Below are 144,179 nucleotides of genomic sequence, written 5' to 3' on the forward strand. Positions count from 1 at the left end.
TTACTACTGTGATGAAAAATATTCCCCAGGTCATAAATGCAAAGAGCACAAGTTTTTTCAAATAGATGCCACTGACTACAGCTCCACCGAGGAAGATCCACCACTTGAGGAACCGGAGGCGATCGAAGAAGATAACCAACAGGAGATTGTATCTGATGAACCAATTATTTTGCTAAATGCATTGGCAGGAATTTCTTCCCCTCAAACTCTCAAAATCAGGGGTTTTCTTAAACATCGCCCAGTAGTAGTCTTGATTGATAGTGGAAGTACCCATAATTTCATCCACCAAAAGATCGCTGAAGCAGCACATTGTTTCGTCCGAGCAGTTTCTAACTTCCAAGTCCAGATTGCAGATGGGGGCACAATGAAATGTGAAGGTCGCTGTGAAAATGTCAAAATTCAAATGGGGGATTATCAATTGAAAACCCACATGTTTGCAATACACATGGGGGGTTGCGACATTGTCCTCGGCGCGGAATGGCTCCGCACTCTTGGGCCAATCACAATGGATTTCCAGGAGTTATATATGAGTTTTAAGCATAACAACTCCACACATACCCTCCGTGGACTACAGGCGGGAGCCCCCTCTATCATCAGCTCGCATAGGATGGAAAAATTGTTAAAAAAGGGCCATCATGGAGTGGTAGCTCAATTTAATGCCATCCAGGTAGTAGACACCATGTCTCAGCCAATTCATCCTGAGATGCAACAGATTTTAAATAAACATCGGACGGTCTTTGACAAGCCTCATGAGCTTCCACCCTCGCGAGGGGAACATGATCATTGCATCACATTGGTTCCAGGGGCCCAACCCCCAAATGTGCGGCATACAGATATCCGTTCACCCAAAAGAATGACATAGAAAAAATCATCAAGGAATTGTGGGAAGCATGTGTCATTCGTCCCAACATTATTCCTTATTCATCTCCAGTGGTCATGGTCCTCAAGAAAGATGGGGAGTGGCGGATGTGTCCAGACTTCAGGGCCCTCAATAAGTTAACGGTCAAAGATAAATTTCCCATCCCAGTGGTTGACGATTTGCTGGACGAACTCAATGGGGCTCAATTCTTCACTAAGTTGGATCTTCGCTCAGGCTACCACCAAATTCGCATGAAGGAAGTCGACATTCCCAAGACAGCTTTCAGAACTCATGAAGGCCATTATGAGTTCCTGGTCATGCCATTTGGTCTCTGTAATGCCCCCTCTACTTTTCAGAGCCTTATGAATCACCTCCTCAAACCATATCTCAGAAAATTTGTCCTTGTCTTCTTCGATGACATCCTCATCTATAGTGGCACTTGGGCGGCACATCTTCAGCATGTAGATCTACTCTTGCAACTGCTCCGCACGCATAAATTATTTGTCAAGATGTCTAAGTGTTCGTTTGGCATGGAAGAAGTTGAGTATTTGGGCCACGTTGTGGGGCGTGAAGGTGTCAAGGTGGACCCAAAAAAGATCCAGGCAATGCAAGAATGGCCTCAACCTAAGACCTTGAAAAGCTTGAGAGGATTTTTGGGTCTCACAGGCTATTATTGTAAATTTGTCCGCAACTATGGCCGCATAGCGAAGCCCCTAACGCAACTCCTAAATAAAAATTCCTTCTTCTGGAACGAAGAAGCACAACAGGCATTTACAGCTCTCAAAACCGCCATGTGTTCCACTCCTGTCTTAGCACTACCGGATTTCACCAAATCATTTGTCATTGAATCTGATGCTTCGGGAACAGGTATTGGAGCGGTCTTAATGCAGGAAGGGCGACCATTGGCCTTCACCAGCCAACAACTAAGTGGGAGGAATCTGGGCCAATCTACCTACGAGAAGGAAATGATGGCCATCTTACATGCAGTCGAGACCTGGCGACCTTACTTGTTGGGGCGACATTTCCAAATCCGCACAGATCATCACAGTCTTAAATATTTTTTGGAGCAACGCCTATCTTCCCCACAACAAAATAAATGGTTAGCCAAAATGCGGGGATATGATTATGAGATCATTTACAAGAAAGGGAAAGACAACAGGGTAGCAGATGCATTGTCGTGCCAATTTGAGGAGGAAAGTACTCTGCTCGCAATTTCCCTCCCCATTCCAGACTGGATTGAAGAGGCTCGCAGGGAATGGTTTTCACATCCCGGGCTCTCCCAACTCATTTCTCAATTGCAGGTAGATCCTAATTCCAGCAAGGGCTACTCGTGGCAGAATGATATTCTTCGCTACAAGGACAGAGTCGTAATATCACCAACATCCACCCTCAAAAGTCGCATTTTGGCAGAATTGCACTCATCTCCCATTGCAGGACATTCGGGCTTTCAGAAGACATATGCTCGCACCAGAAGATCATTTTTTTGGGCCGGCATAAAACAGGACATCCTTACTTTCGTAGCAGAATGTGACATCTGTCAACGCCACAAAGGGGAAACCGTCAACACACCAGGCACATTACAACCATTGCCCATTCCGGCGTCAATTTGGACGGAGGTCTCCATGGATGTCTTCCAAAGTCTGGGAACAAGTCAGTCATCATGGTGGTTGTGGACCGACTGTCGAAGTATGCTCATTTCTGCGCCCTACCCCAACCATTCACACCCACTTTGGTTGCTCAAACTTTCATGGATCAGATCTTCAAATTGCATGGCATGCCCACTTCTATTGTGTCCGACCGCGACCCAATCTTCACCAGTAATTTTTGGCAGGAGCTCTTCAGAATACAAGGCACTCAACTCAAAATCAGTACTTCATATCATCCGCAAACAGATGGTCAAACCGAAGCCGTCAACAAATGTCTAGAAACCTACCTTAGGTGTTTCACTTTAGAAAAACAACACCTTTGGGTACAGTGGTTACCTCTAGCGGAATGGTGGTATAACACCAACTATCATGCCACCACCAAAATGAATCCCTATGAAGCAGTCTATGGACAACTTCCGCCTTCCCCTACTTCTTATCTCACGGGGTGCTCCAAAGTACAAGCCGTGGATCAACTCCTACAACACCGCGCAACCATGCTTGCCCATCTGCGCGAGAATCTTCATCAAGCTCAGAACCGTATGAAGCAACAGGCTGACCAATATCGCTTAGAGCGCCAATTTCAAGAAGGGGATCAGGTCTTTTTGAGGCTGCAACGATATAAGCAAACATCACTCAAAGACAAGGGTTGTCAAAAGCTCTCTCCAAAATTCTATGGACCATACCAAGTACTTCAGCGCATTGGAGAAGTGGCTTACAAGTTGGCTTTGCCACCTACAGCAAAAATCCACCCAGTTTTCCATGTATCGTGCCTCAAGAAAGTGATTGGGAACAATTGCTGAGTTCAAACCAGTCTACCTGAATTGGACGAAGAAGGGTCAATCTGGCTTCAACCTGAACAGGTTCTAGACACATGAGACAAGCACCTGCGCGGCTGCATGCTTAAGGAGGTCCTCTTCAAATGGAAAGACACCTCTCCGGAAGATGCAACTTGGGAACCAACCACTATTCTTCAGCAGTTTCCGCAGCTTCAGCCTTGAGGACAAGGCTAGTCTTAAGGGGGAGGGCATGTTAGGGTCCCACCCTAACCCCCTTATTTATGTCATGGGATCACGTCATAGTCAAGAGTCAATAAAGCCCATATTAATATTTGTAAGTGGTTAACTCGCAATTAATGACGGGACCACAGTTAGTTGCAAATGGGCGGTAGTATTAGATAGATGGTAAATGGGCGGTAGTATTAGATAGATGGTATTAATAAAACCCACGATATTGGCCCGTGGTATTGCATGTATGAGTCATATATAAAGGATAGAGACTCCCTGCGAGGAGCATCGTGTCTTGTTTTGTAATCGAGCTCTGCTCTATTGGAGGTTGCCCCCTCGAAGAGGCCTGTGAACATTTCTCTCTGAATAATAAAATCATTGCTATTCTGTGTTCTGGGTATATTTTCTTCGCATATTCTGTGTTCTCGGTATCTTTTCTTCGCTTGGGTATTGCTTTGTAGGTTAAGAGCATAACAATTGTGCTACCCTTAGGAAACTCCTAACCTCTGTAGCAGATTTGGGTTTAGGCCAGTTCACAATGACTTCAACCTTAGAGGGATCTATCTTCAATTCACCACCCCCTACAATATAACCCAAATAATTTAAAGATGTTCTGCCAAATTCACATTTTGACAGTTTTACATAGAGATTTTTCTCTTTTTAAAACATCTAAAGTCTGCTTTACATGCTTCACATGTTCTTCCCATGTCTTACTAAAAACAAGAATGTCATCTAAATAAACAATTACAAAATCATCAATAAATGGTTTGAGTACATCATTCATGACTCTCATAAATGTAGCAGGAACATTAATTAAGCCAAAAGGCACAACCAACCATTCATACAGTCCTTGCTTTGTCTTGAAAGCAGTCTTCCATGCATCCTGTTCTACAATTCTGACCTGATGATAACCACTTCGCAAGTCTAACTTAGCAAAGTACACTGCTTCTTTCAATTGATCTAATAAATCATCAATACGAGGAAGAGGATAACGATTCTTGATCGTTATTTTATTTAGTGCTCTATAATCAATGCACATTCTCCACGAACCATCTTTCTTTCTCACCAACACGATTGGAGATCCACATGGTGATGTGCTTGGTCGTATAAACCCTTTATCGAGCAACTCCTATACCTGCGTCTTTATCTCTGCATTCTCTAAAGCTGGCAACCTGTACATTCCAATGTTAGGTAATGGAGCATCTCGCTGCAAACAAATATCATGTACTATTTCTTGCTTGGGTGGCAAACCTTTTGGTTCTTGAAATAGAACATCATACTTTGAAACAAATTTAACTAAATCAGCTTTTTGTTTAGAATCACAGCCTTCAAATGCATTGGATTTTTCAGGATCCTTTTCCTTTACAACCATTAGTAAAAATTGCTTATTTGAATTCACAATTCTTTTCATCTGTCCTGAGTTTATGAGAGAATAGTTACCCTTGAGTTTATGAGCTCTTACAATATATTCCATCCCATCTTTAGTGAGTTGATACTTATTTTCAACTCTATAGAAAATAACTTTCCTATCATACAAGTATGGACTTCCCAAAACAATACCACATATATCCAATGGAACTATATCTAACTCAACCTCATCTACAAATGTTGACCCAATAGCAAACCTAAGTTTACATTGTCTTGTCACTTGTAGCTTTGTGTTGGGTCCCTATAATACTAGTGATTACCCCATTACTATTGTAGTTATACCCCTTATTAATATTGTTGTGCCCCTATTGCCCCCATATTGTTATTACTGTGCCCCATAGAATCCCTCTAATGTTATTTTTGTGGCTTTATATTATTATTGTTAGGTCGGCTGGATTATATTGTGACTCCTTAAACTCCTATATATAGAAAGGAGGTTTTGTCATTTGAATCATCGAAGAATTGTTCATTTATGTAATGTAAAGGAGGTTGCCCCCTCGAAGAGGCTGAATTCTAAGGCGTTGATATATATTTTCTATATTTTCTTGAGTTGGTTTCATAACATTTGGTATCAGAGCTTTTGATTCTAGGGTTTTGCTGCTCCAAACAGGTCATCGTGGCATTTTCGCTATAACTTTTTTTTACTCTTTCTTTTTTTTCTTTTTTCTTTGTTTTGACGTTTCAGAAGTCGCAAAAAAAACCCATTTTTGAAGAAATCACGCTGAACCTTGGGTATGCTTTTCAGAGCTTTTCACGCGATATTTGCGGAGATATGATCTGAGGAAGTTGGTCTTTTTGCAAACTCCTGAATTACATTCAAAACAGGTGACCTGGGGAAAATCTGCATAACTTTCTCTCTGGGGATTAGATTGAAATTTCATAAGAAGGGACAGAAAGAGGATGAAATGTAGTTTCTTGTATGCATGTTTCAGATCCAAAGGTCAAAATAGTGACTCGTGGCACGTCGTACAAGTTCGCTCTACTGAACTAGTCTATAAGCAAGTCACTGTGGGAGATTTCACATAACTCTTCCTTGGAGAATCCAATTTGGGTCAGACTTGTGGCATTGGAAAGAAGACATAGAGGGCTAATACAACTCACAAATTCAGAACTAGATGATTGGAAAGTACAGAGATACATTTGAGGCAATATCGAGCTCCTTCAAAGTGAAAAAAGGTCTGTAGATTTTCTTAAATTTTTTGCTTAAGCTTGGTTTGAAAATTTATTTTGAAGGAATTTAAAGGGCATAGTAGAGCATTATTATCGGTAACTGATGCCCCGAGGAAAGAAAATGCAAACACCTAGTAAGGAACCTGAAATCTCGAGCATGACTCATGAAGAAGAGGAAGAAATTGAAGATAAATATGAATAAGTTGCTACAAGAAATGGTCCCTAAGGGTGAAAGGGTACTAAAGGAAACTCATGATGAGAATAAAAGAAATGTTAATCATGATTCCATAGACGCTAATGTTGGATCGAAGACTCACCATATTCCAAAAATCGATATGAGGAAGTTTGATGGCAAGGATCCTGCCACATGGATATTACAGATGGAGCAATTCTTCGATCTCAATAATGTGCAAAACACACAAAAGGTACGTATGACAACTTTATATTTGGAACCAAATCAGTTTGTATGGTATCAATGGCTTTTCTCTTGTAAACCATTTATCACTTGGGCAATTTTTACAGAAGAATTGATAGCACATTATGAGGATACAAAAAGCAACACTTTTTTTAGCCAATTGATAAGTCTCAAACAAAAGGGTTCAATAATGGAGCACATTGAGGAGTTCCAAAAATTGAACATAAGGGTAAAAGATATTCCAGAGGAGCATAGGATTGATGTGTTCATAGGGTCTTTAAAGGATAATATCCAACATGATGTTCGCCTTTGGGAACCTGATTCATTAGAGAAGGCATTCAGGTTAGCAAGAAAAATGGAAAGCAAAATTATGGCAACCAGGAAGCATACCACTCACAACTATAAAGACGGAAGTGTTGTTGCCCCTAGTCTTCCACAACCTATAAGGTTGACACCACAACAATTGGAAGAAAAAAGAGCAAAAGGGCTTTGTTACAGTTGTGATAGCAAATACACTAAAGGTCATAAGTGTGCTGAGAAGAAATTATTCTACATAGATTGTGAAGAGGAAGAATAAAAGGAGCAAGAAAGGTCAAAAGAAGAGGATATACTCCAGGAACAAAGCCTAGATGAAGAACAAATAAATCCGACCATATTTTGTAATGCATTGGCGGGAATTACCACTCCTCAAACCATCAAGATAGAAGGACAAATCAAGAAGAAAAAGGTAATAGTGTTGATTGATTCAGGAAGCACCCACAATTTTATTAATTGTAAGGTAGCAAAAGAATTGAATTGCTTCCTATATCCAGCACCAGAGTTTCAAGTGATGATTGCAAATGGAGGAACAATAAATTGCTCTGGAAAGTGCCATAATATCAAGCTATCCATGGGAGAATATGTATTGACTAGCCCAATGCTTTCCATTCCAATGGGAGGTGCTGATGTTGTACTCGAAGTCCAATGGCTACAATCCCTGGGTACAATAGCTTTTAATTTTCAAGAACTTTTCATCAAATTTTCTACGGAAGGAAAGGAAGTTGAATTAAGGGGTATTGCAGGGAAACCAGGAAAGATAATCAGCTCTAATAGTATGACAAAGCTTCTAAAAAAGGAGCAAAAAGGTGTAATTGCACAATTATGCTTGCTAGATGTTTCCACATAGGAATCATCTATTTCTCCAGATCTCCAAAAAGTCGTGGACAATCATTCCAAGGTATTTGAGACTCCCAAAGGTCTCCCACCTATGCGTGATCATGATCATGCTATTCATCTGATTCCAGGAAGTGTTCCTCCAAACATCAGACCGTACAGATATCCCTATGTCCAAAATAGTGAAATTGAATGTGTGGTTGCAGAAATGCTAGAGGATGGTATAATTCAACCGAGTCAAAGTTCTTTCTCTGCTCCAGTAGTATTGGTGCACAAGAAGGATGGATCATGGCGCATGTGTCCGGATTATAGGGAGCTCAACAAGCTCACTATTAAAGATAAGTTCCCCATTCCTGTCATTGATGAATTACTGGATGAATTGCATGGATCAATTTACTTCACCAAGTTGGATCTTTGTTCAGGATATCATCAAATCAGAATGAAGACTGAAGACATTTCGAAAACAACATTTAGAACTCATGAGGGTCATTATGAATTTTTGGTCATGCCTTTTGGCCTTACCAATGCACCTTCAACATTTCAAGGTTTGATGAATTCAATTTTCAAACCATTCCTTAGAAAATTTGTGTTAGTATTTTTTGATGATATACTAATCTACAGCAAGTCTTGGAAGGATCATGTTGAACATGTTGACAAGGTGCTACAACTATTGAAGGAGAAACAATTATATGCAAAAAGATCCAAATGTTTCTTTGGAGTCCAGGAGGTGGAATATTTGGGTCATATTGTATCTCATGAAGGAGTTAAGGTAGACCCTAGCAAAATTAAAGCCATTAAGGAATGGAAAATCCCCACATCCATAAAGCATCTGCGAGGATTTCTCGGGTTGACAGGGTATTATCGCAAGTTTGTTAAGAATTATGGGAGAATAGCAGCACCTCTAACAACATTATTGAAGAAAGATGCATTTTCATGGACTCCGGAAGCAACAAAGGCCTTTGAACATCTTAAAGAGGCAATGTGCCAAGCACCGGTCTTAGCTACACCGGACTTCACAAAAACCTTTATTGTGGAATGTGATGCTTCAGGAAATGGAATTGGTGCTATTCTAATGCAAGATGAAAGACCCATTGCTTTTGAAAGTCGTCCAATCAAGGGAAAGTTTTTAAGCAAAGCTATTTATGAGAAGGAAATGTTGGCAATACTCCATGCACTTAAGAAATGGCGACCCTACCTAATGGGTAGACACTTCAAGGTAAAAACGGATCATGATAGCCTTAAATACTTTTTACAACAAAGATTATCCTCTGAAGAGCAACAAAAGTGGGTCACAAAGATGTTGGGTTATGACTTTGAAATCATCTACAAAAAAGGGAAGCAAAATGTGGTGGTAGATGCACTCTCAAGAAAGGATGAGGATGTGGAAGCATTGTTGTGCGCCATTTCTATTATCCAACCAGATTGGATAAACGAAGCAAGGAAGGAATGGAAGAATGACGAAGAAGTGTGGGCACTTATTCGAAAGTTACAACAAGATTCCAGTACGTCTGGTACATTTAGCTGGAAAAATGATTCGTTATGGTACAAAGATCGCTTATACCTCTGTAAGAATTCCCAGCTAAAACAAAAGATTCTTATGGAATTGCACACTTCTCCCTTAGGAGGGCACTCAGGATTTTTAAAAACTTACCACAGGGTTAAGAAGGAATTTTTTTGGGATGGCCTTAAATCAGATATTCAAAAGTTTGTGGTTGAATGTTTGGTTTGCCAACAAAATAAAGTTGAAACAATTAAGACACCGGGTCTATTACAACCTTTATCCATTCCAAGCCAACGTTGGGAGGAGGTTTCAATGGATTTTATCACAGGTTTACCCAAGTCTGAGGGAAAGAGTGTCATCATGGTGGTAGTTGACAGACTTACCAAGTATGCACACTTTTGTGCATTATCACATCCATTTAAAGGCAGTACAGTTTCTACTGCATTTATGGAAACAATTCAAAAGCTACATGGAAACCCAAAGATTATTGTAAGTGACAGAGATCCCATTTTCACTGGAAATTTTTGGACATAATTATTTTCTTGTCTTGGTACTCAGTTAGATCATAGCTCATATTATCATCCTCAATCTGATGGGCAAACTGATATAATAAACAAATGTTTAGAAGGATATCTTCGTTGCTTTGTATCTGATAAACATACACAATGGTTCAAATGGTTGCCTCTGGCTGAATGGTGGTATAACACTTCCTTCCATACAACAACAAAAATGACCCCATTTATGGCACTTTATGGGTATCAACCACCATCCATCACATCATATTTAAGAGAAAATTCTAAGGTTCTGGCAGTGGAACATCACATCGAACATCAACAACAAGTCCTCCAACTCTTAAAGGATAACTTCGTGTTGGCACAGAATAGAATGAAACAACAGGCATATCAACATCGCAGTGAAAGAAGTTTTGATGTAGGTGATTGGGTATTTCGACGGCTACAACCATATAAGCAAATGTCCCTCAAGAAAGCTAAGAAGGATAATAAATTATCACCAAAGTATTATGGTCCATACAAGGTGTTGCAAAAGATTGGTACTATGGCATACAAATTGGAGCTTCCTGCAACTTCTCGATTGCACCCAGTTTTCCATGTTTCATGTTTAAAGAAGGTTATAGGCGACAAGCTCCCAGTTCAAACAATATTGCCAAAACTTGACGAGGAAGGAAAAATTATATTGGAACCGGAAGCAGTCACAGAAACAAGAACTCGATAGCTACGAAATCGTTCAATTTCAGAGTATCTTATCAAGTGGAAGAACTTATTTGTTGAAGATTCCACATGGGAGGATGAAAATTTTATGCAGAAGTATCCAAAACTACTCAAGCATTGAGGACAACACTTTTTTGAAGGAGAGGGGCATGTTGGGTCCCTATAATACTAGTGATTACCCCATTACTATTGTAGTTATACCCCTTATTAATATTGTTGTGCCCCTATTGCCCCCATATTGTTATTACTGTGCCCCATAGAATCCCTCTATTGTTATTTTTGTGGCTTTATATTATTATTGTTAGGTTGGCTGGATTATATTGTGACTCCTTAGACTCCTATATATAGAAAGGAGGTTTTGTCATTTGAATCATCCAAGAATTGTTCATTTATGTAATGTAAAGGAGGTTGCCCCCTCGAAGAGGCTGAATTCTAAGGCGTTGATCTATCTTTTCTATCTTTTCTTGAGTTGGTTTTATAACACTTTGTTTTAACACACACCCAACCCAATGGATATGGCTTCTCATGAGGTCCCAACTTCTTTACAATTGTTTCAGAAATCAAATTTACTTGTGATCCACTGTCAAATAAAGTGTCAATCTTATTATGTGTGGAAATTACTCTAATACGAAAAAGCTCATTTATTTCCTTCTCATTATTTTCATTATCAACATATTGTGCAAAATTACTTGTGGATGCTTCAGAATCTTTACCTTTAATACCTATGGTTGTGACTGTTGTTTCATAACCCGAGTCTGACCCCAAGTCCTTCTGAATAGCAACAACATTCTTTTTCTTCTTTCCACTGAACTTCTTAGGTTTCAGTTCTGGATGCAAAATCCAACAGTATGCCTCATCGTGTCCTTCTTTCTTACAACGAGTGCATGAAGGTTTATCCTTATTTACAGTGTTTTCTTTCCTCTCCTTCAATTTCAGTTTCTTCTTTTCCTTGCTCTGCTTACAGAATATTTAGATGATCCCCTAACCTCTGGGTTTACATTCTTACCTCTAGCTTCTAGATGTGTGGCTTGAATTGATACATCATCTAAGCTAGTGGGATTAAACATGAGAATAGTATGCTTTAAATAGCTATGAAGACCACCTATATACTTCAATAAAGTCTCAAGTGAGTCTAATGATATACCTAGAGTTAAAGCTCTCTTTCTGAATTCCTGAGTATAACTCTGTACACTTTGACCCTTCAACTGACGAAGAGTTTTCCAACTCATCATTGCCTGCTGCATGTAAGCTAAAGGATAGAATTGCTTTTTGATAGCAGAAACAAATTCATTCTGGGTAGAAATGATTTTACCATGTTTTTGCAGATCAGCTTGTGTCTTGCCTTCCCACCATACTAGTGCAGTTCCTCCAAGTCGAAGGCTAGCCAACTGAATCTTCTTCCTTTCTGAATCAACATTCTGTACCCTGCAATATACATCAATTTGTATTATCCAATTATCTAGCTTTTCTGCATTGAGTTCTCCATCATAAATTGGCAAATCAAACTTCACATCTAGTTTGATTAAGGAAGTTTTCTTCTTCTTCTTATCAGGGCTAGTTTTATGCGAAGAAGATGGTGAGGATGACGAAGGTGGTGATGGAGGAGATGGTAGAGGAGGCATTTCTCCTTTTCCCTTGCCTTCTGGAGGGGCAACTAGAAAAGTTTCCTTTGCTCCTTTGTCTGGTTTGGGTGTTACAGTGCTTTCACCTCGACCCTTCTTAAACTCCAGATCCATCTCTTCTACCATGGCTTGCATTGTCATAAACCTTACTATAAATTGAGATTCTGATCCCAATGGAGTTTCTTCTTCCATTCTCCTCTGAGAATAGACTCTTCCAATCTTTGGATTAGACTCAACAAGTTCTCCTTCTCCTAGTCTGAGCTTTAATCTAGTTAGCATTCAAAGTCTAGCACAAGCTTGTCTAACCTTAAGAAAACCAAAACCAAATGCAAAACCAAAAGCTTTGATACCGCTTGATCTGAAAATGGGTTCTTAAGTCTATATTAAGGTATGGAAGACTTATGTGCGAGAGGATGCCTATATTATTTAGTGCAACGGATTGAAAAGATTGCGAATAATATAGAGAATGAGGAATTAGTAAACATAACAGTCACATATCAACACAAACAAAATAATAAAGGAGTTCACCAGACTTCCTAGCTACATCTCCTGGTCTAGTTATCGGTGTCGACCTCTATATTAAGTCTTCAAGAACAGATCATTACAAGAGTGAGCTCAAAAGAGAGTTTCAACCAACAGTGACATTACACGGGGATTTCACTCGAAACGCTCAAGTCTAAAGAGTGCACAAACTCTCCTATGTCCTGTTTCTCTATGCAATCTGCCTCAACTTAACTATCTGACTGTCTTTCTCTAGCTATCACCTCTCTGTCCTCTGTGCTGCCATTGAATGGATTTTTAAGCCTATCGGTGTTGTCCATTCATTTCCCTTTCTCAGGCTTTCTGGCTCCCGACGCTGTCCCTTCATCTCCTTTTCGAGCGTTTAAACACTCATTGCAAAACGCTTAAGGCACATATGCAGTCGTTTTCAAACAGAAGGACCACTGGCGCAGGTGAAATCCTCGGGAATGCATTTCTCTATTTACACAGAGAAATACATAGAAAACACATTAAAACAGAGGGAAATTCGACCAAGCTGGACTTCAAAAGATATAAAGTCTGCTCTATAATCCTTTTAGGTCCGCGCTTTATCGCTATCGCAAGTCGCAGCGCTACAGGTCATAATTCCTTTGTATTTGGTCCATAGCAAAAATATATAGAAATACATAGGAAAAACGCTTATTATCGGACTTCAAATTTTATACATCCGCATCTATAATTCCTTTCAGGTCTGCCCTAATCGCAATCGCATATCGCATGGCGCATAGGCCTCGCTCTCTTGTATTGCTGTGATGCGATATTGCAATCGATGATCGCATATCACAAGTCGCATTGGACATTTGTATTTGGTTCCAATCCCATTCCTCCGCCGATCGCCGATCGTCGATATCAGCGTATCGCATATCGCGGGGTCGCGGGTCCATTGGTATCACCCCTTGTATGTTCCGATGTGATATTGCGATGCAATAAGTCGCAATCGCATATAGATGAGTCTCTGGGCTTGCGGTAAGTCTTCCCCTTGGAAATCTGCGATGTGATATTATAATCTCGGTCGTTGATCTGCGCACTCGATCAACGGTCCACGTTGTGTCGTTGGATCGCGATCGCAATTCCCTTAAGGCTGCCTCCGATATACTCCGCTGGCCTCTCCCGATTGCGATATCCCGATCTAATATGGGCTGTTGATCTGTCTGATCCAACGTCTCTGGTGTAACGAGACTGCATTCTCCGCTGAACTTGGTTTTTCCGCAATTCCTTAGTGTTTTCGCTGCGATAATGTTTTCCGATAATTTTAAAGACTTAGACTTAGAGGTTTTAGGATCCATTTTGGATCATGCCATGTAGTCTACAAGTCAATTAAGTAATTGTTATCTATTTAAGGCCCATTTGGGCATGCTACATATTGTAAAGAAAATTTATTTGAGTCAAAGTTGAAAGACCCTCCAAGACCTTGTCATGATGCAAAAGATCAAGTCGATCTTCACAAGTGGACAAGTCAGCCTAAAAGAAGTAATTCGACCTAGTAGGATACCTATATATAAGGGATACTTTAACCTCACTTGGAGCATTCACTCGTCTCACATAAGTTTGATAAAGAAAGAGAAAAAGGTGCAAAGAAAAGGATGAGAAGGAGAAAATAAGAGCTAGATTTATGGAATGTTTTTGGGATACTACTCTTCACACGTGCGAAGGAACTAGGTCAACTATTGCAGCAATAAAAGACTGAGTCGTAGAATTCAACTTAGGGAATCAAGAAGTACACCTTGTAAGTCGAGTTCTCTAGGAGAGATAATAAACTCAAGTGAAGAGGAAAGGAATAATGATCTCACGTGAAAAATTTAGGGTTTCTGCAGAAGAAACTATTGGAGGTCGAAATTGAAGAAGAATTTGTTGGGAGGTCGAAATTACAAAAGAATCTGCTGGGAGGACGAATTTGTAGAATATTCTATTGGGAGGTTGAAATGGTAGAAGAATTTGCTGGAGGTCGAAATTGCAGAAGTTGTTGAGGAATTGCTGGAAGGAAAGCTCGTCAAGAAGGAGATATTTGACTTGGTATTGGAGGGTCTTGGTCAAGGGTCATAGGTCTTGGAATTCATTAATTGAAGCTCTATAAGAAGAGAAGAATTCTGGTAGGTTTTCATCTCAATTGGAGAGGTTTTGGCCTTGGTTGATCGCTTATATCTTGTGTCTTCTTGTCTCATTGTTATTTATGGTTTGGTAGTTGTTTGATGATAAGAACAAAATAATAATCAAATTGAAGAATAATATAATCAAGATAAGTAAAAATATATAACAAGCAATTATCAAGAAAGAGAAATCACCGAACTTGTTGCCCTATAGATTTCTCAACACATATTTCCCTTGTCTTCTTTGGATAAATAACCATAAGGCTAATCCATTTAGATTCCTTTACTATTAAAAAATTGCTTAAACCCCAAGATTTGATCCAATGGTTCCTTCACCTTTTATAATTTGGATTCAATTGATATGGTCTCTTTTCAATAGGCTTAACATTCAGTTTAAGTTGTGTTTTTATTCCTGCTATTCCCTTCATTTCTAAAAAGTTATTTGGGAATAAATCCTAATACCCTTGTATTAGATCAACAACCTAGGTAATAATATCTTAATCCTAGTAGTCTCCAACAATAACCATTTTCAAGGTTTTTTATTATAAAAAAATCAATTTCTTTATCCTAAAAGGTTCTTTATAATAAGGTCTACTATTTGTATAATCCTTTCCTTTAACAACTCTTTCTATCATAGTTTCATTAATATTCATATTATTTAATTTCTCTTCCTAAGTTGGATCTTCTCCATCTAATTTTCCAACAATGTAGTGTTTCTTGAAACTTTTCTCGTTGCTTGTGCTATGTGCACACCAACTTATATACTACACCTCATTTGTTGTGGAATGTAAAGTGCCTAATTTCTTTCTAACCTCTTGACAATGCAAGATATTCCATTGAAAACTTAAATGTCACGTAAAATTGCTTGCTTACCAAGTCTTGGTCTCTAATTTGCCTCTGTATCTCATCCTATGTATACAAGCTTCTAAGCACATCATTAAATGTGTAAAGGAAATGGTGGACCAATCTTCCTTCGGAAATTTTTTCTTAGACCATCTCTTTGTATGGCGCCAAATGCACTCTTCAGGATCTTATGTGCCTTTATATCTATTTGTCAACTCCAACTGCTAAGATGGCTAAAATCTTGACAACAATATGTTCTTTATCTGCACCTAACATCCCTAGTCTTCCCTATGCGTAGAACACGGGTGTGTATGGGTTCCCTTCACTAAAACATTCATCATCTAGACCCTTTGTTGCTCTAGCATACACTACTCGATCCAGTCAAGAAATATAGCTACTAACCCAATTCCATAAAACTAAGGAGGATCATGTAGCATTGTTCCAATCTAGTGCACTACTTTCTCAACATAAGCACACTTCATGCTAGACATGTCATAACCACATCTTTGTAACCTACCCAACACATCTTTGAAATTTGCATCGAAAGAGAAAATGACTCTCCAAGTTAACTCATCGTTAGTACTTGAATTAATGTAGCAATCCTTGTGAATAATTACACTATATATATTATCCAAAATTGAGATTTGGGCTACTCAACAAATCTCTCTCCTTAATTGGGGTTCAAAGGAACAACCACCCTTTAATCATATGTCATTAACGACATCTTCTTGTGTTTCAAATTCACAATTGTAATGTTGTCAAATACCCAATTTATTTCTAACAATTATAAGTAAGGGTCATTTTTGTCCATTATATTGATTATTTCAAAATTAACTAAAATCATCATCCCATCAATGTCCACTTTTACTTTTAATCTTTTGATAAGATAAATTATATATTAATTGTCCAATCTCAATTGAATATAAGATGAAACTAGCTTTCATCTATTCATAATTTTGGAAAGCTTTTAAAAAAAATATTTACATCAAATTTTAAATCCAACATGTCATCTTTGATTTTATTAGCTTGAAGTCCTTTTTCATTAACCTTATTAAAATGTAATGCTGTGAAATCAAAAATATATTTGAAATAAAATTATTGTAACTTTAGCGAAGTGCAATATATATTTTTTTGGACAGAAACGAGTAGGTTGTTGTATTAAATCTTGGCTGGAAAGCCGTAATTCGGTTTACATAGAGATGCACAATGATCAGGTTTCTCTTCTATCCGAATCCATTTGATTTCCCCTCCACTGAGCTTGCATTTTTTACTAGCTGCAGTTCTTACAACTTTGTCTATCTTTCCTAGACTGCTAATACAGACAAACTGCTTCATTAAAAGACAATAAAACATTTTAAACAAACTGATTTAAGGTATGAGGTCCCAGCTTTCCTCTCCATCTCTTAGGAGCGTTCCAGGAGGGAGAAACACCGCTTTGTTGGCTTCTGCATCGGCTTCTTTATTGTTTTCTCTCTTAACATGCAAGAACTCCAGATTCTGGAAAGTGTTAATCAGAACTCTAATTCTGCTGAGGAGTCTTGCTAGTCTTACATCTGATGGAGTGGTTTTATCCACCATGAGCTTAATTATGGACTGAGAATCTCCAAAGATGATTGCATCTTTGATGCCCAGATAGGTGAGCATCTTGAGTCCCTGAAGGAGAGCCAAGGCTTCAGCTTGAATGCTGGAGTTGAAGCCCACTCCCCAGGCATATCTAGATTCGATTCTGCCATCTGTATTTTTGATGACCCCACCAGCTCCAGAATTGCCGGGATTTCCCTTTGCGGCTCCGTCAAAGAACAAAGTTTTTCTTGCCTTTATTTTGCATAATTCATCTAGATCTTCAGTATTGAGGCGGATTTGCCATTGCTTTAGGGGAGAGGGGGGCCTGATTTTGTCAATGAATTGAAGGCCCAACGAATTTCCCCAGGCTGCGTCTTGATCACTGAGGCCTTCTCTGTCCAACTGATCTCCCATACAGTCCTTCAGATGACTTTTGATTTTGATCCAGATCATTGCAGGATCACTCTTTTTGTCATTAAATATCCTGCTGTTTCGTTCCAACCAAATGTGCCAACAGATGATTTTTGGCAGAGCGATCCAGGCTTTTTTAATCTGCTGGTTTTGAGTGCCACCAGGATACCTGTATAACCAGTTAGCAAACAGATCTGAGCAGTGGTTGGGCGTGATGACTTCAGCGTTCAGTGGACTTAGCGCCTCTTTCCAGAGAACAAATGCGAAATTGCATGACAGCATCAGATGGGCGGCTGATTCCTCAGCGTTTCCACATAGAGAGCAGCGCGAGGGGCCATTGAATCCTCTTTTGCGCAATCTGTCTTCCGTCAGGATCCGATGGTGACCAAGAAGCCAACAGAAAACATCAATCTTGGGGATCGTAGGATGAGACCAAATCCCCTGCCAGGGTCTCGGGTCAGGCGGCGCGTATGGTTTCTGAATGAGCTGCTTATATCCCTGTGAGACAGTATACTTGCCTGGGATCGATCCCCAACCTCGTGTATCTGCCTTGCTGATATTTAGAGGAGCTTTGCCATTAAGATGATTTAGGAGATTTGAGTAGTCTTTAGTCAGGTGCGGAGGCACCTCAATGTTTCTCCAGCGCTGCCAATTATTATTTTCCCACTGTGATAAATCCCACAGTGTTTTGACTCCAGCGCTGTCCATCCAGTCTTTTAGCAGGGACAGAGAGCAGTCATCCACAATGGGGTCGCTGCCCATAATGCGGTCTTCCCATATTTTGATACGTTTCCCATTCCCCGGGATCCAATGCAAGTGTTGTTTGATTAAAGCAGAGGCTCTGTCACACAGTTTATGGATCATAGTTCCAGAGGTGGTTGTAGGATTGTCAAGACAGCGGGTTCTCTGCCCACGGAAGTACTTTTTCCACAACACTAGTTGAGCCCAGCCCGGCTTTGACGCGATTATCCTCCATAGCAGCTTTGCACCCAAGGCAATATTTTGATTGTTAATGTTCTTGAACTGCAGACCCCCTTCCATTCTGGGCAGGGAGATTGTATCCCAGTTTATTAAGGGTATTCTCTTCTCATTGGCTTTCCCTCCTTTCCAGAAAAAATTCCTGATATACTCCTCAATTTTCCTTGTGATGCCAAGAGGAGCCATCATCACTGCAGCCTGATAGATAGGAAGACTATTTAGTACAGCTTTTATTAGCACTGTTTTACCTGCTAGGTTGAGCCAGTTGTATCCCCAGGAACAGATTTTTGACTTGATTTTATCCAGCAAAGGCAACCAGTCTTTACTGAGGGCTCTTTTTTGGAAGATAGGGAGCCCCAGGTACTTGAAGGATGACCAGGCAGAGGAGGCTGCAAAACCAAAACAGTTAGAAATAGCTTGAATCGTTCTGGCCTTTATATTCCAGCAGTAGATGTGGCATTTGCCTTTGTTGAGATTACTTCCTGAGTCCTCACAAAAGTCATCCAACACTTCCTTGAAATTTTTTGCTGAGGGAAGGGAGGCAGCGCCCAGGAGAAGAGTATCATCTGCGAACAGGGCATGATTTATACTTTTGACGCCTCTTGCAATGTTTATTCCCATTATTTCTTGATCATCCTGCTTTTTGTTCAAGAGGAAACTAAGGACGGAGGCTTGGATCACGAAGAGCAAGGGTGATAAAGGGCACCCTTGCCTCAGCCCTCTGGAGGCCTTGAAAAAGTCTGTGGCCCTTCCATTCACCAAAGGGGCGATCCAAGGTTCACTGATACAAGCCTTGATCCAATTGATGAACCTGGGACTAAACCCAAATTTGTGCATGACATCCAACAGAAACCTGTGCCTTACTCTATCAAACACACTTTCAAGGTCTAATTTGACCACCATGCCTTTCTCTTTTCGGGTCAAGCTTGAGTGTATCGCCTCCTGGACCAGGATAAAGTTGTCCACAATCTGTCTTCCCTGGATGAAGCCTCCCTGGTTCTCTGGAATGATGGACGGGAAGATAGCTTTCAACCTATTGGTGATCACTTTTGTTATCAGCTTGTAACCTATGTTACAAAGGGAGATAGGGCGAAATATGTTGGCTCCTTTTTCTTTAGGGATAAGGGCTAAGAAAGCCGAGTTGGTACCTCCTCCTATTTTCTGGCAAGCTTGAGATTTTCGAACCATTCTGCCTAAATCTTTTTCCACTATCTGCCAGCAAGTTTGCAAGAATCTGGCGGTGAAACCATCTGGGCCCGGAGCCTTGTCGGGCTCCATGGCGAAGAGGGCGGCTTTAATTTCCTCATTAGTGACATCTGCTTCCAATAATTGATTTTTTCTGGCCGAAATCAGATCTGGAACCTCATCCATTAAGGATGACATCTGTCCCTGGTCCTCTTTTTCACTATACAGGCTTTTGAAATGACAGAAGGCGGCATTTTTTATGCTTTGGATATCTCTATGGGTGTTATCCCCTTCCTTAATTTCAGAGATGGAGTTAAAGTTTTTCCGAGCCTGGGATTGCTTGTGAAAGAAAGCAGAATTCCTATCTCCTGCCTTGAGCCAGAGTCTACGAGATTTGACCCTCCAATACTCTTCCTCGGCCAAGCTTGCTTTTAGAAGCTTTTGCTGAAGCTCAGCTTCCTTATCCAAGACTTCCTTTGTGATCACTTCATTTTCCGCCTTCAACTGATGGATCTCTAGGCATTTTTGGATCTTTTTCCTTTCCATTGCTGGATTGGGTAGGAGTTTAGCCCATGTTTTCAGAGCAGCCTTCACTCTCCTGAGCTTTTCTTCCCAAACGTAGAAGGCTGAGCCGTTGACAGGCTGCTTCCATGTATTTTTTACTAACTGCATGAAGGTCTGCTCCTTGACCCACAGGGGGCTGAATTTAAAAGGAATGGGGCCTTGGTCCATATGGGCCACGAGATCTAGCTTGATGGGTCTGTGATCAGACACACTGCATGGAAGAATGTGCATTCTAGATTCTAAACCAAGAAGAAGAAAAGAACTTTGAACAAAAAATCTGTCTAACCTTGCAGCAATGTGACCCGGGCCGAGTCTTCTGTTGGACCAGGTATATTTGCCTGATGAGGGTTTGATGTCGATCATGTCCCAATCCTGAAGCAAGTCCTCCACCCATTCGCGCGCCGGATCCCTTACTATGCTTCCTCCGCGTTTTTCGGCCAGGGATAAGGTAAGGTTTAGATCTCCGGCAATGATGATGTTTTCCAGAGTTTCAGAATCTGCCAATCCTCTAATGGATTCCCAGCAGACCTTTTTCTCTCCAGCGTTGACTGGAGCATACACGTTAATAAGGCAAAGGGTCTCATCTGAGCCCACATGCTTCAGCTTTGTGAACAACCAGTGAGAGGTGGTGATTTCATGTACCTTCATGAATTTGTTTGTGTTCCATAGAGTTCCCAGGCCTCCTGAGGCACCCCGGGCTGAGACTGCCTGCCCTTCATTTCTTTTCCATAGATTTTTGCCTATGTGGAGGAAGGCCTTATCCTCCATTTTAGTCTCCTGGATGAGGAGTATGGCAGGAGAATCAGATCTTATCAGACTTTTAATGGCTTCTTCTTTTATTTTGCTCCCCATACCCCTGCAGTTCCAGGAGACGATCTTCATTATTTGCTTTTGGAATGGGGAGCTCCTTTGGAGCTCTGGATCTGGTTTCTAGTCATCTTCAGAGTCTTAGCCAGGAGTTTCTCAAGGGTGGGCTGACTTCCTTGCACTTTGTCTTTGTATGTCTCCTGCTCTCTCTTTTCTCGGGCGGATTTTCGGCCTCTCATTGACCGTCTGGGCGAAGCCTGTAGCGAAGTGCAATATTGTGAATTCTAAAATATTAAAAAAAAATGTGCAATATTGTGAATTCTAAAATATTAAAAAAAAAATGCTACTTTTAAGGATTTTTGAAACTCTATTTCTTCATTTCGCTCGGATAATAAGGTTTTATTCCTTTCTAAATTAGCCATAAACATATTAACTAGCTACTTACAAAGGGTATAAGTGTAAAAATGATAATAAATTCAACATATATAATTGAGATTGACTTAAGTTACACATGATAAATGACTTAATTTATATTTCATTATTATTATAATAATAAAACTATAAATATAAAACTAATCGTAAGTTCATAAAATTAACTTGAATTAAATAAAAATAACTGTAAATTTATAAAATTAATTTGAATTAAATATCATAAATATTAAATTTTAAAATTATTATTACAATAAATAATTTTTTTGCCTAACATTTAATTTTTTTATTACTTTTTATATTATATATATTTAAAAAAAATTAAGATGGTTATATTTACTTGAATTCATTTATAAAGGTGAAACCATCCCTGCTTCATATCTAATGAAACAATTAATCTCAACTCGGGCATAAAACTTCACGTAAACCTATATGAGTGTTGTTCCATTTCCCGTATATATTTTTTGCTAGTTGAATCACGTGCAATGCATATGCCCTCCCACGTTTGCAGTGGCCCTCTCAACTCTCCCGGATCTTTTTCCATCAACATACTATTTCCGTGAATGTAGGATGTTATATGCTCTTGTATTTAATATTTAGTTTGCTTTAATTTCTTTATGTTATCAAATTTATTGTAAGGTATATGTCTTGAATGGTTAAAATAGGTTTTTTATAAAATATAGTTAAAGATAGAACATTTTAATTTTTTTAATTTATATTTAAGTATTTTATAAGTTTGGAATATATTCTAAAATTGTTTTTGTTGGGTTAAGAGTTAGGTTTTTTTGTTCGGCTAAGAGTTAGTTTTTTGGGATTTAAGGAAAGAGTCTAACAGATCAAGACTGAAAAGTATCTGACAGGAGTGAAAGCTTACCCCCAATAATTATAGATGGCAAAATTTTCCTTGTGATCAGCTCATGTTACATTCGTAAATACCAGCCATTGATAATTGTCCTCAATACTAATTTGACAACTAAATTATAATTAATTTTTAAACTATATCAAAAAAATATATTCAAAATATTTCAACAAATTTCTACAATATTAAATCTATTTTTATATATTTAAAAAACAATTTAAAAATAAAACATTATAATCTAACAATTTTTTTTTTCCAAAAATCATATCCCAGGAAAAATGCCCCCAAAAGTAACCTCGTTAAACAAAGCCATTCAAATAATCTCCAATTCTCTTTTTGTTTTTAATCCAAAATGGCCACAATTGAAACGCAAATCTGATCCCCATCATAGAGAGATTTAAAGTCATTCAAGTGATTAAAGTTAAATCCTCTCGTTCCCACAAATGCGGCGCATGCCATCTCTGTAAGGAAAGTTGCTCAAAGATTGTATGCTTTTAATTAAAAAATTCATTAAGTCTCGACCCAACTCAAATCAAATCGAGTTCAACATTAAATGTATTGATGGTTAAAGATCATAACCAATAGAATGAAAGAAAAACAAAACAAAGTATTTTAAAAAATTAAATATTTTTAATTTTATAATGTGAACTTTAGAGGATCTGTTTTAAGTTTTGGTTAGTAAAAAGAATTTAGCAATCAAGGATCGATCACGTTATCCCAGCTGTAGATAATAAAGTGATACTTTAAATTGGAACATATATTTATTTTATAACAAGGGTTATATAGTAGCTAATTTTTGGGGATTAGCTTAAATATATTATAATTAAACAAAAAAATAACAAAGAGAAATATTTCATCACAAAAAATAAAAAAAAACTAATAAAATATTATATTGTTAAATGTCATCACCAAAAATTAAGAAATATGATTAACTAATATTATTTATATTAACATACATATATCTATATGTTATATATATATATATATATATATATATAGATGATGATGATGAGGATGGTTAACGTCCACTGAGACCAAACTTTGGTCTGTCAGACCTAAAGAAACGAATTATTTAGTTTGATTTAAGATTTTATTCCTATGCTCAAAAAGCTTGGAGAGAAGCCTCCCGAGCTCACTGTAATTTTGACATCGTAAAAGGCTAGGAAGGTCAGTATTGCAACAAAGATTTTGAAACTGAGATCTAATGTGGTTGTACACAGGGCACTTTAAGAGGAAGTGATTTTCATCCTCGATGTACGTATTCTCACAAAGATGCAGAACCTTTCCATCCATGGTGTTTTAGGAACTGCCCAACAACCTGTTTCACTATGGAGCTCATGGGAGTTCGTTCTAATCGTGGCTATATTACTTTTCTTCTTTGAGCTAGTTAAAACAGAGAGACACTTTTGATCTTCTAGGGTGGGGTTGATGACCTCCTTATAATATCTTAATTTTCTTTTAGTTGTTAAATCTTTCTCACACCACATTTTTTCTTTGAACTTAGAAGTAACAATATTTTTAATGTTATTAATATTTTGCAATGCAACATTCTCGTCGATCTCCCAATGGTTTAACTAGGCCCGGGTGTCTTTATACCAACCTCGTTTGAGCCTTAGGTGGTTTTGGCTGGAATTTAAAGCTAGCTTAGGAAGTCTATGGTCTCCTATGTTATTGAGTTTGTGCTTGTACAACAAAAGGCTAGTCATAACTAGGTTCTTGATAGGGGAAAGACCCACTTCTATAAGGAGAATATGATAGGGTATGTTGCTTTTAATTTTGAGCTTATACGTTATAAAACGCTTCTGGATTTGCTCAATCTTTCTCCAAGATTCTCTAGAGATGCTACAACCCCAGACCTCACATCCATATAAGATAACCAGAGTGACTAAAGTTTCAAAGAGGAACTTCTTTCTATTCCACATTACGAGGTCTGCCGTTTTACAATTATTTTCAAGACCAAAATAAGCTTTCCATCCCCCATTAATCCTTTTCTCAATGCTATAGTTCCAGTTGAGCTTGTGATGAATATCAATTCCTAAGTACTTGTAGGAAGACACTTCCTCCAAGTTACTATTGTCATACATAAAATTAGCGTAAGTGTCCTTCTTGGATTTGATAATCATAACTTTTGTTTTGCCAGTGTTAACAATCATACCCATGGTAGAGCAGAAATCCTTAAGAAGTCTAAGTTGCGAGAAGAACAATATCGTCAGCATAGAGAAGAAGGATGATGACTATCCCAGCTAAGATCGTGCCAGCACATCCTACTTCCTCTAAACAACCTTCTAGCTTGTCGATGTAAATGCAAAATAGGGTAGGGGAGAGGGGGCAACCTTGTTTAACTCTGATATTACACTTAATATCTTTCGACCACCCCTGATTGCTCTTTAACTTGGCAATTACATTCTCGTATAATCTTATAGCGACAGCTCTCAACTCAAAAGGAACCTTTAGCTCTTCTAATCTGTTCCAAAGGTTGTTTCTAAGAACCGTATTGAAAGCCTTTCTAAAGTCCACAAAGCAACAAAAGAGTTTGGATTTATCATTGCGGCATTCCTCCACAATGATCCTAAGCGTAATGAGGTGGTCTGTTGTTGAGTGCTGCTTTCTAAAACCCGCTTGGCCTTTAGCCCGCTTACCTTCACTTGGCAAAATAATACCATATAACTTGGTTAGGAGAGGGCTAATCATAATTGTCCAATAACTAGAGGGGTTATTTGTATCCCCACTTTTAAAAATAGGGATAATGAGGCTTTGAGTCCATGGTTTAGGGAACCCTTGCTTGACCGCTTGATTGAAAAGCTTGTGAATGTGGGGGATGAGGACATGACCTCCAATTTTTAAGATTTCTGCCTAGTAACCTTCAATGTCCTTAGCTTTCCCATTAGCCAAGCGATTAACCCCAAAATCAATGTCTTCTAATGAGAAAACTTCTTTCGTTGTGAGCAGGGTTTCAAAGTTATCCATGACATTTGGAGATTCATAAAGCTTTTTAAGATAGGAATTCTAGTCGTGTAAAGCAATTTTATTATTATCTTTAGTTTTCCTAGTTAGAATCTGCCTCCAGAATTTCTTAGGAGCTACCTTAGAGAGGTGTAAGAGATTCTCTTGTCTTTACGAATATACTGCCTTTTTTTCCTTTTAGTTAGGACTTTGTATATTTTTATCTTGCCAATTTTAAGAGAGTCATCAACAACTTCCTTAATTGCTCTCCTCGCACCTTTACAATCTTTGTCATACCATGGGCTGGTTTTGCTATTTCTTTTATTACTTGAAACTTTAATTGAGAACTTGTTAACAAAATATAGAGGGTTGTAGTAAAATTATGATAGAGATATTCTATGTTGTCTATACCAGATAAAGGAAGCAAATTAGTTTTTAAATCATCATCATCATCATCATCTTCTTCTTCTTTTTTTTCTTTTTTTTTTAATCAAATATTAACTTCTTTTTGCTATAAGGATTATCTTCTATGGGATCTCTATGCATGACAAAATTGAGAGTTACAAGTAAAGGTCTATGATCAGAGTCAAGCTTGTGGTCGTTTAAGATGTCAAAATTTGTTATTCATTGTACATAGGGAGATTGGTGATAACATAGTCTACCATGTTGCTACCAAGCCCATGGATGCAAGTCATCTGGCTAGAATTGGGCCACTTCTTTAGACCGTTGCAAATTATGAGATCCTGAGCACTACAGAGCTTGACTAGCTCCGACCCAAACAATTATATATATATATATATAGCTTGACTAGCTCCGACCCAAACAATGATATACATACATACACACACACACACACACATATATATATATATATATATAATTGTTTATAATTAAAATTTATTAAAACATGTTTTCAATATAATAATAATAAGTCACCTTAAATAAAAAAATTATAATTCATGAAAATAAAAAGAATAGAAAAAATAAAAATAAAAAATAAAAAGTTAAATAAAAAGGAAATAAAATTAAAAATATAAAGTTAGTAATTAACAGAAATAGAAGTTATTAAACAACCGATGATAAAAATTCAACCAATCACTTTACACATATATATAAATCACATACACATAAATAAATTTAAATAATAATAAAAAATAACAAAAATTAAATTTTTAATGTTAAACCATAAATACATGGTATAAATTTTAGTAAAAAAAACCTAATAAAAAAGAAAATAAATGTAAATAAATATAAATATTTGTTTTTTTTTAATATTTAGATTTTAACCCTTATAATATTAATGGATGGATTATATAAATGTGAAGATTTCTTTGGGTTAAGGGAATTTGTGTTTTTGAATTTTACGAAGCAAGGGATCCTCGAGAAGTTTCCTTGATCATATCGAGGGCCTTATAAGAAGTTTTTAATAAACGTCCGTTAAATAAATTGTGTTTTTCAACATAAATATTAAAATTTTGTATTAGTTTTCAATTGGTAAAAAATGATATAGTTTAATTAATATATATATATATAATTTATTTAATTTGGTTTAAAATTTGGTATAGATTTTTTAAATTTGTAAGTTTGATTGTTACTATTTTATCACAAATAATTATGGAGTCAACTTCACATAACAGGTTAAGGTTAATAAAGATGTTGAAGTAAGAATAATATATTTATGAAATTTTAATATTCTACAAGTTTTTAGAGTGCTAATTTTATTTATGTATTAAAAACTGATAAAAAAAACATTTTTTTCCTCAAAATTTCATTACCACTTTTAACCAAAAAACAAAATATCTATTAATTAAAAAAATGGTTACCTAAAATAACAATATTAATTAAAAAAATGGTTACCTAAAATAACAAAATTGAATTATTACTTAGACTCCTTAAAAAATAATATATATATGAGAATCAATAAACAATATAAAAATATATAATTAGAAAGAGTATTTCCTTTTATACATATACTGAGGTTGGTCTCTAATTGGCTAGGAATAAATAATGTATATATATAATTATCATATATAGGAATAAATAATGTATATGTATAATTATCATATATAGGAATAAATAATGTATATGTATAATTATCATATATAGGATAATGTCGGGGTAATATTTATAAAGCTTTTTTGTTTTACAATTTATTATGCGTATGAGAGTTCGCTTACAACACACCTAATATATATACATATAAGTATAAAGGAATTATTGTTTTAAGAGATAAATTCTATAATTTAATATGGGTAGATGTAGATGTTTAATAGAGATACTATTAAATTATATTTATATATATATATAATTATAAAATGTGTTTTTGAAACATACATATATTTTTCTAAAACATATTTTATAATTTATGGTTGAAAAATGTATAATATAAATAATATTGATGTTAAAATATGTTAATTTAAAATAATGTGTTATTCATACATAAACATAAATTTAAAACAATTCTTTGTTTTTAACGCACACATATCTTGATTATCATCTATTAAAAATAATTTTAGATTATAAAATATGTAAATTTAAATTAATTAATGATAATAATAATGATGTATTCACATCTAGTGAGACCAACATTAATCTATGAGACTTTACCCTGAGGATTTTCTTTTTCCTTAGTGTATTACTTTTACCAAAATAAAATAAGTCATTAATGCCAAGTTTGTTCTCAAATTCTAGTGTAATATGTTCTCAAGTGGGAACATTTTCTTGAAGTTAAAATTTTTGTTAGATGGCTTTATGTATATATAATTAAATTTAGCAATGACAGTAGTGTTAACTTTTAAGATAACTTAGTATCATGTTTAGTGTTGTATATAGTGTCAAAATTGGAATTACTATTAGTTTTAGCATTTATTGTTTATAAATTTAAATTGTAGAGATAAACGTAGAAAATTATTTAAAATTGTAAATGATGGTAAGGGATTGTTGGAAGATGTGACTTATTACTAGATCAGTTGTTGGGGTTTTTGCTGCATTCGAACTGTTAGCAGTAGGGTATTGCATGTAAATCTACATAAAATAAAATTCAAAGCACTCCTTCCATATGTTCCCATAAGAATGATACTGGTACCTATGTCTCCCACCTTCAAGTCTAGTCGGTTTTTTACATTTGCAGCAATACAAGAAGCCACTAACAACTTTGATGAAGATTGGATACTTGTTGTGGGACGTTTTGGTAAGGTTTAAAAAGGAAAACTAGAAGATTGAACCCAAGTTGCAATTAAACGAGGTAATCTTAGATCAAAGCAAGGTCTTGTAGGATTGGAAACAAAAAAATTGAAATGTTGTCTAAACTTCGACACTGCCATCTTGTTTCTCTGATTGGATACTACGAGGAACAATCGGGAGACCAAACATTGCTCCTAGTACAAGAGTTCCTTTTTTGAGTCATGTAGCAAAAAGTGATACAAAACACCTTTAAGTTGTGTGATATGGTGCATCAAATAATCAAATGTGCAAATAGTGTCTAACAGAGACAGTAAAAGGGACATTTGGAGATCATTGAAACGTCTCCTCTATGATGAGAGAGTGCAAAGAAACCACTCGCCTACAATTTTTTTTGGAATGGAGCCATGTTCCAAGGCTTCAAATGCTTATACACATGAATTAGAATGCCTTGAACTACATGGTGTGAAGCGACTAGTCTCCCTACATGTATCACTGTTCATGTGGAGAATCGCAGCTACAAGCTCCATAAGGTGTATAAATTAATATTGATCATTGAATCTGATGATAATCTATGTATCCTCTGGTGTCAAAAAGTGGTTACCTGAAACGGAGCTTATCCGATACATCGGAGATCACTTTGACATTAGAAAGTGAAAATATTTGAGCTTGTGGCAAACTTTTGTTATGGGTCAGAATCTATATGGATCCCTTCAATGTTACAGCCTTGAGATGTGCAGCAGAGTTTTTAGAAATGACTGAAGAGTATGGTATGTTAGACAACAAAATTGGAAACCAAACTCGACTGTATATTAATAATTGATCTCAAAGAATTATGTACATAGTGTAGATATAAATACATAAATAAAACGTTGATTAAGTTTTCGGGTTTTCTTGGACTTCGACAACTAGTTACCATAACACACGCTAACCCAAATCATAACCTGAATATCAGGTGCCTAACATTCCCCTTAATCCAAAAGGATGTATCAAAGTCCAAGAATGAGAGCTAAAAATACAAAAATGCATCTTAGCCAAGAGATGAATGTGTCTCAGAAATGGTTTTCAAGGATGACCACAAACCAAGGATGGTGGTTTTTAAGAGAAAACCACAAATGATACCAAAAATGTGGGAGAACTCAAGGTCTCAACCAAGATAAAATCTAGAACCTTCATAGCAATTCTTAGAACAACAAAAAATGTGGTTTTAAGGTGACCACTAACTTTAGAACTATCAGTGTAGTTCCTCGAACAATTCTGAATCTAGAAGTGCTCGTTCACAAAGAACTCATTTATAAAAAACTGAAGTCTATATGGCTACAACTATGGCTCTAACTGGTACATGTTGTGGCTTAGGCTCACTTGTGGATCTTTGACTCAGGCTCGCGTGGAAAATCTTCAAACCTGTAGGAGACCGTCAATTCCACCAATCCCACCCTTGTCAGATACAAGGTGTGAAGATGAAGTATTATTTATCATTGCAAGGTCGGTCAATACTCTAGAACATATCCTATGGTATAACCTGTAAAACTTCTTGGCTATTTTAGACCAATCCCAAGAAGAAATCCATTCAAAATTTTGTTTCTCTCTTCCAATAATCTTCTTTCTAGAACATCAGTTTGGCTGGTGATTGTGCTTTCCACAATGCTCACATGGGTGAAGATAAAAACATTGATATTTCACATGTCCAACTATGTCACAATATTGGCATCAATTAATTTGTTTTGGAACATCACCATCCAGAAATCCAACACTATGAAATTGTATAAGTTTAGAAAAATTAGGTGATCCAGGTGGATCTCCAGACACCAGTGGCATGGAAAAGGATCAAAACTCAAAGTAGTAGAAAGTCGATTAACTTTACATTAGATCAAGGTGCTCGTCACCCTGATTCCAACGGTGCGAACGACACTCCAATCTGAGTCCGTATGAAGAAGATAGAAGCAATCAAACTTGTGGGTTGACTTACCCATGTTGCAGGCTTAAGGAGGGTGCAATTTGGCAAGAATCCAACACCGGAATCCGGCCAGTTTTCTGGGTGAAATTGTGGGTCCGTTAATTTGTCTTCTATCACCTAAGGTTTTGAAAAATTCCAAAAGGGGCAGTGGTTATTTATTTAAACTATATATATATATATATATATATATATATATATATATATATATATATATATATATATATATATATATATATATATATATAATACAGGGCAAGCGGTCATGACTCTGCCGCCCCCGAACCACTATAACCAAACACCATATTGAATTGGAGTGGGCGGCCATGACCCCGCCACCCAAGAATCCACCCAACCAACATGTTATACATATGGTGGGGCATGGGCTGTCAACCCCGCCGCCCCTCCAACTCACCATTGTAACGAAAACGACGGTGGAAATGGGCGCGAGCCACCAAAACAGTGAACTCGCCGCCCAACGGTCAAACCAAAAAAACATATGCATGTTAATTTGGGAGGGGCGGGATTTGATCCCCCAACCCCTCCTCAACCAAATTCCATGTTTGCCATTGTGCCCAACTGTCCTTCTTGGTTTATCCCCCGGCCAATTTACATTTAAACTCTTATGGACAGTGCACCGAGGAGGAGGAGCGCGCACGCATTTCGAGATAGATGACTTGAAGATGGTGGAACCTTGGCTGAGCACATTTTCCAGGGGGTCAGTTTTGGTCCAGTGTCAGAATTGGGCAAGTTTTATATCGATTTTTCACCTTTCGGTGACAGGAACTCAATGGTGATGCTAGTTTCTGCAACAGAGTTCTCCATTTTCGGCCATTTTCCAGATTGGAGGTATAAGACTCCTTTTTGTAAATTTTGATTGTACTCTTCTTTCTCACGCCACTTAATGAATGAAGGCCTTCCCATTGATTGAGCAGGGCCTGGAGACATAGTCCAAATTAGATGAACCCGTTATCAATTCTCTTGTCTTCTTTCATGATTTTATGTGTTTCTCCTCTTCTCTCATGTGCACATTAAATTTCTATGGTTAAGCTGCAATTTATCCATGTAATTCTTTAATACATTTATAAGCAAAAAGATATTGGATCAAGTGGTATCAGAGCAGGTCTTTGTAGATGTGAATTGCATGTTTGTATGCTAACAAGAAACAGGCTCCAAAGAGGCGAAGGGAAACTAAAGTCTTTCGATCCTGAAGTGGGGCATGCACATCAAATGAGAAACATGGCAGATGAAGAGGCTCGTTATGAAGAGGAGCGTAATTTCCACAAAACCTTCTATACAATGGAAGAAAATGTCAGTTAGTTGCTTTCAAGGCTGGAGAAAGCAGACGAGAGAAAGCCAGAAGAACAAGGTTCAGTGCATGGAAATGGTGGAGAAGAACCCCCTCCTTCTCCTTCCCCTAGTGAAGTTCTTCTTCCTCTCATCACCATCATCATAGAAATTCAAGGGATGCATCTAAGAAACCTTTCTTTAAATTAGATGTCAAATTTGATCTTCCCATGTATAACGGTGAAAGTAATGCATAAAAGTTGAATAACTGGATTAGGCAGATTTAAATCTACTACAAGATTCAACAGATCAAAGAGGACGAGGCAAAGATTCAATTGGCCTCTCTTCGGCTGAGTGGCACCACTCTCATCTAGTGGGAGAGCAAATTCCGAAGCAATAAGAGTGTGGGTAATCTTCTCTCCTCATGGCCTAGTTTCATTTCCGCATTAAAGGAAAAATTTTATCCCTTGGGTTATAAGAAAAAAGCCTTAATGGATTGGCAATACTTAAGGTAAGGCAGAGGTCAGAATGTTCAAAGCTTTACCGAGGAGCTTAGAAAACAAGCACTTAATTTGGGCATTGCACTTGACTCACCTGAAGTAGTAACTAAGTATATTGGATCATTACATAGTTACATTAGACATTCATTATTTTTGTTTGAACCAACTACTATTTTCTTGGCCTGTGTAAAGGCCATCCATCTTGAGAACAGGGGCAAAAATGAAAGAGTTGATCATTTCGAGAAACCATCTTTTAAACCTCCAAGTGGCAAACCCAAAATGAAAGGAAAGGGAAAGGAGAAAAGGACGACATCAACCAAGAAAGTTGAAGGAGAAAGGGCTTATTGCACTCATTGCAAAAAGTAAGGTCATGATGACAATCATTGTTGGAAATTGTACCCAGAAAAGAGACTAAAGAAGTATGGAGGAAAAGGAAGCAGAAGACAGTGGCAACTGTGCAGCAAGACCTTGGATCCGATTCTGGAGATGAGGCATTGATCACAATAGCAGGAAAAAAAGGTACTCTTACACCTCATGTAAATTCTGAATCACATGAAGGCACTAGTTCAATAGATGAGTCTCTTCCTAATGAACGAAAGGGAATTGAGTTATTTCATATTAGAGTTGTCATAAATCATACAAAAGTGGAAACTCTATTTGATACCAGATCCCAAGCAAATTTAATTTCAGAGTCCTTGGTAAAGAAGCTAGGCTTAGAAACCAAACCACATCCAAAACCTTACCCGCTTGGATGGATACATGATAAAGCAAAATTGAATGTAACTAAGCAGTGCAAGGTTAAATTTGTGGTCGCTTCTAAGTTAGTGGGAGAGGTAGAACTTGATGTGATACCATTGGATATCTGTGGCATGGTGTTAGGGAGTCCATATCTATATGATAGAAAAGCAATCTTCTTCCGTCATGAAAACAAATACCAAATCACAAAAGATGGGGTAGAATATATTGTAAGGGCTCATTAAACTAAAATCAATTCCAGCCTTGTAAGTGGAGGACAAATGAAGAGGTTGGTGAATTCCAGTAAGGGTTGCATGCTTATGGTTGTAAGGGGGAAAGATGCAGAATTATCTGATGCTTTCCATGGCTGTGATCATGTGCATAAAAAGAAATTATGTGAATAACTAACTATGATGAGATGTTTCAGGAACCAAGGGGATTACCTCCGAAGAGGGAAATCCAACATGAGATCCATTTGCAGCATGATTCTCCTTTACCAAATATTGGCATGTATATGATGCCAACTATTGAGATGGAGGAGATAAAAAAGCAGGTGCATGAATTATTGAACCAAGGGGTCATCAGACCGAGCACTTATCCATGCAGCTCACCGATTGTCTTAGTGCCGAAGAAAGATGGCACATGGAGGATGTGCATGGATTACCGAGAACTAAACAAAATCACGATGAACAATCGTTACCCTCTAGCGCACATTGATGATTTACTATAACATTTAAAGAAAGCGATCTATTTCACCAAATTAGATTTGCGTAGTGGTTATCACCAGGTCCGAATTACAAAGTAGGATGTGCGGAAAACCGCCTTCAAGACCAAAGATGGGTTGTTCGAATGGATGGTGATGCCATTCGGACTTTGCAACGCTCCAGCCACTTTCATGAGGGTCATGAATGATCTCTTTAGACCTTTCATTGATGAATTTGTTCTTGTATATCTAGATGATATTCTTGTCTTTAGTAAAAATTGGAATGAACATGTATTCCATGTAAAAAAAGTGCTTGATGTATTGACAAAAGAAAAACTCTACGTAAAATTGTCAAAGTGTGAGTTTGGGAAAACCTCTTTGGTTTACCTAGGTCATATTGTTGGTCATGGTCAGTTAAAAATTGATCCTTCTAAAGTTGAAGCAATTGTAAATTGGCCTAAGCCTACTAGTGTAACCGAGGTTCATAGCTTTTTGGGTGCAGTACAGTATTGGAGGAGATTTATTAACAATTTCTCTATTATTGCAGCACCTCTACACACACTGAGAAGTGTAAAGCAAGTCTTTCAATGAGGAGGAAAGCAACAAAAGTCCTTCGAAGCATTGAAAGAAAATATCAGCACTGCACCGGTCTTGGCCTTACCAGATCTCCAGCAGCCATTCGAGATTGAGACAAACGCCATCAAATATGCCATGGGAGATGTATTGATGCAACAAAAGAAGCCGATATGTTACCATTCAGAGAATTTCTTTCTGGCTGTGATAAACTATCCCACTTATGACAAGGAGTTATATGCCTTAGTCTAGAGTGTGAAAAAGTGGAAACACTACCTGATTGGCAAGGAGACCATCATCCATATGGATCATCAGCCCTTGTAGTATCTTCAGTCACAAACCAAGTTGCAACAGGCTCGTCATTTCAGGTGGATGGGTTTTCTTCGGCAGTTTCATCTGGTAATAAAGTATAAGAAGGGCACTAGCAATAAAGTGGCTGGTATGCTACCTCTCCCTCCTATTTCTGCTTATGTTATTTTGCATAATGCTTCGTTATCTTTTGAAAGTTATGCTGAACAATATGCTAATGATGATGACTTTAAGGAGATTTATGCAAAAATAACCCATGGTTCACAGGTGGACAACTATCACTTGCAGGGGAAACTGTTGTATCACCTGGGAAAATTGTGCATACCCACAGGGGAAAGGGTACATGTAATCTGGGAGGCCCTCACCTCCCTTGTGTCTGGTCATTTTGGTGTTGAAAAAACTTTGTGTCATGTACAAAGATTTTGTTTTTGGATTCATATGATGAACATTGTGACTCGCTATGTAAAGGGATGTGTGATGTGTTTTGTTTCAAAGCCCTCTAATAGAAAATTCAGGCTCTACACACCACTCCCTATTCTGAGTCGTCCATGGGAAAGTGTGTCGATGGATTTTGTAGGAGGTTTGCCTTTGTCTAGAAAAAGTCACGACTATTTGTATGTTGTCGTTGACCGTTTTAGTAAGATGTGTATTTTAATGCCTTGTAAAAAGCAGATCACTGCAGAGTAGACTGCTTATCTTTTCTTTCAGCATGTTTGGGTCCATTTTGGGTTGCCCACATCGATTGTGTCAGATCAGGACTCTCGCTTTCTTGGATAATTTTGGACCAGCTTGTGGAAGATGATGGACACCAAGTTGAAAAGAAGCATGACATTTCATCCACAGACTGATGGACAGACAGAGGTTGTCAACCGCACCGTGGTACACTTGTTGCGAGGCTATTGTGGAAAACATCCTAAGTTGTGGGATGAGCATCTTCCATATGTGCAACATTCCTACAATTGAGCAACAAAGTGGCCGATATGCTATCTCGCCCTCCTATTTTTGCTTCTATTATTTTGCATAATGCTTCATTATCTTTTGAAAGTTATGTTGAACAATATGCTAACGATGATGACTTTAAGGAGATTTATGCAAAAATAACCCATGGTTCACAGGTGGACAACTATCACTTTAGGGGAAACTGTTGTATCACCTGGGAAAATTGTGCATACCCACAGGGGAAAGGGTACATGTAATCCGAGAGTCCCACACCTCCCTTGTGTCTGGTCATTTTGGTGTTGAAAAAACTTTGTGTCATGTACAAAGATTTTGTTTTTGGCTTCATATGAAGAAAATTGTGACTCACTATGTAAAGGGATGTGTGATGTGTTATGTTTCAAAGCCCTCTAATAGAAAATTCAGGCTCTACACAACACTCCCTATTCCGAGTAGTCCATGGGAAAGTGTGTCGATGGATTTTGTAGGAGGTTTTCCTTTGTCTAGAAAAAGTCACGACTATTTGTATGTCGTCGTTCATTGTTTTAGTAAGAAGTGTATTTTAATGCCTTGTAAAAATAAGATCACTGTAGAGAAGACTGCTTATCTTTTCTTTCAGCATGTTTGGGTCCATTTTGGGTTGCCCACATCAATTGTGTCAGATCGGGACTCTCGCTTTCTCGGAGAATTTTGGACCAGCTTGTGGAAGATGATGGACACCAAGTTGAAAAGAAGCATGAAATTTCATCCACAGATTGACGAACAGACACATGTTATCAGCCGCACCGTGGTACACTTGTTGCAAGGCTATTGTGGAAAACATCATAAGTTGTGGGATGAGCATCTTCCATATTTGCAACATTCCTACAATCAAGCAGTGCACTCATCTACGCATCGTTCACCATTTGAGACAAGTTTTGGCTACCTGCCCAAAGATCCTTTTGATATGGTCTTTGGAAGGCAAGATGACTCCAGTGGACGTGATGATAGGGACAAAGCGCAACGTTTCATTCAATGGATCCAGTTGATTTACCAAGTAGTATAGGAGTAGTTGGAGAAAAGTCAAGCCCGGTACAAGGCTCGACATGACAAACATCGAGTTGACCATCAATTTCAAGTGGGAGACAAAGTGTGGTTCCATATCAGCAAGGAAAGGATGAAGGGAGAAGGGAAGAAGTTGTGAGTAATCTGGTATGGTCCATTCACCATCTTGGAAAAGATTGGAAACAATGCCTTTCGTCTCGATTTTCCAACATATATGCAAATGTACTCCATAGTGAATGTGGAAAACTTAAAGCTGTATGAGCCACCATTGATTATGGACACCGAAGAGGTGGGCACAGTTCCTACAGTTGATGACTTTGCACCAGAGTATCTCAATGAGTTCCTTGAAGACATCATCCTTGATAGAAGAACCAAGACTTCATGACGTGGAGATGTGGAATACCTTCGAGTTGGTTTCAAGGGGATTCACCCTAGCAAGGCAAAATGGTTGGAAAAAGAAAGAGTGAGGGAACAATTCCCTCACTTGCCAATTGACTAATAAAGCTTTTGGCGGTCCAAAAGCTCCTCAATGGGAGGGATTGATCTAGGTGAATCTCCAAACACCAGTGGCATGGAAAAGGCTCAAAAATCAAAGTGGAAGAAAGTCGATTAACTTTACATCAGGTCGAAGTGTTCGTGGCCTTGATTCCAACGGTGTAAACGAAACTCCAATCTGATTCCATATGAAGAAGATAGAAGCAGTCAAAGTTGTGGGTTGAATTACCCATGTGGCAGGCTTAAGGAGCGCGCAATTTAGCAAGAATCCGACCAATTTTCCAGGCGAAATTTTGGGTCCATTAATTTGTCTTCTACCGCCTAAGGTTTTGGAAAATTCCAAAAGGGGCAGTGGTTATTTATTTTAAAAAATATAAAAAAAAATACAGGGTGGGCGGTCATGACCCTGCTCCCCTCGGAACCGCTATAACCAAACACTATACTGAATTGGGGTGGGCGGCCATGACCCTGCCACCCCGGAGTCCACCCAACCAACATGTTATATATATGGTGGTGATCCAGGTGGCTCTCTAGACACCAGTGGCATGGAAAAGGCTCAAAATTCAAAGTGGTGGAAAGACAATTAACTTGACATCAGATCGAAGTGCTCGTCGCCCTGATTCCAACGGTGCAAATGACACTCCGATCCGAGTCTGGATGAGGAAGATAGAGGCAGTCAAAGTCGGGTTGACTTTTGCTAACTAGGCAGAATTAATGGAGACACAATTTGGACTTTTTCCGGCGGACGGAATCCGACCAACTCCGGCTAGATTCCAGGTGAAATTTTCGCCTCGTTAAAATGTCTCCTTCGATCAAAAATCCAGATTTTTAAAATCTGCCATATTGTTTTAATAACAAAAAAATTATTAAAAAAAGGGGTGGCGGGCCACCAACCCCGCCACCCCAAACCTTATCAATATAATGTATTAATGGAGGGGTGGGCCACTACCCCCGACCCCTCCCCCCATACTTGGAACCTGTGCATTTTAGGTGGGGCCGTTACCATAGTCAACGTGGGTCGACCCTTGGGGCGCGGGCCCAACCTACAACTGCCCGCATAAATGAGCTTGGAGTAGGGGACAGGTGAGGTGGGCGGGCCACCCAAGGTGGGCCCAACCTGACTTCCCTTCCCATTTAAATATTTTGTTATGTAAAAAAAGGGAGGAGGTGGGGTTTGACCGCTCGACCTCCTCCACAATACTTAGATCTTCAACCAAACCACCAATGGAGTCTTTGTAAACTCCGCCCACCTTTTTGTATATTTAAACTCAGTCATCAGTGTGCCCATGAGAGGAGCATGCACGTAGTTTGAGACAGGGTAATTTGTAGGTGGTGGAACCATGAGCAATGCAGAGAGGGGTGGAACCATGATCTGAGTAATTTCTCCAGGGGGCAAGATTTTCACTTTGTAAGATTTTGACAAAGTTTATATGGTTTAAGCATTTCTTGACGCCACGAACGCAATGGTGCTGTTCGTTTCTCCAACAGAGTTTTGCATTTTCGGCCATTTTTCAATATGGAGGTTTAAGACTCCTTTTTGTAACTGATGCTTGTACTCTTCTTTCTCATGCCACTTAATGAATGAAGGCCTCCCCATTGATCGAGCAGGGCCCGGAGACGTAGTCCAAGTCAGACGAACTCCATTGTCAAGTTTCTTGTCTTCTTTCATGCTTTATGTGTTTCTCCTCTTCTCTCATGTGCACATTAGATTTCTATGTTTAAGCTACAATTTATGCATGTAATTCTTTAATACATCTATAAGCAAAAGATCTTGGATCAAGTGGTATCAGAGCAGGTCTTTGTAGATGTGAATTGCATGTTTGTATGCTAACAAGAAACAAGCTTTGAAGAGGTGAAGGGAAACTAAAGTCTTTCAATCCTGAAGCGGGGCGTGCACATCGAAGGAGAAACATGGCAGATGAAGAGGCTCGTTATGAAGAGGAGCTCAATTTCTACAAAACCTTCTATACAATGGCAGAAAATGTCGGCTATTTGCTTTCAAGATTGGAGAAAGCAGAAGGGAAAAAGGCAAAAGAACAAGGTTCAATGCATGGAAATGGTGAAGAAGAACCCCCTCCTTCTCCTTCCATGAGTGAAAGTTCTTCTTCCTCTCATCACCATCATCATAGAAATTCAAGGGATGCATCTAAGAAGCCTTTCTTTAAATTAGATGTCAAATTTGATCTTCCCATGTTTAACAATGAAAGTAATGTAGAAAAGCTTAATAACTGGATTAGGCAGATTGAAATCTACTGCAGGATTGAGCAGATCAAAGAGGACGAGGCAAAGATTCAATAGGCCTCTCTTCGGCTGAGTAGCACCGCTCTCTTCTGGTGGGAGAGCAAATTGCGAAGCAGTAAGAGTGTGGGTAATATTCTTTCCTCATGCCCTAGTTTCATTTCTGCATTAAAGGAACAATTTTATCCCTTGGGTTATAAACAAAAAGCCTTAATGGATTGGCAATACTTAAGGCAAGGTAGAGGTCAGGATGTTCAAAGCATCACAGAGGAGTTTAGAAAACAAGCACTTAATTTGGGCATTGCACTTGACACTTTAAGTAGTAACTAAGTATATTGGATCATTACATAGTTACCTTAGACATTCATTATTATTGTTTGAACCAACTACTATTGACTCAGCTAGTGTAAAGGCCATCCATCTTGAGAATAGGGGCAAAAATGAAAGAGATGATCATTTCAAGAAACCACCTTTCAAACCTCCAAATGGCAAACCCAAAGTGAAAGGAAAAGGAAAGGAGAAGAGGATGACATCAACCAAGAAAGATTAAGGAGAAAGGCCTTATTGCACTCACTGCAAAAAGGAAGGTCACGACGATGATCATTGTTGGAAACTGTACCTGAAAAAGAGACCAAATAAGTATGGAGGAAAAGTCAAGCAGAAGACAGTGGCAACTGTGTAGCAAGACCTTGGATCCGATTCCGGAGATGAAGCATTGGTCACAACAGTAGGAAAAAAAGGTACTCTTAGACCTCATGTTAATTCTGAATCACATGAAGGCACTAGTTCAATAGATGAGTCTCTTCCTAATGAATGAAAGAGAATTGAGCTATTTCATATTAGAGTTATCATAAATCATACAAAAGTGGAAACGCTATTTGATACCTAATTCCAAGCAAACTTAATTTCAGAGTCCTTGGTAAAGAAGCTAGGCTTAGAAACCAAACCACATCCAAAACCTTACCCACTTGGATGGATACATGATAAAGCAAAATTGGATGTAACTAAGTAGTGCAAGGTTAAATTTGTGATCGCTTCTAAGTTACTAGATAGGTAAAACTTGATGTGATACCATTGGATATCTGTGGCATGGCGTTAGGGAGTCCATATCTATATGATAGAAAGGTAATATTCTTCCGTCATGAAAACAAATACCAAATCACAAAATATGGGGTAGAATAAATTGTAAGGGCTCATCAAACTAAAATCAATGCTAGCCTTGTAAGTGGAGGACAAATGAAGAGGTTGGTGAATTCCAGTAAGGGTTGCATGCTTATGGTTGTAAGGGGGAAAGATGCAGGATTATCCGATGCTTTCTAGGGTTGTGATCATGTGCATAAAAAGGAATTATGTGAATTAATTTCTAACTATGATGAGATGTTTCAGGAACCAAGGGGATTACCTCCAAAGAGGGAAATCCAACATGAAATCCATTTGCAGCACGATGCTCCTTTACCAAATATTGGCATGTACACAATGTCGACCATTGAGATGGAGGAGATCAAAAAGTAGGTGTAGGAACTATTGAACCAAGGGGTCATCAGACCGAGCACTTATCCATGTGGCTCACCGATTGTCTTAGTGCCGAAGAAAGATGGCACATGGAGGATGTGTGTGGATTACCGAGCACTAAACAAAATCACAGTGAAAAATCATTGCCCTCTTCCCTGCATTGATGACTTACTAGATCAATTAAAGAATGCTATCTATTTCACCAAATTGGATTTGCGTAATGGTTATCACCAGGTTTGAATTGCAGAGCAGGATGTGTGGAAAATCGCCTTCAAGACCAAATAGGGGTTGTTCGAATGGATGGTGATGCCATTCGGACTTTGCAACGCTCCATCCACTTCCATGAGGGTCATGAATGATCTCTTTAGGCCTTTCATTGATGAATTTGTTCTTGTATATCTAGATGATATTCTTGTTTTTAGTAAAAGTTGGAATGAACATGTATGCCATGTGAAGAAAGTGCTTGATGTATTGAAAAAAGAAAAACTCTATGTAAAATTGTCAAAGTGTGAGTTTGGGAAAACCTCTTTGGTTTACCTAGGTCATATTGTTGTTCATGGTCAGCTAAAAATTGATCCTTCTAAAGTTGAAGCAATTGTAAATTGGCCTAAGCCTACTAGTGTAACCGAGGTTCGTAGATTTTTCGGTGCAGTACAGTATTGGAGGATATTTATTGCCAATCTCTCTATTATTGCATCACCTTTACACACATTGACAAGCGTAAAGTAAGTCTTTCAATGGGGAGGAAAGCAGCAGAAGTCCTTCGAAACATTGAAAGAAAAGATCAACACCGCAGTGGTCTTGGCCTTACCAGATCTCCAACAGCCATTCAAGATCGAGACAGACGCCAGTGGATATGCCATGGGAGCTGTACTGATGCAGTAAAGGAAGTCGATATGTTACCATTCCGAGAAGTTCTCTCAGGCTGTGATAAACTATCCCACTTATGACAAGGAGCTATATGCCTTGGTCTAGAGTGTGAAAAAGTGGAAACACTACTTGATCGGCAAGGAGACCATCATCCATATGGATCATCAGCCCTTGCAGTATCTTCAGTCTCAAACCAAGTTGCAGCAATCTCGTCATTTCAGGTGGATGGATTTTTTCAGCAGTTTCACCTAGTAATAAAGTATAAGAAGGGCACTATCAACAAAGTTGCCGATATGCTATCTTATTTCTGCTTCTGTTATTTTGCATAATGCTTCGTTATCTTTTGAAAGTTATGCTAAACAATATTCTAACGATGATGACTTTAAGGAGATTTATGCAAAACTAACCCATGGTTCACAGGTGGACAACTATCAATTGCAGGGGAAACTATTGTATCACCTTGGTAAATTGTGCATACCCACAGGAGAAAGTGAACATGTAATCCGGGAGGCCCACACCTCCCTTGTGTCTAGTATTTTGGTGTTGAAAAAACTTTGTGTCATGTACAAAGATTTTTTTTTTGGCTTAATATGAAGAACATTGTGACTCGCTATGTAAAGGGATGTGTGATGTGTTATGTTTCAAAGCCTTCTAATAGAAAATTCAGGCTCTACACACCACTCCCTATTCCAAGTCATCCATGGGAAAGTGTGTCGATGGATTTTGTAGGAGGTTTGCCTTTGTCTAGAAAAAGTCATGACTATTTGTATGTCGTCGTTGACTATTTTAGTAAGATGTGTATTTTAATGCCTTGTAAAAAGCAGATCACTGCAGAGTAGACTGCTTATCTTTTCTTTCACCATGTTTTGGTCCATTTTGGGTTGCCCACATTGATTGTGTCAGATCAGGACTCTCGCTTTCTCGGAGAATTTTGGACTAGCTTGTGGAAGATGATGGACACCAAGTTGAAAAGAAGCACGACATTTCATCCACAGACTGACGGACAGACAGAGGTTGTCAACCGCACCGTGGTACACTTGTTGCGAGGCTATTGTGGGAAACATCCTAAGTTTTGGGATGAGCATCTTCCATATGTGCAACATTCCTACAGTCGCGAAGTACACTCATCTACGCATCGTTCACCATTTGAGACCTGTTTTGGCTACTTGCCAAAAGATCCTTTTGATATGGTCTTTGGAAGGGAATATGAATCCAGTGGATGTGATGACAGGGACAAAGCATAGCGGTTCATTCAGCAAATCCAGTTGATTCACCAAGCAGTACAGGAGCAATTGGAGAAATGTCAAGAGCGGTACAAGGCTCGACATGGCAAACATCGAGTCGACCATCAATTTCAAGTGGGAGACAAAGTGTGGTTCCATATCAGCAAGGAAAGGATGAAGGGAGAAGGGAAGAAGTTGTGAGTAATCTGGTATGGTCCATTCACCATCTTGGAAAATATTGGAAACAATGCCTTTCGTCTCGATTTTCCGACATATATGCAAATGTACTCCATAGTGAATGTGGAAAACTTAAAGCTGTATGAGCCACCATTGATTATGGACACCGAAGAGGTGGGCACAGTTCCTACAGTTGATGACTTTGCACCAGAGTATCTCGATGAGTTACCTGAAGACATCATCCTTGACAGAAGAACCAAGACTTCATGACGGGGAGATGTGGAATACCTTCGAGTTGGTTTCAAGGGGATGCACCCTAGCAAGGCAAAATGGTTAGAAATGGAAAAAGTGAGGGAACAATTCCCTCACTTGCCAATTGACTGATAAATATTTTTGTGGTCCAAAAGCTCCTCAATGGGGAGGATTGATCCAGGTGGATATCTAGACACCAGTGGCATGGAAAAGGCTCAAAATTCAAAGTGGTAGAAAGACGATTATCTTGACATCAGATCGAAGTGCTCGTTGCCCTGATTCCAACGGTGTGAACGACACTTCGATCCGAATCTGGATGAGGAAGATAGAGGCAGTCAAAGTTGGGTTGACTTTTGCTGACTATGCTGGATTAGTGGAGACACAATTTGGACTTTTCCCAGTGGATAGAATTCGGCCAACTCCAGCTAGATTCTGGGCGAAATTGTCACCTCTTTAAAATGTCTCCTTCTGTCAAAAATCCATATTTTTAAAATTTGCCATATTGTTTTAATAACAAAAAAATTATTAGAAAAAGGGGTGGCGGGCCACCAACCCTGCAACCCCAAACCTTATCAATATATTGTATTAATGGAGGGTCGGGCCACTACCCCTGGACCCTCCCCCCATACTTGGAACCTGTGCGTTTTAGGTGGGGACATTACCATAGTCAACGTGGGCCGACCCTTGGGGCGCGGATCCAACCTACAACCACCCGCATAAATGAGCTTGGAGCAGGGGACAGGTGAGGTGGGCAGGCTGCCCAAGGTAGGCCCAACCCGACCTCCCTTCCCATTTAAATATTTTGTTATGTAAAAAAGGGAGGAGGCGGGGTTTGACCGCCCGACGTCCTCCACAATACTTGGATCTTCAACCAACCTGCAAACGAAGTCTTTGTAAACTCCGCCCACCTTTTTGTATATTTAAACTCAGTCATTGGTACGCCCAAGAGAGGAGGAGCATGCACATAGTTTGAGACAAGGTAATTTGCAGGTGGAGGAACCATGAGAAGTGCAGAGAGAGGGGCGAACCATGATCTGAGCAATTTCTCTAGGGGGCCAGGTTTTCACTTTGTCAGATTTTGACAAATTTTATATGATTTCAGCATTTCTTGACGCCACAAATGCAATGGTGTTGTCCGTTTCTCCAACAGAGTTTTGCATTTTTCAGCCATTTTTCAGTATGGAGGTATAAGAATCCTTTTTGTAATTGATGCTTGTACTCTTCTTTCTCATGCTACTTAATGAATGAAGGCCTCCCCATTGATCGAGCAGGGCCCGGAGATGTAGTCCAAGTCGGATGAACTCTGTTTTCAAGTTTCTTGTCTTATTTCATGCTTTATGTGTTTCTCCTCTTCTCTCATGTGCACATTAAATTTCTATGTTTAAGCTACAATTTATGCATGTAATTATTTAATACATCTATAAGCAAAAGATCTTGGATCAGGTGGGGCGTGGGCTGTCAACCCCGCTGCCCCTCCACCTCACCATTGTAACGAAAACGACGACAGAAATGGGGCGTGGGCTACCAAAACAGTCGACCCGCCGCCCAACGGTCAAACCAAAAAAACATATGCATGCTAATTCGAGAGGGGCAGGATTTGATCCCGCTACCCCTCCTCAACCAAATTCCATGTTTGCCATTGCGCCCAACTGTCCTTCTTGGTTTATCCTCTCGCCAATTTACATTTAAAATCTTATGGATAATGCATCAAAGAGGAGGAGCATGCATGCATTTTGAGATAGATGACTTGCAGGTGGCAGAACCATGAGCAGACCTATGACAGGGGGCAAAACCTTGCCTGAGCACATTTTCCAGGGGGTCAGTTTTGGTCCAGTGTCAGAATTGGGAAAGTTTTATATCGATTTTTCACCTCTCGGCGACAGGAACTCAATGGTGATGCCAGTTTTGCAACAGAGCTCTCCATTTTTTGGCCATTTTCCAGATTAGAGGTATAAGACTCCTTTTTGTAAATTTTGATTGTACTCTTCTTTCTCATGCCACTTAATGAATGAAGGTCTCCCCATTGATTGAGCAGGGCCCTAGAGATGTAGTCCAAATTGGACGAACTCCATTATCAAGTCTCTTGTATTCTTTCATGCTGTTATGTGTTTGTCCTCTTCTCTCATGTGCACATTAAATTTCTATGGTTAAGTTGCAATTTATCCATGTAATTCTTTAATACATCTATAAGCAAAAATATTTTGGATCATTAGGAATATGAGAAGATACATCCATGACATCCTTTCTATATCCCAAACTAGTTTCATTTTTGTTGTGTACAATTTCTTCCCATGGTATTATAAAGGTTTTGGAAACAACATGCTTCACATATGTCAAATAGGTTTTGACAGATGTCTCTTGCATACCCTTTCTTGAACTTTTCGCTGCATTCAAATTTGCTTTTAAAATCACTTCATTACTCTGATCATTCTCTGATTGCTGTTTGAAATTAGGATTGTCTCACTGTACTTGAGACTTAATTTGGAAAAATGCAACTGTTTCCAATGCATCATGTAAACAGACTCTTACTTTGCTGACATTTATAGTTTCATCAGTAGTGGAACTAATGAGATTGTTTAATATATCTAACACATTTTTAATTTGAGCCATTTTAGTCAATCTCGGGTGTTGGGTTCAACCGAAAATGGACTCGTTTTACAAAGTAATTTCAATTTTAACAAATTGAATGGCAAAACAACATAGGTAAAAGAGGTCATGGATCCCCAAACTGCAAAACTTGACGAAATATGTCTTCGTTCCACTTTCTTCACATTCCAAATTGAATTCTTTGAGCAAACATCTGGAGTAGCTATGGGGTCTCCGCTATCCCCTATAGTAGCCAACCTCTTTATGGAGAAATTTGAAAAGAAAGCTCTTGACACTTTTCATTGAAGCCTAAATTTTGGATTAGGTTCATTGATGACACTAGTGTCAATTGGCTGCATGGGGACAAGGAGTTGAATAACTTTGTAGACCACCTCAACAGTATATCTAACGATATCAAGTTCACAATGGAGATTGAAGAAAATAATCGTATCTCGTTCTTAAACATTTTCCACATAAGAAATGAAGAGGGATCTCTTGGACATAAGGTGTTTAGAAAGAAAACACATACCGATAACTGCCTACATGTGGACTCATACCATCACCCGACATAGAAGATGGGGGTACTCATAACTCTTTTCACAAGAGATTTCAGAATATCAGACATCTCTCATGCTGAAGAAGAAATTGAATTTTTAAAAAAGGTCTTTGCAAACATTGGATATAAAAATATGGACATCATCAAGACCATCAGAAGAGATAGATCCAAAAATAAAGACAGATGACCTATAACAAGCACCCAAATTTCTAACAAGAGAACTTATCTACCATACATTTAGGAAGTCATAGACAAGCTGGCTAGGGTTCTCAAAAAGAAAGTAGGTGCCCATCTTAGACCTATTGTCGAAAATATTGGGGCACCCACATATGAATTGGAAAAATATGTTGCTAGCACCTTGGGCCCTCTTGTTGGTAAGACCAACTCATTCATTAAAGATTCCAACCATTATGTAGAATTCATTAAAAAATAAAAGCTGGATCCTAGTGATAAAATTGTAAGTTTTGATGTTGTCCAACTCTTCACAGATATCCATTTAGAGGAAGTTGTACAAGTTGTAAAAGAGGTCATAGACCCCCAAATTGCAAAACTTGCTGAAATATGTCTTCGTTCCACTTTCTTCACCTTCCAAGGTGAATTCTTTGAGCAAACATCTAGAGTAGCTATGGGGTCTCTGCTATCCCCTATAGTAGCCAACCTCTTTATGGAGAAATTTGAAAAGAAAGCTCTTGACACTTTCTCGTTGAAGCCTAAATTATGGATTAGGTTCATTGATGACACTAGTGTCAATTGGCCACATGGGGACAAGGAGTTGAATAAATTTCTAGACCATCTCAACTATATATCTAAAGATATCAAGTTCACAATGGAGGTTGAAGAAAACAATAATATCCCGTTCTTAGACATTCTCCTCATAAGAAATGAAGATGGATCTCTTGGACATAAGGTGTTCAGAAAGAAAGCACACACCGATAACTACCTACATGCAGACTCACACCATCACCTGACACAGAAGATGGGGGTACTTAGGACTCTTTTCACAAGAGCTTTCAGAATATCAGACACCTCTCATGCTGAAGAAGAAATTGAATATTTAAGAAAGGTCTTTGCAAACATCAGATATAAAAATATGGACATCATCAAGACCATCAGAAGAGCTAGATCCAGAAATAAAGACAAACAACCTATAGCAAGCCCCTAAATTGCTAGCAAGAGAGCGTATCTACCATACATTCAGGGAGTCATAGACAAGCTGGCTAGGGTTCTAAAAAAGAAAGATATTGAAACCTCTTTCAAGCCCCCATCAACCATTAGAAAAAGGACGAGATCAGTTAAAGATAACCTTGATCACCTCCAAAAAAGTGTGTCTATAAAGTCATATGCTCATGTGGAAATTTTTATATTGGGGAAACTATGAGGTCCTTCAAAATTAGACTAAAAGAACATGGTGTAGACATAAAAAAAATGGCAAAAATCGATCTTCAACATTGGCGGAACATTCAACAAAGACTTGTCACCATATTTGCCTTGAAGACACTAAGGTTATCGCCAAAGAAAACCATAAGTATAAGCGAAAAATGCATGAAGCCCTTGAAATTATTAAGCATCCTCACAATCTCAATAGGGATGGGGGTTTGGAAGTAAGCAAAAACTGGATCCCCTTACTCTCTCGCACAACTAAAATACATAAGCCATTACCTTCCTCTTCCCATTGACCCTTTTCTCTCTCCATGAATCCTCTTTCCCTTCCCTCCCACATTCCGTACCCTCTTCATTTTCGATCCTCCCTCTCCCATCATTCCTTTATCCTATTTCTAAATCTATTCATTATCCACCTCAATTAATTCTAATCTATAAATATTTTAATTGCCCCTTTCTATCCTTATATTAACATATAATTCCCTTCCATATTAATTCCTTAACATGATATTTCCTTTTCATGATCCCCCTGCATCCTATATAATATGATATAATTCCTAGATCATTATTATTATCAATTATAATTATTATTAGACCATAAAATTAATAATAATTAGCTTTATTATTAGTATTATTAATTAACACTATTATTAGTAACAAGAAAATTATTACTAATAACATTATAATTAATAACTAATAATAAAATATTTGGGAAAAAAACTAATAATAAAATATTATTATTAAGTTTAGCTTTTAATAATTATTCTTAATAAAACTGCCCATAATATTAATGTTTTTATTCTAACATTATAATTAAAATTAATATAAACATTTTTATTTTATTTTCTGTTTTATATCATTTTCATGAAATTTTTTCTTTCATTATTTTAGGTTGGGTTTGTTGGTCGGCTCTCCTTTCTGCTTTCCCTTTTCTTGCTTCCACCCCTTATTTATTTCCTTTATACCCTTCTCTTCTTTGCAAGTTTGTCCTGATGACGAGTCTTGTTATAGACTTGAAACATTAGCTCAAAAATGGATACTGTGGATATTTCGAATTCTCATAGCTTGCAAAAAGAAACACAAATCACAATTGCAATAGACAACTTCCAAAATTTATCACTAAAATCTCACGTTCAGGAGAAGCAACAATCTCCACTGAGTAAAAAATCAGTTTATGATCATACTTCAAGCAAAATCAAAAGATCATCTAATTTGGGAGGTTCTTTAATTAGTTCGTTGTCGTCCAACAGAGGTTTTATTGTAACAAAGATTTATCATAATTATCATCAATTGCATCTCCTGCTGTGACTCTGTATGAAAAGTTGACAATTAAGCTTTGTATCACTTGTTTCTATAACCTTTAATCTCACTAAAGAAACCACCATCTAATCACGTTAAAGAGGTTAACACGTCTCATCTTAGGGCTACAATGCAAATATTATATTTCAAATTGTGGAATATAACATTTCCACATTATATTTCCTACAGACAGGAATTTTCAAAGGCCTTTGTTCTTGTGCTCAGATTCAAAAATGAATAAATTTGCCCAAATTTGAATCAACACCATCACCTTCTAGCAAAAACAAACATTCAAAATAATAGAGACTCCAAGAACAAACGACCTTTGCAAAATGACAATGCAATCATGAAAACTTTTTGATTTCAGTGGGCCAAAATGTAATGGCAAGTCCTTCCAAAGCAATGGTCATATCTCCTTTGCAAATATTATTTCTTCCCCGCAGTATTCTCTGAGATCATAAATGCAAAAACAACAGCTAAGTACTGAGAACCAGAGTCAACATGATGTACACGATTACCTGGCTAAAGTTTCTCTGCCAAATAATCAAGACAGTACACATGCATATGCAGAGCGGATATAGTCTCATTGTAACCTATATGTGGAGAGTCAATATAAACACTTCTCTGATCTAGAACATAATTTTCTCGATCAATTTGTATCATGGCATCACCTACAACTTTTGGATGAAGAATTCCATATTATATGACAGTACTCACGATCACGTGCGGACTAAAATACAAAACCCTAAGCAACCAATGTTCTCTCCTCTATGCCATGTGTCTAATTGATGTCAAACTAGTACAAGCCTGGGTTGGTTTGTGGTCAAGTTCGATTTCATTATTATAGCTCTGTTAAACTCCATTGTATTCCAAGTGAGCGTGTTCTCTCAAATCTCTTTGAACCGCTTTGGCGTTTTCAATAGTTCTTTATTTGTAAATGTCGACAACAATTAGACCTCCACATAATCACCACACTTATGAATAATGTTTTCCAACAATTCTTAAACAACGCTTTCCAACGACAAACTCACCCCAACAACACTGTCTCCACAATGACAACAAGATATTACAATCCTAACACACATGAACTCTCTTGTGCGATTAGAGTGGCTTTAATTTAGAATCCATTCTGTAAAGATCGTGTAGTTTCTTACGACATAATCTATGTGGGTCATAAGGGAAAATTTGTCCACGAGTTTCTCGAGTTCAAACCATTTTTTTTTTATACAAACAACTTCGTGTGAATAATGAACCAGTATGTTAGGTGTGGAGATGGACAATAGTGCTTGAATGAGAGAGGGAGGATCGTGAACATGTAGGCCACCAAATTTTAGGTTCAACACAAGTTAATAACAAAAATGTTCTTTAGTAAAAACAATGAACAAAGAATGTAGAGATTTCAATATATATATATATATATATATATATATATATATATATATCTGATGCCAGTGTAGGTTAATCACCTTCAACCTGTTCTGCCAATTTCATCCTGAAACTGTGAATCCTCCTTTGCGCTCCTCGATAGACTAGACACTCTTTATCTCCTGTAATCACATATATGGTGGAAGCAAGTAAGCGTACCTTCCGATTCACTGGAGAATAAAATCAAATTTCATCATTTGCTTAAATTTTATACCCTTGCACAATAGGTTGATAATATTTTAGAAAAATACTCTCAAAAGCAATGTCATAGATAATGCAGGTCACCATCTCTCTCCTTACATTGTTTATAGCATGCCAAAACAAGGAGTGCAAAATGATAAGAAAGGATTGCCAAATGCCAAGAATGGCCAAAAAACCAGTGGCTCAAGTTAATCAGAACAAATTAACCATGCTCTGATACAACTGTTAGACAAAAAAATAAAACAAACTCAATTGTATATTAATAATTGATCTCAAATAATTGTGTACATAGTGTAGATATAAATACATAAATAAACCATTGATTTAGTTTTCGGGTCTTCTTGGACTCTAACAACTAATTACCATAACATACACTAACCCAAATCATAACCAAAGGATTGGTATCTAACATTCCCCCCTTGATCTAAAGGGATGTATTGAAGTCCAAGAATGAGAGATAATAATGCAAAAATGCATCTCAGCCAAGAGTTGAATGTCTCTAAGAAATGGTTTTTAAGGATGACCACAAACCAAGGATGATGGTTTTTAAGAGAAAACCACAAACGATACCAAAAATGTGGGAGAAATCAACGTCTCAACCAACACCAACTGTGGAACCTTCATAATTAAGGTGACCACTAACTCTGGAACTATCAATTTATTTCCTCGAACAATTCCAAATCTAGAAGTGCTCGCTAACAAACAACTCACTCAGCAAAAAATTTAAGTCTCTTTGGCTACAACTCTAGCTCTAACTGGTACAGGTTATGGATCAGGCTCATTTGTGGATCTTTGACTCAGGCTCACTTGTGGATTTCTGACTCAAGCTCGCTTGACAAATATTTGAACTTGTAGTAGACCATCAATTCCATCAATTCCTCCCTTGTCAGATACAGGGTGAGAAGATGAAGTACTCTTTACCACTATAAGGTTGGTCAATACTCTTTGTGGTATAACTTGTAAATATTCTTGGTTGCTTTAAACCAATCCCAAGAAGCAATCCATAAAAAAATTAGTTTCTTTCTTGTAGTAGTCTTCTATCTAGAACATCTGTTTGAATGGTGATTGTGCTTTCCACAATGCTCACACGGGTGAAGATCAAAACACTGATATTTCACATATCTAAATCTATCACAATATTGGCATCCATAAATTTGTTTTAGAACAACACCATCCAAAAATACAACACTACGAAATTGTATAGGTTTAGAAAAGTCAGGAACATAAAAAGAAACATCTTTCTCATATCCCACACCCGTTTTGTTTTTGTTATGCACAATTTATTCCCAAGGTCTAACAAATGTTTTGGAAAGTGGAAGTTCAATTTGACATATGCATGCATTTTTTCTTTTGAAATGGTTCCATCAAACACAAATTGGAAACCCAACTTGACTGTAGACAAGCATTCATTGAAAATTCATGCTTGCATTGTTGCTCCAATATTCACAAAATTTGGTCAGTTCCGCAATTATAACTTCAAGTCTTTCCAAAGAAATGGTCGTATCTCCTCTACAAATCTTATTTCTTCTGCGCAATCTTCTCTGATATCATAAATGCAAAAACAACAACTAAGTACCCAGAACCATAGTCAACATCATGTACATGATTACTTGGCTAAAGATGTTATGCCAAATAATCAAGACAATACGCATGCATATGTGGAGCGAATATATTCGCATTGTAACCTATAGGTTATGGAGAGTCAATATAAGCACTTATCCGATCTAAAACATAATCTGCTCAATCAATTTGTATCATGGCATCACCTGCAACTTTTGAGGGAAGAATTCCATATTATATGATAATACTCACGATCACATGTGGACTAAAACATAAAACCCTAAGCAACCAACATTATCTCCTCTATGTCAATTATCCAATTGATGTCGGAATGGTACAGGCCCAGATTGGTTTGTGGTCAAGTTTGATTTCATTATTATAGTTGTGCTAGAATCCGACATATTCCAAGTGAGCGTATTCTCTCACAACTCTTCAAACAACTTTGACGTTTTCAATAGTTCTTTATTTTCAAATGTTGACAACAACCGTAACTCCACATAAACACCACACTTCCGAATAACGTTTTCCAATAATTATTAAACAACACTTTCGGACAACAAACTCGCCTCAACAATGTGTCTCCACAACGACATAAAGATATAACAATATGTTGATGGCTGAAATGTACCGCCAACAACTAAGGGGTTATCCTCGATGTGAAGTCCCAATTAGACCTGACAATGTTTGGGATAGGAGCCCCATCCGATATGTGGGCTCAGCTACCACCGTAAATGCTTCTTCTCTTGGCTGTTAAATGATAAGGTGTTGGAGTGGGGAGAAGGGTGAAATTCCTAGATAATGAAACAAGAATTGACCCAATATTGAAAAACTTCAAACATAGATACAAATAAGTCTCAACGGCAATAAAAAAGGTATGCCATGGGAGGGATCAGTGAGATGAAACCAATCGGATATACAGTAAACAAGAACATGCCAGAAGTTAATTGCAAAATAATTCGCAATAGATCACTGACATGGCAAGGAACAAGTAAACACATATTTGAAAGAAAAACATACATGCAATCACTCTGAATCAGTCCATAACATCTTGCATATATGACAACACACATAGAAAATAGTAAAGTATCAAAGAGCCAATACAACCACCATGAGTAAGCGTGGAAATCAATGTCCAATAAAGAGAACATCTTATTAATTTTTCCGCAACTTCAAGTACATAACTAGCAGTTGGTCAAAACCCAACAGTGGAACATGGGATGCTCATATCATTTCCCAATGCAAAACTGTAACCTCACTACAAATCCACTCTATTAGCTGCAAAGAGTTGAGTGCCTCTAGCTCTCGAGCATAAATCGACTCTCTAAACCTAGCCTCAACTTAAGTACTAAAAGTCCCCCCTAATGAGGCATGAGGGCACATTTATGGAGATGATGTCACTGTTCACCTACCATGACCCTTAACCTCCCTCATGAGCTTTTAGCTACCCTCACAACTCTTGAGCTTACTCACTTCCTTCTCAAGCCTAATGATTTTTACACACTCAAATCAGGCCTAACATAATTGACATTATGGTGGGTGACATTTACATCATGATGAAGGAGAGAGAGGAGGAAGTTGTAGAGGTTATAAACCCTAGAATGCATGTTTCCCATATGTTGCAATGTTGTAGATGCTCGATCACGAGACAAACCTCTTTTCTTGCCACTATGCCTCACTTGCATTCATCTATCTTCCGGTGATGTGCCTTTGATATTATTGAAAGGTTCTTGGAACTTGGAAGGGACCATCTAGCTTGTTGCAAGGAAACCCTAGTTATGCAAGCTCCATAAGGAAATGTAATCCCTTAGCGTATATCAATGCATGTGGCCTTGGAGAGTCCTCTTGGACTTCCTAATATATATTTTTATCAATGGGCTTGCTCTCATCCATGAGACAAGTGTTGAATGTGGTTTCATTGTTCTAACTCACACAAACATCTTCAATTCAAGGGGATGCACCAATATAGCTTTTTTCTAAGGAGATCCATAGAGGAGTAGCCCACTCCTTCGTGTTGTAATTCCTTCAATGGTATCCTTTCTCCCATGTCTTTATTCATGAGTTTAATCATATAAAATCCAAGCCTAACTTCTCCCTTAACTGGCCCAACCACCACTAGCATAAAAAGCTCCTTGTGGAAATAAGCATAAGACATTCCTAATGGATGTTGTCTCCTTAGTTTCAGTTGGTGGATTTCCCTCTTGTTGAAGTGATTGACTGCACTATTTTCCTCATTGAGTACAATCTACTGGAAACTACAATCTGATGTAATAATTAATGATACTACACCCATCAAATATCTGTGCTTTCCTATCCTCCCAAACGAACAATCCAACAAGTGCCCTTGCTGCTTGTAAATGACACTTTGAAATCTTCCTTAGTAGTTATTCATTTGATTTGAGAAAATAAATAGTATTCAAGTTATCAGAGACCACAAGGGTATTCCAATAATCCACCCAAATTCCCTGTAACAAAACCCTGGTTTTAGGGAAATCAAAAAATGGTTGAAATGATTTCATGAAGTTGTCATCTTTCCTCAAAATTGTAGTCTCATGGTTGAAAAGACTGCGATATTTTCTCCACTTGTAGTAAACATAATTTACTTTCCCCCATTCTTGACATAGTGTTCTCTACAAATTGACTGGCCAACATTAAATTATTTCATCCCTATTATTGGGAACCAAGAAACCATACTTCTATGATTATCATTAATTAGTTCATCCTTTATACGAGACTCGTCAATAACTCCAAGAGACCTCTCAGCATGAAATCGTGTGACATAGATTGTCATCAAATGAGTTTCTGGTGAAGATGCCATTCCAATGTTCTTTGATTCATCCATTGATTACTCAAGAAGTAAATGAGGAACCATCCATCATTTATTCCCTTCAAAAGAACCTTTAAAGGAGATAATTGCACTGATGTGGCGATCTGTGAAGCGATTTGCGACTTTATGAAGGTCACATAGTCGCATTATTTTGGTTGCTTTTCTGCGACCTAGGTGGGAGTGCGACTCACTAAAGGTTGCATAGTTGTAGGGCAGGGTTCGTCGCATCCCCAAAATCTCGTCTGAGGCATTAAAACGTGACTGAGTGACATGGGTAGAAGTACGACCTCCTAGAGGTCGCTCAGTCACAGTAAAGTTTATCGCACTTCCAACTGAGATTCTAAGATGTGACTTCGCGACCTCATAACTCTCCAAAATAATGCGACCAATTTGAAACTTTGGTGTTGGTGGTTTTTCACTCAATGGGATACTTTCAAAGAGCTCGTCGGCTTCAATAGAACATTTTCCTAGGCACTAGTGTTGGTTTGCAGTCTAAATTTGTCCATCATATCCCTATAGTGTGTGTTAGTCTCTCAATTGCGTATAGGGGTGGATGTCATCTCTTCACTCATGCCGATATGTGTCATGGCCAGTGTGCAATGCATGCAGATTTTCCACCCTTCATTTGTTGCACTGAGAACCACTTTTAGGGCCATTAACCGTCATCGCAACCCTTAACTTCAGCTCTGGTGTGAGTCAACATGCTGCACACACACACACACATATTTTCTTAGCGTACTTGACTCTGTGTTCCATGCCTCTTTTAAAGAGTCTTCAACATTACTTTTCTTGTAATGGTATGGTGAATGACTGTTCGCCCTTTTAATCTTGCAATAGATTGCAATCCATTCGACATGCAATTTTTGTGACTCGAGGAGGTCGCGGATCCCACATTTTCTCCTTAATGATGTTGGCATTACTTCCTCCTAGTGTATGTTTTCCACATTAGCCCAATGTTTTCCTCAACAATCATTGTGTTTGGTGTTATGCTTTTCACCTTCCCTGACTCTCGATCGCATCGTGCTCCTTCCGAAATTGTATGCAATAGTCCACCCAGGAGTCTCAATCTCCCTTTTGCGACTTGGCAATTTTGGAGAGTCAAGTTTGGTGGTTAAAGAAAAATCTTCAATGCAATGCTTGAAATGCATTTTAAAGGTATGGTTTGAGATCACCTTCCAGTGTGTTGATTCCACTATAACTCTTCTCGCCATCCTTGAACTTGATGTGTATCCTTATATCGCTTAAATGAGAGGCATTTTAATGCTTACACCATAATGAGCGCTTTCCTTATTCCTTATAAGAAATATTAGATTGAGGGAAATACTATGGTGGATTTGTTTCTCTCTCTCTCTCTCTCTATCTATCTATCTATATATATATATATATATATATATAGATATATTGACAAAACAACCTTCCATCCTTAAGTATGCTCATTGTTAAACCATTCAAGTTCGCATTCGACATTAGTTTGTCATAAAGTTGCCTCCATTGATATGTATCTGTTAGAAAATTATATATTACAGAGCAATGGAACACATAAAATATTATAGAAATATAAACACAGAAAGCACATAAAACAAGAGAGACACAAATACACGTGGTTCACCCAGTTTGGGCTACGTCCACGGAGAAACAACCAGTCCTTCCTTTTATATTATCTAGCAAACTGAAGAGATACAACCTACAACAGATCCGCTGTAATTTCCTCTTCGCTCTCAATCTCCTCTCTCTTCCTCACTGAGAATACAGATCTACATAGACGCAATACAATTCCCTCATATATAGTGAGGGGTTGCCTTCTAGGAAAAAAAACACTAAATTAAACGTAACTTCTATCGTCAGATCTTTGCCTAATGAACGGCCCAGATTGACTACAAAATTACAACATTTTACAAGGCAATTTTACATCTATTTTTAGCTTCAGGGGCGCTACCCCCGATCCCCCAGTAGGGGGGGCACTCCCAAAGGTCGCAGCCGCCCCCCTGGACCCCCCCTGCAGCGAATATTTTACAGGCAGCGTTGTCGCCCCATTACGAACTGGGGTTCAATGCGGCGATACCTTTAAATACAGAAGATAATCAGACTCCACACCCACCAATCTCCCACTTGGAGACTGATTATAGCAACTCCACCGCTGCTTCATTTGCTGGACAATGACTCCACTTTGGACCTGGCTGTTTCTTATCTTCTTCATCATACTTGAAGACTAATTGAAACTGTGTAGATTCTCAGTTTCTCCCTGGTTACAACTTTTGTTAACATATCTGTGGGATTCTGGCTAGTGTGTATCTTTTCCAGCTTCAACTGTCCATCTTCCAACGCTGACCATATGAAATGGTACTTGAGCTGTATATGTTTAGTCTTGGAATGAAATGCAGAGTTCTTTGCAAGATGTATGGAACTCTCGCTGTCACTGTATAACCTGCCCAACTCCTGCTTCTTACCCAATTCATCCAGAAACCTTTGTAACCAAATCATTTCTTTACTAGCCTATGTAGCAGCAACATACTCTGCTTCTGTTGTTGAGAGTGCAACAACACTTTGCAGTTTTGAGACCTAATTGACAACTGTTCCACCTACAGTAAACACATACCCTATGGTGCTCCTCCTTTTATCTCTATCACTCGCCATATCTGCATCAACATATCCATGTAGAGGAATGTTTGAACCACCAAAGCATAATGCTTGATTTGTGGTACCTCTCAAATACCTGAGAATCCACTTCACCGCCATCCAATGTTCTTTTCCTGGATTATTCATGTACCTGCTTACAACTCCTACTGCATGTGCAATATCAGGCCTTGTGCAGACCATTGCATACATTAGGCTTCCAACTGCTGATGCATAAGGAACTTTAGACATATGAGCCATTTCTTCCCGAGTCTTGGGACACTCCTCCTTACTTAATTTGAAATGTTTAGCCAAAGGTATACTAACTAGTTTTTCATTCTGCATATTAAACCTTTTCAACACCTTTTCTGTGTACTCACTTTGAGACAATGTTAATTTGTGATTCTTCCTGTCTCTAGTTATTCTCATACCAAGGATTTGTTTTGAAGCACCCAAATCCTTCATTGCAAATGAGTTCGCCAATTTTCTTTTGATACATTTATTTCCTGCATGTTAGAACCTGCAACAAGCATGTCATCTACATACAATAACAATATAATATAGCTGCCATCATTTTGCCTTTTGAGATAAACACAATGATCAAAGTGACATCTAGTATAACCTTGTTCAGACATAAACCTGTCAAATTTTAGATACCATTGCCTTGGAGCCTGCTTTAAGCCATACAAGCTCTTCTTCAACCTGCACACTAGTTTCTCCTTCCCTTTTACCTCATATCCTTGTGGCTGCTGCATATATATCTCTTTCTCCAAATCCCCATGGAGAAAGGCTGTCTTTACATCTAACTGCTCAAGATGCAAATCTTCAGCTACTACTAGACTTAAAATAGTTTTGATTGAAGTCATTTTAACAACAGGAGAAAATATCTCATCAAAGTCTATAACCTTTTTCTATCCAAACCCTTTCACCACAAGTCTAGTTTTATACGTTTTTCTACCTCCATCTTCTTCCTTCAACTTGTAAACCCATTTATTCTACAATGTTGTTTTACTTGCAGGCAACCTGACTAAGTCCCAAGTCTGGTTATGTGCTAAGGAGTCCATCTCTTCTTTCATGGCTTTCTCCCACTTCTTCCTGGTTTCTACTTGCACTGCTTCTTCATAACATTCTGGTTCACTAGAATCAGTCAACAATACATAATATAATGAAGGAGAGTATCGTTCAAGGGGTCAAATTATCTGGGCAGATCTTCTAACACCACTTTCAGGTGTTTGAGGTGCTTGTTGCTGTTGTGATTGTTATTCTGGTCGTTGATCATTATGATTTTTAGGCACCATCACTTTTTCTGTGATCTCATCAAGCACTGTGTATTCTCTGTTTTCTTTTTATTGTTTCTTTTCTTGCAGCTAATCGTTATACAAAACCTTTTCATTGAATATGACATCTATGCTCCTAATGATTTTGTGTTTTTCATAATCATAAAAGCGATAACCAAAATCATTAACACCATATCCAATAAAAGTACATTTCTTTGATTTTGCCTCAAGCTTTGTTCTATTTTCTTTATTAATGTGGACAAAGGCTTCACAACCAAAAGATTTAAAAAATGAGTAGTTTACCTTTTTACCTATCCATGCCTCCTTTGGAATTCCACCATCCAAGGAACTTGAAGGCCCTCTGTTTATTAGATAAACAATAGTATCTACAACATCTGCCCAAAATTGTAAAGGCAATCCTACATGCAATTTCATGCACCTTGCATGATCCGTGATTGTCCTGTTCATCCTTTTTGACACACCATTTTCTTGCGGTGTTCCTGGAACTGTCTTCTCTCTGCGAATTCCATTCTCTGAACAATACCTATCAAACTCTTTGCTGCAATATTCACCTCCATTGTCTGATCTGAGACACTTAAACGTTTTTCCTATCTCATTTTCAACCAAAGCTTTCCATTTCTTGAAAGTATCGAATACATCAGATTTATTTCGAATACAATAAATCCAGGGTTTTCTGGTTGCATCATCAATAAAAGTAACATAATAATGAGAGCCACCAAGAGATGATACCTGAGAAGGTCCCCATACATCTGTATGCACAAGCTCTAATTTTGCGCTCTTCTTTTCTTTCCCAACTTTGAGGAATCTGACTCTCTTCTATTTTCCATAAACACAATTCTCACAGAATTTTAAATCAACATGCTTCAAACCTAGCAACAAATTTCTTGAGTGAAGAATTTGCATCCCCTTCTCACTCATGTGCCCAAGCCTATGATGCCACAATGCCGTATCTTCTCCTATAGAGGTTAAAGCATTAACATAACTAGAAATACCATTGCATAAATACAATGTACCAACCTTTTCTCCCTTTGCTATTACCAGGGATCCTTTAGTGATCTTCCAGGTTTTATCTGTAAAAGTAGTTACACAGCCTTCACCTCCCAACTGCCCTGTTGAAATAAGATTTTTTCTTCAGATCTGGAACATGCCTTACGTCCTTCAATAGCCATTGATTTCCATTCTGCTGTTTTATGAAAACTATACCCATTCCAATGATTTTATAGGGGTTATCATCACGTAATCGAACTTGTCCAAAATCTCCTTGAACATAATCATGAAAATGTTTCCTATCAGGTGTGGCATGGAATGAGGCCCCTGAATCTACCACCCAGGCATCAATAAAATTTTCTAAAGAAAGAATCAAAGCATCTTGCAACACATCAACTGTCACATTCGCTTCATGATTGTTTTTTGCTGCGCGTCTCCTTCTTTTCCCTTCTGAGACTTGCAATCTTTCTTCAAGTGTACTTTCTTCCCGCATTTCCAACACACTATCCCTTATCTGGACTTGGATCTTCCTTTTCTTAACTTACTGCGATATCTAGGGCTCTTTCCTCTTTCCATTTTTCTTCCCCTAGTCTCTGTAGTCAAAGAATTACCTGATGTCCCACTGGAGCTTTTCCTTCGCATTTCCTCACTAAGGATTGCACCGACAACATCATCAAACTTTAAAGTACTAGATCCAGAGACAAAGTTACTAATGGCCATAACTAAACCATTCCAACTTTCTGGCAATGAGCACAAAATAAACAGAGCACTAACTTCATCATCAAAAGTTACCCCTACAGAAATTAACTGACTGGTAATTGTATTAAATTCATTTAAATGATCAACAACAGATCCACCTTTTGACATCTTCATATTAAATAAACGCTTCATAGGAAATACCTTATTTGAGGCTGAGGGTTTTCATATAGTTTGGCCAATGTCAACATTAAACCCTCTGTTGTCGTTTCCTTTGAAATATTAAACACTACCGACGCCGCTAGGCACAATTGTATTGTTCCAAGTGCCTTTCTGTCGAGAATATCCCATTCTGTGTCTGTCATACTCATAAGATTTTTTGCCTTTTCGCTCAATGGTTGGTACAGATCTCTCTGATACAGATAATATTCCATCTGCATCTTCCACAGCTGGTAGTTTTGGTTGTTAATTTTTTCGACCCTAAACCTACCATCTTCCGCCATTGCTCCCACTTGAACTAGGAACCCTTCTCTCCTGCGAGTTTATCAACCAAATAGATCTTCGACTCTGATACCAGTTGTTAGAAAATTATATATTACAGAGCAATGGAAAACATAAAATATTATAGAAATATAAACACAGAAAACACATAAAACAAGAGAGACACAGATATACGTGGTTCACCCAGTTTGGGCTACGTCCACGGAGAAATAGCGAGTCCTTCCTTTTATATTATCCAAAAAAATGAAGAGATACAACCTACAGTAGATCCACTGTAATTTCCTCTTCGCTCTCAATCTCCTCTCTCTTCCTCACTCATAATACAAATCTACATAGATGCAATACAATTCCCTCATATATAGCGAGGGGTTGCCTTTTAGGGCAAAAAACACTAAACTAAACATAACTTCTACCGCCAGATCTCCGCCTAATGAATGACCCAGATTGACTACAAAATTACAACACTTTACAAGGCAATTTTACATCTATTTTTAGCTTCGGGGGCACTGCCCCCGATCCCCTGCCGAGGGGCTCCCAAAGGTCGCAGCCACCCCCCCTGGAACCCCCTTGCAGCGAATATTTTACCGGCGGTGTTTCCACCCCATTACGAACTGGGGTCCAATGCAGCGACACCTTTGAATACAAAAGATAATCAGGCTCCACACCCAAGAGTATCCAAGCCACCTTTCCTTGATCTCCTGAAATAGAAGATGAAACAAGACCAGTTAGTTTACCGAAATGATTTACACATGTATATATTTTGTACGTGAAAGCAAGGAAATCAAAAAAATAATGGGAATAATTCAGTAAAGGATCATGAATCACGAGTATTCCAAATTAAGGTGTTATACATCACATGGTTGAGCAAATCAAGCTTCAATTTGGAGATCAATCTAAAACATGGAAGCTTTAATGGAACTGGTAACTGTAAGTGGCTTTTCTATTATGTGTTTCCCATGGTGTTGATGCAGTTATAACGCAAAATATTAGAAGCATTTGTGTCTATGCATTCTATAAGATGAGGGTTAATCGATGGTGAGGATGGGTCCTTGGCCACGATCACATAGGGTTTTAAATATGCATGAGAGGGGCGATAACTTGATAAACCCTAGTACGTTGAGAGATGCTCTAGCGGCAATGCAAGATGCCTTTGTTCTGTCTCGATGCACATGGTCATGAAATAAAGCTGGAGGTCGTCTGAGACTTCGAATGCATCACTAAAACAATGAGTCCCTTCCAACCCTGGTGCAGTCATAGAAATAAGGCCCAACAATGCCAAGATGATGTTATGATGCTCGATCAGTGCCAAAACATGTTTGTGGAAATTCAACTAGAGGATAAGATAATGTTAAACAAGTTTGTGGATTTATTCAATCATCCAGGGTTTCAGGCGCATATGATGCAAATAACAATACATAAACCCTGATGAATTTGAAAGGGATGAGGGTGATGGTGAGATGAGGTCATCAGAAAAATGTATTACATAAACCTTAATGCTACTAATGTGATCATGCTTCGAGATAAGATGAGAAGGGTGAAGTTGGTAAGAACCATAGAGAGTGCGGATTAATTCAAAGCAGGGTTGGACCTTTAATCACATGCATTTAGGGTTACAAAGACACAAGTGTTAGGTTCCCAGATTGTCTATTTTTGACCTTATATTTTGTCATTATATTGCCCTCTTCAACCCTTAGTTGAAAGCCTTTGCTAGTGTTTTGGCTTAATCACTCCAAAAGGTATATAGTAATTCTCCTCATTGCTATATGTTTAATTATTCAACACGTAATCATGTTATCTTTATAATTGATCCTTGAAAGTTGATTAATTTGCTGAACAATTGTTGAAACTGCCAACTGGTAGGACTACATTTTGCAGTTGCTGAAACAGCGGAAACAACGCAAACCGTGAAGCTGAAACAACAAGAACAGCATGAACCTCGAAGCTGAAGCAGCAATAACAGCATGCACACTTCGAGGAACAGTTGAGATTTGCGTAACAAATCTGCATCAGCAAAGGAGTCCGACCGATTACTATATTGGTCGTAATTATCATGAGCCACATGACTGTAACAATATTCTATTATCAAGAACCGACTTTCCTATTTTTGGTACAAAAGGGTTGAACCAGAATGTATGAAAATCTTTGGTAATAGATGTCTCCTCTATAAAGAGGAGACATCTACATTAGAGGGATATACAGAGAAAGAGGGAACGAGCTGTAACACAGAAACTGTAGTGAAGGGATGAGACTGAATCTTTTTTGTAACATGGTTTATTGACGGATGAATAAAGTTCTGTTTTGAGTATTTTATTTTAGTTTCTGTGTTCTGGGGAATCTTGTGAGAAGGACAGGGCCCACCTTCATCACAAGATTCACCCATCTTCTTTCTGTTGTGTGTCGTGTGTGTGATTTCTGTTTATATCTTATACATGAGTACTGCTTCTAATGATATTTAATTTTGCTGAAACTCTGTTTTCCTTTTAACTGATTGATGCTGCATACGAGTGCCTCACCGGTGATTAGGATTTACAGAGTGTATTGGTGAACTGGACAACAGAGGCAGGTGCTGAAAGTCCTTACTCTGAGGATAGGGTCCTGATTCTTTGTTGCGGGACAGCCATCACTCCCTTTTGCAGATTTGCTTTCTTTAAGTTATTTGCTCTTATTCCATTCCTGCAATAGGTTGTAACTGCTGAAACTGCTGTAACACAGAGTAGGGGTTTAATAGATAGTAGACTGTTTATACTACAACTTTTAATACTATTAAGATTGAGTACATATAGTATGTAGTCACCTTTGGAATAATCAGACTTTCCCGGGTTGATAATTTATGTGGCACTCGACTGTTTTTAATAAGCAATTAAAGTGACCAACATTTTGGCACCGTTGCCGGGGAAGGCGACTGAAGATTTTAAGAGTATTAACGATTTTCTTTTAGAGATGCAGGATGCATGAGAGGACGCAAGAAGGTTAACCATTCAGGCGGCAAGGGCAAAGGAGGAGGAATAAAAACTTTTATTGATGATATTATTTCAAAATCTGAGACATCCCAGAGGTTAAGCTCTCAAAGGCCACAAACCCAACACTCTTCCCAGACAGATTATCAGAAAGAGGAAGTAGTGGGACAAGAGAGGCTTATAGAACCATCAGAATATACTGAGGAACCGGTGGAAGAAGACGAACGACCAGTAGAAGAGCCAATAGAGGAAATTAAAGTGGAGGAACCAGTGCAGGACATTGAAATTCCAACAGAAAACTCCGAAGACCGGACAAGTGCATCAGGAAAACAACCAATGGAGGATAACAATGAAGGACTTTTCGGTGGAGGTCGCAGAATAGAAGGAAGGGGAGAAAATTCCCTCTCCACCCTGGAATTCCCTATTAGAGATCTCCCCAGAGGAGCAACTCCTATGAAGAATATTCCACTTTCAGCATTACCCAATTTCCATCGGTTATCCACAGAAGATCCTGATGAATTTCTTTTTGAATTTGATATATTGTGTAGAAGCTATGACTATGTTAATGCTGCTCAAAAATTGAAGTTGTTTCCAGCTACATTAAAAGGGAACGCATTAAGATGGTTCATGAGCTTGGGAGCTCATGTGATTACAACATGGGACCAGATGAAGGAGAAATTTTTGGCTAAATACCAAGATTATTGTCGAACAAGAGAAAGGAAGGAGGAATTATTCAAGATGACTCAGAAGGAGGATGAAAGTCTGGAGGACTTCGTGGAAAGGCTACAATATAACTTACAGTGATCTGATCATCCTGATATGAGTAAGGATATTCTCAAGTCAATATTGCTAAAAGGGGTACGAGATGATTATTTAAATATGTTGAATATGCTTGGAAAATGAGACATATCTAAGGAATCCTATGATGAGATTATCAATCTCTGTAAAAGATGTTCGAGAGGAGCAGCAAGCAGACCAAAGAGCAAAGATAGTACATACTCAAGAGTCCAGAAATTAGCAAGTGGAGGAGCAAAACGGGCCGAAATAGGTAACTTACTTGAAGAATTTAAAACTGAAATGTTAAGCTCTTTTGCTTCACAAATTGATACCTTGCAGGTTAAAAAGAAGCAGGCAGAAGCAGAAGCTGCTCTGGCTATTTTTCTACTCTAAATGCAGGGAAAAACACCCACTAAGGGAATGCCCCCTGGACAAGGTACCAATCTGCACTATCTGTGAAAAGGACCATGAGACTCAACAATGCCCTTCTTTTCCAGGAATAAAAGCAGCACTGCAGCCAACTGAAGAAGAAGCTGAAGCAGTGTACCTCCTCACATAGAGAAGGCAATGGCAACCACGAGGACAAGGTACGAATTCTAACATGTCGTTTAATCGTTGGAATAATCATCCTCCTTTTCAAGCAAATTACCCACCCTTCAATCAAATGCAGTACCCACACTTTAATCAAATGAATTTCCCACCCATGCAGCAACCGAATCCTCCTTTTGTTGATCCTACAATGTGGAATCCCTGGGCTCTACAACAAACCTATTTTAATCAATGGAACCCAAATTGGACAGCTCCACAGATCCCATTTCCAAACCAATTACCTCAGTATCAACAATCTCTCTCCTTACCATCAAATGCTCCACCAAATAATCAGACAATGAGACCCCAGCTGCCTGTACAACCTAACCCCAACCCAAATAATAATAAAGCTCTGTAGGTAATTGATATTCAAAACCAACTAGTTTCCCCTATGCAATGTAATGACATTCATTTATGCTCTGGAAAAATAGTTGAACCTATTATTGATGACATTACTTCCGATTCTGATAAAGAAGAAATCGGAAAAGAAAAGTCATCTAATGCTGAAACAGTTGGATCATCCTCTAATAAAAAAGCTGAAACAACTGAAACATCCTCTAAAAAGACTGCTGAAGCAGCAGAGCCACCATTCCCTGAACGTTTAGCTCTTACCAAAACACTTGAGCCACCTGCTTTTAATCTGTTAGGAGAGCTGCAGAATTTATATGTTAAAATTCCACTCTTACAAGCACTGAGAGATGTACCAATTTATGCTAGAACTGTTAGAGATATTTGTATTAAGAAACCTGGAAGAAAAGCTAAGGACCCCCTCACAGTTCATGTGATGGGTGATCTAGCTGCTCTAATGTCAGAAAAAAACCCTCCTGTGAAATATGGTGACCCTGGTCATCCTACGGTCACAGTACAGGTGGGAAAAACTTTTGTTTCTAGAGTTCTAGTAGATCTGGGTGCTGCAATAAACATCATGACACTTGAAACTACACAGTTATTACAGTTAAAGGATGTAATTAGGGAAACCCCAACCATTCTAGAGCTAGCTGACCACTCCACAATCAAACCTGAAGGAGTCATTGAAGACCTTATAATTTCAGTCGAATCTTGGAACTACCCAGTTGATTTTGTGGTATTACAGACCAAAACAAAGTTGGGGGGTCATCCATTGATTTTAGGAAGACCTTGGCTGGCTACATCAGATGCCTTCATCAGTTGTAGGTCAGGATCAATGACAATTTCTAATGGACGTGAAACCAAACAACTTACTCTTTACCCTCATGCTACACCTATGATTAATAATGATAACTCTGTGTGGTTAGATTATGAGGACGATGAGACCCAACCCATCTTGACTGTCAGAAAAGCCTTAACTTTTAAGGATTCAACCGAAGATGAATTAATTAGTAGCTTTATTTTTGAACCTTCTTCGGTTAACTCTGAAATACATAATCAGTTGACTACAATCTTGGAATCTGAATCACAGCAAAATCTTAGAATTGAAGACTTATCTCAGACATCAACTGACATCTCCTCCAAAAGTATAACAGTCGAAATCGAGCCTGGCAAAACATTAAATATAAACCCTAACCTAACAGATGCTGAAACACAACAGTTAATGAAGTTACTCCACGAGAATAAACAAGCATTCGCATGTGATTACACAGATATGAAGGGAATTTCTTCTGAATTATGTACTCATCGTATTTATATTAAAGAAGGATCCCGCCCAGTCTGTCAACCCCAGCGACGAATGAATCCCAATTTAAGGGAAATTGTGAAGGAATAACTTCAAAAATTGTTGAATGCAGGATTTATATATCCTATATCTGATAGTGAATGGGTTTCACCATTAGTAATAGTACCTAAGAAAAATGGGAAATGGAGAGTGTGTGTAGATTACAGAGCTCTAAATAAGGCCACTCAGAAAGATCATTTCCCCTTACCATTTATTGATCAGGTACTAGATAATTTGGCAGGTAAGAGATTCTTTTCCTTTTTGGATGGATTTAGTGGATATAATCAGATCAAGATTGCACCCCAAGATCAGGACAAGACCACTTTTACTAGTCCATGGGGGACTTTTGCCTATAGAGTTCTTCCATTTGGACTATGTAATGCCCCAACAACATTTCAAAGAGCAGTGATAGGAATTTTTTCTGATATGCTTAATGATTCCTTAGAAATATTTATGGATGACTTTACTCCTTATGGTGTGACTTTTGAAGATGCTTTACAAAACCTTGAAAAAGTACTTAAACGATGTATAGAAGCACACCTTTCCTTAAGTACTGAAAAATGCCATATGATGATGAATCAAGGTATTGTATTGGGACACTTCATCTCATTCCTAGGAATTCAAGTTGATCCAGCTAAAGTACAAGTAATTCAGACTCTGCCTATCCCTAAAACACAAACTGATGTAAGAAGTCTTTCAGGACATGCTGGATATTATAGAAGATTTATCAAGGATTTTTCTAAAATAGCTTCTCCTTTGTTTGTGTTACTTATGAAAAATGCTGAATTTAAGTGGACTGATGGTTGTCAAAAAGCATTTAATGAACTTAAACATCAATTGTCTACAGCTCCCATTTTAAGAGGACCTGACTGGGCACTCCCCTTTCATATATCCTCTGATGCTTCAGATACTGCAATTGGAGCTGTCTTGGGTCAAGAAGAAAACAATCTTCCCTATGCTATCTATTTTATTAGTAAAAATATGACCCCTGCTGAACTTAATTATACAGTCACCGAGAAAGAATTCTTAGCAGTCATTTATGCTATTAATAAGTTTCGACATTATATTACTGGTTATACTACTTTTGTGCATACTGATCACTCGGCCATTAAATATTTAATGAACAAATCAGTTACAAATGCTCGAGTTACCAGATGGTTATTATTATTACAAGAATTTGATATCACAATTGTAGATCGACCAGGTAAAGAAAATGTAGTTGCTGATTTTCTTTCTCGGTTAAAAACTGATGAAAACATTCCAGTGGATGATTCTTTTCCTGATGAATATTTATTTGCAGTATCTGCTCACTCACCTTGGTATGCAGACATTGCCAATTACTTAGTTGCAGGGAAACTACCATCACACCTATCGCACAGAGAGAAAAGAAAGATCGTTCAGCAAAGTGCTAGGTACAACTGGATAAGTGGGTGTCTTTTTCACACAGGACTCGATCAGGAAATTCGAATATGCATCAGAGAAGATGAAGTTTATGATATATTGAAGGCTTGCCACGATGGCCCTTGTGGAGGGCATTTTGCGGACAAAAGAACATCACACAAAGTTCTTAGAATAGGTTACTATTGGCCCTCACTTTTCAAGGACGCAAAAAAATATGTTAGGGCCTGCGATAGCTGTCAGAGAATGGGCCAGCCTAATCACAGGGATGAAATGCCACTCAACCCCCAGGTAATACTTGAACCTTTTGAAAGATGGGCACTAGATTTTATAGGTCCCATAAATCCTCCATCCAATCAAAGAGTTTATATACTGGTTTGCACAGATTATATGACTAAGTGGGTAGAAGCTAAGGCACTCATCAAAGCTAATGAAGAATCAGTGTTAACTTTTCTATTTGAAGAAATCTTTGTTAGGTTTGGTTTGCCTAGAGAGCTAGTTACAGATGGAGGACCTCCTTTTAATTCTCATGGCTTCAAAGATACACTCTAGAAATATCACATTAAGCATAAAATGACTACAAGTTATCACCCCCAGGCAAATGGGCAAGTGGAAAGTACAAATAAAGTCATAGAAGCCATTTTAACAAAAACGGTCAAGGAGAATAGAAGGGACTGGTTTCAAAGGTTGCCTGAAGCATTATGGGCTTACAGAACTACTTGGAGGAACACTACGGGTTTTTCACTTTATGAATTAGTTTATGGTAAAAGTGCTGTTTTTCCTGTGGAATTTGAAATCAAAACCTTAAGGACTGCTTTAGCTGTTAACCTTGACTTGACTGATGCACAGACAGCTAGGTTGCAGCAGCTCCAGGAATTGGATGAAAAGAGGTTGGATGCCATCCATCAAACAACCATGATACAACAGCAAAGAACCAGGTGGCATGACAAAACTATTAAGCACAAGCAGTTCCAAAAAGGTAATTGGGCCTTACTGTATGATTCACGTTTTGAAAATTTTCAAGGTAAATTAAGAACAAGGTGGCTAGGACCTTATGAAGTAGATATTGTTTTTCCAAATGGAACAGTTAGACTCCTAACGATTGATGATTCTAGAACACCATTATTAGTAAATGGGTATCGACTCCGTTTGTATAAACAACCTATTTCTAAAGAGGATTTCAAGGCTACTTGCATGGCAGACATACACTATGCCTTTTTGGGGGAACCGGCTATCCCTCAATGCACTTAATTCCCTGTTTATGTATTTATTTTTAGATTAGATTTCTTAACTAATAATCCCTGTCAAGGGTTGCCATGTTACAATTGATTATTTTGCAGATCTTAGCTTTGGATGGTGGCTGAAAAGAAAAATTCCAACATAGGAAGAATTAATCTGCAGATTGGAAAGCATTGCCATGTCATTCCAGATCATAATTCATACCCTCCACCATTTCCCGTTGATGAAACACCACTTCCCGTTGATGAAACACCATTTCCCATTGCTGAAACACCATTTCCCGTTGCCGAAACACCACTTCCCGTTGCTGAAACACCATTTCCCGTTGCTGAAACACCACTTCCCGTTGCTGAAACACCATTTCCCGTTGCTGAAACACCATTTCCCGTTGCCGAACACTATTTTCCAGTGCCGAAACACCAAATCCCACTGCTTAAATACCAATCTTTTCCATTTTCCTAAAAACCATCAATGTCCCCATTTTTTCTCCCGAGAATGAGCTATTACTTCGATAGAAACATATCATTCTTTATTCAAAGGATCAACCATTTATCCTGTTAATAACGTCCCTTCACTACTACCTCTTGTGAATAATAAAAACCTCGTGTATAAAAACCCTCACACCTTACAAACCCTTTCTATAATGATCATTGACCTATTAAGGACGAGATACCACTTTTCGACACAACAACCAAAGGTAATTGTAAAGGTATGCATGTTAAGTGTGAATAATAAATTGTAGTTAATGAGGAGATAGTTGACATGACCTCTAAAAGCGTCGTACTGCCAACCATATCATTCAGCCGCAGTTGGGGGGATTACCGAAATATTGTAATCATTACATAACACGCTGATCACCGCCATCTCTATTCCTCGCGGTTGTGTCTAATCCACCTCATTTATACCTTATCACGTCATAATTTCATTTGCAACGTTCTGCTCTGTTTCGACCTCGGCAACTCGGCTCTGCACTCTGTATTCTGCCTAAAACAGTAACTATGGGAGGAGATGCTGTTAGACATGAACTGGGCTCGACGACATTACTGGAACTTTACCCAGACGCATACCAAATCTTTCTACAAGTAGGATGGGTGGACTATTTCAGAAGACTTCCGGATTTTGATTTACAGCAGGTTCTGGAATTTGCATGCAATTTGAGGGAGGGGTACTCTACTGTCCAAGGGGTGAGAATCCCAGTAACAGAAGAAGACATAGCGCAAGTTTCGGGGCTTCCAACCAATGGTATTCGCTGGTTCAACAGGAAGCATCTTATTCTTAATGCATAGCAAGATTTCCTGTTACCTGGGGAGCAGGTGGAAGCCAAAGGCAAGGGGGTTGCGCTTCGATCACTACCACCACCATGGCCAAAGGTTGCAGAATTTGTTAAGCATTACTTCACTTGCGAGGGCCGTTATCAGGTAGTCTACCAACACGGCTTTGTTTTATTAAATCATTTGCGGCATGGTCGTCTAGTAAATATGCCCTATTATCTCCTTGGATGTCTAAAAAATATGGCACACTATACTGTGAACGCAAGGCATCAACTCCTCTGCCTCACGCACCGTCGTTTGGTCCAACTCCTAATAAATAGAGGCTTCGCCCTGCACAATCCACTTCCCCTCAATAACCCTCCCCAGCAAGCTGAGGAAAATCCTCAGCAAAATGAAGAAAATTCCCAGCAAGTTGCTGAAACTCAGCAACCGGCAGCAGAAACACCCCAATTGAGCACTGAAAATCTGCAGCAGTCCTCACCCCCTGATGAAGCCGAACCATCCACCCCCATAGTTCATATCCCTATCGATGATTCAGACGAGGATACCCTCATCACTTTCCTTAAGAGGAAAAAGCAACAGAAAGCTGCAACCCCACTAAAAAGAAGAACCAGGGCCTCAGTTAAGGAAGCTACTATTTCTGATGATTCCCCTACCCTGAGTAAAAGTCCTCGCAAGAGGAAAACTACTGTCTCTCCCAGTTCCCTACCTCGGCAACGAACAAGGTTGTTTGCAGCAACTGAGGCCATTATCCCAAATGTCCCTCCTATCATTTTAAATCCCCGTATCCCGCGTAGCCCTAAACCTTCACTTCCTTCACCCTCAGATGCCGAAATACAGAGTGTTCACGATTTTGTGACATCATTTTTCTCAACAGAGGCAACTGCTCCACAAGAACCAGCTGCCGATACATTCAAACTAGACATCCAAGACGATATAGGGCATGTGGCTGTTACACAAGAACCAGCCACTGACCCAACAAGTGCCACACAAGAACCACCTGTTGGGGAACAAAAAGAAGATGACCTGCATGTGGCTGTTACACAAGAACCAGCCACTGACCCAACAAGTGCCACAAAAGAACCACCTGTTGGGGAACAAGAAGAAGATGCCCTAGGTAAGACTGATACACAAATTGACCCAACAGGTGATACACAAGAACCACCTGTTGAGGACGCAAATGATGAAGTTAATGCGGAACAACAATTATCTCCTCCATTGGAATCTGCAACTATAGAAACCCCGGTTACTCTAGCCTCCCTACAGGAAGAAAATGAGTTCTTAAAATCAGAAATTAAGGCCTATCAGAAAGAGTTAGAAATGGCTAGGGAAGCCTATAAAAGGGAACTCAATATGTACATGTTAGCTCAGGTAGCATCTCAAGCTGAAAGAGTGTAGAGAAAGAGCAATACAGTGAATACATGTGCAGTGAATGTGGGGATATCTATACTCAAGCAGGTAATAAGATAATTGCAGTCCCATTGACTGGAGCCAACCCTGTTATATTCAAAAAGGAACACCCTACTGCTACACAAGAACCAGCAGGGTCTTCAAGAATTTTAGAGGAAGAAACAGAACCACCCCGGCCTACCCAAGTTATTGATGAACAGAAACCAGAATCAAAATCTTTTACAACTGTGCATATACAAACTGAACCTCCCTGTGTCAGCAATGCTCATGCACAGACTTCTAGTTTTCAAGAACTAAGCAACACATGGAAGGTAGAATACGAGCTCTCCCAAGGAAAGGCATTTCAGCAACTGAAGTCATTATGGGTTAACTATGCCTATAGAAATTGGGAAGCAATGGAACAGTCTCGTGCACAACACAAGGAAAATAAGCAATTAAAAGCCAGACTGTCCCTTATCTTCGATTTGTTCCAGTGATTACTGGCTACAAGAAAGCCTTCTTTTAATTATTCTGTATTCTTGAGAGAATGCTTAGCGTTCCTCCAATTAAAAGTAATTAAGGATGGAAGACCCCACCAGGTCTCTACACCACAACAATTTATTGAGACTTTTGCAGAAGCACCAAACAATGACTAGAACTTGCTGTGTGAACTCTATCTTCATAATGAGGCTATGCCTGAAGATAGAAAGATTAATTTACTTCCTATTTGTGGTGATATTCAAATAAGAGCTTTTATTTCCTTTTTGGCCAACCAGCTTACTTGGCAGAATGCTTTTACGTCTGCAAAACACAATGAGGAGAACTGTCTTCTCTGGATTCGTCCGGAACCGCAGAATGCATCCATCTTCCTTATGGAACATCAACAGAATCTACGAGAACCAGGGATGATCGATCATATTAGGAATCTGCAAGCAGCAGTCTTGGAAGATTGCCAACATTATGTAAAAACTAAAGGACCTTTGGCCATAAAAGCAAATGATTTATTTTGGGAACACTGTCCCAAAGAAAGACGGGAATATCATCCCTACAATCCCCTCAATCTTCAGGCGGCAATCTCACGGATACCTGATTATGTAAAATGCATTAGACAATGTGCTGAACGGTGGATTGGTTACCATTTTCATTTCCCTCTCTTATGGCTTCCTGGAGAACAATACAAGGGTCAATTTACATTGACTAAAAAGGAAGAGTTGGCAGCATGGAAGAGACTTCAGAGTGTCCAAGGGTTCAGAGACATGGTTGACAATACCTTCTACACTTACTGCATAAGTAATTTACACTGTTCATCCCAGTTTTCCGATTCCGATTCAGAGTAGACGTTGCATGTGGACATGCAACATTTTCAGTTGGGGGGGATGTTAGGTTCCTAGATTGTCTATTTTTGACCTTATATTTTGTCATTATATTACCCTCTTCAACCCTTAGTTGAAATCCTTTGCTAGTGTTTTGGCTTAATCACTCCAAAAGGTATATAGTAATTCTCCTCATTGCTATATGTTTAATTATTCAACACGTAATCATGCTATCTTTATAATTGATCCTTGAAAGTTGATTAAGTTGCTGAAAAATTGTTGAAATTGCCAACTGGCAGGACTACATTTTGCAGTTGCTGAAACAGCGGAAACAACACAAACCGTGAAGCTGAAACAGCAAGACATCATGAACCTCGAAGCTAAAACAACAAGAACAACATGCGCACTTCGAGGAACAGTTGAGATTTGCGTAACAAATCTGCATCAGCAAAGGAGTCCGACCAATTACTATATTGGTCGTAAGGATCATGAGCCACATGACTGTAACAATATTATGTTATCAAGAACTGACTTTCCTATTTTTGGTACAAAAGGGTTGAACCAGAATGTATGAAAATCTTTGGTAATAGATGTCTCCTCTATAAAGAGGAGACATCTACATTAGAGGGATATACAGAGAAAGAGGGAACGAACTGTAACACATAAACTGTAGTGAAGGGGTGAGACTGAATCTTTTTTGTAACATGGTTTATTGACGGATGAATAAAGTTCTGTTCTGAGTATTTTATTTTAGTTTCTGTGTTCTAGGGAATCTTGTGAGAAGGACAGGGCCCACCTTCATCACAAGATTCACCCATCTTCTTTCTGTTGTGTGTCGTGTGTGTGATTTCTGTTTATATCTTATACATGAGTACTGCTTCTAATGATATTTACTTTTGCTGAAACTCTGTTTTCCTTTTAACTGATTGATGCTGCATATGAGTGCCTCACTGGTGATTAGGATTTACAGAGTGTATTGGTGAACTGGACAACAGAGGCAGGTGCTGAAAGTCCTTACTCTGAGGATAGGGTCCTGATCCTTTGTTGCAGGACAACCATCACTCCCTTTTGCAGATTTGTTTTCTTTAAGTTATCTGCTCTTATTCCATTCCTGCAATAGGTTGTAACTGCTGAAACTGCTGTAACACAAAGTAGGGGTTTAATAGATAGTAGACTGTTTATACTACAACTTTTAATACTATTAAGATTGAGTACATACAGTACGTAGTCACCTTTGGAATAATCAGACTTTCCCGGGTTGATAATTTATGTGGCACTCGACTGTTTTTAATAAGCAATTAAAGTGACCAACAACAAGGGGAATATATAATTCTTGCAAACCCTAATGCGTATGTTGAGGTGTAGGACCAGTTAAGAACCTAGGGAATATGACATACAATAATTCTTATCATAAATCCAAGAAGCGTCGATGAGAATGCAACCCTAGAGGTATATGAATTAGGTTAAGTCATGAAGGGAACCTTCATTTTGACTATTTAGGTTTTCTCCCAAAACCTAATACGGTCAACCATAGGCAAATCAAAATTAAAGTCGTGCTCATCCACACCCAGGTGCCTCTACTAATTGGAAAAATACAGTATAGGAGGAAAGGTTTCTAAGTCACAGGGCTCTTAATGCTCCTTGAAGCAATGGACCTCCAAACCCTAATGCAATCATGATGTTTTATCATTGAGACAAAACATGATGTGTGGATGCAATGTGAAACATGTGAGTGAGCACATAAAAAGGGTTTTATAGGAACGATCATGGGGAGGGTAACCAGTCGAGAGCCTCACTAAAACCCTAATGGCTTGAGGCAAGCAAACAGGGACCCAAAATTTCGGATATGCCCAAAAATTTTGGGTTTTGTTGTAGCGGCTACAATAATTGGCAAACCACTAGTAGAACCTAGTATCTCTTCCAACTTCCCTATAATAGATTGATTCCAGATAACGATGTAAGGGAATATTGAACAATCTCTATGGGTGACTCTTGTATTGCCTCGACCTTTGCAGATATGCCTTCCTTTTGTGTCTCAGCTAGGGCTTCCTAGTTAGTAAACACCCAATTATAAGTTACCACATGTCAGTCATTGATGATGATGCAAAGAAAAAGGAAGAGGACTTATTGTATTCAAAATTTTTAAAATAAGTTTATGGTGTTGCTCCGCTGCCAGCAGGCTTGGATAGTACCCCGACGGAGTCACTTCAAGAAATTACAGACATTGCTCCGCTACCAGTGAGCCTGGTTAGTACCCCGATGGTGTCGTTGTATTACCTCTTTGCGCAGGAATCCTTTATCAATCCTTTTCCCTTTATTTAGTTTCATTTTCTTTCATGTGTGAATTTGCACTTATTATTGGGCATTCATTGCGCTAGGGCAGATGAGGGATCCTGACTTATTTTACGAGCAAGAGAGGTTGTTTCGTGTTTGATAGAAATTAAAAGATATCCTAATTTAGGTTTGCCCTCATGCCAAGCTTCTACATCTAATCTCCATTTAACAAGTGAACAATGAAAAAAAAAATCACTAAAACATTCAAGACCATTCTGAGCACAAGGTTCAGGTTATGGGTATAGGTCATTTAAACTGATTAGGGTTCCCCACGAGCAATATGTTCTTACTTTCCTTGTTAATAAGTGGGACTCGTAGGAGAGATATCCAGGATGTAACTTTGATGATTGGCTCTAAGAGAAGCGACCTATTGGAGTAACCATTACAACTACACATAATCATTAGGCCTAGGGTTTTAATGCTAGGGCAAGGTGATTAGGGAAACTCTTCTAGGGTTTCAAAATGTGCGAGGAGGCCAAAAAATATTCCTTCAGGGTTTAAGCAGGTGCAAACAGGGGTGAGAGAGCTAGTCATAGTACCAAAGGTTCGAAGGCATCAAGTTTGAGAAGGCTCATCCAGTGGCATGCAATATAGAGGGAAATGCCAGCCTAGGTCATGGAGAGTGTATGTCAGGCAAGAAGATGAATGCATGATGTAATGCATCAGGTAGGGATTATGATGCAATTCAATGTTTTTTTATGCAAATGTGCAGAAGACATCAATCAATTACAGATAAAAGACCAGAGAAATGCATGTGCAAAGATTTCAATGCAAAAGATGAATGCATGCTTAAAATATAAGTTCCTACGATAAAGCTGACATAACAAAGCATATAGAAGCAAACGATAGTAAGCAAACTTTGACAGAGAAACACTAATAAGCAAACTTTGATAAACAAAACCCTTATTAGAAAAGTAATAAGCAAAACCTAAAACCTAACTAGTCTAAACCCTAAAACCCTAATTTAATAAGAGAGGAGGTTGACTTATGTGAAATCAAACTTCCAATGCAGCCACCACAATAGTTCCCAACCTGCAAAATCAAAGATGACAATGATTAGAATTTGGAAAAAGAATGGTGCAAAAGCCAAAATGCTCACCTACGAAACATGCACAACAATAAGAAAGCCATGTCTACTTATAGGAAAGTGTGCCAGAAAAGACCATTCAAGGCAAACTGCAACTCAATCATGGTAAAAATAATAAAAAACGTGAAATTTATAGTCATCCAGTCGTGACATACATCTATTCATGCTTAACCCTAAATCCAATGTAAGTAAGGAAAGATGTTGCCTGCTAGCAGAGGAATCCGCCAGATAAGATCCTTCAATCCAATCAATAACCCTATCATGATATGGAGGATGATCAACTTGATGACTCTGAAAAGAGGGGTTTTCGTCGGGTGTAACTGAGATACTTGAGGATTCAAGTGTAGAAACCCTAATTTCAGAAACCCTAGTTTGAAGTTGTCCATGGATTTCATCGAGGGCATGAGGACTTGACATAACCATCAGCAGAAGCTGAAGTGCCTCATCACCCTAACAAATCTCTAAACCTTCAAACGACAAGCCATAAAATATCAGTAGTTTCACAAGATTGGCAGGTGAATTCATATGGTTATCATTAGCTGTGACAAGACAACTATCAATGAAAATATTGTTGATTAGATTAGATGTCTGAATATTGATAGATTGGCAGTTCAACATATCAAATTCTTTAGATTCCTAAGAATGAATTGAATCAACCGGAAGAGTCTCAGGTAGAGGAGAGGTTAGGTGATTGGCACCTTCCCATATAGGGGATTGTAAGACATCATTTGATTGTATATGTTCATAAACTATACTAGCTGGGCAACAATGAAAAATATTTGAGACAATGGCCAAAGTACCCTCTTCAACAAACAAATTAGGGTATAGAGGTTCATGCATATCAGCTGATAGGTGGGGAAAAACTGTGTTCGGAGAAACTTCACCCGAATCAAAGGCTTTCCAAGATGTGCTTGCATCCGACAAGATGATGCTGAGAGGATAGTTATGTGCAGAAACCCTAATTTTACTTGGTTCAGGGGTCTCATAAGCAACGTGAGAACCTGACATAACCATCAGAGGAAGTTGAAGTACCTCAACTTCCTGATGATCCCCAAAAATTCGAATGGTGAATCATCAAACTCTAGTGGATTCGTAGGATCAACAGATGGGTATGATTGATAATCACCAGAGGTGTAAGCGAATATGTTTTCGATATAATGACAATCACCGAAGCCACTAGTTTGATCAGTTTGGGTATTTGGAACATAAGGCTCTACCAAGAGTGAAGAGGAATTATTGGGAGAACCCCTTTGAATTGGTCGAGATGTAAGACCTTCCTCTTCACCTATTAAAGATTGTAGATGAAAGAGATCCAGAACAAGAGATTCATCATTCTCACAATGCAATTGCGAAACATCACCCTCATGTACATGATTACAATCAACACGAGCAGGATAAAGATGTGAATTATTTGTAGAAACCCTCTGGTGCAGTAGATGCACGAAATAAATCAGTGTACAATGGATGCAAAGGGTCAGATGAAGGGGGACCAATTGGACCATGACTCACATCTTGCACATTAGTGTCAGCTAGAGGGAGAAATGGATTTGCATGCATGTCATGGTCCTTGGATTTGATAGGACAATAAAATTTATGTGAGATAAGACCCAAGCCATTTCCAATAGGTGAATGAAATCCAGGAATAGAGTGAGACAAGTGTTCAATGGATTTGATCTTGGTTCCATTAGTAGGAAGAGATGTTATATCAACATAATTTTCAGATTCAAAATCAAAAGGATGTATGAGAGCTTCAGAGTCAAGACAATTTGATTCATTTCCCAGAAAGAACTTTTCATCATCTTAACCATTTACGGCCAAAATCGTATTATGTAACAAATCAGGAGGAGGATGAGAAATCCCACAAGCAGTAATTTCCTCCTCGGAGGCTTGAGGTTGTTCCAGATTCAGAGAGGTAGGAAAGACGATATTAGGGATTAGATTTGGGCAACTTGTAACCTGCTGATTATCATAATACTTGAGATTTGTTTCAGATTGAAGGTGTTGCAGAGAAACGAGAACCAACCGTTGAATTTTTTTACTTAGATACACCCAATTGACATCTCCTTCAGGAAATTCAAAACAAAGATGAATAAATCTAACAATAAAATCCTTTAAAGATGATTTAGGTTCCACTCTAAGCTCATTTATCCTTCTAAACACATCTTGAAAATCATACTTGTGAAACGCTTATCGGAGCTTACCAATGAGTTGCTCGAACGAATGGATGGAAGCTGTTGGCAATGTGTGGCACCATCGCTTGACGTGACCTTCAAGGGTGAGGGAGAAGAGCACACAAGCAAACTCTTCATCGTCGATCTTGTAAGATTCACAAAACTTAAGGAAACTAAAAATGTACTCGGTCAAGGATGTTCCATCCTCACTATTAAACTTTAATTGATACAAGTGATAAAGATTCTCATCAGGGATTGAACATTGAAAAATGGAAAAATAAGATAAAGACCCTGGGAGTAAGATTTGCTATGGATCCATTTACAGTTATGAGACTAAACTGCAGGCTCCGAGTGCTCAGCTTGTCATCTGGCCCTCCTTCTAGGGCCAATTTGTTGATGGGCTGAAATGTACCACCAACAACTAAGGGGGTCTCCTCGATGTGAAGTCCCAATTATACCTCACACCATTTGGGATAGGAGCCCCATCTGATATGTGGGCCTGGCTACCACCATAAATGATTTTTCTCTTGGCTGTCAAATGATAAGGTGTTGGAGTGGGGAAAAGGGTGAAAAATGCCCAAAAAGTGAAAAAAGAATCGACCCAAGATTGACAACTACAAACAAAGATACAAATATGTCTCAACAACAATAAAAGAAGTATGCCATGGGAGGGATCAGTGAGATGAAACCCATTCAGACATATAGTAAACAAGAACATGCCAGAAGTTAATTGCGAAATAATTCCTAATAGATCCCTCAAATGGAAACAAACAAGTAAACACAGATTTGAAAGTAAAACTTAGATGCAATCACTATGAATCAGTCCATAATATATTGCATATATGATGACACACATACAAATATAGTGAAGTATCAGAGAGCCAATACAACCACCATGAGTAAGCATGGGAATCAATGTCGAATAAAGAGAACATCTTATTAATTTTTCCGCAACTTCAAGTACATAACTAGAAGTTGGTCTAAAACCAACAGTGGAACATGGGATGCTCATATCATTTCCCAATGCAAAACCCTAGCCTCACTACAACTCCACTCTACTAGCTGCCAAGAGCTAAGTGCTTCTATCTCTTGAGCACAAATTGACTCTCTAAAGCTAGCCTCAAATCAAGTGTTAAAAATCCCCCCTAATGAGGCATGCAGACACATTATGGAGATGAGGTGATTGTTCACCTACCGTGACCCTTGACCTCCCTCATGACCTTTCAACTACCCTCATGACTCTTGAGCTTACTCACTTCCTTATCAAGCCTAATGATTGTTACACGCTCAAATCAGGCCTAACATAGTTGCTGACATTATGGTGGGTGACATTTACATCACGACGAAGGAGAGAGAGGATAAAGTTGTAGAGGGTCCTTGTAAACCGTAGAAAGCATGTTGCCAATAAGTTGCAATGTTGTGGATGCTTGATCCTAAGACAAGCCTCTTTTCTTGCCACTATGCCTCACTTGCATTCATCTATCTTTTGGTGGTGTGCCTTTGAGTTTATTGAAAGGTTCTTGGAACTTGGAAGGGACCATCTGGCTTGCTGCAAGGAAACCCTAGTTATGCAAGATCCAAGAGAAAACTCTAATCCCTTGGTGTAGACCAACATTTTTTTCCCTTCCTTCTACCTGCCGACAAATGACATTGGTCAAGCATAATTTCAAACAAAGAATGATAATCGAAATACAACCAACTAATTTTAAGAATGGCATAAATAAATAATTAATCTATACCCATGCGTGGTCAATTTTTGTGCCACAATATTATCAATGCATGTGGCCTTGGAGAGTCCTCTTGGACTTATTCGGATATATTTTCATCTGTGGGCTTGCTCTCATCCATGAGACATGTGTTGAATGTGGTTTCATTGTTCTTACTCGCACAAACATCTTCAATTCAAGGGGATGCACCAATATAACATTTTTTTAGGAGATCCATAGAGGAGTAGCCCACTCCTTTGTGTTGTAATTCCTTCAATGGTATCCTGTCTCCCATGTCGTTCTTCATGAGTATAATCATATAAAATCCAAACCTAAATTCTCCCTTAACTGACCCAACCACCACTATCATAGAAATCTCCTTGTGGAAATAAGCATAAGACATTCCTAATGGATGTTGTCTCGTTAGTTTCAGCTGGTAGGTTTCCCTCCTGTTCAAGTGATTGATTTCACTATTTTCCTCATTGAGTACAATCTACTGGAAACTGAAATCTTATGTAATAACCACGATACTACACCCATCAAATATATGTGCTTTCCTATCTTCCCAAACGAACAATCCAACAACTGCCCCTAATGCTTGTAAATGACACTTTGAAATCTTCCTTGGAAATTATTCATCTGATTTGAGAAAATAAATGGTATTCAAGTTATCAAAGACCACAAGGGTATTCTGATAATCCACCTAAATTCCCTGTAACAAAACCCTGGATTCAAGGAAATCAACAAATGATTGAAATTATTTTGTGAAGTTTTCATCTTTTCTCAAAATTGTAACCTCATTGTTAAAAATACTATGATATATTCTCCACTTGCCCAAAACATAATTAACTTTCACCCATTCTCGACATAGTGTTCTCTACAAGTCGACTGACCAACATTAAATAGTTTCATCCCTATGATTGTGAAACAATGGACGATGATTCTATGATTATCATTAATTTATTCATCCTTTATATGAGACACATCAATAACTCCAGGAGACTTCTCAGCATGAAATCGTGTAACATAGAATGTCATCAAATGAGTTTCGAGTGAAGATGCCATTCCAATGTTCTATGATTCATCCAATGATTTCTCAAGAAGAAAATGAGGAACCATCCATCAGGTATTCCTTTCAAAATAAACTTTAAAAGAGACAATTTCGCTGATGTAGCGACCTGTGAAGCAATTTGCGACTTTACGAAGGTTGCATAGTTGCATTCCAGCAAAGTCGCATTCTCTTGGATGTGTTTATGCGACCTAGGTGGGAGTGCGACTCACTAAAGGTCACATAGTTGTAGGGCAGGGTTGGTCGCATCCCTAATATCTCACCCGATTCATTAAAACACAACCAAGCAACTTGGGTAGAAGTGTGACCTCCTAGAGGTTGCTTAGTCGCAACAAAGTTGGTCACACTTCCAGCTAAGATTCTAAGATGCGACTTCGCGACCTCTAATCTCTCCAAAAGTATGTGATCGATTTGAAACTTTGGTGTTGGTGTATTTTCACTTAGTGGTATACTTTCAGAGAGCTTGTCGTCTTCAATAGAACATTTTCTTGGGCACTAACGCTTGTTTGCAGTCCAAATTTGTGCATCGTATCCTTGCTGTGCGTGTTAGTCTCTCAATTGCATATAGGGGTGGACGTCATCTCATGACTCATGCCGATATGTATCCTGCCATTGTACGATGCATGTAGCTTGTCCTCCCTTCATATGTTGCACTGAGAACCACTTTGAGGGCCATTAAACTATCATCTCTACCCTTGATTTCGGTTTTGGCGTGAGTCAACATGCTGCATACACCCCAAAATTATCTTAGCGTACTTGACCTTGTGTTCCATGCCACTTTGAAAGAGTCTTCAACGTTACTTTTCTTACAATGGTATGGTGAATGATTGTTCGCCCTTTTAATCTTGCAATAGACTGCAGTCCATTCGACATGAGATTTTTGCGACTCATGGAGGTCGCAGATCCCACATTTTCTCCTTAACGATGTTGGCATTACTTCCTCCCAGTGTATGTTTTCTGCATTAACCCAACATTTTCCTGGACAACCATTGTCTTTGGTGTTATTCTTTTCACCTTCACTGACTCTCAGTTGCATCATGCTTGTTCTGAAATTGTATGCAATGGTCCACCCAAGAGTCTCAATCTCCCTTTTGCGACTTGGCAATTTTGGAGAGTCAAATTTGGTGGTCAAAGGAAAATCTTCAACGCAATGCTTGAAATGCATTTTAAAGGTATGGTTTGAGATCACCTTCTAGTGTGTTGACTCCACCATAAATCTTCTCGCCATCCTTGAACGTGATGTGTATCCTTGTATCACTTAAACGAGAGGCATTTTAATGCTTACTCCATAATGAGTGCTTTCCTTATTCCTTATAATAGTGATTAAATTGAGGGAAATACTATGGTGGATTTGTGTCCACACACACACACACACACACACACACACACACACACACACACACACACACACACACACACACACACGTATATATATTGACAAAACAACCTTCCATCCTTAAGTATGCTCATTGTTAAACCCTTCAAGTTAGAATTCGACACTAGTTTGTCATAAAGTTGCCTCGATTTATATGTATCCAAGCCACCTTCTCTTGATATATTGAAATAGAAGAATAATGAGACCAATTAGTTTACCGAAATGATTTAGACATGTATATATTTTGTATTTGAAAGCATGGAAATCAAACAAATAATGAGAATAATTCACTAAAGGAATATGAATCATGAATATTCCAAATTAAGGTGTTATACATTTATCCGAATTGGATCCTTAAACATTTCCATGACTGTTTCAAATTATGTCAGGCTTCAAAATCTTATGAATAACAGGGTTATCAGAAATGACCTCTGGAGAATGGCAATTTGTGGCCAGCACGGAACAACGAGGACCCTCAGTGAAAGAGCGCTAACCGTTGGCCCATGGAGACCGCGCATGGACACAAATTGGCAATCGGAAGCCTAGATCCAGAAATAGAGGTAGTTTCTGATACGCAATTAGCACGTATCACAGGGAAAAACTCTCAGTGAAGGAAAGCCCCGAGCGCTCAGTCACAAGGAAAACATGAAACCATGCGGAAATCGTCAGAAGGTGGGTCCTGTTCCCAAAACGGGCAGGATATCGCGTGCACTTCGAGCGGTAAGCGGGTTTGGCTGAGTTCAGCGCGATGCCACACACCGGGCAATGTGTGTCCAACAGATGAGAGAGAAAACTGCTTACATCGCATGAGTAACGATCAAGCAACTTACCCACTCGATATAGACGGAGACCGTAGGATCTGGAGGCTCCAGATCAACGATGGAGAATTAACCTGATGGATGACCGGATTCGACGGGGAAATAGACTGAGGCACATAAAGATTTGAGGTCTGGCATGACCGATGAGCTGGCAGAAGAATTAGTTTCGTGGGAAAATCTTGGAGTAATGGAAATAACGACCATTTAAAGAAAACTGACACTCAGTTCGTAAGGCGACAAGTGGCCACCTCTCTGTGCAGTGTTACACAACGATGATGACATAGAGCAGGGGAATTCCAGTAGACCAAAGTAGGTGATCCAGAGAGCCAGGAAGAGGAAATGAATAGTCAGAGAGCAGATTGGATTTAAGCCACGAACAGACAAAGAGCAGAGGGGACAAAAGTAGATAAAGAAGCGAATTGCAGAGAACAGAGAAGCCGAGCTGACTTGCAGAGCAAAGGCAACATCAAGCAGACAGAGACAGAGAGAGTCGAGAGTCTGTGAACTCTAGAGAAGGCTTGAGAGGTTCAAGCAACTCCTTTGTGTATACCTATCCGGTATTGAGTACCAAATTGGATTCATACCACTGAGACCAGTTGAGGTCGAGATTCAGTAAGGGGAGTCTGTGTACTCTAGAGACTTGGGGGATCCAAGCACAATCCTACTGATCATTCTCTATTAAGTAAGACTCAAATTGAGTTCCTTATTGTAAAGTCTCTGCTTTAAGACACAATAGAAAAGGCCACCACTAAAACCTGGACCAGGAGACGTAGCCTAGGAGCATTTGGGTGAACTCCTTTTTAATTTTGTTGTGTTTTTTGTATTTGCTTATTGTGTTTCTCTTACTATTCCAAGTGCATGTGTATTTCACAATCTTATCGATTCGTTGCTTAAAATAACATAGGCATACCCTAGCACATGGGTCTGTAATACCTTCATTAATTAAATTGAAATCATTCACAAGTGATTTTCAGATCAAGTTGTATTAGAGCTCTAGGTTGTTTAAGGTTAGATGAGCTTGTGATGGATTTTTTTGTTGAATGCTAACTAGATCAAAGATTAAATTAGGAGAAGGAGAGTTGGTTGAGACTAACCCAGAAATTGGAAGAGTCTATCCTTAGAAGAAAATGTCAGAGGAAAGTCCCTTGGGGCCAGACCCTCAATTCATAGATAGTTTCCTGGCCATGAGGTCAACGGTAGAGGAAATGTATAGGGACTTTAGGAAACATAAAGATGAGGACTCATCAAGCTCCAAGCAAGATAAAGGAGAAGAAGAGTCTCTCCTCCATGACCACTCAAAAGGAAAAGGGAAAGAAGAAAGCTTTCTCACACCTCCTAATAGCCCTGAACATAAAAATAAGACATCTCTGATTAAATTAGATGTTAAATTTGATTTACCAATATATGATGGAGAGTTGAATGCAGAGAAGATGGATAATTGGATCAGACAAATTGATGTTTATTGCAGAGTGTAGAGTATCAACTCAGATAAGAGTAAGATTCAGCTGGCCAACCTATGCCTCGGTATGGTGGGAAGGCAGGACACAAGCTGGCATGAAGAACATGGTAAGATTCTTTCTGTCTGGAGTGAATTTGTTTCTGCAATCAAAAAGCAGTTCTATCCACTAGCTTACATGTAGCAAGCCATGATGAGTTGGCAAACTCTTCGCCAATTGAAAGGGCAAAGTGTACAGGGTTACACCCAAGAATTTAGGAAGAGAGCTTTGATTCTAGGAATTTCATTAGACTCACCTGAGACTCTATTGAAGTACATAGGTGGTCTACACAGCTACATGAGGCACACTATCCTCATGTTTAATCCCACTAGTATAGATGAGGTATCTGTTCAAGCTACACATCTAGAAGCTAGAGGAAAGAATGGGAACCCAGAAGTTGGAGGATCATCCAAGCCCATTGCAAGCAAGAATAAGGAGAAAAGAAAACAGAAATGGAAAGAGAGGAAGGCCAACACTGCACAGAAAAGCAAGTCTTCATGCACTCACTGTAAGAAGGATGGGCATGATGATGAGCACTGTTGGATTCTGCATCTGGAGCTGAGACCTAAGAAGTTTGAGGGCAAGAAGAAGAAGACTGTTGCAGCTATTCAGAAATATTTGGGGTCAGACTCAGGAGATGAAACAACCATTGCAGCCACAGGTATAAAAGGTAAAAATTCTGAAGCATCTACTAGTAATTCTGCACAATCTATTAATGATGAGGAAAATGAGAGAAAAAGACATGAGCTTTTCCATATTCGAGTTATTTCCAAGCATCAAAAGATTGATACTTTGTTTGATAGTGGCTCACAAGTAAATTTAATTTCTGAAGCAATTGTAAAGAAGTTGGGATTACTGACTACACCTCACAAGAAACCATACCCATTAGGTTGGTTAAGTGATAAAGCACAACTACAAGTGACTAGACAATGTAAACTTAAGTTTTCTTTTGGGTCAGCATTTGTAGATGAGGTTGAGTTAGATATAGTTCCTCTGGATATATGTGGAATTGTTTTAGGAAGTCCTTACTTGTATGATAGAAAAGCTATTTTCTATAGAGCTGAGAACAAGTATCTACTCGTTAAAGATGGAATTGAATACTTTGTAAGAACTCATAAGCTCAAGAATAATTATACTCTCGTAAACTCAGGGCAGATGAAACGAATTGTAAATTCATGCAAACAATTTTTACTGATGGTTGTAAAGGAAAAGAAACCTGATAAAACCAATGTATTTGAGGGCTGTGATGCTAAACAACAAGTTGATTTAGAAAAAGTTGTTTCAGAATATGATATCTTGTTTCAAGAACCTAAAGGTCTGCCACCCAAAAAGGAAATAGTGCATGATATTAATTTGTAGCAAGATGCTCCATTGCCTAACATCGAAATGTACAGGTTGTCCGCTTTAGAGAATGTAGAAATCAAGAAGTAGGTGCAGGAGTTGCTCGACAAGGGATTCATAAGACCTAGCACATCACCAATTGGGTCTCCAATTGTTTTGGTGAGAAAGAAATATGTTATGCTCTTAACCTGCAAGACGATACCGGAATACAGATTATGCGAACAAAGATACCTAGAACATAGAATAGTGAGAAACAACAACAAGTATTTTATTATTCAGAAAGCGATGTTCACTTGCCTCTTCAAGGAGGCAACCTCCAATAGAGCAGAGCTCAATTACAAAATAAGACACGACGCTCCTCGCAGGTAGTCTCTATCCTTTATATATGACCCATACATGCAATACCATGGATCAATACCATGGTTCTTATTAATACCATCTATCTAATACCATGGCCCATTTGCAACTAACTGTGGTCCCGTCATTAATTGCGGGTTAACCACTTACAATTATTAATATGGGCTTTACTGACTCCTTACTTAACTATAACTATGACTCGATCCTACTACATGAATAAGGGGGTTAGGGTGGGACCCTAACATGCCCTCCCCCTTAAGAATAGCCTTGTCCTCAAGGCTGAAGCTGCAGAAACTGCTGAAGAATAGTGGCTGGTTCCCAGGTTGCATCTTCCAGAGAGGTGTCTTTCCACTTGATGAGGACTTCCCTGATCATGCGGCCACGCAGGTGCCGTTCTCGTGTGTCTAGGACATGTTCAGGTTGGATCCAGATTGACCCTTCTTCATCCAATTTAGGTAGATTGGTTTGAATTCTGCAATTGTTCCCAATCACTTTCTTGAGGCATGAGATATGGAAAAATGGATGGATTTTTGCAGTGGGTGGCAAAGCTAGCTTGTAGGCCACTTCTCCAATGCGCTGAAGTACTTGATATGGTCCGTAGAATTTTGGAGATAGTTTATGACAACCCTTGTCTTTGAGTGAAGTTTGCTTATATGGTTGCAACTTCAAAAATACCTGATCCCCTTCTTGAAATTGGCACTCTAAGCGATGCTGATCTACCTGTTGCTTCATGCGGTTTTGAGCTTGATGAAGATTCTCTCTAAGATGGGCGAGCATGGTTGTGCAGTTTTGTAGGAGTTGATCCACTGCTTGTACCTTGGAGCACCCCTTGATATAAGAAGTAGGGGAAGGATGGAGTTGCCCATAAACTGCTTCATAGGGAGTCACTTTGGTGGTGGCATGATAGTTGGTGTTATACCACCATTCAGCTAGAGGCAACCACTGTACCCATAGATGTTGCTTTTCTGAAGTGAAACACCTAAGGTAGGTTTCTAGACATTTGTTGATGGCCTTAGTTTAACCATCCGTTTGTGGATGATAGGAAGTACTGAGTTTTAGTTGGGTGCCTTGTAGCCTGAAGAGTTCCTGCCAAAATTTACTAGTGAATATCGGGTCACGATCAGACACAATAGAAGTGGGCATGCCATGCAATTTGAAGATTTGATCCATGAAAGATTGAGCGATCAAAGTCGGTGTAAACGGGTGGGGTAGGGCGCAGAAATGAGCATAACTAGAAAGTTAGTCCACAACCACCATGATGACTGACTTGTTTCCCGACTTTGGAAGACCTGTAATGAAATCCATAGAAACCTCCGTCCATATAGATGCTGGGATGGGCAATGGTTGTAATGTGCTTGGTGCTTTGACTGTCTCCCCTTTGTGGCGTTGACAGACATCGCATTCCGCTACAAAAGTAAGGATGTCCTTTTTCATGCCTGTCCAAAAAAATGATCTTCTAGTGCGAGCATATGTCTTCTGAAAGCTTGAATGTCCTGCAATAGGGGATGAGTGCCATTATGCCAAAATGCGGCTTTTGAGGGTGGATGTTGGTGATATTACGACTCTGTCCTTGTAGCGAAGAATCTCATCCTGCCACGAGTAGCCCTTGGTGGAATTTGGATCCGCCTGCAATTGAGTAATGAGTTGGGAGAGCCCGGGATGTGAAAACCATTCTCTGCGAGCCTCTTCAATCCATTCTGGAATGGGAAGGGAAATTACGAGCAAGGTACTTTCCTCCTCAAATTGGCGAGATAATGCATCTGCTACACTATTTTCGCGCCCTTTCTTGTAAATGATCTCATAATCATATCCCAGCATTTTGGCGAGCCATTTATTTTGTTGTGGGGAGGATAGGCATTGCTCCAAAAAATATTTAAGACTGTGATGGTCTGTGCGGATTTGGAAACGTCGCCCCAGTAAGTAAGGTCGCCAGGTATCTACTGCATGTAATATGGCCATCATTTCCTTCTCATAGGTATATTGTCCCAGATTCCTCCCACTTAGTTGTTGGCTTGTGAAGGCCAAGGGTCAACCTTCCTGCAGTAAGACTGCCCCAATACTCGTACCTGAAGCATCACATTCAATGACAAAATATTTGGTGAAATCAGGTAGTGCTAAGACTAGAGTGGAACACATGGCATTTTTGAGAGCTATAAATGCCTGTTGTGCATCATCATTCTAGAAGAATGAATTTTTCTTGAGGAGTTGAGTGAGGGGCTTCGCAATGCGACCATAATTGCGGACAAATTTGGGATAATAGCCTGTGAGACCCAAAAATCCTCTCAGGCTCTTCAAGGCCTTAGGTTGAGGCCAATCCTGCATTGCCTGGATCTTTTTGGGGTCCACCTTGACACCTTCACGCCCCACAATGTGGCCAAAATACTCAACTTCTTCCATGCCAAGAGAACATTTGGACATCTTAACAAATAATTTATGCTTGCGGAGCAGTTGCAAGAGTAGATCTACATGCTGAAAATGTGCGGCCCAAGTGCAACTATAGATGAGGATGTCATTGAAGAAGACAAGGACAAATTTCCTGAGATATGGTTTGAGAAGGTGGTTCATAAGGCTCTGAAAAGTAGATGGGGCATTACAAAGACCGAATGGCATGACCAGGAACTCGTAATCGCCTTCATGAGTTCTGAAAGCAGTCTTTGGAATGTCAACTTCCTTCATGCGAATTTGGTGGTAGCCTGAGCGAATATCCAACTTAGTGAAGAATTGAGCCCCATTGAGTTCATCCAGCAAATCATCAACAACCGGGATGGGAAATTTATCTTTGACTGTCAACTTATTGAGGGCCCTGAAGTCTGGACACATCCGCCATTCCCCATCTTGCTTGAGCACCATGACCACCGATGATGAATAAGGACTAAGGCTGGGACGAATGACACCTGCTTCCAAAAGTTCCTTGATTATTTTTCTATTTCATTCTTTTGCGTGAATCGGCAGAGAATTGGGTTCGACGGCCTGGATGGCATTAAATTGATCTATAACTCCATGATGGCCCTTTTTTAGCAATTTTTCCATCCTATGTGAGCTGATGATAGAGGGAGCTCTCGCCTGGAGTCCACAGAGGGTATGTGTGGAGTTGTTCTGCTTAAAGCTCATATATAACTCCTGAAAATCCATTGTGATTGGCCCAAGAGTGCGAAGCCATTCAACACCGAGGACAATGTTGCACCCTCCCATGTGTATCTCAAACATGTGGGTCTTCAACTGATAATCCCCCATTCGAAGTTTGACATTTTCACAGCGGCCTTCACATTTCATTGTTCCCCATCCGCAATTTGGACTTGGAAGTTAGAAACTGCTCGTACAAAATAATGCACTGCTTCCGCGACTTTTTGATGGATGAAATTATGTGTACTTCCACTATCAATCAAGACTACTGCTGGGTGATGTTTAATAAAACCTTTGATTTTGAGAGTTTGAGGTGAAGAAATCCCTGCCAAAGCATGCAGCGAAATAACTGGTTCATCAGGGACATTGTCCTTCTGGTTGTCCTCTTCTACCTCCTTCGGTTCCTCAAGTGGTGGGGCTTCCTCTGATGAGCTGTAATCAGTGGCATCAATTTGAAAAAATTTAGGCTCCTTGGATTTATGACTCGGGGAGTATTTTTCATCACAGTAGTAACATAATCCCTGTTTTCTTCTTTCGGCCATTTCTGCAGGTGACACCTTTTGAACCTTAAGTGTTTGAGTCGTGCTGTGAGCCTGTGGGGGGCGACCCTTGGCGGTGAAATTTGGGCAAATGGACTAGGCGGCTAACGCACGTTCCACGTTACGAGCTACCTTGCAAGCCTTCGACCATGTGGGAGGGTGGTGTAGTCAGACGTGGGCTTGTATGGCCTCTTTAAGACCGCTGATAAAACATTCCGTGTAGAACGCATCTGAGAGATCCCTAGTGCAGAAAGCTAAGGCTTCAAAGGTTGTAACATATTCATCCACTGTGCTAGTCTATCGGAGCTTAGTGAGACGACCCAAAAAAGAAGATTCCTGGTCAAAGCACTCTGTAAGAGCTTTTTTGAAGGTGGCCCAAGTCATAAAACTTCCATTGCAACGTTGATGCCATTCCCACCATTGCCATCTTTCATTGTCCAAGTACATGCTCCCCACCATAAGTTGAGTCTAATTATCTAAGATGTTATTCAGATTGAAATACTGCTCCATTTTTGCTATCCATGCGGCCGGGTGAGAACCAACAAATTTATGCATATCCAGCTTGGGAGGTCGCAGACGTGATTGTTGGTGGGTGCCCCAGAGGTGAAGAGAGCGGCTAGACTCACCCTCACTGTGTCCATTGCCAATATACGCCTCGTCGCGGGCTTCCTCCTTGCCCTTAGAGAGTGTGTCAGTTAGTCTGTCAAGCTGAGCTTGGATGGCTTGCAAGGATTGTTCAAGTTTGTCGATCTTCTCATTGGCCATAGTTTGAGCTCTAGTTTCTACCATGCACCGATCCGATGTACTTGAAATTTGGGACCGCCCAAATTTTTTTTTCACTAACAATTGAATGGTACCACCTTGCTTAGCTCGTCATCCTGATTCTTCCCCAAAATGTCAATGCTACCAAAAGTCTTGCGAAAACCACACCCCGATATAGGAACCCCACACAACTACTCAACTCTGGTGGATCTAAGAGATCTACATGGCTGATCAAATAGCTCTGAGTGGTGGGACCGATTGCTGCTGCGGATCTGATGGATCAGAAAGGTTGGTCTGCTAACTCGGAACTACGGGACTGATGTCTGCTGCTGTTGCAACCCCACTTGCGAGATCTGATCTGGCAGAGATTATGCGTGATCCTGAGATAGAAAAGGGAACTATGGTCTCGAGGAGTGTCAGGTGCTACAGATCGCAATATACATAAGGGTCTGACAGTAGTACTCGGCCCAATGTTTTAGGGCTCTAACTAAGGAGGATCAACCGTACCCTTAGCCGTACAACCTGACTACCCTTAGCTGTACTTGCGAGATCTGATCTGGTAGAGATTATGCGTGATCCTGAGATAGAAAAGGGAACTATGGTCTCAAGGAGTGTCAAGTGCTACAGATCGCAATATACATAAGGGTCTGACAGTAGTACTCGGCCCAATGTTTTAGGGCTCTAACTAAGGAGGATCAGCCGTACCCTTAGCCGTACAACCTGACTACCCTATCGTACGGGCGAGTAATCTCTCCGAGTGCTATTCTCGGTGTACTGTAGCAGCAAGATGGCGAGGTTTCAAAGGAGCTAGGGGGCTTCCGATATACCCAGAGGGTACTTGGAAGATAGTCCGTGCGTGGTTATGTCTAATGCGCTACTACTTGAAGGGGTACCCATAGGGGTTACAAGGGAGTCCAACAAGCGTGACCACCTCTTGTATTTCCTGCGTGCATGCCTCCCCTTATCCGCAGGTTTATGTGCTCAACGACAGATCCCGTGGTTTAAAGACGTCGGAACACGTCTCTAGCCAAATTTTTTTTTGCTAAGAAATGGAGATCCCACCGGCCCTAGAAAGAGCTCTGATACCACTTGTTATGCCCTTAACCTGCAAGACGATACCGGAATACAGAATATGCGAAGAAAGATACCCAGAACATAGAATAGTGAGAAACAACAACAAGTATTTTATTATTCAGAAAGCGATGTTCACTTGCCTCTTCGAGGGGGCAACCTCCAATAGAGCAGATCTCGATTAAAAAATAAGACACGATGCTCCTCGTAGGGAGTCTCTATCCTTTATATATGAATCATACATGCAATACCATGGATCAATACCATGGTTCTTATTAATACCATCTATCTGATACCATGGCCCATTTGCAACTAACTGTGGTCCCGTCATTAATTGCGGGTTAACCACTTACAATTATTAATATGGGCTTTATTGACTCCTTACTTAACTATAACTATGACTCGATCCTACTACATGAATAAGGGGGTTAGGGTGGGACCCTAACAAAATATGGCTCGTGGAGAATGTGCATTGATTACTGGGCACTGAATAAGATAACGATAAAAAATCGTTATCCCCTTCCTCGCATAAATGACCTTTTAGATCAATTAAAAGAAGCTGTTTATTTTTCCAAGTTAGACTTGCATAGTGGATATCATCAGGTCAGAGTTGTAGAACAAGATGCATGGGAGACTGCTTTCAAAACAAAGCAGGGATTGTATGAGTGGCTGGTTATGCCTTTTGTCTTAACTAATGTTCCTGCTACTTTCATAAGAATAATGAATGATGTACTCAGACCTTTTCTTGATGATTTTGTTATTGTATATCTGGATGACATTCTTATATTTAGCAAAATGTGGGAATAACATTTAAAGCATGTTAAGCAGACACTAGATGTTTTGAAAAGAGAAAAACTTTATGTTAAACTCTCAAAACGCGAATTTGGAAAAACATCTTTGAATTATCTGGGTCATATAGTAGGGGGTGGTGAATTGAAGATAGATCCCTCTAAGGTGCAGTCATTGTAAACTGGCCTAAACCCAAATCTGCTATAGAAGTTAGAAGCCTCTTAGGAGCAGCACAATATTGGAGAAAGTTCATTTCTAACTTTTCCTTAATTGCATCTCCCTTACATGCTTTGACAGGATTGAACAAGGTGTTTCAGTGGGGAGGCAAACATCAGAAAGCCTTCGACATCTTGAAAGAAAAGATTAGTACAACACTAGTACTAGCACTGCCTAATCTTCAAAGACCATTTGAGATCCAAACGGATGCCAGTGACTATGCCATGGGAGCAGTGTTGATATAGCACGGTAAACCCATATGTTATCATTCTGAGACATTTAATTCTGCAGTAGTTAACTATCCCACATATGATAAAGAATTGTATGCATTAGTATAGAGTGTGAAAAAGTGGAAACATTACTTAATGGGCAAAGAGACAGTCATACATACTGATCATCAACCTTTCAATATCTACACTCCCAAACTAAGTTGCAGCAATGAAGACACTATAGTCATCAGATATAAAAAGGGCATACACAATAAAGTTGCAGATATGTTGTCTAGACCTATTATAAATGAATCCACTATACTTAAGCATAATTCAGTACTGCATGAGAGCTACATTGAACAATATGCTCAAGATATAGATTTCAAAGATGTATATGCAACTTTAAGTCAAGGTAAATGAGTAGAAGAATTGGATTATCACATTAAGGACCAAATCTTGTATCATTGTGGGAAGCTATGAATTCCGTAAATTGAAAGAGTAAAGGTAATTCGGGAAGCACACACTTCTCTAATATCAGGTCACTTTGGTATAAGTAAAACAGTTGCACAGTTGCAAAGATTTTGTTATTGGCCAAAAATGAATGAGACAGTTTCTAGATATGTAAGAGGGTGTACCATGTGTGCTAAAAGTAAGCCCAACAATAGAAAACTAGGCTTGTACACTCCACTGCCAGTTCCTTCTCATCCTTGGGAAAGTGTTTCCATGGACTTTGTTGGAGGACTACCTAAATCTAGGAAAGGTCATGACTATTTATATGTTGTTGTGGACAGGTTCAAAAAAATGTGTATTTTGATACCTTGTAATAAACAGATTACAGCTGAACAAACTGCAAAGTTGTTCTTTCAGCATGTATGGGTTCATTTTGGATTACCCACTTCCATTGTATCTGATCGAGACACCTGATTTGTTGGGAAGTTTTGGTCGAGTCTGTGGGAATTAATGAATGCAAAACTGAAGAAAAGCACAACCTTTCATCCACAGACAGATGGCCAGATATAAGTAGTCAACAGGACAGTGATCCAGTTGCTCAGAGGCTATTGCAACAAGCATCCCAAATTTTGGGATGAACATTTGTGTTATGTGCAGCATGCTTACAACCGAGCAAAACATTCTTCTACACAGAGATCTCCTTTTGAGACGTGTTTTGGTTTCACACCAATGTCTCCCTTGGATTTTGTCTTTTGTAAAGACATAGCAGTTGATGGACACAATGATGTGGACAAGGCAATCAAGTTCATTGAACAAATCCAAGAGATTCACTAGGTAGTACAGGAGCAACTGGAAAAGAGCCAAGCCAAATACAAGGCAAGGCATGACAAGCATTGGATGGAGCATAGTTTCCAAGTTGGTGATCAAGTCTGGCTGTATATCAGCAAAGACAGAATGCAAGGTGAAGGTAAAAAGCTAAAGCCAATAAGGTATGAACCTTTCAAGATACTTGAGAAAATTGGTGAGAATGATTTTTTCCTTGATTTACTAGCTTACATGCACATATACTCAGTCGTTAATGCAGACAGCTTGAGACTATTTGAACCTTCGTTGATTGAAGATCTCGAAGAGCAGAGTCAATTTCCTTCTATTGATGATCAGTTACCTGAATATATCAATGAATTGCAGGAAGACACAATTCTGGACAGGAAGGTGAGGACGACACGCAAGGGAGATGTTGAGTACCTCAGGATTGGACTCAAGGGTTCAAAGCCAAGCAGTGCAAAATGGATAGAGATTGGACAAGTGAGACAGCTATACCCTCACTTAGTCGATGCTTGAAAACCAACTTTTGGTGGTCCAAAAGCTTTTTCAATGGGAAGGCCGTGATCTGAATTGGATCCTTAAACATTTCCATGACTGTTTCAAATTATGTCAAGCTTCAAAATCTTATGAATAACAGGCTTATTAGAAATGACCTCTGGACAATGGCAATTTGTGGCCAGCACGGAACAACGAGGACCCTCGGTTAAAGCACGCTGACCGTTGGCCCATGGAGACCGTGCATGGACACAAATTGGCAATCGGAAGCCCAGATCCAGAAACAGAGGCAGTTTCTAATACATGATTAGCACAAATCGTAAGGTAAACTCTTAGTGAAGGAAATCCCCGAGCGCTCGGTCACAAGGAAAACAAGAAACCGTGTGGAAATTGTCAGAAGGCGGGTCCTGCACCCAAAACCGGCAGGATATCACGTGCACTTCGAGCGGTAAGCGAGTTTGGCTGAGTTCAGCGCGATGCCACACACCAGGCGATGCGTGTCCAGCGGATGAGAGAGAAAACCACTTACATCACGTGAGTAATGGTCGAGCAACTTACCTGCGCGATATAGACGGAGACCGTAGGATTTGGAGGCTCCATATCAACAGCAGAGAATTAACCCGATGGATGACCGGATTCGATGGGGAAATAGACTGAGGCACATAAAGATTTGAGGTCCAGCATGACCGATGAGCTGGCAGAAGAATCAGTTTCGCGGGCAAATCCTGGAGTAACGGAAATAACGACCGTTTAAAGAAAACTGACACTCAGTTCGTAAGGCGACAAGTGGCCACCTCTTTGTGCACGAAGAGGAAATGAACAGTCAGAGAGAAGATTGGCTTTAAGCCACGAACAGACAAAGAGCAGAGGGGACAAAAGTAGAGAAAGAAGCGAATTGCAGAGAACAGAGAAGCCGAGCTTACCTGTAGAGCAAAGGCAGCATCGAGCAGACAGAGACAGAGAGAGTCCGAGGGTCTGTGAACTCTAGAGAAGGCTTGAGAGGTTCAAGCAACTCCTCTGTGTATACCTGTCTGGTATTGAGTACCAAATTGGACTCATACCACTGAGACCAGTTGAGGTCGAGATTCAGTAAGGGGAGTTTGTGTACTCTAGAGACTTGAGGGATTCAAGCACAATCCTACTGATCATTCTCTGTTAAGTGAGACGCAAATTGAGCTCCTTATTGTAAAATCCCTGCTTTAAGACACAATAGAAAAGGCCACCACTGAAGGCTGAACTAGGAGACGTAGCCCAGGAGGATTAGGTGAACTCCTTATTAAATTTGTTGTGTTTTTTGTATTTGCTTACTGTGTTTCTCTTACTATTCCAAGTGCCTGTGTATTTCTCAATCTTATTGATTCATTGCTTAAAATAACATAGGCATACGCCAGCACATGGGTCTGTAATACCTTCATTAATTAACTGAGATCATTCACGAGTGATTTTCAGATCATACATCGCATGGTTGAGCAAATCAAGCTTCAATTTGCAGATCAATCTAAAACATGGTCGCTTTAATGGAACCGATAATTGTAAGTGGATTTTCTATTATGTGTTTTCCATGGTGATGATGCAGTTATAGCGCAAAATCTTAGAAGCATTTGTGAGTATGCATTATGTAAGGTGAGGGTTAATCCATGGTGAGGTTAGGTCCTTTTCCATGACTAAATAGGGTTTTAAAGATGCATGAGAGGGGCGGTAACTTCATAAACCCTAATGCGATTGATAGATGATCTGGTGGCAATGCAAGATGACTTTTTTTTGTCACGATGCACATGGTTGAGAAATAAAGTTGGAGGTCGTCTGAGACTTCAAATGCATCACTAAAATAATGAGTTGCTTCCCACCCTAGTGTAGTCATAGAAATAAGGCCCCAAAATGCCAAGATGTTGTTATGATGCTCGATCAATGTCAGAACATGTTTGTGGAAATGCAACTAGAGGATAAGATAATGTTAAACAAGGTTGTGGACTTATTCAATTATCCAAGGTTTCATGCGCGTATAATGCAGATAACAATACATAAACCCTAATGAATTTTGAAGGGATGAGGGTGATGGTGAGGCGAGGTCATTGACAAAATGTATTCCATAAACCCTAATGCTACTGATGTGATCATGCTTCGAGATAAGATGAGAAGGGTGAAGATGGTAAGAACCCTAGAGAGTGAGGATTAATTCAAAGTATGGTTGGACCTTTAATCACATGCATCTAGGGTTACAAAGATGCAAGGGGAATATATAAGTCTCGCAAACCCTAATGCGCATGTTGAGGTGTAGGACCAATCAAGAACCTAGGGGATATGAAATACAATAATTCTTATCATAAAGCCAAGCAACGTCGATGAGAATGCAACCCCAAAGGTATATGAATTAGGTTAACTAATGAAGGAAACCTTCATTTTGACCATCTAGGGTTTCTCCCAAACCCTAATACGGTCAACCGTAAGGAAAGCCAAATTAAAGCCGCGCTCATCCACACCCAGGTGCTTATACTAATTAAAAATGTACATTATGGGAGGAAAGGTTTCTAAGTCACATGGCTCTCAATGCTCCTTGAAGCAATGAACCTCCAAACCCTAATGCAATCATGAGGTTTTATCATTGAGACAAAACATGAAGCGTGGATGCAATGTGCAACATGTGAGTGAGCACATCAAAAGGGTTTGACAAGAAGGGTCATGGTGAGGGTAACCAGTCGAGAGCCTGACTAAAACCCTAATGGATTGAGGCAAGCAAAGGGGGACCCAAAATTTCGGATATGCCCAAAAATTTTGGGTGTTGTTGTAGCGGCTATAACACAATCCTAACACACACAAACTCTCTTGTGCAATTAGAGTGGCTTTAATCCAAAATCCATTCTGCATAGATCATGCAGTTTCTTACGACAAAATCTATGTTGGTCATCAGGGAAAATTTAGCCGTGAGTTTCTTGAGTTCAAATAGCACACGCACGCACACACACACACACAAACACACACACACACACACACACACACACACACACACACACACACACACACACACACACACACATCAACATATATTATTATAAATACAACTCAGTGTGGACAACAGACTAGTGTGATAGGTGTGGAGATGCACGACAGTGTTAGAATGTGAGAGGGAGGATCGTGAGCATGCAAACCACATAATTTCAGGTTCAACACAAGTTAATAACAACAATGAACAAAGAATGAAAAGATTTCATTTTTTTTTTGTAAATCATACGCTTGCGCAGAATCATAAAATAATTGAGTTTTCATTCTAATGCCACTACACGTTAATCACCTTCAACCCATTCTATTGATTTCATCTTGAAACTGTGAAGTGTCCTTTGCACTCCTTAATAGCTCTGACGCTCTTTATCTCCTGGTTGTCACAGATATGGTGAAAGCAAGCAAGCATACCTTCTGATTCACTAGAGAATAAAATCAAATTTCACCAGTTGCTTAAATTTTAAACCCTTGCACAATAGGCTACTAATATTCTTGAAAAACACTCCCAAAATCGATGTCAGAGATAATGCATGTCACCATTTCTCTCCTTACACTGTTCATGACATGCCAAAACAATGAGTGAAAAACACTGAGAAAGGAGTGCCAAATGCCTAGAATGGCCACAAAACTAGTGGTTCAAGTTAATAAGAACAAATTAAGCATGCTATGATACCACTCTTAGACAACAAAATTGGAAACCAAACCCAACTATATATTAATAATTGATCTCAAAGAATGTACATAGTGTACATATAAATACATAAAGAAACCATTTATTCAGTGTCCAGGTATTCTTGGACTCTAACAACTAATTACCATAACACACACTAACCCAAATCATAACTCGAGGATTAGGTTTCTAACATGGTAGAGGAAACCTTTGTGAAAGAACTGATCTTTATCTTACTCAGGTTGTTCTGCAAAGTTGGGAAGATACCTTGGTTGTTCTTCAGAAATGCTTAGGTTTGCTTCCCTTGGCATATGAGGTTCAAATTGTCAGTAGATGTGTTGAATCTCTAGCCCACATGGCTTGCATGGAAGTTCTTGATCCTAAACAGAGAAATAGAGAAAAGTAAAGTCAGTACATTCCCATGTTTGGAGTGATATCAGTGGCAGTTTAAGGCAAACAACAAACAGAGAATGGTGGATAAAGGATCTTCTTGCACTGCCTTCGGAACTTTTTGAGAGGATTGTTATTTCTATCAGGGAATGGAAGAAATGATTATTGGGGAAGTAATAGTTCAATATGGTACCAAATGGATTATTTTTAAGAAAAGACAGCAAATTGCAGATGATATAAATGGAACACAAGAGAAAAATGAAAGCCTTTTATTTATTTATTTATTATTATTATTATTTTGTTTTGTTATTAGACTACTTCCGATGGAAACGTTTTCTATAATGCTTAATTTTATGTTATCCTTACTTCACAAATCTTTGGGTTGAAACTTTAGTAGCGAATACAAAATCGAATGGGAGGCTAAATTGACTCTCAATTGTAGAATACAACAATTGATTTTTTGTTGCCAATGTCAAATACATACAATGGATCTAGTTCTTATGCCTAAGTAGAAAGTATGAAGCATATAGTTTCCACTTTCATGCATCAACAATCTATCAAACCTAAGGATTGCGAGCTAAAGAATATAAGCATAAATTCATTATAAAATGAATAATGTAAATCTCATTTAAGTCCCAAATTCTCAAGTGAAACCAATCGTGCATCAAAGCCATCGTCTAAAACCTTTAGACATTCACATGCGATGACATATTTGATTTGGGAGGTAATAAACTTGCAACAACAGGTTTTGCATCATGAATATTCTTCACATTAACCTCCTCTAATCTTCAATTAATTTTTTTATTGAGTAAGTCATCCACAATGTTTTCAATCCTGGAAAGCAAGTTAGGTGAACCATGTGTTGCGTTTGTACCTAGAAAGGCTCTATGTCCTTATAAATTGAAGGTTCTTTGAAGAATGGATCCAAGGAAGTTCCATGCTCTTTAATTGTGCTAATCAAAGGTACATTAGATGTTGGGGGTGTGATAAAGCACATTCTTATAGTCTATTATAGTGCATATGAAAGACAAGAAGTTGGCTTAGTTTCCAATGTGATTCATGACTTGAGGCTTAAGTTGCATGAACCACTGAAACGTCTGCAAGTTTCCGAAATGGGTATGCCTGGAAACGCGACCCCCAAAAATGGAAACATCGGGAGAAATATCATATCTATTTATCTATATATATATATTTATGTACGTATGTAATTTTTTTTACAAGTAAGTTAATAATGAATTATCTTGCAACATGGTTAGAGGGGATGGTCATGACTATTAGCAGACAAAGGGTCGGTACACTAGGTTAAATAATCTGTGGCAATTTAGCAAGTTTATGGTCTTGCGGGTATTCATGGTCAACAAATTGGGGATCGAACGGTGGAGGAGGGTGTATTGTTCAGTTGGGCCAGTGTTTGTTGGGGGGTGCAGTGCACAACAACACAGGGACAATAAAACATAGTGCATGCGAATGTCGTTTGTATGGAAAAGGAGCTTGTGGAGTATTCTTTTGATTCTATGGAGGCTTCCAAAATATGGGTGGAGGAGACACATCAACACCAAACAAGGGTTTCATCGGTGACACACCATGCACCGAAAGTCCAGGTTGAAGCATATAATTCGGAGATGGATGATGTGGAGGTTTCCCTAAATACCCTAGGGTTTTCCCACCCGGGCTCATCGGTTAATGAGGAGTTTCTTCATTTACATGAGGACCAAGCTCACCCAATACTAAATATCCCTTCGCCAATAGAGTTACAGTACTAAGAACTTGATCAATAGGGTCTGGCGACAAATGTACAGGGGGCATATTTCGTGGCGATTGGGAACACGAGTGTTCTGGGGACTAACACATATGGCTTTGTAAATATTGAACATAATGTACCAGGCTCTTCAGGTGCTTACCCCCAAGGCTCGAAACCAACTCCTGCTACATGCACATCAGGATTTTTTGATGGCAACACTCATCAGGAACTGGGGATGGAGGACAATATACCTTTAGATTCGAATGATAATCAGCCGACGAATGATGAACAACACTCGGTAGATCACGCACAAAGGTTTGTGGGGGAAGAAAAAAAAAATGCACCAAGGTGCATGAGCGAGGGCATCTGTTGGTGTTTGGTGAAGGAATTAGCATGGCCCAAGCTGCATTTACTGAGAGTACTGTGCTAGTTGGAAGGGTTTGTGGTTGGAACTATACCCCTGCGAGGTTAATGCGTTGGACTGTGGGAATCTGGGGACATTTATTGGACTAGTTGTGGTGGTTATTACCATGAAAAGTGGCTGGTTCGCACTCATATTCCCACAACCAGACCAAGAAAACTAGGTTCTGTCAAAATATTGGCATATTGAGATGACACTGGTGCTACTCAAGAGGTGGACGCCACTTTTCGACCCTGAGAAGGAGAAATTGGGGTGGGGCCGATATGGGTTAGACTCCCAGGACTGCCATTACAATTCTGGTCGGAGGAAATCTTCAGATGCATAGGGGATGACCTTGGCATCTATCTTGACCATGATAGAACCTACATAGAATTAAGATGTTTTGCCATCGCTAGGATTTTGGTACACCTAGATACGAGAGAGGGACTGGTGGAGAGTTATCAGCTCCAACTTGGGGAGATTATTAGATGGCAGATCCTTGATTATGAGGGGGTCCCATTTCAGTGCAGGCGGTGTCATGAGGTGGGACACCTGTATAAAGATTGCTCGCTAATTACCAGGGTGCATACTGAGCCCCCGAAAAGATTTGTTACTACGAGTACCCAGACTATATCGAAGGTAGAATCGACCCCTGCACAGAACATCACTAAGGAACCCCAGAGGAGGCAGAGGGTGCATGTGGAGGCATCTCATCACGTGGGCACTCAGACTCCTAATGCTCGGGTCACTCGCTCACGTTCAAGGGGTCCTAAATTACTACAAAGTACTCTTAATTCCTCTCCCCGTTCTTCTCATAATTTTATGAATTCTAGCATTGCATTGTTATCTTTAGCTGCTTTGGGAATGGGTTTAGATGCATGTAAATTGAGTTCAATTAATTTCCCTGTTGCATCGGCTCCCCCCATTGATATGGTTACTGTACTGACTATTACCATGGACTCTCTCTCTATTCCTACTAGGGAGGACTCTACTTCCAGTAGCTCACATAGGTACAACCTTAGATCACAGACCCATCCTCGAACCCTCACCTTCGGATTGGGTGAGGACCCCCTCCCCACAAGAGCTCAAAAATTACCTAGGGCTAGACAATCCTATATGTCAAAAGCCATCCTGAGAGCGGGCATTGAGGTGGTGACTGGTATCCAGATTCCTATTGATTAGGTTCTTAGAGTAAAGGGAAACCCTGATCAGGTTATCCCATGAAGTGCCTATCTTTAAATTGCAGGGGTTTGGCCAGCCTGGACAAGAAACTAGCACTCAGAAGACTATTAGGCTCGGTTAGGATTGATGTATTATTGCTACAAGAGACTTTGGGAGATGGGGGCTCCATCAACAAGATTATGTCGAACATGCTTCCAGGCTGGATTTTCCATACTTTGGATGTGAGAGGGAGATCCGGGGGATGTGCTTTGGGTTTCAATAAAAAGACTATCAAGATTGACAATATTTGGGGTGGTGAAGGATATTTGGGGGTTGATTTCACAGCCACTGAAATTGATGTGCCCCTCAGACTGATTAATATTTATGGTCCCTGTCATAATAGGGAGGGATTTTGGGACAAGATGATGAATACATCATTCATGCATAATGACAACATTATCATAGGAGGAGACCTAAATTTCTCCTTGGGTCATGCTGAATCTTGGGGAAACAGGGCACAAACTGACCCCTTAACGACATACTTTGAACACCTGTTGGACTACAATAACCTCATGAACATTGACTCGGCCAAGATATTGTTGGCTTGTCGGAATAGGAGAATATGCAAGGATGCTCTGGCCAGAAGACTGGACCGATTCATTATCAAAGCACCTCTGTTGGCGAAGCTGGACAGAATTAGACAATGGGTGGGATCAGGGGGTATATCTGACCACTCCTTGATATATTTGGAAATTATGAATTCCAATCACAAGCCAAACTCCCCTTTCAAATTTAACTCGATGTGGCTTGCTAAAGCTGAATTTCACAAATTAGTCATGGAATCCTGGACTCACTATGGTCATGAAAACAAATCTACTCCGGCGGTGGTGATTGCCAGCAATTTAGCCCATATTAAACTCAGAACCATAAGTTGGGCCAAAGGAAAAAATAATAGGGATGAGCCTACTATTTAGAAAATTGAATTTGATATTTCGGAGATGGAGGGAAAGGGTATTGCTAGTTATACATCCTGTGACAGTAAGGAACACTTGATAATATTGGAAAATGAAAAGATTTATCTCTTGAGACAACAAGAGGAGACATGGAGATTGAAGAACAGAGCGACTTGGCTGAAGGTTGGGGACGAAAACTCAAAGTTCTTTCAACAATGTGTCAGGGGGAGGAAAATAAGTAATACAATTTGGATTCTAAGAGATCATACTGGAAGGGAAGCCAATACCTTCAACTAACTCATAGACATGGGTATCAGAAATTTATCCCAAATGTTCAAGGCACCCAGAGATGCTACCATTGTTGAGGTACTCAGTATTGTGGGAACAATTCCTAGATTTGTTGAGGCAGAGGATATAAAGACATTAAATGAGACGGTGACTTTGGGGGAAATCAAAGTTGTTCTGAAGTGGTTTAAAAGAGATAAAATCCTGGGACCAGATGGATGGCCTATGGAATTCTACCTTACCTTATTTTGGTCATATTGGCGCTGATCTCCTTATGGCTATTGAGGACTATAGACTTTTGGGGCAGATGCATGAGGGTTCAATTCTACCTTTATTGCTCTCATAACCAAAGCTCATAACCCTCAATATTTTGATGATTATCGTCCTATATCCTTATGCAACTGCATATGAAAAATAATACAAAAAATTATTGCACTTCACATCAAGCCTATTTTATCCAAGATGATTTCCAAGGAACAATTTGCATTCTTAAATCATCGCCAGATTCATGAAGCCATTGGGACAACACAAGAAGGGATCCAATCGATAAAGCTCAAGAATACTAAGCGTATCATTCTAAAGATTGACCTATCAAAAGAATTTGACAAAGGTAGTTGGACATATCTCCAACTTATTCTAACCCATATTGGATTCCCTCACTCATTCATTAGATGGATCATGTGTTCTTTTACATCTGAATCATATAGCATACTTATTAATGGGGTTGCATCTAATTTTTTCCATGCTGAATGTGGTCTGTGACAGGGGTGTCCATTATCACCTCTGTTATTCCCCTTGATCATGGACGGACTAAGTAGAATTATTAAAAAATCCCATGCAGAACAACCTTTAGGCGGTGTAAAGATGTCAGATGTTTCCTATCTTTCTCATTTATTGTTTGCAGATGATGTACTTATTTTTTTAGATGGTTCTATCCATGATACCACTTGCTTCAAGAATATTCTATCCCTGTTTTGTAAAGCTAGAGGTATGGAGCCTGACTACAACAAGTCCCCCATCATGTTGGTGTCATGTTTACAAAATGAGAAAAGACACACCCTACATCATTTTCATTTTGTCAGGCAATAAATGGAGAATGTACTCAAATACCTTGGATTCAGGCTCAAGCCAAAAGGTTATCGTATTGCAAAGTAGACATGGCTTATAGCAAACATCGAAGGGTGCATCAATATATGGCAACAACGATGGCTTTCTAGAGTGGGAAGACTAACAATTATAAAATCTGTCCTGGAGGCCATCCCCGTATATTGGATGGCTCTGGCCTGGATCCCAAGAGGTATAATCAATAGAATACAACAAATTTGTTGTCGATTATTATGGCAGGGGAAAAAAGTTGGGAGGACCTTTGCCTGGGTTAGATGGGAAAGAATTGGAAAACCAAAAAAATGGGGAGGCTAGGGTATAAAGGATCTGCACTTATTTGCAAAGGAACTTGCTGCGAATATGAGGTGGCAGATTACCACATCTCATAGTCTATGTAAAGAGGTGGTTTATTATAAATACATTCACCCTCTATCAGTAATGGACTATTCACAGGCTTACCCAGGGAAATACTGGAGCATCCATCATATGGAAAACTATTAATCATTCCATCAATGTCATTAAGGAAGGACTGGCTTGGTGTATTGGAAATAGTGAGTTGGTGCGACTAGGGGTAGATGCTTGGTCTGGATGTGGCAATGCACACATTCTACCACTAGAGCTCAGACAGACACTTGCATTGGGTGGCATCACTCAGCTCTCTCATATACCGGATGGTAGAAACTCATCGTGGATATCACAGAAATGGTTTAATGTAGAGGAACTCAGGATACCAGAAAGTTGGAGCAGGGTGTGGCATCAGTTCATTGGGGCACTGGAAGAAGATCACATTAGGATTACTGTACAAGAGGATGAAATCATATGGGCTACTGCAACGCATGGTCGATACACCCCCAGGGATGGATACTCAGCTCTTATATCTGCACAGGATCTAGTGGAGGTCATTTAGTGGTGGCACCCGCTTTGGAAGCTCAAAGCACCTCACAAAGCCCGCCTATTAATGTGGTGTATACTATCGAATAAAGTTCCCACGGATGATAACCTAAATTTGTCATGCTTATCATGGTCCATCTAGATGTTGCTTTTGCAAAGACCGTGCCGAAGATATGGATCACCTATTCCTACATTTCCCTATGACTAGTTAGGTCTGGCAACTGATTACTAGCTCCCTCAACGTTGTTCTCAGATGGGATGGGTCTCATCTATCTGATGCTTGGCAATCTTGGTGGAATGATGAAGCAACAAAAAAAAAGGAACCTCCCTCTACTAGTATGCTGGGGTATTTGGCTGATCAGGAATTGTACTAGTTTTTAGGATGCACCCATACTATGGCTAACCACTTGTAACCATATTGCTGCTATATATCATTTGATCCCTGATGAGTCAACAACAAAACCCACCCATGTCATAATTCCTGAAGTTATTGATAATAATATCCCCTGGGCATATTTTGATGGGTTGGCACATGACACTAGATGTGGGGATGGTGGGGTACTACACATTATTAAATAACATATTTTTAAGCTCAAATTGGGATTAGGGAGAGGCAACAACAATTTTACCGAACCAAATTGTCTCAGATACCTTCTCATTTTTTCTCTGGAACAAAACTACCACAGGGTTTAGATCTTTGGGGACTCAAATATTGTTATAAACTAGATCAACTCTGCATATCATTATCACGTGCACACACTCAGGAGTTTACTCGATGAAGTCATCACTTTAAAATCACATTTTGATTTTATTGTATGCTCACATATATACAAGGAAAGGAATTCGGTTGCTGAATTTCTTTCCAAGGAGGTCGCGCAACAGCATAGGGGGTAGTGGTTTATTCAAGAATTCCGAGACCAGGAGTTCTATCATTTTTTCCATCGACCATTCATTGAACATGATGGGTTTACATCCGAATGATCTTCCATGATCATTTGCCAACTATATGCTTTTTTCTTTATATATATATGAACCATATGGACATCTAAGTTTTTATATGTTTGTAATTATGTCTTTTATTGTAAATATTGGATAAACTATATGAACACTAATTTGGATAGATGGCTTGGTCCATTACCGATGATTATGCCTACTCACATGCAGATGATACAATATGTAATTTTCTTATTTTGCTAATGAAAACTACGATTTTTTCTTGGGAAAAAAAATGCATTATCTTGCAAGAAAAAAAAGAATGAAACACATAAATGACATTTAGAAGGAAAACCACATCTATATTAACTCTCATAGATGATTACATGATTCAAAATCCCAAATTATCCTTTATAGATGAGGTTGTATATCCAAGATTCAAAAACCAACATTTATACATGAGGATTTACATCCAAAATCAGCCTTTATAAGTGGTTATATATGCTAAAAATGAAATAAAACATGAGCTAATGACAAGTACAATTACATGTCTTGTAGTCCTCATCGTCATCTTCATTAGTAAAAGTAGAACAAGGTGCTTTTTCAGCAGCACTAGAGTGTGCATTGATTATAGATAGATTAGTTTGTGGAGTGATTAAAGATAAAATTTAGTGGTAAATTAAATTTCTTTTAGCCATAGAAGGGCCCCACACCCTTCTTGGGCACTTGAGTGAGCGTCCATAAGCAAAAAAGTAACATAAATAGGGAAAATTTGGGCCAAAATGTTGCATTTCAACATCATTTCCAAATTAGGAAATGCCACCAAGCATTTTGGCCGTGTTTTAGTAGCGTTTCGGTGGTGTTTTGGCATTTCAGGTACCAATATGACACAAAACATTAGGTTCCTAGATGTTTCGTGCAACATAACTTGAGGCTATTAGAAACATGGGTCATAGCCCCTAGAATCTATGTCTCTATAAAAACCTGTGATCGCCATGTTACCTATGATTTTTTTTTTTTTTTTTAATTATGATATTTGTCTCATAGCTTAATGAACACATTTTCCATCACCAACACTCACAATTCCTGCCAAAGTCTTGTTCCTTTGGTGTATGCATTGTGGTCTCTAGCTCTAATGAGTTAGTGGTATCCTTGTGGAAATTCTATTTTGTGTTTTATCGCATGCGACCCTTACATGTATAGAGTCTCAATATGCCTACAACAAGTTAGAATTTTACTATGGATTGAAGTTTCTTGCTTAGTGGGGCACTTATTTAAGTTAATCCAGAAAGAATGGCATATGGCTAAGTTTAGCTATAGGATCACTTGATGCTAATCAAGGTTAGGGGTTAAAGAAAAAGTTCAAATTTCTGCATTGACCACTGATGAATTTTCAATTCCATGAATTGGGTTTTGAATTCAACTGTCATGGTTCACCTCTCATTTCACATTTTAGTTGTAGCAATTTTTAAATCAAGGACATGCTTAGAATCACGATTCTTTTTTCTTTGAAGGGAAGTATTATGAACAACGAAAGGGCATTGAATAACTTCGGAATGCTCCATAAAAAAGCATGGAAGATGCATCAAACTTTACAAGTCAAATATCATCTCACGAAATTTAGGTTGATCATGGTGTATCTAAAGAATGTGAACACAAGGTGGAGCACCAACCTGAATATGCATGTCCTGCCTTCACTGATCAAATGGATATAAAATTAGGAATGGATAAGGAGGATCAGAATGGGAGGAGTAGTTCAAGGGAGAATATTTGCACACTAAGAGACTTTAATCCCCTAGAGTTTTGAATCTACAACCTAGGATTACATTTAAGTATTAGTGTTTGTCTTCCAAATGAGATTCCATACTCAAGTCTGTCTAAAAATAACAAACGTTTGAGTTCATGTCCATAGAATACTAATCTCGGTCACTTGAAGGATGATGTAAAATTGGCTAATGCGATTATGAGAAAATGTCTTGCAAGACAAAATACAGTGGTGGGTTGGTTGGAATACCTACACATATTTACGCAATTTGTAGAGACCATACATCTTGCACATTCTGAGGATTGGTATTGCAAAATATAAGACCCTCATGTTTGAGAATATCATCACACAATGGCATATCTTTTACAAATTCTATTTATTTTTCACTAGTCCAGGTTCTAGTTCATCAAATTATTGTAATGGAAGGATCTCTTTGCACATGAAAAAACATAACGATATAGTCAATAGGAATGAGGAAACACAAATTATGAGGATCAGAAAAGAGGACCAAAACATATCAACACAAAATATAGGTCATGATTGACAATGATTTGTAGTTGTGACATATTTTAAGGCTATTGCTTCTCTCCTCCCTTCATAAGCCATAGTTGCAACCAAATTTGGAACGTATCCAAGATATCCCACATGGTTTACTAGAGCGAGATGGACTCATAGTAATGATATAAGAGTTGGAGAAAGTAACAAAGGGAGCTTTGGAGTAGCAGGTTGCACTCTTTTGTTTAACGAGTAGCAACAATTGCTGATACATATTTGTCAACAACCCTTCCAGGAATCTCTACGGATAGAGTCCAACCATGTTTTCTATGGAACAAGTATGAGCTCGATCTTCCATGTATTGAATTTTTGACAGCGTACATACTAAAAAATTTCAAACAACAATAAAAGAGGTAATTTATGAGCTATCTCCTTGAGGTTGTGTATTATAGCTTGATCGCAAAGCTACAAGATGTTTTCCAACAATGAAGGTGATTACAAATTTTTGTAGTAGTTTTTGATCAATGGATAAACATGAAAAATAATCATAAGATGGTTGTCTTAGGTGTTGTGCAAATACAAAAACAACAATCAGGACATTAGAAAGTTATAGGTGTCATAATCAAATTCAATATGCTTTATTGAGGCTGGTTACAAGTCCAAGAATGTAAATAAATGTCGAAATTACAGGTTAATTAGAGGCAGGTCACAAAGCATGCCATAATTGTTTATATGTTTAACATAATGAATAGAAGTTTGTTTCGATAACATGTGGGTATTTGATACTATACAATTTTTTCCAGAATGTTGTATTGCTTTCAATACTTCTTGGATAAGGATTTAATAATTACATGTATTGATTCTTTATTCCAATGTTTTGTAGGAGCGATAATGGCCTTGTCGGATTTGGCTTCTAATACACATTAATGCACAAAGTGGACATGAAAATGTACTCCAAAGTAATTTCATTAGTTGGACATAATTTAATGCTTTTGTTACAAACCTAAGGCTGCAAGTAAGAGCTTGAGGATGCCAAGAAACAATAGTACTTGCAGTTATTAGTAATATGATTATATATGTACGTCTAAATGCACCGATGACATTGCATAAATAAGGAGGAGGGGAATGTAACACCCTCGACCAAGATCCCCCTAATGGTTATATGCATATACATGTGATGGTTAGGCTGGTGAGCTAGAATCCCATTGAACCCTGCAAGCCTTTGTATGTATAGATATGTTAGGCTAAAGGACCAAGTTACAAATATGTTTAAGGCAGATGCCTATGTAATGGGTCAAAGGTCCGATATTATTAGGTTGGTGAGCCGAGTTCCATTGAGGCTTGCGTGCATGGATATGTATAATGTATTGTGCTGATGGGCCTACATAGTTATGAATTTAAGGCCAAAGCACTTGGGGAAATTAGGCCAAAGAGACTATGTGATTTTTCCATTAAGCCTGGATGACATGGCACTTAGTTGACTATCATGTTGTTGTGTACTGAGAGGCAAAAATAACATGGAGGGGTTGAGACTCCACGACAGGAAAAAGGTATCCTTATTTGAAATTATATTATAATATTATTGTAATATATTAGAAAGGGGAACCATGTCTATAAAAGGGTAGTTCCCCTTACTCAATAATCAATTAATGAGTGAAGGACAAATGTCACTGGAGAAGAGCCTGGAAGGGTACTTGGAAGACCTGTTAAGGTAGTGGAACTCTTGGAGCCGTAGGACTCTATGTTAGGTCCCTATACTACTAGTGTAACCCCTTATTGTTATTAGTGCAACCCCCTTATTATATTGTTGCGCCTATGTAGTCCCCATATTGTGCCCCATAGAAGCCCACTATTGTTATTGTTGTGCCCTTACATTATTATTGTTATGTCAGCTCTGATTATATTATGACCCCTTAGACTCCTATATATATAAATCAGGTCTTGTCATTTGTATCATCCAAGAATTGTTCATTTGTGTAATGTAAAGGAGGTTGCCACCTCGAAGAGGCTGATTTCTAAGGCGTTGATCTTTCTTTTCTATATTTTTGTGAGCTGGTTTCATAACATTTCATATCAAAACTTTGGATTCTAGGGTTTTTCTGCTCCAAACAAGTCATCGTGGCATTTTCGCTATCTATATATATATATATATATATATATATATATTGCGATGTTTCAGAAGCTCAAAAAAATCCCATTTGAGCCAAAATCGTTCTAAATCTTGGGTCCGTATTTCAAGTTTTTTCATGCTATATATTCGGCGATATGATCTGAGGAAGTTAGGGTTTTTGCAAGCTCCAAAATTCCATCTCAAACAGGTCATTGTGGAATTTTCACTATCATTTGTTGTCTACGAAGGCTTAGACTCTGAAATTAAAACCCATTTGAGCTGCAATCGTGGTGAAGCTCGGGCCCAAATTTCAGATCTTATTTCACTATGTTTTTGGAGATACAGTCCAAGATGTTTAGGGTTTCTGCAGGCTCCTGAATTACATCCCAAATAGGTGACCTGGGGAAAATCATCATAACTTTCTCTTTGAACATTAGATTGAAATTTCATAAGAATATACACAAATAGGATGGACTGGAATTTTTTGTGTATTGTTTTCAGGTCTGAAGGTAGAAACAATAACACGTGGCACTTCATGCAAGTTCGCTCTATTGAAAAAGTATATAAGCAGGTTATCTTGGGAGATTAGGCATACCTCTTTCTTGGAGAATCCAATTTCGATCAGACTCGTGGAATTGGAAAGAGGATGCAGAGGGCTACTACAGCTCATAATTTAAGACCTTGGAGATTTGAAATTACATAGTTACAATCATTTCAATATCAAGCTACTAAAATGAAGAAAAAGCGATATGAGGAAGTTTGATGGCAAGGATCCGGTAAATTGGATACTACAGATGGAACAATATTTTGATCTACATGATGTACAACTGTTACAAAAGGTACATATTGCATCTTTATATCTAGAATCGAATCAATTTTTATGGTATAAAGGGATTTGTTCTCGTAAACCACTTGTCACTTGGTCAATTTTCAAGGAGGAAATGATAGCACATTATGAGGATAGAAAGAGAAACACCTTCTTTAGCCAATTGATAAATCTAAAACAAAAGGGTTCAATGGAAGATCACATTGAGGACTTACAAAAATTGAATATAAGGGTAAATGATATTCCATAGAAGCAAATGATTAATGTCTTCATAGGGACTTTAAAGGATAAAATTCAACATGAGGTTCGTCTTTGGGAACTTGATTCATTGGAGAAGGCATTCAGGTTGGCAAGAAAAATTGAAAGCGGAATTATGGAAACAAGGTATCCTACCACTCACAACTATAAATATGGAAGTGCTTTTTTCTCCTAGCCTTCCACAACCTACAAGGTTTACACCACAACAATTGGCAAAAAAAAAAAGAAAAGAGAAAAAGGGCTTTGTTACATTTGTGATAACGAATACACTAAAGGTCATAAGTGTGTTGAGAAGAAATTATTTTACATAGATTGTGAAGAGGAGGAAGAAAATGATCAAGAAATGTGAAAAGAAGAGGATATACACCAGGAACCAACCCTAGAGAAATAAGAAATGAATTTGACCATATACTCTGAATCATTGGCAACAATTACCACAAACTCTCAAGATAGAAGGACATATCAAGAAGAAAAATGTTAAAGAAGTGAAAGACCTCATCGAGCATCAAGAAATGAATTTGACCATATCTTGTAATGCATTGGCAGAAATTACCACTCCACAAACTCTTAAGATAGAAGGACATATCAAGAAGAAAAAGGTTCAAGCAGTGAAAGATCACATCGATCATCAACGACAAGTTCTCCAACTTTTAAAGGATAACGCCACTTTGGTGTAGAATCGAATGAAACAACAGGCAGATCAACATCGCAGTCAAAGAAGTTTTGATGTAGGTGATTGGGTATTTTTATGGCTACATCCATACAAAAAAATGTCCCTCAAGCAAGCTATTTATGAGAAGGAAATGTTGGCAATACTACATGCACTTAAGAAATGGCGAACTTACCTAATGGGAAGAAACTTCAAGGTAAAAACGAATCATGCTAGTCTTAAATACTTTTTAGAGCAAATATTATCTTCAGAAGAATAGAAAAAATGGGTCACAAATATGTTGGGTTATGACTTTGAAATCATATACAAAAAAGGGAAGAAAAATGTTGTTGCAGATGCACTCTCAAGAAAGGATGAGGATGTGGAAGCATTGTTTTGTGTTATTTCTATTATCCAACTAGATTGGATAAATGAAGCAAGGGATGAATGGAAGAATGAAGAAGAAGTGTGGCCACTCATTCAAAAGTTGCAGAAGATCCCAGTTCAAATAATATTTCCAGAACTTGAAGAGGAAGGAAAAATCATCTTGGAACCTAAAACAGTCACAAAAACAAGAAATCGACAACTACGAAATCAATCAATTTCAGAGTATCTCATCAAGTGGAAGAACTTACCCGATGAAGATTCCACATGGGAGGATGAGAATTTTATACGAAAACATCCAAAACTACTCAAGCATTGAGGACAACACTTTTTGAAGGAGAGGGGCATGTTAGGTCCCTATAATACTAGTGTAACCCCTTATTGTTATTAGTGCAACCCCCTTATTATATTTTTGTGCCCATGTAGTCCCCATATTGTGCCCCATAGAAGCCCACTATTGTTATTGTTGTGCCCTTACATTATTATTGTTATGTCGGATTTGATTATATTATGACCCCTTAGACTCCTATATATATAAAAGAGGTCTTGTCATTTGTATCATCCAAGAATTGTTCATTTGTGTAATGTAAAGGAGGTTTCCCCCTCGAAGAGGCTGATTTCTAAGGCGTTGATCTTTCTTTTCTATCTTTTTGTGAGCTGGTTTCATAACACTCTGAAATGTCCATGACTGGCTGAGATAATGGCTTATCAGGGATGTGAGCCCGCTGGTTGGAGGTTCCCAGGTTTGGTACCTTGGTTGTGTGAGGGTGTTAAAGGGTGATTTGCAGATCTATGAGGGTAGTGGAACTCCTAGAGCTATAGGAATCTAAAACATACATGGCAACCTTAGATAGGGGTTGATGGGTGATGTGAGCTTGCTGGTTGGAGGTTGTCAAGTTTAGTACCATGGCCCTGTTATGTTTGGTACGAGGCATGTACTTGTCTGGAGAAGCCGATATCAAGTGGAGTCATGGTCGTAGCTTAGGGGTTAATGACTATTGAGAGAAATGGAGAAGTGCGGTCTATGTTGGAAATGTAAATTGTTTTAGTCTTCATAATTGTCGTTGTACTCATTTCAATACATATATTATGTAACAAATAAAAGAATAAAAGAACAAGTTATTATTTTAAAGCATGTGTTTCATGCTCATTATTAAGGGTCTTGTAGGTAAAATCATGTTCTTCATGCTTCTAGGGTTTGTTAGGTCATAGGATTTATTGTCATGAGTCAAAAAAGTCAACATCATGATTATAAGACCCTTATGGAAAAAATGTATCTTGATTTTTTTTTTTCGTTTTTGAGTCTAGAAAGTCTTGGAAACCTCCAAAGTACAAGTTGGCCCTAGCGTCTACAAGTCGACCTAAATGAAGGAATTTAACCCCTTGGAAAGGCTATAAATATAAGCAGTTTCAACCTCATTTGTCACTCTCTCACTCACAAGTTCGATCTCAAGAGAAGAAGTTCGATCTATGGCTCAGAAGAAATAAGAAGAAGAAGAAGAGCAAAGGTATAGAAGGAGAAAAGAATGAAGAAATCTTGTTTTGGTGCTCTATCTTTCTCACACGTGTGGAGAACTAGGGTTTTTGCAGCTTCCAGAAAGGTCAAAATTGCAAGTCTGAGTTGCAGTATCAAGTTGCCAGGAGAGGAAATATTTTGTTTGATTTCACTGACCTTGGAAGGATCTCTTGAAGAAGCTGAATTAGGGTTTATGCAGCAACTATAAGGCTGGAGTTGCAGGGTCAAAGCTATAGTCGAAGTTGCAGCTAGAAGCTAGTTGACATAAGATTGAGTTGTGGTGATCTGATTATATTAGAAGGGTTGACTTGGTACTTGGAGGAAGACTTGGTCCACTATTTGGGTCTTTGTTGTCTCATTTGAAGCAAATTCTATAAGAAGTGTTGAACACCTAATCTTTGGGATTATGAATCCTATGTAAATATTGTAAATAACAAAATAAGAGAAGTTGGAAGACGAAGAAACATTAAGAGATGAAACCCAATAGTCTGCTCTCCTTGTATATAGTCATATTATATGTTAATGGAAAAGCAACAATTCATTCGTGGAGTTACTCCTAGCCTGACATGGTATGGGGGCCAGCTCCCAAAATTAGCTTTTGCATTGTAACTCTTGTTAGTTTTTTGCCATATTTTGTCCCCATATTCTCTGCTTCTCTCTATTATACTGTCCCTATGGTCATTTTATTAATTACTTTTGCATAATTTTCGTTTTTCCCTTGCATTCTTTGTTGAATAATTTCTATAAACAAATCACCTTGTTCTCTGTTGAAGAGGTTATGGGTATGTGCATTGAAATTGTTGGTCATCCCTTGACATTAAGACCTCCATGTAAAGTTGTTGAACATTGTGTAAAACCTACAACTATTCCTCTAGTTGAGACTATTCAAATTCCTCTGTGTTGATGAATGGTCTGTTCAATTCCATGAGTGGTGGCTTTGACATGACTGTGCATCGTTGTTGGATGGCCTGGTGCTTTTGAGCCTTACTATATCTATCATGGTATGTAGATTCTTGGATTTTGTTGAAAGGTCATGCATTGCTCTCCTTATATATAATTTTGGTGCATTATGTGTATGGCCATATGTGCCTTGGAATTTTTGAGGCCGTGGTTTCAATACTATGTTGAATAGTCGTTGCTCTCCGTATATATGAATTATGTACAATCCGATAGCTTTTAGATTTCTTATGGATGTTGGGAATCTGTTGAAAAGTGCGCTGAAGTTTTTTAAACACTTTTAATGTGTGAATATGATAACCCGTGTTGAAGTTTTTAAATGCTTTTAATGCTTGCATATGAATGAATGATATTTTAACGTCCATGAGGCTATTAGCCTCCCGATTTTTTTCCTTTTGCAATTCAATCCTTTTATTATTTAAACTGATGATGAGCTGACCCAACTTTCTAACAGTCCCTTTGCTGAAAATACAATGCCAAGGAATTGATGCTAACATATTACCATAACTGTCCCTGATGTCTCTGAAAGCATTACATTCCAAAATGAAATGCTGTTCAATTCCACTACCCCAGAAGTGAAAAAAGTACACACCCGTTCTTCCCAAGCTTCTTTAGGTCTCTTCCACCGTCCTGTTTCACACCGAAGTTGATGTGATCTAGTTATTAATTGAGCAACAAGAATCTTTGCTCTCTACAGAACGCTGACTCCAATGTACTGTTTTTGTTGCAGATCACAGGCGGGGTTGAATTCCTGAACATAGTACTTCTTCTTTCTATCCAAATATTTTCCCCATATACGCTTACAAAACTTCTCCATAACAAATTTTTTTAACTCCTTGCTATTTGTGGGACATGCACTGAGGTAAATATTCCATTTTTGCATCCATTTTTTATTTTGTCTCAGCCCGATTTCTTTCTTTCACTCATGCCTTCATTGAAGATAACTTTCAACCATCTACCTACTCACATTTTCTCAATTCTTTTTAGATACCTTATAAGACACACCATAGCAATTGCTTCGATGGAGCTGCTTCTGTTTCACTAAATATTATCTCATAAGGAACCGAACTTTTTATTTTGAACTTGCTCATGATCAAGTGTTTTTGGATTTTCTCATTTTGTTTCCATTTCGAAACAAGGATGCTGCTAGCCCACAATTCACACCCATATAATATCACTGGACAAACTAGGAGTCCAAAAAGCACTTTAATATTTTTCCAATCCCATAACTCTGCCTCTCTACATCTATTTTGAAGTGCATATAATGCTTTCCACCCTCCTAAAATTCTCTTCTTTCTACAGTCCTCTCAATTAAGCTTATTGTTGAAATTGATCTCGAGGTACTTGTATTCATTTACTTCTTTAATAATGTTGCCTTAAAAAAAAAACATACATTGACTTTGCTTCCTTTTATTAGAGAAAACTATTATTTTGGTCTTACTGGTATTGAATTCATCCCCATTGCTTTACAAAAATGCCCAAGGGCATATAGATGCATCTGCAATCCATGGGTCGATTTAGCAATCAATATAAGATCATAAACATATAAAGAAGCTTTATCACAAACTCCCCCAATCAAAGACCATCCCCACCTTGTAGATTTAGCCACTCTTCCAATTTGTCAATATATAAACCAAAAAGGGTAGGGGATAAAGGGCAACCTTGCTTGATTCCGATGTCACTTCTAAAACTTTCTGAAATGTCTGCTGAAGTTCTAATTTTGACTTCACCTCTTCATAAAGCATATGGACAACAATCCTATATTGCAAATGAATTTCAAGTTCTTCCATTCTATGCGACAACTTATCTCTAGATACCGTGTCAAATACTTTTTGAAGTCAGCAAAGCAACAAAATACTTCTTCTTTGTCCCCCCAAACCTTTTCAATAATGTGTCTCAGCATGATACCATGCTTTACTATAGAATGATTCGGTCTAAAACCTGCTTGCCCTTTTGCCCTCTTTTCTTTTACTTTTTCCCACTTACTAATTCTATTTTCTACCATGTCACTGAAAAGTTTTGCAAACAAAGGATTGATCATGATGGTTCTATAGTTGGAAGGATTATTAATGTCTCTAGTTTTAAAAAGGGGTATTGCTAGACTAGTTGTCCAATCTTGTGGGAATCCTTTCCAAATGATGTTGTTGAATATTTCTATGATGTGCGGTTCTAGAATGTTCATTCCCCACTTTAGATATTCTGCTTGAAGTTCAACCAAGTCCTTTGCCTTCCCTGTTTTCAACTTTTTAATTCCTTCCTCCACCTCTTGTAATGTGAAAATATTTGTAGTTGTGTTGATCCTGGGAGGAGGCTCAACCTTTAATTATTTTTCATAGATTTGTCTTGCATAGTCAAACCACTGATTGATTGTGATATTATTTTCAATTTTATTCTTCCTTGGTTGAAGTTCCTACCAAAAAAGATTTGGGTTATTCTTGCCTAGATATATTAACTCTTCTCGCCTTGTTTGCATGAACTCATCTTTTTTCCTTCTTAAAATCTACTTATATAACTTTACATTCATCTTCTCCTCGCCTGCCTGTTTCAAGGTTTTCCTTGCCATTTTGCATTCCTCATCGAACCAAGCATTCAAAGAAAAACAATTTGACTTTGATTTCCTATTTTTTGATATTTTGCATTTCTCAAGTGCACCCTGAATTATATTATCTAATTCATGACTGTTGAGGCTTTGGGGACTAGTTTTCTCCTTCTGAATTGATCTCTTAGCATTGTTTTGAAGATAGTGCAATTTTCTTGTGTTAAAATAATTTTGCCCCTTGATGCCAATTGTCGAGAACATTGGGTTTTCCTCCTATGCTGTCTTTCTTCTAACCAAGATAGCTTTATATAAATTGGGTTATGATATAATTTTAAGTCCCGAATGTTCTCTCCAATCTTAACTTCATCTATCCTTTTTATTAAGCTTTGTGAACAAATAACATAATCAATGACACTTTCCCCATTATACGTGTTGCAAGTGAAGTTTTGAGACTTTTTCCAACTATCTAGACCATTGCATATAATTAAATTGAAAGCACCAAACAACATAAGCAACTCCTCTCCAAAATTATTACTAACTTTGTCATCATCTGAACATCTCAACCATTGATGATTCTTCTCTTCAATGAGTCAGATAGGATTGTGATCCTCTTTGCAACAAAGATAACCTTTAAAAGTCCGTGATATATGTGTTATGGTGTGGAGCGTATGATATATGAGTTGATATTTTTAAGAGGACACATTATTACAGTTGGTGGCATATAATGCCCATGGTTCATAAGAGTGAAGTTTTATAATATTAAATTACTTTGTGTCTCCTTGTTACACAGTAATTTATCACCGTCCCTGTTACCCCTTCTCCCGCACATTGGAGGACTTATTCCGGGACCTGTGAGAAGTGACATAACCTGAAAACACTTGCATTGTATCCCCTTGAGTATGTACTTCATATGCCCTGAAGACACCTTCTGCAAAATACCCATAAAAATAGCCCTTTTTCCATTGGCGCGGTTCCACTGTGTATCACTCGCGCCAATGGGGGAAATCCTCCAAAGAGGGCGCGCCAGCTGGCGCTCTGTCTCAGAGTCGCACTCACGCTAGCCCAGTTGGGTAAAGTTTTTAACAAACAAACTTACGAAGGTTCTTCCTAACCTATTCATGAACTGATTCCATCTTGAGTTAGTTCAGTTGGGCTTCGAATCTCCATAGAAGGGAAGTAGTTCTCCACCTCTCATGGAAGCTTCTTAGTGATAAATCCAATCCCATGAATCTTGTGGATGACCCTAACTCCTTCTCCTCTAGCTATAAAAGCTTGTCCTTTTGCCTTTGACAAGTTAGAGTCTCCAAGTTCCAAATTCTAAGTCTCAAAGTCTGAGAATTGCTAAGCTTATGCTACAAGAAGTCTTCTTCATTCCCATGAGGCTAAATCTTAAGTGAGGAGATTCTTGTCCAAGTAACCAAGGAGAAAGAGGCTTGTTCCCCATTCCCAACAAGCTTTGCAAGGCATGTGCTGCTGATCACCCAGCCAAAGGAGGATTTGATGTCAGAACTATGGTTGTATTCTTCTTTGTTGTTTATCAATAATAGACGACTATCATTATGGTTCCACTCTTATTTTTTTTTGTAAAGATGATTGAGTTTTATCCTTTCTGACTGATATATAGTTCCATCTATTGGATTTTATGCTTGTATTTGTGTCGTTCTTTGCATGTGCAGGTGTTCGTTCACGAGGATCGTGGGGATTGTGACCAGCCGGAGCAAAGGAACGGGAGTGACGACTCTTCTACAAATATTAGCGTTGGAATCCAGGTAGGCCCTCATCATCGGTCTTTGATTTGAAATTAGGAACTTGCGTGTTAGTGTTGTTTGATTGTTGCTAGACCCCATTTGGGCTAGTAGGGATCGCCTCTGTCCATAGAGGGGATTTACCTCCACAACACTCCTTTTTTAAGACCATAAAGTGTATGAGTGGCGTAATAAGTATTACATGTCATCAATTACGTGAGTCAGGATTAATATATTATATGGTGGTGACTATTTATATGCATAATGAAAAGTAAAGGTTTGTCATTTACATATTAAATCAACTTGTTACTTAAATAAAAGACATAAAGTAAGATTGTGATTTTGAATCAAAAGCAAATATTTTTTTTGATGATGCATTCACTCATATCCATAGTGGGAGTGGTTCTCGCAAGAAAAGAGAACTACCGTGAGTGGTCGTGAAAGATAAAACACACACTCATTTTTAGTGAGTTGTGGAAAGGTTCCTATGAAGGAGAAGGAGGCAATGCACCTGAAAATCCCACTTCAGACAAGGAGCTTTCCATTTGGGAAAATAAGAACAACAAGGCCTATGTCTTGATTGCAACATCAGTAAATGAAGTGGTGAGTCATCATATTTATCAATTTTCAAATGCCTTTGAAGCCTTAGAGAAGTTGAAGGAATTGTATGACTCACACTCTGAACTTGAATTTGTTCAATTGATGATCAAGTTGTTCAGTCTTGAGTTGGACAATGATGACCCTCTTGCCTCAGGATCAAAAGTAAGATCAATTATGCATGATATAAAAGCCAATGGTGTTGAAATAGATATTAGTCTCATAGCTTATGTCAAGGAATTATATCCCACTTATTCACATTATCTTAAGTCATTGCAAGCAAGTGGAAAACTTAAGGAGATTATCTTTGAATCCCTTGAGAAGTAGTTTGCTAAAAGAGAGAAGGCTTTTGGGAAGAAGAAAATTGCTCAGTCTTCTGAAGAAGTTGCGCACCTTACATAAAAAGAGAAGAATCATGCACAATATTCTTCTAGCAAAAGAGGTGGTCGAAGAAGAAGAGGAACGAAGAATTTTAGAGGCAGGGGCGACATACATTTCCAAGGAGAAAGGTCTGATCTTCAGTGAACATGATGCAATAGAGACAGACATGATGCTTCCACATGTAAGCTACCTTGGGACAAAATTGAGTAGGAAAGAAATGAAGAAAATGGTAAAGCCCCTGGTAAAGGGAAATGAAAAGCACCTGAGTCTGCTCATTATGTTGTGGCACATTACAACATTGGAGTAACTGAAGACTTATTCAATGCTTCACTTTCTTCATGGAAAGTTGCTTGGTTTCTTGGTTCAGGAGCAACTTGCCACATCAATTTCAAAAGAGATTTCTTTGAATAATTCATTGATAATGTTGATGGAGCAGTATACTTTGCAAACAAGTCAAAACTCAAGCCATTAGGGCTTGGGGCCATTAGGCTTAAACTTCCTGGTCTTACAGACTTTCTTCTACATGATGTTCTATACCTCTTAGAGTTGAGGAGAAACTTGCTATCTTTGATCCACATCCGCCAACAAAGACACTCTATTCATATATTTGATGGCAAGGTCGAGGCCAGAAAAGCATCAAATCACTCACTTGTCATGACTGGGATAGAAGAAGAAATACTTTTGAAGCTGCAAGGAACCTTTACTCGTGAACAAAAATTTTCATACAGTTCTCATTATGATGAAGGTACATTTCGATCAAGTCTTTTTTGACATGCTAGATTTAGACACTTGAACTATGATAGCCTCCGTTTTTTGAAGAAAAATGGTGTTACTGGTTTGCTTAAAATTCCTAGGAAACTTAAGCAATGTGATGTTTGCACAACAAACAATATTTTCATGATTCCCATTCCATAGCACATAGAAAACTTGAACTCATTCATTTTGATTTATGTGTCCCATATGCCCATTCCTTCTGCAAATGGTAATAAATATATAATGATATTTATTGATGACTACTCCAAAATGTGTTGGGTTTATTTATTGAAGAACAAATCTGAAGCTTTTGAAACATTCAAGAAATTTCATGCATGGATTTAAAATGATGCACAATCTCATATTGGATCTATTCGTACTAATAATGGAAAATAATATACATCAAATGAATTTCAAAACTATCTTCGCCAACATGTGTTACACTAAAAAATGTCACCATGACTACTTACAGTTAGTATGGCTCAAATCAACAGTCATGCTACCCTCTTAGGCAAGTCTTATGCCTCTGCTATCCATCTCAAACTCAAAGAAGAGAGAAAGTCTTGTAAAAAATGTGTTTATCTCTGGGGTCGCAGGTTCTCTCTAGCCTTACCTGCGGGGACGCTCACAATGTTCACAAAAGCTGCGTCCTTGGACGCTCTGTATGTTAAAGGACAGGTGCGTCCTTCTGTAAAAGGCAAAATGCGCAAGTTTCATCTTAAAAAAGTTACTTGTGGTTACTTCTAGAACTTTCTAGAGGTCGGTTTGATGAAATGGATGCGCCTCCAGTTGGTTCATGTATCCCTATTAAGGAGGAACTTATCCCATCAATAAGGGAGCTATCCCACCCAAAGAGGGGGATTATCCCATTGATGGTGGACCTGAATAACCTCTTTACAGCACTATAAATAAAGGCATTGAGCCAGAGGGAGGGGAGGTTGGAGCTATACATTTTCTTTGGGTAAATGCTGCAGGAATTAGGACTCCCATTTAGAACCTTGTGAGGAGAGATTGTCTTTGCTTGATTCTACTTGGAAGTGGGTGAGCTTTGTCAAAGTAGAGGAAAACCCTTGATGGACCCTGGGAGGAACTTGCACAACACCAAGGCCAGGTTGTAAGAGTTTCTTTGTTTCGTTATTAATACAAACTGGTTTATTTTTCTCAATAGCTTGTGTTAATGAGTTATTTCATGTGTTCCTTGGTTTGCATGTTGAATATATGTTTTATTATATGAAATGCAAGTGCTTGGTAATTGTTTGATTGTTTGTGGTTGCAGGAATTGATGTGAAGGAGGAGCTCATCTGGATCGGCAAGGACGGACTACAACAACAGCGTTTTGGAATAAGGTAAGCCTAAACACTTGTAGTTTTCATGTCTTAAAAGGTATATTTAGAGAAAGATCACTCCATTTTGTCTTGTTTGTTGCTAGAGAGTTTAGACTCCTAGGGAGGTCAGTTGTGTCCGCACAAACGACTTTTTCCGCCACGACAAATTGGCGACTCCGCTGGGGAGTCCATTAATGAGAAAGTCTTTTCCTTTGTGTGAACTTTGCTCTGAGAAAATCATTTTTATTTTCTGGTTTTTGACTGTGAGAATTAGTATTTGGGTGGCTTAGCTTTAGATTTAGTTAGATTTGGTTTTTCTTAACTTTTCCAGAAGGACGCACCCTCTGAGTACTGCACAGTGCGTCTTTGGACGCGCTGTTACCGTTTGCACAGAGCGGGCCCGCGCCTGTTATAACGGGTTGCCTGCGTCTTCCTGTAAAATTTAGGAAAATTCCATTTTTTGCTTTAATTGCTTTTAGATTTTGATTTTTCTTAGTGTTTTCTGCCCAGATCCTTTAGTACCCTGTCAAAAATTTTCACCTGAACTTGTTTTGTGAGCTTTGAGTGTTTTAGTGGATTTCAACGAAGTTTAGGCCTAGGGTTTGATTTTTGGATAGGTCCTGTAGTGACTTTGACGGTAGAAAGTTGTCCAGCCTTAGATCTCTCTGGTTTGTCAGCCTTCTTAGAAGTCGGGCCTGTCGTAAAGTCTCCTTGTGTGAGCAACTTGCCATTTAAGTTGTTTTGGGTCAAATTTCGAATTACTTGTTTATAAAGTGTTGATTTCCATTTTACAAAAGAACAAAAAGATTAGAGTTTTGTTTTGGCTAGTTTTTGGTTCTGCAATAAGCTAGTCCTTGATTTGATTGTGATCAATTAAAACACCTTAGAATAATCATTGTTGGTTTTGGCCTCGTTAAGATTGCTTAGAGTAAATTTACCTTTTAGTTTGCTTATGAGTGAATTTTCGTAGATTTTAATAGTTGTTAAGATTGATTTTTGTTACCTTAGATTTATTTGCTTTATTAAAAGAAAAATACAAAAACATCTTCTTTAAAAGTCTTGTTTCAAGTAGCTTTTTGTTTTTGAAAGAGAAAAAGAGTTTTTTCGTGCATGTAAAGAGCGGTCATGTTTTTATGCTTGGAAAAAACAAACGAATTGTTTCTTTGATTGTTTTCAATTAAGAAGTTGCTTTTATAAAGATTGCATTCTCTCAACTTTTTAGTTAAGCAATTCATCGAAAAAGTAAAGTAGTGGGTAAATCATCCTAGGTGCATTTTGTAGTGGTTTCGAGTCGAGTCAACACACCACTGGTTTCACTTCCATCACCTTTTGACTTAAGAAACAACCTTAAAAGTAACGCTTAAATTAAAATCAATCTAGTAATTTTTATTTTTCTAGGGCTCTGAAACACCAACATAGCTTAGGCTAGGGTCTTGGAGTAGGTGAGTACTTAACTCTCCAAGACTACAAAACCAAACAGATAGTTTATCTTGAGTAGATTAAATCCAATTGTTTCAGTTGCACTCTGGGAAAGCTCCTCTTAAAGGAGAAGCACGAGCTCGTGTCCGAACCAGTGAGGGGATCATTCCCCCCTCGTTGGGAACGACGCCAGACAGTACGTATTACAAACGGTAAACCTCGGATTAACCATTGTCGAGGAGCCAGGGGTCACTTATCGGTAAACCTTGGATTATTGTCAAGGAGCCGGTAAGGGGATTGAGCTTGTTACTCTGCCCTTGCGTGCTGTCGGAGTTTAGACTGTTCCCCCAGGTGTAATTGTTGTGATTGGTAACTTTAGTGACCATAATCTTTAGGGTTCTACCGAGGTGACGGTGGAGGGAAGGTCCCACTGTACCTGGAGCAGACGTCGGTTATACTCACTTGGATTTTCCGGGGGGTTCACTTCACTTCGAGACGGTTAAAGTGGAGGAACTTGTGCCGGTCTATTCATTAAGCAGGTTGCCGGGGTAACTGTTCCACCCGCCATTTCTGTACTGAATCCTGCGAGGTTGGGCCTAATCACCAACTAGCGCTTTTGGTCCGGAAGACTATTGTTTGTGTTTGGTTTGACGCTCTAGATTATTTAGGCGTGTGCTTCAAATTTGTTTGCTTCTTTAGAAGACTTTAGGTGGTTTGATTTGAAATTTTTACTTTGTTTTCGTGTGTTGTAGTTAAAAATCTTTAATTGTGGCAGAATTACCGAGACAGTCCCGTCGACTTCGGGGCAAGTCTCCTGAGATTGTTACCGGAATAGATTTGTTAAGAAAACTCCGTAAATCGCGGGGTGAATCTCCTGAAGACGTTCCGGGTCAATACGAAGGGTTAAAGGTCCTTGTAACTCCTCCTAGTGACAGTAGAGTAGGTTCACCTGAAGAAGGAGAATCTTCCTTGGTAGTCCATCCAGATTACCAAAGTTTAGAAACAGGTTACAATCCCGAAACTGTTACAGTTTCCGAGCTTGCTGGTAGTTTTTCATCTGCCAGTGAAACAGGCGAAGAACCTGAAATTTCCGAACCTGTTACTCCAACTTCTAGTGTCCCTGATTCACCGAGAATAGAAAGAATTATCACCGAAAATCTACCTTCTGGTTTGATTGCTATAGAAGAACTTGCTCCAGAAGAAGATATAGGTGTCTCTCACCTTGAAGGTCAACTTACTATTGATCTAAGGGAGCGTGAATCCATCTTTTACAGTCCTCCTAGAAGTACTTCTTGGTACCTTGCGTTAACCAATTTTTTAGACAACTCAGTAGGTTTTTCTACACCTCGTACTCCTTTTCCACCTGGAGGTATTTATACTCCTGTAAATATGTCTGGTCAGTCGTCCGTGTTTACTCAAAGTCCTGAATCTTTTTTACACGGCGGTCCTTCTGTTCCCACTGGGTATCAGTCACTTTCTGGTACCTTTGCGGGGGCATCTCCTCAACCCGTTGATCATGGGTTATTTGCTGGAAACAGTGGTAATGTACCATTGGGTGTAGGAGACATTTACATGATGTCAGGTTCAGTTCCCGTTTCCCAACCTCAAGGTGGCCAATTACCGCCTGGGGGGCAACCGCAGTTAACGCCTGGGGGGCAACCTCAAGGTACACAAATCGTGTTTGGGGGGCAACCTCAAAGTCAATATGTACCTATGGTGCAATACTTGCCTCAAGGTCAACCTCAGCCTCAATATGTACCCCAAGGTCAACCTCAGTATCAATATCAACCTCAAGGATGGCAACCCCAAGGATGGCAACCTCAAGGGTATCAACCCCAAGGTTATCAACCTCAAGGGTACCAACCTCAAGGTCAAGGTCAACCCCAGTATCAGTATTTACCTCAAGGTTATCAACCTCAAGGTCAATACTCAAGTCAAGGTTATCAACCGCCTCAAGGTCAGTCATATGTTCCAAGTATGGGAACTGCACCTTACAATTATCAATCCTACCCTCAATCTGGTTATGGATCTCAGTATCCTCAACCTGTCACGGGTCAATACCCTGGAATGTTAGTGTGGGATCCATCAAAGGGTCAACAGGTGTTGCAGCCAAGTGTACAAATGGTTCCTCAAGCTGGACAACCCGTAGTTTCTGGTCCAACCCAGCAACCGCAACCCGTCCAGCCAAATGTTCAAACCTCTGTAGCTTCGGTAGTTACTCAGCCGTCAATTGCGCCTAGTACTCCATCTCAAACGGCTGCCGCAACTATCGCTACATCTACCATACTTACTTCTAGAGTATCGACGGCTCCAGCTTCTACTGTCCCTGTTACCACACCTCAGACATCTTTACCGTTGTCTGGATCTACGATTCAAACCACGGTCCAGATGCCTGTAGGTCAGCCTGGTATAAGTACGGTTGTCACTACTCAACCTCAATTTGTTCAACCTCCGTACCAGGGATAGTACCAACCTGGGCAAGCTGTCCAACAACCGGTTTACCAGTATCAACCGTATCCTGGGTACACTTATCAACAACCTCAACAACCCCAGTACGGTCCGGTTAATCCTGGTTTTCCAGGAGGATATAATATCCCAAATGCAACTCCTGTTCCTAGTTATCCTGGATATCCTCCTCCTGGGGCTGGTATTGTGACCCAGAGTTTTAGAGATCCTAACCGGCAGTTACCGTTTATTGCAACTTTGGATTTACCCGACTTGACGCGCCTAACGAATGATCCAATTCAATATCTTCAGTTCTGGCCGCCAATGCCAAGTAAGTTGCCCAGCGATATACCCAAGTTCGAAGGTAAGTCTGGAGAGGATCCGTCCAATCATGTGATGACTTACCACCTCTGGTGTGCTTCGAATTCTATCTCAGATGATTCCATCCGCTTACGTCTTTTCCAGCGTACACTCATTGGTCTCGCGGCCAAGTGGTACATTGAGTTGCCACGGGCCTCTTTTTACAACTTTAGCCAGTTAGCTACCTCGTTCTTAACTCACTTTCAGTTGCCGGTCAGATACGATAACGGCACGGAGTTATTAACTTCACTAAAACAATCGACGTCCACGTATATTTCTGATCACATCCATGAGTGGAGACGTCGAAGGAGATTAGTGAAAGTTTTTATCCCGGACCAAATCTTAGCTGAATGGTTTGTCAAATCATTATTACCGAAGATTACTGAAGATGTAGCTAAGGCCGGAGTAGTTACTGAGGAGCAAGTCATTGCTTAGGCACAATACCTTGACTTAGTTTACACTCAGTCGGGTACGTTACACGAGAAGATTCCGGATCTTCCAAAGTCGAATCAAATCGCTGCTGCTCCTTCGGGATCTCATGCCACTGATGGTATGATTGGTATCGTGACTACGAAGAGTAAGAAGAAGTCTTCCAAGGCTTCAACTACTCCAATTATCACTTTGCCTGATTCTCCGACAGGAGAGTCTTCTCCTGAACTCACCGCCGACATTCACGCTGTAGAGTCATCTACGGCCAAATCAAAAAACGGTGGAAAGAAGAAAGGAAAGAAGAAGGCTAAAGCAGACAAGGCTCCAAAGGAGAAAACTGAAAAGTCGGAAACCAATGACGAAAAACGCAAACCTCGATATCCTTGTCTTATTTGTGAAGAGGATCATTTTACGAGAGATTGCCCTCATCGGGCCGAGGTTGTGAAAATAGTCAAAGGTTCTTCCACTCCTGCTGTGTTAAAGAATCCATTTCCGGAGCAGGAGAATAAGATGATAGGTTCTTCTTCGAATGCCAGTGAAGAACCCATTTTGATGATGTCTCATGTGAGGATTGCGACTCGATCGCAAGATTATGGTAGTAAGGCTCCTGTTGATGGTAAGGAAGCAGAATCTTCTCACTCTAACCCATCAACCTCAGCTCCTGGTTCCGATCCACTACAGATCGAAAAACCTAACCCAGACTTAGTGATTAAGCTGCCCGCCAAGGGTGTACTTCGAAGGTCTGCTTTCAATCCACATGCGAGAGCAGCCCAGAATTACAACATTGTTGAAGACTTAGCTGTTTCACCTTCAGCAATGTCGGCACTCGAAGTGCTGCAATCATGCCCAGCACAACGGAAATTGCTTTTGTCGGCTATCGGAGCTGTCGATGTTCAGGACCCGAACCTAATGATCTTTGATCTAGAAAATAGTACGCCACGTCTCCCTCATCAAATGGCTTTCCAAATTCCAGTGATAGTAAAAAACAGGCCTATTCATCGGACTGTGATTGATGAGGGAGCTTCTACGTGTATTATGTCAATTCAATGTTGGAGATCGCTTGGTTCTCCTTCGTTGAACCAATCCCCCACCATCCTTAAGGCCTTTGATGGCCGTGGGTTCCGTCCGTTTGGTATTCTACAAGAATTGCCTATAGGGGTTGAAGGTAAAACCGTTAGTCTGGATGTGGAAGTGGTTGATGCCCCTCTAGACTACAACCTTCTTTTGGGTCGAAGTTGGTCATATGCTATGACAGCGGTCGTTTCATCGGTCTTCAGAGTAATTAAGTTTCCACACAACGGTAAGATCGTGACTATTGATCAGCTGACATACTTTTCATCCGACCTAGCCTCTTCAGAGAGTATCCAGCATGTCGGTAAGACAACAATCCCTTATAGGGACGTTGGTGTAGGTTTAGTTAAGGATTCCGGTTTACTGGGAACTTTTCCTCTCCCTCCACTCAGCGCAGATCCTTCGTTTGCAACAATTCATATGATTACATCAGAAAACATTATTTATGATGATCCTTGGTTCATCCCATCTGACTCTGAGATAGACTCACTCGGTAATGCTATGCCTTTGAGTCCATATGAAATTGCTTATGAAGCTCTCATGTCTTTTACCGACTTTCATTCAACTGAAGTCGACCAAATGAATGTGGTCAATGAAGAGTCATTTTTCACCTCACCCTTAGAACGGATAACGTTTCCCGAAGTCGTATCATCTGACGAACAACTTCGCGAAATCCTAAGTGTAGACGATCTACCATGGGAGGATCTCCATCACAGATCTTCGTTTTTACCTAAGGATGATGCATTTGAAAATGATTTTTCATCTATCTTTACCGCTGAATATGTCAAAGACGCTCAGGATCCAACGAAACATTCTGATTCAGAGTTGAATTTAGGGAATATTTCTCGTACTATTCCCATTGATATTTCAGTGAAGCCCGGAATCGAGGAAAACATTCATATAGGTGCCGCTTGTACAGAAGATGAAATCCAAACTTACAAAGCCCTATTCCAAGAATTCTGCGACGTGTTTGCCTGGTCTTACGAGGAAATGCCGGGAATTGATCCTGCCATTGTTGTTCATGAAATAAAGACCTACCCGGATGCTAAACCCGTCCGGCAACGGTTGCGTCAAATTCACCCTCGAAAAGCGGCTGCGATTAAAGCAGAAGTCGAAAAGCTATTGAAAGCAGGTTTCATTTATCCGATCCCGTTAACGGATTGGGTATCGAATATTGTTCCGGTCAATAAGAAACAAGGAACAATAAGAATCTGTATCGACTATAGGGATATAAATCGAGCTTGTCCAAAAGACAACTATCCTACGCCTTATATCGATCAAATTATTGATGATTGTGCCGGAAGTGAAATGTTTTCCTTCATGGATGGTTTCTCGGGCTATAATCAAATCAATATTCTACCTGCCGACCAACCAAAAACGGCATTCATTTGTCCATGGGGGACATTTGCTTATTGCAAATTACCTTTTGGGCTTAAGAATGCCGGGGCCACTTTTCAACGGGCGATGTCTTATGCATTTCATGACATCAAGCACATTGTGCAACCCTATCTCGATGATTTGCCTGCTCATTCTTTACATCGAGCTGATCACCTTGTCCACCTACGAGCAATCTTTATGAGGTGTAGGCATTATCGAATTCGGTTGAATCCCCACAAGTGTGTTTTCTGTATAGAAACAGGTCGATTGCTGGGATTTGTTGTTTCAAAAGCCGGCATTCGCGTCGATCCCTCGAAAGTCGAGGCTATCATCAAATTGCCTCCTCCTTCGAGTTTGCGCCAACTCCAAAGTTTGCAAGGGAAAGCGAACTTTTTACGCCGATTCATCCCAAACTACGCCGAGGTCACTAAAGGTTTTACACGGTTGTTGAAACAGAACGCACAATTCTTTTGGGACGAGATTGCCCAACAATCTTTTGATGCACTTAAACACGCGTTGACCCATGCACCGTTGTTGCATCCTCCCAACTACAACCAGGACTACTTCTTATACCTCGCAGCTTCGCATTCCACCATTGGAATGGTGTTAGTTCAAGAAGATGAATTCGGAGCGGAGCATGTGATATATTATCTTAGTAGGACCTTGAATCCCACTGAGCTAAAATATTCGCATGTGGAGAAATTGGCCCTGGCAGCCGTTCAAGCTGTCCAGCGTTTCCGTCACTACATTCTTCTCCGCAAAACTACAGTTATTTCGGATTGCAACCCTATGATTTATATTTTGACAAAACAACTGCTAGGGGGCAAGTACTCTAAATGGATTGTCATCCTGCAAGAGTTCGACTTGGAGTTCGAGAAGTCCAAGTCTAAGAAATCCTTAGTTTTTGCGGAATTGATGTGTGATTTCCCGAGTGCTGACACAGAGACTGTGGCAGAGGAGTCCATTGCGGACGAATCTTTGTTTCTTATCAGTACTGTAGATCCGTGGTACGGGGATATAATCATTTATCTCCAAACCCAAACCTTTCGGCCTGAAGCTTCCAAAGCGGCACGTCGAAAAATTCGGTTTCAATCCCAGCCATACGAAATTATTGGAGATACACTTTATCGCCGGGGGGCAGACTTAGTTTTTCGACGTTGTTTAACTCACGAAGAGGCTGAGAGGGTTTTGAATGATTGTCACTCTGGAGCATGTGGTGGTCATATGTCTGGGTATGCCACAGCTCAAAAGGTGTTGCGCGCTGGCTATTTCTGGCCGTCTATGTTTAAGGATTGTATCATTGCAGTCAGGAAGTGCCACAACTGTCAAGTGTTTGATCGCAAGATGCGCGCTCCACCTGCTCCTCTCCACCCTATAATTGCCGTTGGTCCATTCGCCAAATGGGGTATCGACTTTATTACTTGTAACCCTCACTCGGCCGGGGGGCATGCGTATATCATCCTTGCGGTTGATTATTTTACTAAGTGGGCCGAGGCGATGCCTACATTCGACGCAAGCGGCAAAACAGCTGCAGTTTTCGTATTCAATCATATCATAACTAGGTTTGGTGTCCCACAAGCAATCATTACTGACCATGGGAGCCATTTTCGAAACGTCATGATGACTGAGCTTACAAGCCAGCTTGGTTTGCGCCACGATAGCTCTACTCCTTATTATCCGCAAGCCAACGGTTTGGTTGAGTCTATCAACAAAGTTCTAGTAATCATGATCCGACGAACCATTGGTGTTCATCGGTCGAATTGGCACAACATGTTATTTTCAGCGCTATGGGCATACCGAACCTCAGTGAAAAATTCAACAGGGTTCACTCCTTTCCAGCTAGTTTATGGCTTAGAAGCTGTGTTACCCATTGAATGCGAAATCCCATCACTTCAAATGGCTGTCGAATTACTTCCAGCTACTTCCGAAGAGGAGAAACGTTTATTGTACTTGGCTAAATTAGATGAGACTCGACGTGACGCTACATTGGCAATCGAGACTCACGCGAAACGAATGAAAGCTCAGTATGATAGAAATGTAACCCCTCGAAGTTTTTCGGAAGGAGACCTAGTACTATTATATGATCAAGCTAACGATAAGCTAGGTGCTGGAAAATTCGTTCCCATGTGGCATGGGCCCTACATTGTAAAGCGAAAGCTAGCAAAAGGGGCTTATGAGCTAGTTGACTTTGATGGGGACTCTTTGGGTAAACCCAGAAATGGACTTTACCTAAATAGGTATTATGCTTAAAGGATGGGTATGGAGAAATTTTTAGATAGGTTAGATTTTCTTTCTAGCTAGCAAGTGTGTTAGTTTAGTCAGTGTGCTTAGCTTAGAGAGTGTGGTTTTTCGTCGTTATTCTGGCTTATCTTGGTTTTACTCTTGATATTGCAGATGTCGACGCCTCTCCAAACATACATTGGATTTGCTGATGGTGCTTGTCGTAGTACACGGAACATCTCTTCCGCAGCTTGGGTTATCTATTCACCCTCTGACGAGTTAGTTTCTATGCATGGGGTAAGCCTCGGTCAAACAACGAACAACATTGCAGAATACAGTGCAGTGATTGAATTATTATCCGAATCTATTTCATTTGGAATTCGACGTTTGATAGTGAGGTTAGATTCTGAACTTGTTGTATTACAGCTTAATAGAGTTTATGCCATTAGGAATCCTGTGTTATTAAGGTTGTTTTTGAGAGTGCGTCTCTTGGAACGTGAATTTGATTACATTGAATATCAACATATTCCAAGGTCTTTGAATACATTAGCAGATGCAATTGCTTCTCGAATGTTAGACAGACATTTACGATAATCATGCAAGTAAATTTAAAAAACATTTCATCACATATGTTAAACAAGATAAGCTGGTAATAGTGATATATATAGATAGAAGTGTGTCAAAAAATATATACATCGTCTTCGATCATAGGTTGAAAACACCTTATGATCGGCAAAATGATAGTACAAAAAGTCAAAATGTCACATGTGACTAGTCAATCACTGGTGGTGCTCTCTGTATGACACCACTGCGCGGGCTACCTTACGCAAAAATCTCCTAAACGGTCCAGGGACCGCGACTACGAAGCACTGAAGTCGGGTAGGAATGTCATCCATAGTAGTCTCAGGTATATCTGCCGTGAGACGCTCTAGATCATGCTCCAACTCAGCTAGTACTTCTGCAGCCGCGTCCTGTGGGGCCGGTACCGGTGCAGCTGGATGTAGTCTATCAAAAGGCCGGAGGTTGGCTGGATGCTGTGGACCAACATCTGCATTTTGAAAATTTTACTGTTAGTTTTGAGACGATATATATGAAAAATAAAAAAATACATAATTAGAGAGCTTGTGAAAATAAAAGTACCTCTGTCGTCCCATTGTTCTCCCTGTGGAAGAACCATGTCCGGATCACCTCTAAAATCCACTCCGGCATACGGAAAGTCCTGTATCGAAAAAACCTGGTCCTCTAACCAGTGAAAGTAACTATCTGAGAATCGAACCACTGTCGCACCCTCGTCAGGATGCCGGGCCATCACCGCAACCCATCGTATCAGCTTTGGCTCCCGAGGACCCAAGATATCAACAGTGAGTTGCTGAGGGATCAGCATTGGAACTCTCTCCAAGGCAAAGCTCACGACTAGAGGCCCATATCCAAAAGTCTTTAGTCGTCCGTTCTTTGCCTTGGTCAGTTGGCTCTTCATATGAGCCGACACAGCTTCACACCAGTTGAAAATGGTGCCTTGGTAACAGTCAATTGCCATCCGCATTTGGGATCCGGAAGCAATGTGTAAAGCGGCCGCGCCGCAAATTCTGGTAACCGTGAACGCTATGACTTTGAGTTCAGGCAGAGTGATGTGTTTTATCTCTATGCCTTTCGAATGGCGAGCCCCAGGTGTGCACCACTCGTCACGGAGACTATCAAGGGATTGGCCACCCGGCCTAGTCCCCGCAAGACTGAGTTGCTCGCCTCTGTTCGGCAAGCCAGTGAGAAAGTATACATCCGAGGGCTCTATCTCGAGCTGGTGCCCTCCTATGTAAAAGCATTGTTCTTGAACGTTCCATCGCTCAACCAGCCATTCCAAAAATCTTACCTGGCCCCTCATGCCCGGTATGGTCCAATATTTGTATAATCCGCATGCTCTTAGGGCATCCAGGGAAGGTTGATGATTTATTGCAGCTTCATCTTCCTCTACATGCTCTCTTTCTCTCCAATCTAACATGGTTAATGCCCTGCACATCAGAAATAGCAATTAGAAATTGATTTGGGAATTTTTGGTAGTTTTTTGAGGGAGTTGGGGTTTTGAAATGCGCACTTCTCGGAAGACGCACCCCGGCTTTGTAGCACAGGGCGCCCGGACGCGGCTGGCCTGAAGGCGGGCCGCGTCTTCCGACCATTTTCCCGTATGAGAAAAAGTCAGGGGACGCGGGTCACCCGAAGGGCACCCGCGTCCGCCGAAAGGCGCATTCCAAAACCAAAACCCCCCAAAAAAATGAAACTAAGACCTAAAAATTAATTCTAAACGGATAGAAATGCAGAGTAGGATGTGTAAAATACCTGGATAAGACGGCGTTCGATTCCGACGGTCGGATTTTCCGCAGTGACCGCGGGAAGTTTCTTGTCAAAAGCTCCTTTTTCAACCTCAACAGTCAAACGGTAAAAATGACATGGTAAAAGGTCTTTTTATAGGTTTTTTGGATGAATTAGTTCATTTTTTACCATGAAAAGATGTTTTTCGATGTATTTTTGCCTATTTTAAACAGGTATGAGTAATGTGTTGCTTTTGTACAGGACAAAGGGATTTCGAGGGAAATTGTAATTTTTCACAAACAAAAATATCAGAGTCATCTTTTAAGCCCTTTTCTGACTCCTAAAACATGAAAAGATCGCCGAGCGTTTCTTTTACACTCGTTAAAACGAAATTAAAAGACGGTCCCCTTTTAGCTCTTTTCTGACCGCAAAATCAGGAAAAGATTGCCGGGTTTTTGTCGTTTCAAACTCGATAAGGAAATAAAACGACGTGTCCTTGATCGCTTTTTACTTTTCAGGTCAACGACACTATTATGAAAGTACTCCTTGGTCGCAAGATCAAGCGGTTCCCCCAGGTATTATTTTATACTTTTTCGGGCTTGAGGGACACAAATATACGAAAAAGTTCAACGTGGAGTCTCCTTTTGTTTTTTCAGACTCTCTAAAATTGAAAAACGCCGAGTTTCTCCTATACTGGGCTCGTTAAACTTTTACAGTAGAGGACCTGTTCAATTACAAACAGGAACGAACCACTCCTTCCTAGGGTTCGAATTTAAACTAGGTCGGACTCGTCCGAAGGATGAGCTTATAATCAAGCATATGTTATCCTCCTCAAGCTTGTTAAAAATAAAGAGGTACTTGCCAGAAATGGTGGGGGAAAAGAGAGAAGAATGAACCTGTTTGTTACCTTTTGTCTCAAAAGAAACTTTATTACCACTCTTGAACACGACACTTTTTCATTCACCTGGGTTGGGAAATCTTTTACCTCACAGTTGATCAAACCACTTTGAAAGTCTTTAACCGGGTTCCGGGGATTAACTTTGAGTTATTCGTCACCAAGCCATCTGTCGTGTCGTTATGTGTTCAAGAGGTCTGCAAGCAAAACTTTCATCTGCAAAATACTTGTCATCCATTTGACCATCCCTGAGTCAGTCCTTACAGCAACATTTCTTCAACTTGAACAATGATTTCGTGTTGCAGGCTTGCCTGCAACGGGTCGCTTTCTATCGACATCGACACATTATCTAGAAAGATGACTTAGGAATCGACAATACCTTGAAGTCTGCATGCATCAATGGCAGGTTTCTCGCCTTTGACGTCAGTTTACATCATTGACTTTCGATCAAAGGATTCCGTGAAGTGTTCGACATCAAAACATCTATTCACATTTCACGGGTTGTGCTTGGTACTTTGAGAACCATTGACATTACTGGTGGTCTCTCTCACGCTTGTTAACAGTTTACATCATCGACTGGTAATCAAGTGGTTTCTAACATGTTCGACATCAAATCATTTAATCACATGGCTAGAATCGTACCAATTCGGGAAGTAGAAGTGAAGACCCTGGATCTAGTTTCTACCATCCAGGCTGCGAGGAGTTTTGTATTCATTATCTATGTAGACTAATCATAAACAGATGGCTGCGTCCATACTGTGTCTACAAAAGTCTATAAAAAATGATGTACTGCAAGATCATTCCTGTATCAGAATAGTTAGTCCATTAGTTAAAGTTTTGAATCTGAGTATGGGAATGCCTACCTCAGTGATGATATAATCTTATACATGTATTTTGTGTTGAAAATTGCAGGTTCCAACCAGGTCATCCACAAGACAATCCTTGAAATGATAAAGCGCTTCACCCTTCCTAGAATTACAAAACCCTAATCTATTCCAGGCTTCGCACTTTAGGGGGCAATCTGTTACACTAAAAAATGTCACCATGACTACTTACAGTTAGTATGGCTCAAATCAACAGTCATGCTACCCTCTTAGGCAAGTCTTATGCCTCTGCTATCCATCTCAAACTCAAAGAAGAGAGAAAGTCTTGTAAAAAATGTGTTTATCTCTGGGGTCGCAGGTTCTCTCTAGCCTTACCTGCGGGGACGCTCACAATGTTCACAAAAGCTGCGTCCTTGGACGCTCTGTATGTTAAGGGACAGGTGCGTCCTTCTGTAAAAGGCAAAATGCGCAAGTTTCATCTTAAAAAAGTTACTTGTGGTTACTTCTAGAACTTTCTAGAGGTCGGTTTGATGAAATGGATGCGCCTCCAGTTGGTTCATGTATCCCTATTAAGGAGGAACTTATCCCATCAATAAGGGAGCTATCCCACCCAAAGAGGGGGATTATCCCATTGATGGTGGACCTGAATAACCTCTTTACAGCACTATAAATAAAGGCATTGAGCCAAGGGAGGGGAGGTTGGAGCTATACATTTTCTTTGGGTAAATGCTGCAGGAATTAGGACTCCCATTTAGAACCTTGTGAGGAGAGATTGTCTTTGCTTGATTCTACTTGGAAGTGGGTGAGCTTTGTCAAAGTAGAGGAAAACCCTTGATGGACCCTGGGAGGAACTTGCACAACACCAAGGCCAAGTTGTAAGAGTTTCTTTGTTTCGTTATTAATACAAACTGGTTTATTTTTCTCAATAGCTTGTGTTAATGAGTTATTTCATGTGTTCCTTGGTCTGCATGTTGAATATATGTTTTATTATATGAAATGCAAGTGCTTGGTAATTGTTTGATTGTTTGTGGTTGCAGGAATTGATGTGAAGGAGGAGCTCATCCGGATCGGCAAGGACGGACTACAACAACAGCGTTTTGGAATAAGGTAAGCCTAAACACTTGTAGTTTTCATGTCTTAAAAGGTATATTTAGAGAAAGATCACTCCATTTTGTCTTGTTTGTTGCTAGAGAGTTTAGACTCCTAGGGAGGTCAGTTGTGTCCGCACAAACGAATTTTTCCGCCACGACAACATGGGATCAAACATCAAACAATCGTGCCTTATAATCCCCAACAGAACAGAGTAGCTGAAAGAATGCAGAGGACAATCTTAAATATGGTTTGTTCCATGATTTTTTTCAGGAATGTTAAGTTGATGTTTTGGGTTGATGAAATTTTATGTGTTGTGTATATAAAGAATAGGTGTCCATCTAATGCTATAAAAAATAAGACTCCCTATGAAATGTGGTATGACCACATTCCCATGGTGAGGCATCTCAAGGTTTTTAGTTCCACCTATTATGCCTTCATACCCAAGGAACAATGAAACAAACTCAGTGCAAGGAGTTGCAAATGTATCTTCTTGGGGTACTCAAATACCTCTAAAGCATCCCATATTTATGATGAAGTGAATAGGAAGTTTATAATATCTAGGGATGTGATCTTTCTTGAATCTTCCAAGACTGGCAATGTTGTTGAGCGACAACTTGATCGCTTGGATAGATTCAGACATGCAAGTTATTTTCAAGAGTTTGGTAATGAGATTCCACATATTGAAGGGGGGATCCCTATACTAGATCAATCTGTGGAAACTTCTTCTAAATCACTCTCTCCCCCACATGAAGCTTCAACCACTGATGACACTTTGAGTGATGTGATTGATATAATTTGGCAACTAAATCTTGATTCAGCCCCATCTCAGTCAACTAAGCAACCCATGCCATCTCAAAAAATGTCCTCCAAAATGGCTAATAAAGACACTTGAAAGTGTTCGTGCTGATGAGGCTGGAAAGACAGGAACACAAAGCTCAACTAGACAAAATGGAGGTGATGTAGACGACTTTGATTCACATGTTGATATGGATGTTTCGTATGACTGTGAACTGAATTTGTCTATAGATTTCGAACCAAAGTCCTTGAAAGAATCCACTTCTCATAATGAATGGAAATAAGAAATGAAAAAAGAATATGATGCTTTGATAAAGAATGACACCTGGAAGCTATTTGATCCTCCATTGGGAACCAAAAGAATAGGCTACAAGTGGGTATTCAAGAACAAGTATAAAATAAATGGCTCACTTGACAAGCATAAATCCAGGGTCGTGGCAAAAGGTTTTGCACCGAAAGGAGTCGATTATGAGGAAACTTTGCCCCCATAGAAAAATGGGATACCATTTAGACACTCTTTGCCTTGGTAGCTCAAAATAGCTGGAAAGTCCATCAAATGGATGTAAAAATTGATTTCTTGAATGGAGATATGAAAGAGAATGTTTTTGTGTCCCAACAAGAAGGATTTGTTGTGAAGGGCTAGGAACACAAAGTATGGAAGCTTGTAAAATCCTTGTATGGCCTCAGGCAAGCACCACGAGCATGGTACAAGAAGTTAATTGAGCATCTTCTGAAACTCGGTTTCAAACATTATGGTCTTGATGATGCAACTTTGTTTGTCAATAAAGTTGGAAAAACAATCGTATATCTTGTGGTGTATGTATATGATCTTATGATTACAAGGAACAATGAGAGCTACATTTCATCCATAAATAAAGAACTAATGAAAGGTCTTGAAATGACAGATTTGGGCTATGTTCACTACTATCTTGGTAGTGATGTAACCCAACATCCAAAGTTTATATTCCTCTCTCAAAAAAAGTACATTGGAGATCTACTGAATAGGTTTGGCATGGCTGAGTGCAATCCTTTAACTACTCCAATGGAACAAAATTTAAAGCTCACATCCACTGAAGGAAAATAATTTGAGGGTGCAAAAAAGTACATACAACTCGTAGGATATCTCAACTACTTGACTACTACTAGACCGGACATTTCATTTGTTGTTGAAATCCTATCCAGGTTTATGCAAAAGCATTGTGAGGATCATTGACTCGCTACAAAAAGAGTTCTAAAGTACTTGAAGGGAACTCAAGACTTTGGACTCAAGTATACATAGGTGGATGACTTCAACTTGATTGGATACTCTAATTTAGATTTCGATGGAGATAAAGAAAAAGGAGTATCTACTTCAAGTTATGTTATGAGTCTTGGATAAGGAGTTGTCTCCTGGAGGTCACACAAACAATCAGTTCCAATAGATTCCACAACTGAGGCAAAATATGTGGCAGCAGCTAAAGAAACAAAGGAAATCGTGTGGCTCAGGAAGATTCTGGAAGATTTGCAGGAGAAAGAAGTACATTCAACTCCTCTTTTGTTTGACAACACTTCTGCAATAAATTTGGCCAAGAACCCAAAGTTCCATAATCGAACGAAGCATATCAATATAAACTACCATCTGATTCGACATCATGTTGAGGCCAAAATAATCTACTTATGACATTGTTTCAAAAATGAGTAGATTACAAACATCTTCACCAAAGAGCCTTGAAGGGAAAAGTTTGAAAGATTCAAAATAATGCTTGGACTCATCAACATCCCTTCATATTAAAGGGGGGAATGTTGAACACCTAATCTTTGGGATTAGGAATCCTATGTAGATATTGTAAATAGAAAAATAAGAAAAGTTGGAAGATGAAGAGACATTAGGAGATGAAACCCAATAGTCTCCCTATCCTTGTATATAGTCATATTCTATCTTAATGCAAAAGCACCAATTCATTCGTGGAGTTACTTCTGGTTTGACAAGAAGAGAAGAGTTTTTTTTTTTCTTTCAGGCTTTCCCTTTGGAGGGGTTTCACCTTGGCTTGGAGCCTAATATCTGTGTCCACTATCTTTACTGTTTTTCTCTTGATATTTGTTTGATGAAAAATATCTAATAAAGAAACATAGGAAGAATAATAAATTTCACAAACAAGTAATAAGGCTAAGGAAAATTGGAATTAATAGCTACCACATTGCATTTTCCAATAATCTATAGATGGGAGGAATGTCTGAGATCCATAGTCACTCGAAAAATTTATCAGATAAGTTGCAAAAAATATAGTTATGTGCATGTTCCATGAATTCTCTTAGCATGCATTTCACAATGTGGTTGTTTGGTTTTATGTTATTATGGTATCATAGTGCACATAAATTTATATTCTGGTTAAATTTTTCATGTGTATTTGGTTATGTCTTGATATTTGTGTGAGTGGCGTTGCCAAACAGGATGACTTGGGACTTTACAACCTAGCTCTCCTCTAAAGCTCTTAATGTAACCACCCTTTCCCACATTCTTACTTGCCTTTATATCATGGGTATCTTGAAAGCAATATAGTCAATGGAAGATGCTTTAGAAATTAATGCAATAGCTAAGACCATGACCAAGAAATACACACTTACCAATCTCAACAAAACTTGGTACTGTATTCATGAGCATTGTTTCATTTGGGTGATAATTGCTGGAATTCATATGGAAATATTAAAGACTTTTGGTCTTATGCATCAAACAACCTAGAGATTAGTGATGTCTTAAATGCAACCACGTTCTCCATCACAATGGTAGATATGAGGGGGGATTTCCACTACTTACAATGTATTCATAGATGTTAATACACTGGTGGACTTGGGCGGAGGGCACAAAGAAGTGATATTGATTTGGTGTAAAATGATGTAATAGAACAAAAGGTTATTAAAAATAAGACATACATGAAGCAAAGGTGATTACTGCCTAGGGTGTTGCTAAAGATATTTCCTTACTTGAGTCTAAATCAAAGCATGAACATGTTGTTGAATCCAAGCTTAAAGGGCACACAAAATGTTGAACCTCAATTGTGGTGACAACAAATGGGTGAAGAGGATATTATTAATATTGGAAAGCTTCAAGGGGATGGTGCATTATTATTGCAAAATTATAATGAAATAAAAAGAGATGGGATAACATGCACAACCTTCTTCTTTCAGCTCATGGAGATGGTTTTAGTATTCAAATTTGGTAAGCCTTCTCTAGTTATATCTAGTTCTATCCTAGTTGTATAGTCAATGTAACACCCTCCTCCCACATCTACCCAAGTAACCGACCAACCGGGCTAAACATGTGACGATAAGTTACTATGATATGGTTAGACTTCATATGTTTCAGTTAAGAAAGTGGAATCGAAGGGAAACACACCATACCAAAACTTCTGCACCTACTACAAGACTCCCAGAATTCATCCCAGTCATTCCCTTGACCATCCCCTGCGTCCCACTAAGCTTTTAGATTACCAAACCCTCAGTCCCTCCCTTGATATGGACAAGGGTGCGTCTAAAAATCTCTGGACGCACGCATAGCATGGGTATGCATGCGTCTAGGGACTTTTCTCCTTAGATTTGTGCCTGTGACTCTGAGATTTGTGCCACTTTTTAAGCCCATAATCCATGTCACTAGAAAGAAACCCCTGTAGCTTTCAGAATCCATAATTTACATAATGACAAGACTTACAAATCAAAAACTGACTTCAGGACTAGGCCTGACCATCCCCAGTCGGGATTGACATTCTGTCAAACACTTGGCATCAATTCAATCTACAGGAAATGAATACAAGACACAGCATAAATGACTGATAACTCATATAAGACTTGAAAAGAAGGATCAACACTCTCTTCCCTTAATTGTTTTGACATCAAATAGGTCTTGCATCCATTATCCTTTCAGTTACAAGTAAATACATGAAATAACCATGACTATAACCAGTCACATAACCATGCTTATAACCAACATTAAACCATGTAAATAATAATGAGATAACAACCATTAAAGCCACATAATAAAAATTACAAAATAAAGATAACTTATCTTTTATTAAACATAGGCAAAGCTGACCAGGTTCAGGACTTCCACATACCACCCAATTGTAGACATGGAAAAACGAAATCTTTCTTTCAACCAGTTACCCCCGTGCCATATTCGGAGCATGAATGTGGGATCTCATGGATAAACCAATCCAAAAATGACCAAGGGAATCCAGAGGTTAAACCACCTCCACCCTCACCAAATTGTGATCTCACCAAAACTGACACCGAGATCATAAAACCAAACCGAGCTTGGAATGCCTCCAAACTCCATCACTATCCTTGAGGAATTTTCCGTCTCCTTGTCTCTCAGGATTTATCGCAATCCACACCAGATCACTAGGCCCTAAACTAAGAAACCAATCTCTCAGGCTTTACTGCAATGCACACCGGATCACTAGGCCCTAAACTAAGACTCAACCCTTAGGCTTTACCGTGTATCTCGCCAAAACCAGTCAAGGGATTCGTAGGCCTTTGGAAATTTTCCTGAGACTATCCCCCCCCCGGATTTCAAAACCATATAGCAATTCCAAAGTTCAAAACTAAGAAAAACAATCCCATCACACCATGGTTATTCGGAAAAGGCAAGGCAAGGTTGAAAACCATTGTCATAACCTGTCAAAACCATGCCATTGATAACAAGAGAACCATATACCAACATGTAAATCCATGCATGTCAAAACCAGCTAGGAAATCACACATGCAATATGTTACCTGCAAGTATTCATGCTGAAGCTACTTGATCCTACTCTTCTTGGCTTAATCTTTACTTTCCTTCCTTTTCCTTGAACTTCCTTTGCTTTCTTTTCCCTTCCTTGCTCCAAAGATAGAAATCTCCAAGAAAACTCTAAGTGTCCAAGAGTGTGTGACAGAGAGAGAATACTGAGAGAGCTCCAAAACTGAATTGACCAAAAGACATGAACTGATCCTCATAAGCCTTTTTATCAATAAGGCCTCTATTTTCTTCAATTCCATTATTTTCCTTCATTTTCCTCCTCACATGCAACCTATGACCTTCCACAATCCTTTTCTCCTAATTTCCATTATTTTCATAAATAAAATGCCAATTAATGCCATTTTTTCC

At 39.2% G+C, this 144,179-nt stretch overlaps 1 pseudogene; it reads left to right on the forward strand.

Moving 5' to 3' along the window:
* Positions 1–28,879: 28,879 nt before the first annotated feature.
* LOC149197955 (BTB/POZ domain-containing protein At5g48130 pseudogene) lies at positions 28,880–100,447 on the forward strand (annotated as a pseudogene).
* The last annotated feature ends 43,732 nt before the right edge of the window (positions 100,448–144,179 follow it).

This window comes from Pinus tabuliformis, chromosome 2_2, assembly GCF_031772625.1.
Source record: "Pinus tabuliformis cultivar Carrire ecotype Pingquan chromosome 2_2, CPIR1, whole genome shotgun sequence".
Taxonomy (NCBI): Eukaryota; Viridiplantae; Streptophyta; class Pinopsida; order Pinales; family Pinaceae; genus Pinus; species Pinus tabuliformis.